The following is a 144,179-nucleotide window of genomic DNA, read 5'->3' as shown; positions in this document are numbered from 1 at the left end:
ACCATTTTAGGGACCCCACTTCAGATTTGTGTAGAGTTTACTCCTTAGCCTTTTCTTCTCTCAAAGATATCCTGCAAGGCAGCAGAGGTTTAGGATCAGAGTTTTCCTTCTCTTAGATGGGCTACTTTCCCAGGTAGACAAGCTCAATCTGCCTCTCACTTCCCAAGAAACTTGCCCTTTTTGCTATTGGACCCACTATTGGTCTCGTCCACTTAATCCACCAGTGCCTGTCTTCACATGCAGATGAAGTCCGTAACTCACTGAGGGTTTGAGACTCATCACTTGCTCTCACCTGGTTTAGCCAAACAAAGCCGTTCCTGTTGAAGCTGCTGTCACATGCTGACAGCTTCTAGGAGCCACAGGTGAGCCCTGAGTACAAGGTGGAGACCAAAGGTTGACAACCTACCCCAGAGAGAGCATGATGTGTCCTCCACCAGAGGTACTTCCAGTCCTCTAGCATATACCCCAGCAATCACTGCTCTGCATATCCTTAGCATCTAACCAATTAATATTTTTCAAATGACCATTTTGTAAGGAAGGAAGAGAAATTTTATATTTCATTCATGACTTAGACTCATAGTACTGGTTTTAGTGGGGCAATCATAAGATTGACTGTGATGGGGAAATGGATGTTAGAATAATGGGTATTCTTAACATAAGGAAAGTGATATCCAGAAAATATTAAAAGGGAAGGCAATGTTTTCTTTATGTGTATTAGTATGGTTAGAATAGTTTCTCATATGCCCAGCAGGCATTCACAATATAATCCTGTTAGAAACAGAAAAAGTAACTTTTTTTCTCAAGGTAAATTGGTAGAAGAGACTCATAAGCCATTTTTTGTTTGTTTGATTATATTTTTCTCCATTTACTTAGATGCTGTTTGCTAGTTTTATTGCAAACTCTCCAAGCCTTAAATGAAATCTATTGAACTTAACAGCTGGAGTCAAGAAAACAACAGAAAAATGAATGGATACTTCATATTTAATAATGGTCCTTAACTGAAAAAGTATCAGTGTTTCTTTCTCTCTCCAAAAAGTGGAGTGAATTTTTTTTGTACATCTGTGCACTGAGACCCACAGATAGAAGAGGCACCAATGCTTCAAACTAGAAAATTTAAACAGTTGACAAAACACTGGATAGTTTTATTTCCCATGCAGGTCTACAGCTGTTTCTTCCTAGAGTGGCCTCTAGCCCTCTAGTGCAGGAGAAGACTAAAATGCATTGGGTTGAAATGGTCTTCTACCAGTAGACTCAAACCCACCTGAGACAGTTGCAGCAGCAACTGTTAAAAGGTGGTGGTGGTTGTTCCAAATGGAGGTATGGAGCAGGGAAGAGATGAGGCAAAAACAGCAGAGAAGCAGTTAAAATTAAAAGTTGCAAGTTGGGATTAAAGGTGAATTCCAGTTGTGATGAGAATTGAAGGTTATTGGATTAGCCTACAGCAGGGTTTTCTGGAAGCCTTGGTCAGATTGTACCCATCATAAACATTGCAATCTCTTTAATGTTTCTCAACTAATCTGTATAAAACCATGCTCCTCAAAGGTCAGTAATGTGTTCCTCTGATGTCTACACCCTAGGTGGCTGCCTAGTTGGCCTAATGATAGCAGCCTTGCCCACCCCAATATGCATATTTAGTGCCTGTGAGAAGGGCTCTGTATGCACACTTACCTACATAAGCATGTAGCGTCCCTCCATGCAAGGAGAGATCCTGATTAGATCCCTTCTTTGTGTACCAACAACATCAGATGCATCAGCCATGATGGCAGGGCCAACACATGCACCTCACATGTTCATTTGATAGATGAGATAATTACCTGAAGGTGGTCTTTGGGGAGTATACAATTCAGTATAAGTAAATTCCTAGCATAGCCCTAAAGTTCAACTTTGCTGGTGAAAAATACAGGAAAAGTAACTTCTGAAACCAGAGGAAATAATTTAAAGACTAGTGTGTATACTGCAGACTCCCTACCCTCCTAAAGAAATGGGAGAAAAAGCAATCAGACTCTCCCCCAGGTGCTTGCTTGACCTGAACTCACTATAGCCACTTCTCAGCAGCTGATGGCAGGTCTGATCACTCTTAAGGTAATTGGCAGAAATGGGCCATTAATAAGAACAAGCTGTACAGTGTTGCTTAGGTCAAAGCACTTTTTACACATTGGTTTCAAATTTCAAGGACCATATTTCTCAACAAGCTGTAACCTTTTTCTTTATCTGAGCTATAACTGCATTAGAATTGCAGGACAGAGATGAAAATATTGTTAGGCCGAAGTCACATTACATCTTACATCACCCAGACTATAGCGTGCCACAAGCAAATATGCCTGCAGAGCAGGTAGTTCATGATGCCATAGACAAGTGAGCCAAATTGGCTCCTGGCCTCTGGGTAGTTTAATAATAATTAAAATACTTTATAAAATAATCACAATGCCATGATCACAATGGGGAAATAATTTTTCACAGGTTGGACTCTGAGCATGAGCAAAAAGCACCCACCAAAACATAAAATGAGATTTGGGAAGTGTTGGGGGCACAAGTTCATGCCCCAACATCCTACATGTAAGTCAAAGTCATCTGTGGAAGGAACAAATGTAACAGGATCATATGAAAGAAAGACCTGATCAGCCACAACTAAGGGATTTTTTGTACTTACCAACTTTATTAGCAGGGGAAGCCAAATGCCCCTTTGAGAGCCAGTGTGGTGTAGTGGTTAAGAGCGGTAGTCTTGTAATCTGGGGAACTGGGTTCGCGTCTCCGCTCCTCCACATGCAGCTGCTGGGTGACCTTGGGCTAGTCACACTTCTCTGAAGTCTCTCAGCCCCACTCAGCTCACAGAGTGTTTGTTGTGGGGGAGGAAGGGAAAGGAGAATGTTAGCCGCTTTGAGACTCCTTAAAAGGGAATGAAAGGCGGGATATCAAATCCAAACTCTTCTTCTTCTCTTCTTTTGCCAGTTTTGTGGGCAGAGCAGATTGGAACAAGATGTCCCTCTACCCAGTCCTGCTGGCATCCGCTGACTTTAAGTGAACACAAGTGCTGCCAATGACAGATATTGCTAAAATGGGCGTTCTGGGGACAGGAAGAGTCTGAGTGGATCTAGAATCCATTGGACCCCAATCTGCCTCCGCTGCCATTGCATGATGGCATCAGGCCTGATCATAGCACCAGCTACAGGCTACCTCGGCAATATGCCGACCCTGTGTTTTCCACCTCAGCTGGCAATATTGTGGAGGCATCAGCAGCCTGCATCTCCATTAAAACCTTCCAGAAAGCATTGGGGACTAGGATTCTCCCCGAAAAACTTTTTTACATTTATTTCCCACCTCACTTCCATCAAACTCAAGGTGGCATGTGTGTGGTCGCCAGGAAGTCTCCCATTCAATCCCTGAGCAGACCCAGTCCTCCTTAGCTTAACCGAGGTTGTGGCCTTATGTGTCTTCAGACTAAACCCTAGAACCAGGGGGTGCCCCTCTTCTTTTCTGAGAAACGAAATCAAATCAGCAGGGGCGAAACTGGATGCTCAAGAAAGATGAGGGGTGGAAATGATTGAGGATAGGTGGAGAGAACTTTCATTTTGATGTACAGGTCTAGCTTTCAATTACATGAGGGTTCACCCTGAATTTGGATAATCAGGATCTCCCTAACAGAAACTCTGTTATTTATTCATTTCTGCAGCTCTTTAATTATTTGAAAAACAAAACAACTTCTGTAAAGTGTGCTCTTATAACAAGAGCAAGCAAGTTTTTAAAATTATACATGGCTGATAGCAGAACCTTTAATGCTGCTTTTCTCGGGAGTATAGTTTTTTAAGCATTATTTCTTTCCTAACCTTACCAGCAGCTTAGTTTCTTGAAAATGATGTTACTGAAAGAAATAATACAATTCACCACAAGAGGGTGCCCATAGTAAACCAATCATCATCATTTATATATGTAGCATTACTATAGTGAACTGAAATCTCTTTCTCAGTCCTTATGCAGCCAAACGGCAATAAACGTGTACAAGAAGGAGGTGCCAGCAGGTTTAAGGGAATCCCAAGAGTTGAATAAATACAAAATACATTTAGAACAAAAATCCCTACAGGAAGCGCACCATCTCCAAACAGCCCAGTGAAGACCCAGGGTACTCAAGTCTCCATAGAATTATGACTGATTTGTGCAGGGATGTGGGGAGGCAGAAAACTGCATGGGTATGTTGGTATGGAATGGAGTATACTCAACAGGACAAGGGCACACTGCAACGTTTTGTTGTAGGTCATCATAGAATTGTAGAGTTGGAAAGGACCCTGAGGGTCATCTAGTCCAAACCCCTGCAATGCAGAGAACTCAACTGTATCATCCCTGACAGGTGGTCATCCAGCCCTTCTTCAAAAACCTCCAATGAAAGCGAGTCTAGCCACTTTCTGAGATACTCCATTCCATGGTCAAACAATTCCTACCATCAGGAAGTTCTTCCTAGGGTTTAGTCAAAATCTCCTTTCTTGATATTAAATCCATTGGTTCAAGTCCTACCTTCCAGAGCAGAAGAAAACAAGCTTGCTCCATCACCCATGTGTCAGCCCTTCAGATATTTGAAGATGAATATTGTATCACTGCTCAGTCTTCTCTGAGCTAGACATACACAACTCCGGAACTGTTCCTCATAAGGATTGGTCCTATTGGTCATTCCTTCTGTTTCTGATGTTCAGGCAATAGCAGTCAGTGGAACACCTGGTCTCTCTGCATGGCTGTTGCTTTGGGGAAGGGAAGGTGGGGCCAAGGTCAGTGTGGTGCAAATGAACTGGTGGAACCAATCCAGGGCACCTACAAGCGTGTTTGCACTGCACCAATCTCACCAACACCTTGCCCCCGTACCTCCTGGCAAACAGCCGCAATGCAGGCAATGGGAGGTCAGGTGAGTGCCTCATCTCCACTGTGTTCAGGCTGCGAGTGCCACTGCTTATGTGGCCAAAATGGCACACGCACACAAGCGACACATCCGCAGATTTGGGGAAACCGCCTAGTTTGCAGAAGTACCAAAATACAGTAGTTAGAGAGCAAAGTGGGTTAGGAGTACAGCCTGATGGAGGGAGAGATAAAAACCCAAGGGGATGGGAAATGGAATGTCTGGAATCCTTACTTGGAATACCCCCATTGCAACAATCTGTAGGTCCCTCTTGTAAGAATATTAATACAAGCAAGTTTCTGCCCAACCATTATATGAAGGTTACATCCTCACAGAGCTGAGCCTCCTGCGGAAAAATGCAGGAGATTGACATTGCAGACTTTGAATATTAGTTTTCAGATATTCAGTATATCTATCTTCCCACCAGGGGTATGGGAAGTGCTTATTAAAAAAAAAAAAAAGTTCAATAGCAGCCTCCTTTGCACTCTGGGAGGTATTAAAAGCATTCATCAATGACTATTTATCGACTCGCAATCATTTCTCCATGGCAGTTTATTTGAAAATATCTTGCATCCGCTCCAAGCTTTCTGGGAAAATAAGGGGAAAGGGTGACATGTCGACCAAGGTTTGTCAAATGACGAATTGAACTTTACGTTCTGAAGAAGTTTCTTCCTAATTTGAGTCTTACAAAACAGATTGGTACTTAAAGTGAGGTCAATAAAGAAGTAATCATTGTAACTGATGGACACAAATCGGGGGGGAGGGGGTTCATTTACTATGAGAACCCTTGGGAAAAGAAGTATTCAAAACTGTTAAGCAGCATGCGGCCTATTATTTTGACGGCACTTCCGATCATAGAGCTAAATGGCAAACTTTTGATTTGCACTGTCCTCTATCTGTCTGTCCTTTTAAGTGCTGCCAAAATCTAAGCAATTTGTTTGGTCCCAAAGCAGGGAGCTGAGCTGTGTTACAGGAGGCCAGTAAGAGAATTCAGACTGCTAAGCAGCCATATGATGTTCACTTTTAAATTCAAACATTTAGAAATTGCTCCCTCTAGAGTTCAGGGTGGTAAATCTGTTGTCTTCCCAGATGTTGTGCTGCTCCCACCAGCCACAGACACTATGCCCAATAATCAGAGGTAATAGGAATTGGCTCACTGATGACTTGCTCATGACTCCTCCCGTGTGTTTGAATGTGTTACAACTAAAGTTTTCCTCCACTCATGTTCGAGCCATCTCCCATCTTGTTTCCTTGCCCTAAGCTCTGGAGCAGGCATAGACAAACTCGGCCCTCCACATGTTTTGAGACCAATTCCCATCATCCCTGACCACTGGTCCTGTTAGCTAGGGATGATGGGAGTTGTAGTCCCAAAACATCTGGAGGGCCGAGTTTGCCTATGCCTGCTCTGGAGTATACCACTGAAGATACTGTTTCAGCTTATGACTGAAACAGAAAGTTGTAAAATTCAGTTGGATTGAATATTACATTACTGAAGAATTTCCACCAGATGGAGTAATACTAAAGAGGCTGGCAATTGTTTTGTTCTCCTCCGCCGTTCGTCTAGTTTTGGAACAAGTGCAGGTAATAGCAAGGACTAAATATATGGAAGGATTGAAAGAGAGGGGACACTGATAAGAAAGACTGAAACTCTCTGGGTCTTAAGCACTCAAAAATGTTATATGGCACAAAGTCCAAATGGAAAAAAGATGGAAGAGTGTGGCAATGGAATAGAGAAAAGTTGAAGATAAATTACTGTCTGTGGTTTTGTTTTGTTTTTTTTTAAAAAAGACTACCAGTTGTATTTTTTAATAAGCAAGCAGAGCAAAGTGCCCACCAGGACTGAGGTTACTTTGTAATATGTACATTATGAATGGCCTTAAATTCAACTGTGACCCAGATATATACACAGCACAAGTACATAGGAAACTGCTGTAAGCTAAATCAGACCATTAACACCGTATTGTCTAAACCGTCAGTGGCTTTCTAGGATGCAGACGTGTGTGCTCTACATTCTTAAAATTTTATCTGTGTTTTGCTTCACAGATGTTGATATTTAAACTTTTGTAGATGTTATTGTATGGTTTTATGTTGTGTGCTGCCTTGTTATAGTTTTATGAAAGTGGAGGATATAAGTATTTAAAGAAATCACCACCACCACCATCATTCACAGAAAAAATAACTGGATGAGTCTGGCCAAAATTTGTCCCAGCACTCCAGATGCTGAACTTACAAAATACAGCACCTTCGCTCTGTCTACACACAAGGCATGTAATTTTCTGAGCAACCAACAGGGAATTGAGCTCAGTTGCATTAGGTCCCCTTTCCCAAGTCTTTTTATGGGAGACAAATTAGGCTGAGCTATTGAAACCTTCATGCTGCTTGAATAATATAAGGAAGCTGTGCACACCCTCATGACTTAATGGAAGTTTGAGGCGTGGGAGGGGTTTTATTTCTTTCCCTGGAGATCCCTTCCCTCCTTTAATGCCTGCACAAAAATATAAAATATGAAATATGAAAACACCTGTTGTAGACAAAGGATGCATTTCACTGACTTGGCCAATTTAAGGACACACACACACACACACACACTAAGCATCGCTTATTAAAATGGTATTCAAAATATAGTGATAGCACGCTATAGGGGCATCAGATGCTGCCTTATAGGTACTGAGTCAGATCATTGGTTCATCAACCTCAGGATAGCCTGGTTTTGTCCAGCACACACAGGTATTAGGAGTGAGCATGTATGCTATAAGTAGAGTGTCCTGCAGTAAGTGGCCAATGCCTTGTTGCTCCTCTTTTCCAGGGGTGGGGGCCATATTTCCTTCTTGGAAACCTTCCAAGGGCCACATACCTGTGGTGGAGCAACAAAGGCAAAAGTTGTCAAGCAACAATGGTAAATTTTACACACACGCACACACTCACTCTCTCTCTCTCACACACACACACACACACAGAGAGAGAGAGAGAGAGAGAAGCAAGCAAGCAAGAGGCATTGACACCAAGAGTTCAAGAAACTTTCCAGCCTGGCAAAGGCACTGGGGGTGAAAAGCAGAGCCAGTGAGGGGCTGGCTTGCAGGGCAGGCAGGATAGCCTGGGAAAGTTTTAAGGACCAGACAGTGGTCTGGAAGGCTGCAATTTGGCTCCGGGGGCTGAGGTTCCCCACCACTGGTCCCATTCTTTGCAACATGCAAACACCATCTTACTGTCCTGTTCATGTCAGTGTACTTGACGCTCCTGTTGAAATCAGTGAAACTTCCAAGCACTTAACTTTGCCACAGTTCTGCACTTCTACACTGCCGTCCTTTTCAGCAGTTGCCCATCCACGTAGCAAACTAATGTGGGAAGAGGAAATACGCTTTCCTAAATCGAGTGCCAGCTAGCCTGCCACACCTCACTCCTCTCGCTGATAAGCCAGGAAGCACCCTGGAGAATTAGTAACTCATTGCAGTTGCTGAAACTGGAGTTAGGGCAAGGGACTTTTACATGGGCCATTGAAAGGGAGGTAGGGCTGGGAATGGAAAGTCGAGTGACCTTTTGTCAGAAAATAATGGAATGAATCACAAGGTTTGACAACTCGGGCTTATCTTTGTTTTTCCTTGTGTGTCAGGCAACTGTGGTGGCTGAAATTTTGCTAGGTTCTCAAAGGGCACATTCCAGCAGAGCACAAGCTCTCTCGCACAACTTCCTTTTTGTCCCTTTTTCGCAGCCTGGGTTTGTGGAAGAGTTACCCCTTAAAAATAACCAAACAATCCTCAATGGTGCAGCTAGGCTGGACCTCAGGGCCAAAATCCCAGGTTCTGTAACCCATGGTGAGGTTCCACCAAATGTCAATCATAGGGGGCAGCAGCAAACAGGGCCTGTTTGGGCTGGTATGGGCATGCCACAGCCCATCAGTCCAATCTAGAGCTCCTCTACATGAACCGATTGCCCCTTTAGCCCAAACGTCTCTCTGGGAAATCATGTGAGCAATTTCCAGCACCACCCCCTATCCTGCTATCTGCATCTTCTCCATCTCTCTCATAAACTCTTTGCCCTCTCCACCGACTGTCTCATGGATCTGCCATCATGGTAGCAGCACTAATCCCACTTAAGCAACATAAAGGATTAGCCCCTTTTAATTCCCCAGAACGACACTGAGCAGAGAGTGGAGGTGCCACTGGCTCTGACTGTACTGGGTTCCATTGCATCCCCATTAGTGTTCCATCCTGCAGCTAACTGAAATTCTGAATACTGAGCAGTATATAAATACCTGGAATAAAATAAATAATATTATGGAATCCAGGATAGCAGTGATCTATTTACACTAGTGCTCTGAATTATATTTTTTCATTTGTAGCAACTTGATTTAGCTACCAGTGGAACACCCCAATTCCTACTGACATCTATGGAATGTGGCTGCTTCTTGATGGTGCTTTAAGTCTCCCACTAAAAACTCCTGAGTGAATTTAGCAGTCATGGGATTAAACAGATCCTCTTGAGAATCAGTAAACTGGTTATATACTAGAAAACAAATAATAGGAATAAATGGCCTGAGATTGAAGCTTCTTAGCTTGCTCATATATGATCTGGAGTCAGGGAAATGAAGTGGCCAAGTTGGCTGATCACATGAAACTATTCAGGGTGGTAAAAACTAAAAAGACTTGCAAAGAGCTCTAAAAGGATCTCTCCAAATTGGGTGAATGGGCAATAAAACGGCAAATGTGGTTCAATGCCAGTAAAGTGATAGTATTGCAAAATCCTCTCTCCCCTGCATCTTTACATATGCACTAATAGGGTATGAGCTGTTGGTGACCAATTGTGAAAGTTGTCTTGAGTTTGTGCTGGAGAACTCATTTAAGTCATTGACTGTGCAGCGGTGGGGGTGGGGTGGATTTCATTTTTCAGGATCATTACGATATTAGTAATAAAACCGCAAATATTGTAAAAATGCCTTTGTACAAGTTTTAAGTGAGACCATACTTAAAACACTGTGTATAGTTCCATTAAAAAAAATACAATGATGCTTTGAATGGCAAAATATAATTCATAACCCAATAGGGCAAAGTTATGTGTGTTACCATTAAATTTAATCAGCAGTTATACTGCTTATTCATTTAACTGCCCTCCTGAGGCCTTACCTGTACGGCAGCTTACTACACAAAAATGTCTATGTAATGTATATTCACCATTCTTTTCCTGCTGCATGCCATTAAGATGCCACAGGTGAGAGGAGCATGGTCATAACCGTATTGTATTAAGGAGTATTCAAGAATAAAGAGAGAATAGACCATGCATCCCTATTTCCAGCTCAGCAAATCTATGCATGTTGATCCAACAATGTGATAATGGTCCTTTTCTTTGCTTCCTTCTCTCAACTTTCCCCCATTCCCCACCACAACAGTAATGGCCACAACGAAACATTTTTCGTATTTTATTTTGCGCATACGTTATGCTGTTGAACAACCTGCATAAATCTGTCATGAGTCATTGTTAATGTTTGAAAGCTACTGTGCCAATTCTATTTTGGTATCACACAAGCGCATAACAGTACAAGACCCACCGGCAGAAAGCATGATCCTAAAGAGTGGTTCCTTGTTTATCTTTCCATACTGTAAAAGCTGACCATTCATGTCTTCCTGGCTTCTTATCTTTCAGCTTGTTCCTAAACAATTAAAGGAATTGCCATTTACACCATGAATTCACTTTGAGGTGGTTGGTTTTTTTCTTTTTATAAAAAAAAGCCACCTATGGGTTGGTATGCATTGGGGCATGGAGCAGAATATATATACATTTCCAAGATACTGAGATGACGTAGGAACCTTAGTTACAGAACAATGGTTGTTGGTTTTATTGGATTGTTAGTCTTCAAACAGAGTCCCAATTACTTAAACTGACAACACTTAATGGTTTGCATATGCCTTTGCTTGAATGATTTGTGACACTGCCTCTTACTAGGAAATTTCTACTGTAAGTTAGTTGAAAGATTTCTTTTGAAAGAGATTGAACTTTATTATTCTTTGTAGAGCATTCACAGTTGGTTCTCTGCCAATTTTAGAAGGAAAAAGAGGAAGCCCATTGGCATGTGTGTATATGTCAATTCAGTACAGTGAAACTGGCAGATTAATGGCAAGGAAGACTGGACCAAGTTGCCCAAAGGGTTTAAACCTAGGTGAGCAAATCATGGATTCCCACGTTTTGCAAAGCTGCTGATATCTTAATTCCCAATGTATAGTAAATGTTTTGGAAATGAATTCTCTACCATATATTTTAATGGGAACATCTAAAATCACCCCCCCCCCTTCAAGCTGAAATACCTCTGCCACCCACATGAATTCGTGTTGGGAGAGGGTAACTTCAGCCTGCTTTGGTAATTTGCATTCGATAGCAAACATCCAATCAAGCCTGTCAAAGAGGCAGTCTCATCTATATTCCTCTTCACACTACTCTTCCACGATGCAGCTATAATTAAAAGGCTTTTAAAAGAAAACCAATTCTGCAACACGGCAAACCTTTACTTCCCACTAGAATCAACAGAACTTGAGTATGCATAATTGGATGCACTGCAGATTAAGACTGAAATCCTATACACACTTACCCTGGGAGGCTCATTGAATTCAATGGGGCTTACCGCAGTGTAGATACTTGCACTGTTAGCCTTCTGCCTTTCTTATATCGATATCCTTAAACGCTAATTAGGAATACCTTGGCAATGCAGTCCCTTTGAAAATCAGTTGCGACCGCATTTGTGCATTTGTCCCCCTATTACATGGTCCTTTATCAGCTTAAGTGCAATGATACAAATAGGCCCTAGAAAGTTCCGCCAACATGTTTATTATGTTTCTTGTTGTGGCCTAATAACAAGAAGTGGGACCGCCACAATAAAATGTTGTGGTGTATCCTCACAACCCCCAAGAGGAGGTTACAACCATCCTGTAGCAATTTGTGTGTGCACTGTTCGGGCTTCAGATGGAGGAAGTTTCAGAAGCATGGCTATGTTCCCTGCTTCCAATGTCAGAGGCAGTTGTGTCTGTGAATATAGTTTCTGGGAATTGTAAGTGGACTCCCATTGTTGCACTCAGGTCCTGCTTCCAGGGTTTCTCATAGAGAACTGTGATAACAGAATGTTGGACTAGGTGGGGCTGGGTCTGATCCAGCAGGGCTCCTAACTTCTTAGAACACTTTTTCTTTCCCACGCTGCTATACCATATAGCGCTAGCTGCTTACATGCCGTTTCACAGCTATATACCAGGTAAGGCAAGTGAAAGTATATACCTTTCATTATACCTGAAATATCTCTGTATATGAGTGTGAAGGGCTTCTTTAAAATAATTTTTTTTAACATAATCCATCTCCGATCTTGTTTCTAGGATACTTATTTTTTGGTGTTTGTGCATTCCAATTCACTCTTTCTTCCGTTCCAGTTTCCACAGATCTTGAATCTTATAGGCCCATGCCCTCTTTTGTGGGTTTTCGTATTTTAAATTACATTATTTTAATTAACATACATTTATACTTTATCACAGCTATTGTATATAAACCACAACTTTATTTTTGAGTGGCCCTGCCACACTTCAAAACTGATAGTAAACTCAAATAGCAGGGTGCCTTTAGCAAAGAATAGTATGGCGTTCCTGTGCTTGTAGTCTTGTAGAGTTGCACTAACTTGCCTCTTAGCTCCTACTATGTTGTCCTCTTTTAAAAAAAATAAAAAATACACCTACTTAGCCTGGGCATATGCGAATCTGTAAAAGGTTTGGAATTCATTAAATGAGAAGGGTTTTTCCATTTGTAAACGCAAACTGGAACCGGCAAATGAGGAAAACTGGTAAGAGTTTTCAGATATTAACTTTACTGGATGATTATCTTCATTTTACTAAAATATAAACCACAGATTATTTTTTGTGAATGTTTTTTTTATTTACACACCGTATCTAGAAGCAGATACATAAATCCTTATACAATTTTTCAAAAAATGTGCAAGAAATTACTATAATCTTTTTAACAAACCAAAACACATTTAAAATCAATGGACTTTGGATAATTCATTCTGTTGTGTGCTTAATACAAATAATGCACACTCAGTTGGAAACATACAGAAAAGTGTAAACTACAGCAATCTGGATTTTAAGTATTAATTTCATGGCACTCCATCACCACTATAAAAATTATTTAACCCAATATGTAGTAGTACAAAATTCTATAAGAATTTCTGCCCCATCCCATTATTGGCATAAAGAGTTTGGACTATTCTCCAAATACATCAAACTCTACAGTATTTTGTCATTTTAAGGTCTATCCCATCTTTGTCAAAGAGCATGTCTTTCATATATATTTTTGTAGTATTCAAAGATACAATATTAGCAATTGCTGATGTGACCATATTTTAGCTTAAAATTTGAAAGTTATATAGCTGAAGACCCTTCCTTACTGGAATTCACAGTCAATATATTGCTGGTATTTTGGTTTCACTTAACAGTTCCAATATTTACACATTTAAGAAATGAATTTGTACGAAAAAACTGCATGTTCTGCAAAGTTCAGCAGTAAGAGTTCATATGGAGATAAGCACCTTGACATGAATATTAAAGATAACCTGGGGATTTTTGAAAACAAAGACTTTCCTGGGTTTGCAGGACTTGGATCTCCTGGGACCAGAACATAATGGACAGAATTGCAAAGGGGGGGGGGTAAGTAAAGTTCTGGTTGAATTTCCTCCCTCTCCAAGAATCACTTGCCTCAAGTTAGAAAATATGCAATGTACTCAAACATTGTTAGGGGAAATACTTCAAGCTTCATATGAATTAAGTTTTGCTAGGGTCTTCCTTCTCTACACTATAAAAAAATGCTCTGACCCTCACAGACACTGATCCGACCTTTCTTTCTTCTCCCTGCCCCCCCCCCCCCAACAGCACAATCTGGAAGAGTTTTGAAAGAGCTGTCCCAACTTCCTTCTTTTTGCTGCTCCTACTGAGGCTGTGGAATGGGCTCAGAGCTGCGCTACCACCTTTCCTAATTCAAAAATACCATATTCACCACAGGAGAAAGCTGGGTTTGAGTAAACATCTTCTGCAGATGTAGGATGTTACTTTTAGAAGATCTAAACGTACGAAGTGTCTGACAAAAATTAGCTGGTCTTAGCTGGTCATGTAACTGCACTTGAACAGTGGGTCTGTTAAGAATGTTGCCTGTGTGTTTGCTTAATGAAGATCTAAAACAGAAAGTGTAAGGGGAAGGCCTTAAAGAAGGCAAAATTTCAGGGAGACTTTGTTGCTATGATTGCAAGCCAGATTTACAGTAATGGACTATCCTCACAGGTGAAGAAAGGAAAATACGTCTATTTCCCGTGGACTGATATGCCAGAATCACCATTACACTGTATTGTGCATGTAAGCTATCTCTCTCTAGTCTTGAGTACACCAGGTTTGAAAATATCCAATGTGCAGATGTTATTTCATAGCCTATTAAAGGCAGCAAAGAAACAAGGCAGGCACATCTCAGCAGCACTATCAGGTGCTTTTGCTGTAACCACAGAAGAAATCTATTAAAAGCTTATAATCCAACCTTTGAAACAAAAAAATCCCTTTATTATTGAAACCATAGTGCTGCTAGGGGGTAGACTAGTTTAAAGAAGTCTAGCCCATCCCTCTGAAGGAACAGCAGCACAGGTGCACAGCTGTCTGCTTCAGCTTTTGTGTGCTCGCAGTCCATTGGGAACACATCAGAGAAGGGGGTTTCTAAGGGTCTCAGGCTTTCCAGACCACATCTGAGAAAGGAGGGAGCAGCAAGCGGTTGGACACACTGGCTACAGAGGCCCTCTGCTGGGACTGCAACCAACACTAAATATGCAGGTGCCAGACTGCCAGAGGCACCACATACTGACCTGTTGGGGTCTTGGGCTTTTGGATCCAACTGTCTATATGTGGAGGTTCGTCAAACTGGATTGTTCCCTTTGTTTCTTACACCACATTCTACTCATTGTAAGCTCAGAAATCACCGCTGCAGTTCACATTTGCTTTCCCAAAAACTATCTGGTGGAAGGACACTAATAAAATACAGCTATTGCCCTCAGAAAAATGTAATCAGTAGTTTTGTTTTAAAGTGATGCACTCCCACCAGCGAAGGCCAGAGCTCAGTGATAGAGCCCTGCCTGCGGGAGTTCAATCCCTGGCATCCCCAGGGCTTGGAGGGACCCCTGCCTGAAACCCTCAAGAGTCCCTGCCAGTCAGTGTGGACAATACTGAGCTAGCTTCCTATGTTACGGACTTTATTTGCTTTCTCCATACAAATTAATTAGTTCTTTGTCTTATTTTTATCATGAACTTGTTATCAGTCTAATTTTACACCACTATTTTTCCTGCCAATCTACAATAGCCTTTTCTGCTTATAGTATTAGCATGTTTAAGCTGCAGTTATTAACCAAGCTATGCTAGTGCAGAGGCAATAGTGTTTTTCATCATAACCAACCGTAAGTATTCCACCAACCCTCCCAGAAGTTGTTTATTATTTCTGCTGATGTTTCAACAGCAGAAAAACGTTGATATGTAATCTATGCCGTTTGTTTATAGAATAGTAAGAAAACTTTAGGAAATTACCTCACCAGGTTAAAACAAATGCTGAGCAGCTTGACTGATTTAGTGCTCCCATAACTTTAGAGTGTCCCTTTCCTTCAGTGTTATAAACTGTCAATCTAAGAATACACTATGCGTTAAATGCAATTTAAACATGACTCAGATTAACAGCTTGCAGGAGTAATCTATTGGCATGAGCAATGTCACACGGGAGAAACTCAACAGCAACTGTGAACAGGGGCTTCTGCTTTCTAGCAGACTATGTTTGTTGGAGGTTGTTATGAAGTCTTGCAATAAGCTCTGTTATTACACTGAACATATGAGCAGGCCGTTTAGGCAACCAGATAAAATGCACAAAAATGTGACTGAATGTAACACATAGATCTTTGTGGCAATGAGATATGTCCATCCTATGAAGTACAAAGAACAGAGCAATAAAGGCAATTCAAAAAGTGTTTTCAATGGAATCATTCAGTTGAAATGTACTCATTCAACTCACCTCAAGGAGCAATTGCCCCCCAAAATGCCAAACTGAAGCTTGGAAATACATAGAGCAGAAGCCACTCATTCTGTCTGTCTTATTGTCCTAAGCAGTTTTGGGCCAGAAGATCCTCCAGGGCAGATGGTGTTGGATTAGACTTTAAATGTTTCCCCACCTCCTGAACAAGCTTGGTCACTTGCTTCAGGACCATTCAGAGCAGAAACAAAACACCAGCATCAGTGCTGCATTTATGTCTGCTCATCCACGCTCAGGTATTTGCTAGGTGGCTGTCAGCAGCAAGAGATAAAATAGCTGCTCCTACTGGGCAGTTTTTCCAGCTGGACCACTTGCTTAGCCCAGATGTGTTTGAGGGAAAGTGTATGTATTGGTGGTTGCTGCTCTAGCTGATGAGAGGTTGGCTTGCTAGGAGATGAAGGCCTAGCAACGGGAAGGACAAAGGCAGATCTAACAATTTAATACTTTTATGGAGTATATGACTATAGGTTGCCATTTATCGGGACACAATGTCTTCCCCAAGTCCACTAAACTGCACAGTGGAAGAAAGCAGCTGCTCCTGTAGAACTGTGCTACAAGAGCAAAGAGGAAAGCGGTGAAAAGCTAATCGGTCAGCATTGCAAGAACCACCTCTGAAAACCTGTTTTTAATACAAATGAACTGAAGAGAGTATGAGAAGGAATGCAGCATGCAAGTTCATGCTGTCTCAGAACAGCAATATGACTGGAACATTAGAGATCTAAATATACAACTCATATGGAACTGTAATACCATCATAACTCGTAACATTGTTATTTAGAGTTTAGACACCAGGATAATGTTTACTTTTGACCTTTGCCATACTACAGATTATTGTTCCAGGAAACGTTTTTACTCCAACCACACAGATTTTTATTTTATTTTTGCATTTGAAGGGGAAATACCCCGCACCCACCCCCCCAAATGACAAGGGTATTAAGCTAACAAGTATGCTTCCTATTGTATAAAATGGATTACTTCTTTCTTCCTCAGACTCAAAACACTGTACCATAGTATATATTATTGTGCCTTTTGTGTATAAAATTTGTAGTCTTGCTTTGGGGGTAAAAATCAGAAAACCAAATGAAGATTTTGCATAAATATCAGGATGGCAAAGCCAATAAGTGACACACATGAATACTTTGCTCAGGAATTTAAGAATACATCTCTCTAAATACTCCCCACACCTCAGAACCTATTTTAACTGGGCAAGAGAGACACTTCCACCTCTCACTCCCACAGCAAAAGTCATGCTTTGCCTCTGATATTCTTTTTAAACACTATGATCTAAAAATATTTTTTTAAAAAATAGAAGTTTAGCATATCGATTCAGGCAACCCAGGATGTGGCGCCATTGCAGCACCTTGCAGCAACACTGTACTTTAATATTATAAACTCATTCAGAGCACAAAAAGGCTAGGTAGAACAAGCAATAGAGAATTATCCAGAAACGAAGATTTTTCAAAACTTTATCACCCTTTAATATTTTTTTACTAAACAGAAACGTATTCGAATTTTTGAGATGGGAAGATGAAAAAGAAAATTACTAATGGCCATATCTTTCAGAGGATAGGAGGAAAAACATAAAACTAAAACAAGACACATGAAAATGGCACAAAATAAATTTTGTAACCTACAAACTAGCCTCCAAAATACTACTTTTTTTCCTCCAGAAATTTCAGAGTTCAGTTTCCTGCTTGATAACATTTTGATTAATTAGATCTTTCCTTAATGCAAACAGGAATACTTCCTTTCCACCATATAATGCTCGGTAGAAGCAGTCCCATGAGTACAAATCTTAATGGCCCCAATCCAAAGTTAGGTAGTTACATTTAGGTCCAGCAGCAACTTCTCCCGCTGGTTTCTACAGAACCAACTTCTGGATTGGATCCATTGTGTAAACTATGTAAATCTATCTTCCTCTGGAAAACCTAGTGCAGGATTTTCCCATATCTCGCATATTAAATGGAACTGCTTTTCCTTGTTTTGAATAAGACTAAGCAGAAATGAGTCTGGTAATGCACTGAAATATTTCCTATAGGGATTACGCCATAATGTAATCAATTCAGTCTTAATTTCAAAACATGCAAGGTTTTTTAAAAATGAAACTTTGGGGATAATTTTAATTTATTCTCTTCCCATCTTACATATTGAAATGAATATAATGATGGGAAATGTATGCTAAGCAAATAAAAAAACATTTAAGGGCATTAACTAGCAAAGTTAAGTACTTGCTAATCCCATCAATTTCTATGGGAGAAATTTAAGCATGTGCATAACTCATCTATGAAATTAATTAAATTTGAATTGGCTTAACTTTGGCTAGATGAAGTCTCAGTTTTGCAGGAAATATGGGGTAATGTTTAGATCTTCTGGTCAAATAATAACTTTTAAAATCCTACTGGCAAAGAACCCACTATGTTGAAATTATCCGAAAAAGGATAGATTTCAGTTATCCGACCATGTGCTACCATAGCTTAGTCAAAATCTGTTTTACAGGGATATCAAATAGTTTTTTAAAATGGCCTCTGATTTACATTTAACTTTTGTCTAAATACAGAATACTAGCAATATTTTTTTTCCAAGTCTGTTTTGAAAGGCTGTTTTTAAAACTTAAAAAAATGGTTAAGAATTAACAAAAAAAAGCGCAAAACAATATATACAATCTTTGAAACTAGTTTAGGAGAAAGGAGGCTTTCAAAACATATGTTGCATAACTGTTGCGTCACACATTCCCTCCAGCCCATAGTTAACTTTATGTTTTTAATCAGGATACTGGGAAATCTTTCTCAGCATACATCTAAATTCTGTACACTGGCACAATTTTTCCACTTTTTAAAAATTCAAAACAAAACAAAACCAGGCTGTTTGAAAAAGACAAAACATATCCCATCAAGTGTCAACTTTTACTTATGGTCGAAAACACATGAAATGTGCTTCAAATGCATAAAAATCACAGTGGATTAGCAGCAAAGGAGATGGGGAATTTTAGGAAAACTTTTATCATTCACATTGTGATTATTTTGCACACTGAATGAAAGATAGCTATTCACTCTCCTAAAAAAAATATGCTGAGATCATTATTTTAAAACATAAAACCCAGACCACCCATTAAACAAATAAAAATGAATTACCCTTCTTTATGCACAAAATGAAATTATGGCAGCAAAAGACTGATAGCAATTAAAGTTTGTAAACGGTATTTCAATCTCTCTTCTTTATTTTATTTTGTTGTTGTTCCCAAAGTGCAAGATGCAAGGTTCCCATAAGCCTTCAGTAGTGCTTTTCTTGTAAATAATCCTTCATTTTGTTTGGCAAAGGCAGTTTCTGAATCAGATCTATTCTGGTATACTGGCGTATAACAAAGCGACACAGATACTGCAACGAGCGCACCTGCATAAAACGAGATACTGGATTGGTCAGTCTGACTGGGTAAGTTGTAGATCCAGGCAATCGAGACCTTGAATAGCAAAATGCTCCATTTTCAGAGTCCCTGATGGAGTGTTCGATGAGATCAACTATAGAAGTATGTCCCTCCACATCTGGTTGTTCATAAAAGCTAAATCTGCCATTTGAATGCTCAATTCTTGTATGAAGAGTTTTCCCATGGGAACGGAAACTCAAACTTAAAAGATAGCGGTCATCAGAGCTATCTCGTACAAGAAACGAGCCATCAGGAACATTGGCCAATTTTCCTTCTGCTTCCCATCGTGTAATTGGGCCCCAGTACCACCCTTGCTTTGCAAGTTTTTTCAGTTCTTCTGTGAGGCTGGTCACAACCATAGGGCCACTGTTTTGTACAGAATCATAAACTCTTCCAACTCCAGGTGCAGAGTTAGGATCAAAATTCAAATGGCAACGCATACTTTCAGCCACATGGACATCTGTGGCGTTTAAGCCATTAAAGTTCCTTTGGATTTGATTATTCTGTATTGGAGGTAGCAATGGAGAGAGCGGAGGAACATCACTGTGATTGACTCTAGAGCTTTGCAACATGACTCCTGTGGTACCAATTAATAAACCACTCACTGCCTGGTCAACAAAGATATCTGGGGTAACTACTACATCTTGACTCACTGGACCCTCTTCTTCGTGAAATGCACTGCCACCCATTTGAGAAGAAACCGTCGAAACCTCCATGGGTGAGGAACTATCCAAACAGTAACTACGTGATCCTTCCAAAGGATACATTCCCTCATCTAAAGGCACAGTATACTGAATGTAGTCCTGAGGCATAAGTCCAATAACTACAGGCACATGTTCATCAATATGGAGATGCAAATCTCCATTCTGAGATTCTGTACTTTTCAATGCATTGTTTTGTTCCTGGAACACACTGTCGGACTGCAAGTCATGGAAATCTTTGCGAACACCATTCAGTGCAGGGCTTGGATTTGAGGAGTGGACCAAGGCCTTTACTTTCACTTCCATTTTTATACATGTTTCTTCTGAGTTTGTTGGACGAAGCGGCCACGGAGTTGGGCTATAATGGTGATTTCGGAGGGATGTAGATCTAAGAGGTCTCTGAGCTCTCACATCTTTGAAGGTTATTGGAGCAGAAGAAGAAGAGAAGGTGTCATCATCAGCAGAGCTAACAGATGGCGTGCTACCTTTGCCGCCTTTCTGCTTTTGTTTTGCTGAAAGCCGCCTTTTTAACGTACCCATTAAGCTTTCACTCTTCGATCTGTTTTTTCCACCTTTCTCATCTTCACTGTTGATGTCACAACTCGGCAAATCTTTACCATAGCAGCTACCAAACAAGGAGTCATCTTTTCCAAAATCATTTAACGATGGCTGTGCAACTACAACGAAGTCACTTTCATCTTTGCTCTTATTTAAATTAAAAGACTTACGAATGGTCTTGAGACTAATTTTCTTCATTATGAAAGTACAGCAAATCTGGCAGTTTGACTCTTCTGAAGTTCTGCCCCTAAAGCATGTAATGCAGGAGCTTCTTCATTGATGTGCGTTATCCAGTCTCATTTAACTTCGAAGTCCCATTTCCTGTGGGGAAGAGGAGAAAGACACATTATTTTATGTATTTGGAAAGACACATTATTTACACAACAGCAATGGTAAAGAGATCTACATAACCAAAGTATAAGCTTAAAGGAACATCAAGAAATATCAACATACTATCATATGCCATTTTTATTTGCAAACTATATTATATATTTTTTATTGTATTCATCTTTGATTTGTTGGCTGATCAGTCTTTTGAGGCTTAAGCTTTGGATTAAAATTACAACAGACCTCTTCTCTTCACATTATCAAAGAAAGTGAGTATCTTTCATGACTCTCCTTTTCTGTAGAAGGTGCATACTTTGAGAATGTCCAGTTTTATAAACACTTCCCGCAAGGGGTGAGTAAAGAAAGAAGAAAATGGAGATATCGGGTTTCCATGAACAGATCATGCAATGACACATTACCGATGACTCCTCTAGGCATTGCAGGTTTACAGAGTAGGTAAAGAACGTTCTTTCCTCTTTTAACACTGAGTCAACATTAGCTGTACACTTCTATATAATCAATGGCAACACTGATATAAGGAAAGCCTGGCCTCTACTCCTGCCTTTTGTGACCCTTAATGAATTCACTAATTGCAATCTCTTACTTTCTCCTTAAGAACTCAATAGAAGTTATTCAACTGCAGAACAGGAAGAATATATCTCCCATCATGAGTTACTATTTTACTGGCAATTGGCCAGCCCACATTTAGTGCAATACGATTCACCTTGTGCTAGGAATCTCCTTCCTGCAAATGTTATGATTTGCTACCTGTGCCTCTGATATTGGTAACTGTTATGTGAATTCAGCAAACTCAGCTCCCAAAGTCTAGAAAGAAACCCAAAATAAAGTCTGTATGAGCTAAAAATGCACATTATGCACACCAGTTTCACCTTAGTCCAAGAAACACTCCTTCCATGATGTTTCTCGCAATCCCTCTCCTGCAGCAGCTTCTTATAAAGCTTCCAAGGACAAGGGGTAGGGTAGCTGTAAACACCTAGTTTTTGAACCTAGTTCAATTTTCTTATTAACTGTTCCACTAAGAGTAAGTATTAATTTTTCAGAGTCATTATGAGAAGGATTATGCATGATGAATAGACAACAATCTAGGATTTCTTCTTATGTATTTTTGTTTGAAATATCTTAACTATACACTTAGCACAGCATTTTTGCATGCAGCTTTAGTGTTCAGCTTCCAGATTTTCCAGCAAGACTAGAACTCTAAACAACAACATTTGATACCAGATTAACACATTTATTGCTTAGATACCCATTTGACAGTATCTAATAACACTATTCTGGAAAGTACACAATAATAGCTTCCTACTGAGCAAGTTTTTATTAGTGGAAAGACTGCACATATGATATTCTAGAAAAGTAAAACCAATGCCCTTTATAAAAGAAAACTTTGTATCTAAACATTTCATTTTAATTTGTCGTTTCTAATAACCTTCAGTTTTTGTTGAACCTTTACAAAATCGCACCAACACTGTGGTTAATTTAGCCTTTGCATTAATAGTCCTTCAAACTAACATTTTATTCTTACATATTTTCAGTATAGCTTTTATTTTATTTTTTAGTTGTACTGATAAAGTAGCTTTTACTGTTTATTATACCTATTTTCATGTTTTGCTTTAAAGCATTTGAAATTAGAAACATTAAATTCTAAATAAAATATCTGACACACAAACATTTCTTACTGCAACATACTATCAGTGAAACCCTAGGAAACTTTCTTCAGAAGAAAGTAAAGGTCTGTTCAAGAGGGAATACTCACTAATAAGTGTGCTTTCAATTGCAGCCTAAGTAAATTTCCAGTACTTGTGGAGCAATCATAGAAGCTGAAAAAGTGTAACGGACTCCAAATTGTCGTGTCAAATCTTCTACATCTTACACTGTATTTGAGATTTAAATATTTTTTTTGGGGGGGGGGAGAGATCTACTGCTATTTTGGGATATTAGTCTTTATCTCCAGGCAGCCAATTTATTTAATGTAAAAGATTCAGAAAATATGACTAAATTGATTTCTACAGCACTTATAGTGTGATCTGCAAACTACTTCATATGGAATAATTACACAACACTTATCTTACTTCCTTAATAGCTCTAAAAGGATTCAAGAGCAAGTATTCTGGATTAGGACATTCTCACAATTAGTGTGCGGCAGAATAACCTTGTGTATGCTGCAGATTGTCTGTGCAAAGATAAACGTCATTTAATCAATTACAGCTCTGACCTAAAGCTACTGATTTCACTGAGAAGACTCTCACTTATTTTAATTGGATTTGTCTCTGGCCTTGCAACAGTCAGCCACTGACTTTGTATTTAACCTTGAGAATGTTCAGGTCCCACTGACCTTCTACAGGTAAACAAATAAAAATATGCCTAGAAAATAGCAGAGTTCAACTGAAAACAACTCTCTAATTATTAAGTAATACTGATCAACTGGAGTAATTACCTACAGTGAAATTCATCATTGCTTCCTGTTTATCTTCTCTACAATAATTCTGAGGAAATTTGCAACAATTACAAATTTCAAGGAAGTTTTAGCAGCAGTCCTAAATTTTATGCTTTGTATCATTATCAGACTTCATTAAAAGCAAGTACACCCAGTTCAGATGTAATGCTACACCATGGTTCAATATTACAGCAGCAATGAGTCAGCCCTTTGTATTTGGCTCAGGCTTTTTAGAACTTTTTGTGTTATGCTTTATCTCTGTTTTAATATTGAAAATGCTGTATAATATACACATAGGTTCTCATGTCTATGGTGGATCAGCCTCTTGAGGCAGATTAACAGTCATTAATGTGATTTGTCAGTGGTCTGTGAATTTAAATGTAATGTCAAAACACAATTGGTTGCTGAAGCAGAGACTTAACACTCCAGCTTTCCTATGGAGAACGGCAAAGCAGTAGCAAGGCTGGCACATCAGTAGAGCTAATCTGGGACTCCCATCATTGTAGCAGGTCATTGCAGATGTGTCACTGTTCATACTCAGAAACTTCATTTGTAGGTTATTAACAAATTTATTCTCCAAGCCAAGAACTACTGTCACAATCATTTTGCCTACATGTAAATAGGGCTGCCCAATAAATCACCATTTCGTTGAATACCTGTATTGAAATAACATCGTGATAAAGAGTTTCAACTCTTCACCGGTATCTTTCCACTTAGGGCTCAGCTAATTATGCAGAGGAACACCCCCTACCCCCCACGGCTAGACAGTAAACAAAGAATGCAAGCAAAGAACTGGAAAGCAATTCTTTCTTTCCCCATCAATGAAAAAAAGAGGGGGAAGAGTTTATTTTATTTTATGGTGGTGTTTATGTTGTTGGTTCTCCCTAAACAGCTTTCCTCCCTATCAAAAAGAGTTTTTTATTGTATAAAGGAAACTATCTTTTTACTTGTTTGCCCTCCCTGTGATAAAAAGGGAGAGATTGGTAGAATGAGGGCTTTGAGGGGGGCCTTCGGTGTGGGTGGGGAATGGAGGGAAGATTTATGCTGAAATAGGAGGTTGGGTACTATGTGAGAATGGGAGGTTGGGTACTATGTGAGAATTGATAGGGAAAGTGTTTTTTGGTAAGCAATGCAAGCAAATGCATGTCTACTCACACGCAAGCCCTATTGAATCCAATGAGGCTTACTCCCAGGAAAGTAGTTTAGTTGAACTCAGTGGGGCTTATGCATGCATATATTTCACTTACTGTATTTTTCTGTCTATAAGACACCCCCATGTATTTGGGGGACACACACTCAGATTTAAGAAAATGGGGGAAGATGTATCCATGTATAAGATGCCCCCTAATTTTTGTCATTATTTTTAGGAAACAAGCCTAGACTTATACATGGGAAAATATGGTAGATCTCTGAGTGGGGAAGCAGAAGGAAGTTTATTTAATATTTTTTATTAAATCTACTACTTCCTTAAATTTTAAAGCCCTCCACTGCCACAGGGAGCTCCGTCAAGGCCCTCTGCTGCTGCAGGGAAGCACAGTGATGCTACAGGGAGGTACAGTAGGACCCTCTGCACCCCCTCCGCCATCATGGAATGGAAAGGGCAAGACTCTCTGTCACCTCTGTCACGAGGCCTGCCAAGGTCCACGACAACAGCAGATATATATATCGTGATGTATCAAGATATTGTGATATTTAGCTGGTGATATATCATGATGTTGAAAACCACTTATCGGCCAGCATATTCTCAGTTCCTCTTCCTTTTGCATGCAACCTCCTCTCCTGCAAATGGGGGGTGCACAGGGTGCAAGTCATTCAGGCCTTCTGCAGAAGTGGCATAACTACCATAGTGCTTTTTCCTACTCTTCCATTATCTGAGTTAAAATTTCTGTTCTAAAAGTAAAACAAAAAGATATCTGATGCCCTTTAAGGTTGGATACTCTTTAGCCATTTACTGGATTTCCCTGAACTCAAAGGAAAAATAAAGGTCTGATCTGGATTGCCCTAATGTGATTTACAAATAACATACAATTTATATCCTAAATACTTTTATTCAATAGTAATTAAATCATGAGACGTTAAGAAGGAAGAAATCAGAAGTAACTGTAAAATATTGAAGGGGGGGGGGAATCAATGCTCTTCCATCTCTTTTCTTAAGATCTGAAAACTTTCCTTTCCGCCTTCAAACATCCCCATGCCTTATTTAACATACTGATACATTCAGACACATCAAACTTCAGAAACATGAAGGTTGAATTAGAAAATCTGCCTATCAACAAAAGTGCTGTCAGCACAGCTAATAACTCTTACAACCTTTTATAAAACCTGCTGCAATATTCACTTTTGCAAATTGGCACAAGTGTGACAGAAACACAACAAAGCCTCTCATGTATGAAACATTTTTGTATCATTAAAGAGTCGAACAGCTTGTACACAAAATGACAGCAGAATATATTTATTCTCGTGCTAGAGTGAAGGTTGTAGAAGCTCTTAAGGTATACAGCGCCTTCTTAAAATGCCAAATGTAAGTCCGGTGTCTCAAAAATACAGGCTCCAAAAGCCCACCAGGTTCATGCTCAAAAGCTTTCCCACATTGCTTCCCCGCAGCCTCAGGTACGGTATATGTCCAAATTTGCATTTGACCTTGTCTGTAACATCTAATTCGGGTTATAGTTTTGAGACGTATACAGAAGCAGTAAGGACACTGGTACCAGTAAAGCACCATGCTTTCTTCACCTAATTATGGAAAAGTCCTACTTTAACTTAATAGTCTTTGACAGAGTGTCAGGTTTTAAAAGGTAAATGCCAAAACAGAGCAAATTCCAGCAAATGGTGGAAAGTCAAGTTTTACCAGCTTAACAAAATATAAGGGTAAAGGTAAATAGACAACTTGTTAAAAGGTACATCTTCATTTTTATATAGTATCCTCTTTTTTAAAAAAAGGATACTAAACATGAATTGTAACTTCCATGATCTATCACCGCTGTACACTGTTACCAGCTTTCCACATTCTGACATTACAAAATACCCAGTTGCTTTTAAAACTTTTCTCATTTTTTGATACCAACACATTTTCTACTTTTAAAAACTATTTTGAGCCATTTTCAATAGATATACTACTGAGTATTCTGTAGGTTCACACATTGGGAACAAATATATGGAAATCTTCCATGATTTCAGATCAGAAAAAGTGATATGCACCAGTGCTACAAAATTTCCTACCTGGCATCAAAGCCTGTTATTTGTGTTTTAACTATAGGCTTCTAACCCACTTTCAAACTGCTAGTGGGACAGTATCAAATGAGGTGGTCTGTTGTGCATGTCGTATGTAAACAATGACACATCTGTTTTGCAATCATTAAATGGTTCTCATAAGGTATGCAATTTACTTTTTGAGAAATTATTTTTGAGGGCACACTGGTGTTTAGAGAACACAATTTCAATGGCATCAATATAAAATGAACAAAGGATAAGAAACTCAGGTGCAATAATCTAGAACCGGTAATACATTTTAGCAAGTTGTAGCAAATTCTGCAAAAGTTTGGCAGGTGTATCTGGCTTACACATAATGGGGGAAATGTAAGCATTATATTATTCCCTGTTCAGGAAGCTTTTAAAGGCACAGAATACAGTGGTACCTTGGGTTACATACGCTTCAGGTTACATACGCTTCAGGTTACAGATTCCACTAACCCAGAAATATTACCTCAGGTTAAGAACTTTGCTTCAGGATGAGAACAGAAATTGTGCTCCAGCGGCGCAGCAGCAGCAGCGGGAGGCCCCATTAGCTAAAGTGGTGCTTCAGGTTAAAAACAGTTTCAGGTTAAGAATGGACCTCCAGAACGAATTAAGTACTTAACCTGAGGTACCACTGTACTTTTGATGAATAAAAAAAGAAGTTGGTCCATCTATATTAAATAGCTACAATGTGATGTTCACATTGTTACCACTACAGCAGTTTCCTTCCAAGGTCTGCAAAGTAGAATCTGAAGAACAGTACAGAAGATTCCTATCCTTACAACATTACAACATCAAGATAAGCCAACTATTAGAAATGATGCTTATGTAATAATTAGTGCTTAGCAACAGGTAAACTAAGTCATAACACTGGTATTATCAGTCATATCACAACTACAATATATGCGAAGTTAATACATTTAAAATCAAAATGATGTACCATAACTTCAAAATTGCTCTTATACTGCCACTAATCTGCAAATACTTCTGAACTGTTTATAAAAACGGGCTTATAAATATTACTTTTCCATTCAATTATATCAAATAATGTTCCTGATCTGATATGCTTCGGATGTGGAAATTAAAAATCCTGTGTCAGATACATATGCAGCAAGGAAACAGGCTCCACTGACACCTTCAAACAATAGTGAATATATTTCTGTGTATATTTGCATCAATTTCCATATAGTATATATCTATAAAAAATGAATTATTGCTTCTGTTGATATAACTTAATATTACTAATGCAATCATAAAAATGTAGAACTGGAAGGGACCACAAGTCATTCAGTCCAACCCCTTCCAATGTAGGCAACTTTCAGTACCAGGAAACTCCCTGGAGAGGGCATGCCACAACTGCGGGGCTACCAGAGAGAAGGCCCATTCTCTTATTGCCAAACTCCAAACAGCTCTCAGAGGAAGCTCAGAGAAAAGGACTTGGATGTTGATCTTAGGGTCCAAGTAGGTTCACACAGGGAAAGTAGTCATTTCCAGTTATTCAGGACAAAGTTCTACAGAACTCAGTGGAATAAACATGTTTATAATCCTACATTAAATCTGTCTACTTTATAAATAATTGCATATTTGGGACCAAGTTACCTAAGAGAATGCCTCAACCCATATATCCCTGGCTGGAAACTGTGCTCCTCAAATGGGGCACGACTGAGATTTTCACAGGCCCCAGACATGAGCTTAGTTTGTATTAGAAACAGGAATTTAATGCTGCAGCTGCAGCCGTCTGGGAACAATTACCATCTAAAATTAAACGGGCATCCAGCACTGTGATCCTTAGGTGCCTACTGAATGTTTTTAAGAAGGCTTTCCCTATGGCATGACCCAGCCATTTATGAAATATTAACTGTGTATCTGTAGGAATGGTTTTATTATAGTCAGAGTTTGTCAATATGGTTTTAATAATTTATATTTGTGTAATTATTTTATATTATTTTTATCTTGCTGTACATAGCTTTGAAGCAGTTTATAAATTTGTAAAATAAATAAATATGAAAATAGCACATTTCTGCTCATGCTATCAAGGGCTGAACCCAAAGTCCTACAAAATAGTTAACATAAAGAAGTGCATGTTAGCAACTGCCTGGTCCATTGCTCCAACTCTAAATAGTAACTCTTAAGCAAGTTTTGAATCATACCAAATACAGATCCTTGCAAAGCAAATTTCTCCAGAGTAAAGAGCATGCTACGCTTAAGCTCCCTGAGTTATGCAGCACGGAAGGAGCTGACAGTGTGTGAGATCTATATAAATAAAATCTTGCAACTTTTTGTCTTTTTTTTAAAAAGGGGGAGAACAATGCAAGAGATGAGAACACAATGTCAGCACAATTGCATGAATAGTTAATCACCCTCCAAATGAGAACAGACAAAGGTTTCAATGTCACATTTTTATATTTTGCTGTCTTCAGCTAGCAGATATTAAAAAAAGAAATTCCCTTTTGATTTTGTAATGTCTGAGAGAAGTTTTGCTACTATAAATGCTTGCAAGGATCTGTAAGAGTGACATTACAGCTGAGATAGATGGCAGATTTGGCCAAAAGATTTCATTCTACAGCCAACTAACACAAGCCAAAAATTCCCTGTGACTCTGCAAGCACAATCAATTTCATTGGGATGCTGTATAATTGGATCCTATACCAAATCAATTTGCAGCATCAAACTTTGTCTCTTCAACCATCTGACTCAGACGTATTTACTATAAAGCCCCTGTTCTGAATATTTAATACCTGTATAACCTTAAGGCTGTCTGTATGTGGGGCTGTGATGGATGCAGGGGGGAAAACACCTTCTGATTGAGATGAGTCACTGGGAATACACTACACTAATGCTCCCAATTGTGAGGTCATTTCTTATAGTTTTCTGACCTTCATTTACCTATAGCTATAATTCTAAGCACTTGATAAGGAGTAAGCCCCACTGAACACATTTCATAGCTATCTACAATATACAATAAGCTTGACTAGAACAAAATAATGAAGTATATTAATGGATAAATAACATGTGTAAATAAATCTCATGTAGATATAAAGGTTTTAGTTCTAAAAAGGGAGGCTATTTCATAAGTACTTTCTCAATAAATTGAGAAATTGACCAGCCTTGACCAGCTTGGTGCCCTACCAATGTTTTGGACTATAATTCCTCTGTCCTAGCTAGAACAGCTATATGGTAATGAAACTGATGGGAGTGGAGGGAATCTGGTTGGGGAAGATTGCTACTGACATGTTCCTAACTGAACTTGTGGCTGTTAAATGGTGGGATCATGTGGTCAATTCAATACGGACAACGAAGTCTACTACCAAATGTCACACTTTTACTCCTCTAGCTGCCACAATGATGAACACAAAAGGAGAGGCAAATGTGTGCAAAGAAACAAGTGCACCGCATTTAGTAAATGTGCTCTAATAAATACACAGCTTTGTCCTACATATGTTGATCTGGAGATGTTTCACTGAGAAGGGGAAGAAATGGAGGCAGTGAGAGATTTTACTTTCTTGGGCTCCATGATCACTGCAGATAGTAACAGGAGTCACGAAATTAAAAGATACCTGCTTCTTGGGAGAAAAGCAATGACAAACCTAGATAGCATCTTAAAAAGCAGAGTCATCACCTTGCCAGCAAAGGTCCATATAGTTAAAGCTATGGTTTTCCCAGTAGTGATATATGGAAATGAGAGCTGGACCATAAAGAAGGCTGGTCACTAAAAAATTGACGCTTTTGAATTATGGTATTGGAGGAGACTCTTGAGAGTCCCATGGACTGCAAGAAGATCAAACCTCTCCATTCTTAAGGAAATCAGCCCTGAGTGCTCATTGGAAGGACAGATCGTGAAGCTGAGGCTCCAATACTTTGGCCACCTCATGAGAAGAGAAGACTCCCTGGAAAAGACCCTGATGCTGGGAAAGATTGAGGGCACAAGGAGAAGGGGAGGACAGAGGACAAGATGGTTGGACAGTGTTCTCAAAGCTACCAGCATGAGTCTGACCAAACTGTGGGAGGCAGTGGAAGACAGGAGTGCCTGGCGTGCTCTGGTCCATGGGGTCACAAAGAGTCGGACACGACTAAACAACAACAAAATGTGCCCATTTGCATTTGTAGGTACCTGAAAGCATGAGTGGGAATGTTGAAGGAAGTCTTTTAATAAACTGAGTGCCTGGGACCTGGGGGCTGAATTCTGAAGTTGATTCAAATTAATCAACTATTTGGGGAGGCAAATTAGTTTTATTTAAAACATCTCAGTGTTAGAAACACTGATATATAAGCTAGGCGCCAAATGGCTCCTTAAACCTGAGTTACGATTGCCAAAATGGAATGCCTAGTTGCCATTTTGGGGCCAGATGACTCGAAAGTCATATTTTGCAGTATGACTTTTTAATTCCTGAAATTAATTCTGATTGTACAGATACAGATAGAATTCTACAAGATGTGTGAAAACAGTCAAGATCCAAGGATCCCCAGGCATGCACCTCCAGATGGTGGCGATGTCATCTTGGTGCCCAGACATCTTTACAGGTGGCAGATAGCCAGGTACAAAATGAACCTGGTGAGTTTCAAATGCTGTAGCTTTAAAAATTATCATCAACAAGATGATGTGCCCATCAGCAAGATGATGTGGGAACAAGCTAAAACTCGAAAGGGCACCATAGGCTGTGGCATCAAACAGATCTCCCACAACTTTCTAAAACTGGTGCTCCAGGAAGGACTGGAACCACCGTAACACCATGCCACCAAGACCCATCCCAGATATTCAGCTCAGAATACTATGCTTGATGGCATGCCAAAATGTCCAACGGAACACTGGGATTAAGCGAAATGTTTTTTCTCCCAGTAAATGTAAACACATTTGCATTTTATGAGGCAAAAAAATAAAAATTCAATGATTTCTGCAGCAATAATACCTATATATTATTTTTTGAATTCTCTAACCCATTAGAGCAACAGAAATGTAAAAAAACAAATTTAGAGAGGAATATTTCCTGCTATTTCTTGATTCTTACAGCTTCTACTGATTGGAAAATCAAAGCAACAAAAGTATAGCATACTTTGATTTTTTCCCCACAAAGCTGAGGCAGGCCAGTTCACACATGTATGTTAATTACCAGATAATTCAGCATCTGGTGACTAATGTGCCATCATATATCAAGCACCAGAGATAAAACTTTCATGTCACCTCAGAATTTGGTAGAGACGCCAGTGCAAGTAGATAAATAGGTACCGCTGCGGTGGGAAGGTAAACAATATTTCCGTGTGCTCTGGCTTCCGTCACAGTGTTCTGTTGTACCAGAAGTGGTTTACTCATGCTGGCCACATGACCTGGAAAGCTGTCTGTGGACAAACACCGGCTCCCTTGGCCTGAAAGCCAGATGAGCGCTGCAACCCCCTTTGACTGGACTTAACTGTCCAGGGGTCCTTTACCTTTTCCTATTAAGTGATTATACAATGAAGAATCAAGAATATACATACATGTACGAACTGGCCCTCTGTCACAGGACTTGTTAGCTTCATTTTACCAGGGTAGCTATGATTTTGATAGAAACCTCCCCTCATAGTGCACCTCAGCTGCTCCTTCTAACGTTATGGCAAAGGATTCTTTGATGACCTCTCATTAAAAGTAACAGAAGCTCTACCAAAGCCACTTTTACTGTTCACTAGAGAAAGAGGAATTAAAGAATTTTTGCTTATGTCACAGTTTATGCAGGAGCAAATCAGCAGGCGTATCTACTGTTGGTGGGCTGGCTCTCCTATGCTTCCTCAATTCAAAAGTATGGCCACTGTGTAATGTATTTACTGAACAGGGCTCTATAGGCTTAAAATAGCCTGTATCTGTTATCATACAACTTTTTATCCATGAAATGTTTTAAGTAGAACGTTCCTCTTAATACTTGAAAGAAATAAAACATGCCCAACATCATAACATTTACCTGTTGGAAGATCAGAGGCATACATTTTGTCAATGACATTGCTGCCTTATTTAAACACAGTTAATGAATATTCCATTGCAAGATCTCAATGAGACTTCTTCTGATAGCATCATTATGCTTTGTTAAAAAGAGGCACACATATCTTGTCACCTGAAGTCACTTACATTAAAGAAAAATGTGGTTAACGTCATGTATCTTTACAACTTGATGCAATTACACATGTTATGCATTATGTACTTCAATTGAAGTGTGTAGAGCACAAACCAAATCCATCTACGAACGCTTCCTCCAGACACAGAATTTTCCTGAAGTGCCATCAAAAGCCATACAATGCTGGTTATTTAATTTCTGTGTTCTGACAAAAGTTTTGCTTACACAACATTACTTCTTTAGAGTGCAATTAAGTAGCATACATCCTCAGATTTAAGTCCCACTGTATTCAATGTACATTACTCGCAGGTTAGTGTGCACATAACTGTTCTGTTATGCCACACTTTTACAGATTACAACCAAAGAGGCAATCCTGTGCTCACGTAACTGATAAGTCTGACTAGTCAGTAAGGCATACATATGATCAGACTCAAAAATTTTAATACTATACAGTTGTACCTCTACTTAAGTATCCCTCCGAATACGTAAACTTCGGGTTGTGAATGTGGCAAACCTGGAAGTGTATACTTCTAGGTTTCGCAGCGTGCGCATAAACAGAAGCACTCTATCATGCTGTGTGCATGTGTGCAGAAGCGGCACCTCCGGATACGGACTTTTCAGGTTGCAGATGGACCCCTGGAACGAATTAAGTTCGCATCCGGAGAGTCCACTGTACAATGAATCCTGAATTTTCTGGTTTCCTGAATGGAAATGGGGAAGATAGAATTCCTAAGTCCAAATTTACCAATAGGCAGTCTCATATTTAACTGAAAGAATATAATCAAAGCATTTGTTGTTGTTTAGTCGTGTCCGACTCTTCGTGACCCCATGGACCAGAGCACGCCAGGCACTCCTGTCTTCCACTGCCTCCCGCAGTTTGGTCAAACTCATGCTGGTAGCTTCGAGAACACAATCAAAGCATACTAACTCAATAAACTTGAGAAATACCTAATTTAACTTTACAAAAGCAGGATTTCCTAACCACAAGGAGATCAAATGCCACCTAAAGCTGGGACTTTATTATCTGAAGGTGCATGATGGATAAAAATAACCAATTTGGATTCTATGTACTTTTATTATCTAGCACACCTAAAATTAATATCTCCCTCTGTTTATATAAAAATTACCTCATTTCTCCTTATTCATCAACCCCATAACCAAAAGAACCTGTATGTTTCACCAAAGAATGGAAGCAGAACTGAATTACAGCTGGTTGTTATATTTGCAGAGATGGTGTCTTGGTCGTTATGCATGCATTTTCTTCTCAGGCGGCCACAGTGCAACATGAAACCTGAATGCAAATCATTTGAATGTCTGCTAGTTCCTCTCATGCTCCGCCTTAAAGCTTGCCAGATGTAGACATGGATAGCTTAACTAACACCAGCAGCCCCTCCTGTCCCCTTCACCCCTTGCAGTTTTAACATCTAGCTTGATGAATAGTTCTCCAGAAATCAAAAGCTTGCACACAAATTTATGGCATTTTGGTGAGCTTCAAAAACTATTGCCCTAATATGGACTTTGTAATCAATATATATGCAATCAGATCCTTCCAATTATCTTAAGCTACAAAAGCATAAAACTTTGGCTTTTCCAAAAAAAGCTATTTGGTATATCTGAGTACCTTTACTCTTTGAAGTTTGATTAGGTTTGCCAATATGTTGTGCGCTTTCTATCTCTATATTTGCAATTGGAAGAAGTCAACAAGTGTCCTATGTTATTGAACTGCAAGATTCAACAGGAAAATTTAGGGAAGAAAATTATGAAGGTTGATTATATAAAGAAAAAGCAATTCATATGGCAGACTAGACCATGACAGAGCATGAGAAATTACATATAGGATAACATTCCTTTTTTACTATATGCAGTAACTCTGAGGGAGGAAGGGAATGCAATGTTTGTACAGTGGTACCTCAGGTTAACCTGAAACTGTTCTTAACCTGAAGCACCACTTTAGCTAATGGGGCCTCCTGCTGCTGCCACGCAGCCGGAGCACAATTTCTGTTCTCATCCTGAAGCAAAGTTCTTAACCTGAGGTAATATTTCTGGGTTAGCCGAGTCTGTAACCTGAAGTGTATGTAACCTGAAGCGTATGTAACCCGAGGTACCACTGTAAATATATGTAGTGGAACAAAGGTTCTCTTTAAATCAGTAGAGCTGTATATAGAGAAGCTCCAGAATGTTTAATATAATTGCAACTTTATGCAATAATCATACACTAGATACACATTTTTTGCAAAATAACAAAACTCCTATATTTAATCACCAGAAAAAAATGTAATTTCTCTCAGATTTACTCATTCATTACTTCCTGGAGTGTCCTATAGACTGTGCGCTTGTGCAAACATCATTGACACCCATGCTACCACTGGTTGCAAATGACAAATTCCCTTGGTTTGTTTTGAGGCTTGCTTGTTTCTTTTGTATAAAGAGACTGAGCCCTCAATACTGTACCACAGCAGCAGAAGCATTTAACATAGCATTTTAAATAAGTGGGGTAGGGAAATCTCGTGAACACTCACGTACGTGATACCTTCCCCATGTGTGAAATTGCTCCACCATTTATTGAGCCTTTATTTGTGTGATTAATGTTCAGTTTTAGGCTGTACAGCTTTTTGCTCCAGTGCTATATTACATATGCACCTCAATTTAAACAGCACAAGGAAGGCAAACAGACAGGTCATCTTGCAACAAAGGCTTCCTCCCCATCTGCTGTTCTCACTGTAGAAACAGGATAGAATGCTGCTTTATTAGCATTGGTCTGGGCTTATGCTGCTACAGCACCAAGAACAAAATCAGATTTTATGTACGAAGAGTTCTTTGTAGGCTGCTTCTCTGCTAAAGGGATCAAAGCTCAGAATAATCAGAGTCTGTGTCAGGAGATCCATATCCCAAAACTCCTTCAAAGCACATAGTAAAAGCACAGAATCTTAAACAGATTTACTCCACCCTACTGATAAATTAGGCCATTGTGCTGAGAAAGGAGAGGTAGGGTGAAGAACAAAACTATCACTGACCTTTGTTTAAATTGTAGACTAACTAAGGACTATTCAGTAATACAGAACTGTCCTCTTTTATTTTCTTTTTTACAATTTTTATTATTTATTTTATTTATTAGATTTATATGCCACCTTTCATCCCAAGATCTCACGGTGGTTACTTTACATAAGATCACAATTCAATAAGATCATATTTTCAAATAAAAGTCATTATTTTATTGAAATTCAAGTTGGATTCATATTTTACTTGTGTCAACATGGTGAGATTATAGTAATAATTTTTCAGAATACAGAGATTAATCTTGATTGGCTAGTACTCTATCTGGAATCAAAGGTACCAATCCTAAACACCTGACTTGGAAGCAAGTGTCCTTGACTTCAGCTGAATTTGTCCCATTTTGATTAATGGTCCGTTTCTCCTTTATCAGAACTTTGTCATTCTGTGCACCTTGATGCATGATATATATTACTACAACTGACAGGAAAGCAAACCATATGATAAAATAAGTTTAGCAAAAGTTGAAATACAAAGAACGTCGTTGTTGTTTTCAAAAATGCTTAAATAATAATAATATTTTTACTACTGCCCAAACAGCTCTGTGAAACTGGAAAGCTTGCATACACTTATACAAACTGAAGTTTGTAACTGCTTTTAATCTTTTACACTTTGGGACCCTTATGACAGCTACTGTCTAGTACTCAAAAAGCCAGAGACACTTTTCAAGATGGAGGTGGAGGATGCAGTGATGTGCTCTTTTAATGAGTGGCTACACGAGAGAGAGAAAATCATTGCACTCAGTTTGGTAGCGAAACTCAGAGGCCTACCTCAAAACAGAAACAATTCTCTGCAAACTTCACTGTTTCTGATGACAGAAAGAAGAAAAGGGTATGGGTCTCACAGGTTATAAAAAGGACAGCTCTTAGGGTCTTCCCACTGTCAATCTCAGTCTCCCCCCCCCTTCTCCCAGCTTGTTGTTACTCTCTGCAGCTGAAAGGAAAGTCAAAAAACTACACGGGAGAAAGCCAAAAAACATCTGAAGTTGGGCAGTGTGCGTGGGGGGGGGGGGGAGGAATTTAGGATCCTGGTTTGCAAAGACTAAACAAACAAACAAAACACCGCTTAGGGGCGTAACGCTGTTTAAAAAAAAGTTTACGACCAGGGTCTCTTAGCTGAAGTACAGAAAGGCAAGTGATCCAGGTACAGAGCTGCTCGTTGTTTAGGATCGGGGAATAGCACAGGATGCCCACGCTCCTTGCGGCCCTGGAGCAAACGCCGCCCCGTTCTTCGGGCATTTCCTAGGAGGTTTCCGTATGACAACACCCGGCCGAGGCGGAGGTGGGAGCGCGGGGAGGAGGAGGAGGGTGCCCTGCGCGAGGCTCCCACGCTGCTGCCTCCCCAGCTCCTGGCCCCACTGCAGGCCGCGGCGCACCCTCTCTCCCCGTCCCTCTCTCTCTCCAGGCCCCGGCCGCGCCAGCCCAAGCGGCAGCCGGAACAAAAGGCGAGCGCGGGGCTGGGCAGGGCGAGCCGGCGGGGCCGCGCCAGGCCACTGCTCCGCGGAGGCCGCAGCTCCCCTCGCAACTCCGGGCCTGGCTGCCCAATCTCCACCGAGGCCTCGAGTCCCCTTGCAAAGCATACACGGGAGAAGGGGGGGGGCAGGCCATGTTTACTCACCGGGAGAGGCTGGTGCTGGTGGTGCTGCTGCTGCTGGCGATAGCGGCGGCGGCGGCGGCGGCCGTGCTGCGCGGAGTGCAGGCCGGCCGGGCTCGAGCGCCGGCTCCGCCTCCGCCAGGCTCCCTTCTCGTCGGTCGCCTCCGCCGCCGCTTCCTCCTCCTCCTCCTGGCGTTGCAGTTTCCTCCGCCTCCTCTCCTGCTTCCTCCTCCTTCACCCCCCGTCTTCTCAGGGGCGCGAGGGGGGCAGCGAGGCCGCCGCCAGCCCGCATGCAAGGAAGCTCCGCGCGCGCACGCAGTAGCAGCCACCCCCCGCCCCGCTGAGGGGTACAGAGCCCAAGCCGGCGCTCTCCCTCTCGGCCGCCTATTCGCTGTCCACGGACGCCCCCTCCCCGTGCATAACTCGCCTTCCCTTCTTGCTCCCCGCGGACATTCGCCCCCCTTTTGTTTGTTCTCTCCCGGCGCCAGGCTCACTTCACGCAGCAGTTTCCTCCTCACTTTACTTACCCGGCTCTTCACCTGGGGCACAAAAGGCTTTTCCTCCGACTTGCCCGGTCTGCCTTTTCTCCCGTCTGGGTAGCAGCTCGCACCCCATCCTCCTGCCGGGCAGCGGGCGGAGAGGCGCGCACTTTGCGCCCAGCCTAAGGGAGCCCCCGAAATGTGCTGGGGGTCGCCAGGTCTCTGTCTCTCTCTCTCTCTCGGAAGTTAACTCGCCTTGGGACTTGACTTCTGCCGAAGCGAGTCAGGGAGGGCAGGGAAAGGTGGCCCAGCCGAAGGGACTGGCGCTTTTGCCTGGGTTGGGAAGACTACAAAATGCCCGTAGGTAGCCAGGCGTCCGCGGGTGGGGAACGATTGCAGGAAGTCGGGGAGCAGACACGTGGAGCTGAGGACAAGAGAGTTTTGGGCACCGAACTTGCGGGGAGCTGTCTGCCGTTGCAACTTTTTTTCCCTTGGCTGAAGATTTGGCTGGCTTTTTGTTTTGTTGTAGCAAGTGTCCTGGGAAGGGATGTTACTGTGGGATGCTGCTGCTGCTGCTAAATTATTATTTGTACCCCACCCATCTGGGTTGCCCCAGTCATTCTGGGCAGCTTCCAATACTAAAGCTTCATATGTACCATAAATTTAAAGCATATTATTTTCCCACAGGGGAATGTTGGAAATTCTGGTTTACCACCCAGAGAGCTAAAATTCCCAACACTTCACAAACTACAGTTCCCAAGGTTCTTGTGGTGGGTGAAATTACGCACCTGATCACACACACAACATAATGAGATGGTTGCATGTTGAGGTGCTACCAAGTCAGAACTATTAACTGGCAGGGGTTGTCCAAGGTCTCAAGAGGGGTCGGAGTATCACAGTGATGAATGTATTCCTAAATAAATAACTCCTGGATGTTTAAAACAGAGGTGGCAAGATACCTTTCTCCTGGTATGCTAGCTTTTTACTTGCTGGAAGATGTCTGTGTAGGTCAGTGTTCAAAAAAGGTACAAACAAACACAATCTCTAGTCTGAACTAGCATATTTTACCTCATTAGGGTAGTAATGCATGTGTAGACCAGGGACTCCTTCAGACAACCAGATCTGTTTGCATAAAGCTTAAGCAGAGTTTAGGACAGAGGTCAGCAAACTTTTTCAGCAGGGGGCCAGTCCACTGTCCCTCAGACCTTGTGGGGGGTTGGACTTTGCTTTGGAAAAAAATATGAACAAATTCCTATGCCCCACAAATAACCCAGAGATGCATTTTAAATAAAAGCACACATTCTACTCATGTAAAAGCACGCTGATTCCCAGACCGTAGGCGGGCTGGATTTAGAAGGCGATTGGGCCGGATCTGGCCCCCGGGCCTTAGTTTGCCTATCCATGGCTTAGGCCATAACTGGGCTTCATGGTGTTCTGATCTGTTTGTAGGTTGGTTATACAGCAATGAGCTTTCAGCCTGATATGCTTGTGTGGTGTTGATAAACCTTCCCATTTATCAGTTGTTCAGCCCACACTTCTCAGTGCATGTCTGACTCTCCTAACTGCTATAAGTCTGCTTTTTTTAAAGAAAAGTTGATTTGTTGCACCAGAGTAACAGAGTGCTAAATTTTCAGTAAGTGCTTGAACCTCTCTCACAAAATAGTGACTCTGTGTGGGGCCATCCCATGTCTGACTAAGCAGACAAGAAGGGAAAGTGAATACATGTGATAATGAAAGTTGAACTTTGAGGGTGTGGACCAGGTCACCACTGTTAAGAAAGAAGTAGAACATGGGGATGGAGTTTGACTTGGGAGGTGAGGGTAAGGAACACAGGCAACTATCTGATATAGGACATACAATTTCTACATCTAGATCTTTGTCATCAGCTTGCAGGGAAAGTATTTTGCATCATTTGCAACCTGATCCATTTAGCTGGAGATTCCAGGCATTGAACCTGTCACCTATTGCATTCAAAGTATGTGCTTTACCTCTGAGCTATGGCATTGAGCCTATTGTCGAAGGAGACATTATATTGAGAAGCAAGTCAGGTCCATCAGGTCAGTTTTAACTGCTTTTAATATTGAATCTTAATTTGGGACCTGCTGGAAAATGCTAGAACTGGGAAGTCATGTTTTTGGTCACTGAAATTGTCAGCTCTGTTGTGTGTGGCACGCACACCATGTTCCCTGGCTCATGTTTATTCATTTGCCTTCTGCCTCACCAGTAGACTTTTCAATGAGACTTAATGCTGTTGATGGTAGTTGGCAGTGAATGGCAGAGCTCTATATCTGGTCCATGGGCCAGACATCATCCCCATCAGGGCCTCTTATCCACAGGCTACACTCTTCAATGGTCCTGCTCTGTGCCCTCCAGCACTTTTGCCTGGCTGGGATATATCCTTGAACTGTGGCAATACCTTTTCTCTTCTTGGATGAGGCTAGATAGAGAGATGTATCTTTGTGGTGTGGCTGTATGTAGAAACCTCTGGTTTTTACTGTACACTGGTAAGAGCAACAACAGTTGTTCCACCATACTTCAGTGGTACCTTGGTTCTCAAACAGCTTGGTTCCTGAACAAATGGGCTCCCGAACATCACAAACCCGGAAGTAAGTGTTCCGGTTTGTGAACATTTTTCAGAAGCCGAATGTCCAACGTGGCTTCCATGGCTTCCAATTGAGTGCAGGAAGCTCCTGTGGTCAATCAGAAGCCGCGCATTAGTTTTCGAACAGTTTCGGGAGTTGAACAGACTCCTGGAACAGATTAAGTTTGAGAACCAAGGTTCCACTGTACTGGAATGTGCCCCCCCCCCAAAAAAATAGGTTGCCCATGAGATAATGAGTCCCAAAAGAGATTCTCCACTCCTCATATATGGGCTATACCGTAGTTCTTTCTCATGGGTTTCATAGAATTGTTGAGTTAGAAGGGACCATGAGGGTCATCTAGTCCAGCCCCTGCAGTGCAGGAGTCTTTTGCCCAATGTGGAGTTTGAACCCATAAACCCGAGATTAAGTGTCTCGGCCCTCTTTTGAAAGATGGCATCCTTTGGGCTTCTGCAACAGGGGGGCAATGGGGTTAGAGTGTGAGGATAAAAGTGGAATGTTTGGAATGTGGTGTGAATTTTGTTTTAATTTTATTAAAAAGCAGGACTGAAGTAGCATTGACCACTTGAGGTTACATTTAGACAAATAGACTTCTTATGCTTGGTAGCAAAGAAGGAAGTGGAAGATAATGGGGGGGGGGGGAGGGGAGGATGTAGTACCAAAAAAAGAGAGAGTCATATATCAAGGTGTACTCCAGTAAAGTTAGTGTTTTCTTACGAAGATAAAAATATGGGTACAGGAGGCAGGATGAAGTGCAGGTTGCAGAATATTTTTGCAGTGTTTTCAGTCAAAAATGAAGTGGTGGATATTCTGCAAGAAATATATTTCTAGTTTGAAGGTATTTAGAATTCTTGGGGGTCTTTTCTCCTACCCGTTTCTTCAAGCAGGCTTTTTTTTATTCATACTAACTTGATTTGACTTTTTAAATGAATATTTTGTGCTAGATCAAGGCATGTGTTTTTTGTGCAGTGTCTTTCGGACTGTAAGTTGTGAACAGGAATTGCCTTATTTATTACTGTTTTTATAGATCTTATGCAAGCCTCTGCGGTGGTTCTTTCCACTGGGGAACAGGGTGGAAATATTTGTATACCTGTATATCTGCACATGCGCCTGCATAACGAACATGATGGTCAATTTGCATAGCAATTTTTCTGCTATAAAATGACTTCAGTATAGAATGATTTCATGGCAAAATCCATGTGTTATTGGGAATAGTTTTCCACATCATCCACTGTCAACAGGTCCTCATCAAGCCTTTGTAGCCTTGTAATACAGATCTATGTCCTGAAGCAATGAGCCTTAGTAGGAGGCTATCTGCCAGCAATACAAGCCCCTTAATACAGATTTTTATGGCTTCCTCAAATGAACAATATAGTCAAAGCCTACTGCTTAAACTCTTTCCTTATCATACAAATATGTATCACATTCCACAAATATCACAGTCATACCATTATTTTTCAGAAGCAACATTAACACTGGTTATTATTGTCTTAATTTCGTGTAATAAAAATTTAAATCTAGTAGATTTGGTCCTCAAAGCAATGTATGCTGATCTTAATTAGCCTCAAATTCTCATTTTTTCCATTTATGCTGTGTATGAGTTGGAAATTGCATTTGTTACCCTCTGCCGTTATAACATTTTTATGTTCTCCGACTCGTTTTTAAATAATTAGACTATTTGTTGCTATATTACACTTATGCATAATGACAGAAGAAGCAATTAAAAGTTCCTCAATGGTAGTAAAGGAGTACTGATTTTATTAGGATACTTGTCTAATTTTCTAGACACTTACTTGGAAATAGAAAGAATTTTCATGCAATATTTTAACAAATACTTCCTTGAACATTTTGAACTCCAGTTTTGTATACGGGGGGCATGTTTACCTTTCTGGCATCACTGTCACAACATCCATTTATCCAAGGTTGTGTTCCATATTGTTTAAAAAGCCCAACCCCCTCAGCAATATTCTCACTACTTTCCAGTCATGTGCTACTTTTTTCCTAAATCACCTGCATCTTAGCTGACCTACGGATGGTATAGGTAAGGGGATCATACAAACCTGCTATGAAGATTCTAATAGAAAGCAAGATATAAATCTATGAAATAATAAATACTATAAACATTCCATGTGCCATTGGCAAACAATGGATTGAATTCAACTGCGTCATGCTCAAAGTAGATCTACTGAATCAATGGACATTGCTAACTCCAGTACATTGATTTCGTCAGGTCTACCATGACAATGACTTAGCTGGATACAATGCACTCACACTAAGCTCTCAGAAAGGAGAAATGTTATTGCTTTGGCTCTTTGTACTATAAAATATTTAGCAAACACAAACATATTTGACCCTTCTTGACTGAGGAAAGTGCTAGGTTATCTCATTGACAAGTTTTAGAATACAAATCAATTGCTGTATTTGATAAAGTATATTTTTACTAGGTGTCCTCAGAAAGCTTCTTATTCAGGATTAAGGCATTATCCATTGGACAAGTAAATATTTAATCCTCTGTGTTAGTGAATTTTTCCTTGTGAGTTATCAACCAACATAGACAGAAAGGTATTCATCCGCTTGGTCTGCTGAAAAGCAATACAGTGGTACCCCAGTTTATGAACTTAATCCATTCCGGAAGTCAGTTCTTAAACTGAGGTGCGCTTTCCCTAATGAGGCTTCCCACCGTCGGTGCCCTTCCACCATTTGGATTCCGTTCTTAAACCGAGGTAAAGTTTTCAAACCAAGACACTATTTCCAGTTTTGCGGAGTTAGTAAACCAAATCGTTCTTAAACCGAACTGTTCTTAAACCAAGGTACCACTGTACTGCTGCCACTCATCACCAGGGCTGGTGCAAGGCATTTTGCTTTTTGAAGTGAAGGACAAGATGGTATCTTCACCCTCATTCCATAAACAGAAACCAACCGGACTGGACACTGAATCCTAACACTGGCAACAAGGTTATTTAGATTTCCTTCCCACCATTCCTTCTAAAGGAGCCCAGGGAAGCATTCTGCACTGCGCCTGAGGGCTAGTGCAGGACACAGAGCATATGGTATCTTCCAGCAGAAGTGTACAGCCAGGGGTCTCGGAAGGAACAGCCAGGAAACTGCCACCACCTCCACATTACCGCCTGAGGCAGTCATCTCATCGTGCCGAATGGTAGAACCAGCCCTGCCAATCACCTACTCCTTAATGAATATTGTTACACAGCACTCAAAATCTCTGCCAAGCAGTAGCAAGCTTCCATGAGGTTCCAGGCGCGTACTCAGGGTTGTGTTTCCATGGGGAAATCAAGTCACAGCAGAGACTACTGTCTCTTAAGAAATATGGTTTACTTTAAACGTCTTTACACCTAAAGCCTTCTGTGGAGGGGGTGCAAAACATTAAACCCCAAGTGTCCCTCTTTGCTCCTCAGACATGGCACTCAGCCTCCTCCAGCCTTTGCTACATGGAGTTTTTCCCACTTCCTCCTTCTTGTTCACAGAACACCTTGTCAACACCCCCCTCACCCTGTGTAAAAGGACAATGTGTGTGTGAGAGAGAGACATCATGCTTTGTGTTGCCCAGACAACCTCCCTGCCCCTCAGTTACTTGTAGATGGCTTTTGAAATACAGTGGTACATCAGGTTAAGAACTTAATTCATTCCGGAGGTCCGTTCTTAACCTGAGGTACCATTTTAGCTAATGGGGCCTCCTGCTGCCGCCGCACCGCCACCGTGCGATTTCTGTTCTCATCCTGAAGTGAAGTTCTTAACCTGAGGTACTATTTCTGAGTTAGCGGAGTCTGCAACCTGAGGTACCACTGTAGGTTAATGGCAGGGCTTGCATCTCCCTTTGCCCCTCTCTCTGGCAATAAAACTAACTCAGCCCGTCAGCTCTGATTAAACCCCAGCACCCAAGAATCTAGAGGGGGAATTCTGGCACTCAGGGATCTGGGGGATCCCTTTTCTCCCACTAACCCATAGCTCTAGGAAGCAAGTACAGCCCATGATTCATAATACAGAAATTATTCAGCTTCTTCCTTTAACCAAGTTTCCTACAAATATATACATATTGAACAGATAAAATTCCTGACTCCTAGCTTTATATACTTGGTTTTGGAAGCGAAGAGGGGCACTTTGTGAGTGAAGAGGCCTCAGCAGCTCATTGCTGTATAAGTCCTTGCTTCACCACTTGCATTACTATTTGTAGAAAGAAAGAAAGAAAGAAAGAAAGAAAGAAAGAAAGAAAGAAAGAAAAGACTTATCCTGCTGGCTCTTCCACTTTTCTCCTCCTCCCAGACACCTCATATCTGTTTTTATGCATCAGGGTTTTTTTTTTAGTTTTGCAGAGAGTAGGCTGCTGGATAAGGACTGATATCATATTACAATATTCCTCAAAGATCTGAAGCCACTAAGATCTGTGTTACACTGAGATGATATACATGTACAGTGGAACCTCAGGTTGCGAATGTGATCCATGTGGGAGACACGTTCGCAACCTGCAGCGCCACATCTGCGCACGCGCGTGACGTGTTTCGACACTTCTGTGCATGCGCAAAGTGTGATTTAGTGCTTCTGCGCATGCACGAGCGCCAAAACCCGGAAGTAACCCGTTCCGGTACTTTCGGGTTTGGCGCAGTCTGTAACCCGGAAATATGCAACCCGCAGCGTTCACAACCCTAGGTATGACTGTATATGCAATATGCATGTACCGGTATGTTATGTACTGCCATTTTTTTTTTTCCAGAACTGGGTTGGAGATGCAGCCTTAATGAAAAGGAAATGCAGTCTATTGACTTAAGTAGATAAGGATTTTACCAAAAGAAGCCAGATGATTTATTTCGAGTCATATTGGAATTCTTTGGTGAAGATGGCAATGTAACTAGTGTCTTTTAAGTCCCAGACACAGACTAAACACAGCTCACATTTTTCAATTTTAGACTGTTTCATCTGGCAGTTCAGATCTCTGATTTCCACTACACTGAACTGATCAAGTAATAACTTTCTTCATTGTTATAGCAAATTTTCCACGTGATGCTCTAGATATTGTGAACAAAAGTCTTTCATTCTCTCTTTTGAATGTTTTCTGGGACACTGATAAATATATCTTTACAACACTGGGAATAAAGTATAAAGTAATACCAGTATCAAGCTGAGAAAAGTCGAATGCCCAATGTGTTGCTGTTTAGCTGGCAAAGAAATGCATAAAAGCCAATTTAATAGGAAGGTTCTTTCAAATGATTGAGTATTCAATTGTGCTGTATCCCCTTTCCCAACAGAGCGGTGTCAGCAATTGGTAATATCCACTCCTTCTCATGCAGCCTCAATTTTGATACTTAATCCCAGAGCTGGTGGTACTGTAAGCTTAAGCATAGAATTTGGAATTGTACTGGGTGCCTTAGGGAAAAGGCTGGCCTTTCATAAATGAGATGTGCATATAATAAGCAAAATATGTCTGGGTAATGCCTGCAAATCCAGAAATGAATGTTTTGTTACCACACATTTTTATTTCCAAACTGAGTCAAAAAGATGGCAATACAATCTTTGGGTCAATACTGATAAATGCCGCAATGGAGAGTCCGCAAAATGGCAAGAGTATATTTTTCAAAGGAGAAATTGGTGCATCTTTTTCTGGAATGAAATAATCTGTACCACACCATCTCCACCTTCATAACCTGAAGCATTGAGTAAAAGCAATGTCTTTCAATTAGGGCTGACCTTGTGACTTTTAACTCCACATTGCTTGGAGAATGGTTGTCTGCTGCCAGACAGAGGCATACCTAGGGTCCCTTGTGCCCTTCGCAAGAAGCTGTATTGGTGCCAACCTTAACAGACTGGAGAACTGGGCCAAGTAACAAAACATATTTGAATAGGGACAGAAACTTGTAACTCCCTGCATTAAATTTTATTCCAGAGGGCAGTAGTGGCTCTCCAGATTTTCTTGGATTTATCAGATCCAGCCAGTATGGTCAATAGTGAAATTATGGCAGCACTTGGATGGCCACTGATTTCTCATCCCATCATGGAAACTGCTACCTTAGAAGTGATATGTTGAGTCAGCCCTTAAATCTCTGCTTTTCAGTATGGTTGGGCAGTGGCTAAGCAACCAATGTGCAATGTTCATTCCTGTTCTGCCAGATGCCATTGCTTTATTGCTCCTCTGCCTGCATTATCCAGCTGCTGCCTTTTCTGTTGTATTTAGAGTGTCGATTCATAAAGGTGTGGAGGGCATTCAACATAAACTGTGAATGAAGTTTCTCGGAAAAGCATGCCTACATATGCAAATTGCTAGATGAAGTTAATAAATGTATTGGCATCATACTTTGTTTATATGGGGGGGAAATTTTTTTACAAGCTCTCAAGAGAACTGTTTCATATCAAAGCTTCATTTGCATATGATACTTCACTGCTGTAGCATGAGAGGATGGGCAGAATGTTTGGAACGATGGCATCTTTAAAGCAGCTTTATAAAGCATCACATGCATTATGTTTAGTTCATACCCATAATTTTAGATTGCATTAAATTCACAGAAGAACCTGGCATGGGGCAACGTAGTGTGAGACTTTCCTACATAGCCTCTCCAAAGATAAAGCCAGCATTGTCTGCTACTAAAGGAAAAACGGCCAGAGGCATTTCTGTGTGAAAAGGAACACCACAGAGAAACTATTGACTCATAGGCACAAGTTTATTAACTTGCGATACGTGGCTGTTCTCCTTGGCATGGCAGGGTATATGTGCCCATGGTAAGGTAAGAGCAGCCATCCATACTGGGAATCCAGAGCTATGTTCAGTTTAAGCATAGAGCTTTGCCAGAAGCCAAGATTGTGGTACTTTTGAGACTTTGCAATATTCTCCTATAGTTCACTATTTTCTTATTAAATTGGGAATTAAAGTTTAGCTTGTAATTGTAATTGTCCTCTCCCCTCCACCCAATACCCCAATCTTGCAAAATTCTGAGTGATTCCCAAGGAAGTGTGCTTAGAGTATCACACTTTCAGCTATGACAATATGCTTACCCATTTGTGTTACTGGGTTTAAAAATATATATCTCAAATTAATAATTCCATGGGCATGGTCCCTCAAGCCCCAGGGTTATGAAATTCAGCATGAGAATCGCTGCTGGCCAAGCTATCTTTTTCTTTCTTGTTATACTTCCATTTGGAGATTATTATTTTTCTTGAATTAGGGAGGCCTCCTGAACTCAGGATGGCCTTCATATGTCTATCCTGGCCAAAATTTTTCATACAGTTTGCATACAATTCTTACTTTTAAGATTCCAATTCCATGTTTATTTTTCAAAGACTAATTTTCTTGTTAAACTCACTAAAATTTCATCCATATGTTTATAATGTGACCAGCACCTAGTCTCAAAAAAGAGCCCTGCAGCTGAAGGATCACATTAGAATTGGATCAAAGAGATTTTTTAGCGAGCATGAAATATGCAAAGAAAGAAGTGTCATCCCAGTAAAGCTCATTATGCAGAGAGCAATTGGCAACGTGAGACTTAACTGTTCAGAGGAAGCTGTTTAGACAATAACTCACACAACATCCATTTGCCAGCTTGTATTGAAATGGCTAGGCGTCTTCAGTTGGGCATTAGCATGTTTTGCTATTCAAGATAGGTAGTATTGAAGTCATGAAGAATAGGGTTGAAGAGAACCATCGTCTACTGCCTGTGATGTGTGCATGATTTATTTATGTGCAAGCCAGCACACAAAAATGATTTTCAAAGCTGAAATGGGTCTTGCAAAGAAATATTACTTTAGCTTGAAATAGAAAAAAAGAACAAGGCTTTTGAAAACCATCTATAAGGGTGGAATGGATCATAAATACATAGGGAAGTGTTAGTTCAGCTATAGTACTGCAAGATCAGTTTACCATTACTTTAGGACATTTTCATTGGCATTTTCTCTATATACTTTGAATAATTAAATGCAATGCTTAACTGAAATCTATCTAGTGGTTTTAATGCATATCTAAGGGTTCAGAGACATATTGTGAAGGCTGTATAATCAGGTGGTTCATTATACATTCTTGGTTGTTTATTAATTCATTTATTTAAAATAGTTCTTAACCACTCTTCATCAGGAACTTGCATGGCCATGTACTAAAGTGTTTATAAAATTAATCCACGCATCATATAAATACAATTTGAAACCAACAAAAACCCTTAATGAAATGAAACTGAAACACACACCCTAAAAACAGAAGAGAGCTTAATTCAAGAAATCATCTGAATTCTAAAGGGATTGGGGAAATAGGAAGATCTTCAGTAGGTTCCCAAAAGGCAAGACCACTCTCATTCTGGGGGGTGGCACTGCAGGCATGCATCTGGGACCTCCCAGTGACCCGGCAGTGGGTGGAGGGATGCAGCCTATGTCATTAGGACTTCCAGCTGCATCACACCCCCGGGCTGACCAATTGGGTTAGCCGGGGGCGTGGCCAATGCTGTTTAAACTGCAGCGCGGCTGGGGGGCGACCTCCATTTGCCTTCTTGTCAGATATCCCAGCCTACCCACCCTTTTATGCATTGCTTGACTTTGGCCTTGCTATGGACTAATGTCGGTCTCCTGGTTGTTGGGGCCAGGTAGGAATTTTTCCACTTGGCAAATTGGCACCAGCCATTTGGTTTTCGCTTACCTTGTAGCAATCGTCACAACTTTGTAAGGTTAGGCACTGGGTAAGTCTTGTTTATGGGAGGGGAAGTTGTTACCTCCACCTGCCTATCTTCGTTAAGGGAATCCCGTAAAAGGGATCTGGGGGTGTGGATTCTGTCCGAAGCCTAGGCGTAGGCTAGGACCATGCCACAACCCCATCAGTGACCCTGGGGGTGCTCTTAATTGATGTATATCATAGGGCTCCCCCTATTGGTGGTTGACCCTTCAGAGTCTTCCTGCAAACGGGCAAGAGTCAGGATATAGTTTGGCTTCACCCAAATGCCTAAGCCAAACCGCTCACATCTGTAACCAATAAAGTTGTGGCCTAATTTATCCCAATTAACCCAATATATTTGTGTCTGTGTGTTTATTTCTGAGGGGACTGCAGGGCCCAGGGCCTCACCACGCAACGTCAGCACCAGACATACCACTTTAGGGAGGGCATTCCAGAGTTGGGGCCCTTTCTTGTGAAAACATAGCGTGCCTTGAACAAAGAAGTACTTGGAGCAGGAGCTCTTCAGAAGTTCTTAAGACAACAAGCATGCTGGCATGGGAAAGGGTGCTCCTTTAGGTATTTGTGTCACAAGCCATTTAGAGCTTTATAAACAACCACAAGCACCTTAAACTGGACCCAGACATGCATAGGCAGACAACAGTGAGCTACTGTACAAGCACATGAGGGGAGCTGTTCTCTCTCACACAAGTTGATCATCTGGCAGTGGAAGGTATTGTTAGAGATTTGAGGTAAACCCTAGAAATTAATAAATGCTAGGATTTTGGGTTCTTTGTGATATGAAGGGAGAATATAAGCTGCAATGGGATTCCTGGGCTGCCTTACGTAAACAGTTCTGGCTGGCTGAGGGAAGGGCAGAGCTTGCTAGCATTACAGTAGAGAGCCACTGAGGTTCTTCAACAACTCCTTGTCCCAGGTGTGACCAGAGACTGGAGATTTGGAAGGTAGCCTGGATAACTGTTCTGGGGGAGGGCAAGGGGCTTCTGGGAAGAAGAAACAGGAAGAAAAGAGTAGATCCATTTTGGTGAGGGTGAAGGAAAGACTTCCTGCCCTGCTGTGGACCATACTGTAAGATCTGGACCCTTTCGTGCAGATGGAATGTGTGAATAGGCGAATAAACCTTATTTCTTAAAGCATGACAGCCTCCGCCGTGTCTTCTATTCTCAAAAGGGACACAGACCCTGTGTGGGTGCCTGAGATCCCATGCACTCTTGCCACAGCTTGGCAGAGAGAGGGACAGACACTGGGGTTTTGTAAGAGTATTGTACTCTTGCATATGTAGTAGGATCATCCCATATAAACTGTTTTTGGGCAGATCACACACAAACAGAGCTAAGTCCATAATAAAAACACTTCAAACAGGATAGATTTCAGTTCTCTCTTGGTGACATACAGGTTGTTTATCTTTACCGTTTACCCAAGTTTGTGTTGTATGACCAGGGAGATTCATGTCACATCTATCTAACTATCATCTATCTATCTATCTATCTATCTCTGCCTATCTATCTATCATCTATCTAGTCTTTCCTGTTTTGGCCTGCAGGGGCAAGTTGGGTATTTTGCATAAGAGAGCAAGCAATTGTGATAATTTTGTTGGTCCACTGTAATTGAGTTTTGGGGGAAATGATTCCTCGAATAAACAAAGAAATAAAGCACAAGCTGTTCTTTTTGTAGCAGCCATTTAGCTGCAGTCTCAGTTTATGTGTAGATCTTTTGTTTCTGGTTCTGGGAATAGCATATGGGCAATTCCTCTTACCCTTAGAGGTCAGATTCCATTATATGTGAGTGCCACATTACAAATTAACAAACAATGCCACTTGTGAGCGTTCACTACTCTTCTTTGTTAGTCATGCAGTGCATTTGCAGTGATGCTATTTCAGTTCTCTGGGATGATTGTTGTTTTGGCATGAACAATGGGAATGAGAGTCCGCAGCAGTTACTATAACATGTAAACAAAACTAAACACTTTACCAAGATTGTTACATAGTGAAACTGTGGATTGCAGGGCTGGCCCACCCTTGAGGCAAGGTGAGGCAACTGCCTCAGATGGCAGGTTTCACTGGGGCAGCAAATCCCAATGTCAGTGTTCCTTCCCTCTTGTTCCTGATGTACGTAGGTCTTTCCTCACTCCTTCTTCCCTGGGAGGGAGTGGGAAGTGCCATTTTGGGATCTATCTTAGGTACAAAAATGCCTTGGGCTGGCCCTGGTGTGTTTTATCAAATGCTGTGTAAGCAGAATTCCACTCATGCAACAGGACTTTCCCATCTTCTCTCACCTCACACCCAAAAAAATCTGCCCCAGAGGATCCCTCCACCCTCTGGAGTGTTTATGGGGCACTGCAAAGGAGAGGAGGGGTGAATTTCATTGCATAAGCAATGAAAGTGTGAGTGGAGCTGCAGTGTTGCATACAACCCACTATTTATTTGTCATGCTATGTCATGTTAAGACACTGAAACCAAGCTTTGAAGGTACAAGTCCTCACATTGTTTGAAGGTTCACAAATACAGTAAGACCATGTCCCCGGGACATAACCCCCTTGTAAGCTGTGGGTTCACTGTATGCCAATTTATTTATTTATTACAAGAGTTTGTCCACACTTAACAAAGAGCCGCACCCACAGCACTCCACAGTGTAGCCAATAAGACTCCACAGGATGTGGAATCCTCATGAATAATTGCAGGAGGTAGATGCTTGTGTGTTTCTTCATCTGTGAGGTTTTGTTAATTTGGGCTTCTCCATGTGTAGCACCCAGTTTCCCCATTCCCAAAGGTAATCCAAACGGTCAGCCTAATATACTAAGATGCACATATCCCCAGCCATGAATAGCTTCGAGTCAATCCAGCACATCTAATTAAGTCTAGAAGCTAACTGGTAGCTGCTGCCACAAACTCTAGACAATTAATTCAGAAAGTGATTCTTAGTTGAGGGATAAACCGGAGGAGGGTGGAATCTCAAGAAAATATTAAGAGCAAGCAAAATAAGAAGTTTGTTTAAATCTCATTGAAGTTGATAGTATTTAATGCAGCCTGTGTGCAGAACTGCATCCAAAGTGTCTTAAGCCACTTTTTAACTAGGCCTAGAGCTGTATAGCATATGTCAATATTGAACTAAGCCACATACTGCAGACCACAAATGCTTAAAGTGGCAGATACTATTATATTACCATCATAAGCCTCTGCATCTTGACTTACCTTGTCTTTTATAGCAGTAATTTTGGCAGTCAACTATAATTTGCAGATTATAAAACAACAATAAAAACCAGCTCATCTGTGATAATTAGGGAAAAGAATTGCAGGACTCGTGCTGTCTTATGGCTCCAGCATTCTCTGTTGAATCTGGCTTCCAACCATGGGTCTGGTTGAATCATCATCTGACTGGCAGCTGACAAACAGAGCATTGCTTTAAGAACATGTGATTACAGTGCTCCTAATAAAACAGCCATTACTCACAAAGAAGTACAAAGGGGCTGGGACGGTTTCTGTTCTATCTTCTAGTACAAATGTCCATTGCAGCTTCTGTTTTCGCTACAGGGCAGTAAATTCATGTCAACAAATACTCAGCCCCTACTATCTAAAATCTGCACTATATTAATATGTTAGTATTTCCACTCTCTTTGCATGGATGTGGTGCACGTTCCCATATTCAACTGCTATAATAGTTTTGAAAGTAAAGACTGAAACCCTAGTTGGCACAGGAAAAGGGAACGACTTTCTATTACAGTAACACTGAACTGATTTCATCATAACACCACTACTATTCCTTTGTATTCTTTTATCCAGAAACTGAACTGTGTTTTCTAAAACTTTTATTTAATTGTCCACAATCCAGACAGTGGCCCAGTTCATAACGCTAAGCCAACCCATGGTTTAGCACCAATGAGCAAATGTGTGGACCCCTGGACAGATTGTAGCTGTTTTGTTTCTTCAGACACTGCTGCTGTCACACTGTTGTGAGCTAAGCCATGATTTGACTCGGCATTATGTCTAAATGTGGGGGTTGTGGTTTATCTGCCCCAAGGCAAACCAAAAGTGGTGGTGAGCCACAGAACAAACTTGGCTACAGCTCGGTGCTTGTCTGGAACAAGGTAAACCACAAGCTTGGAATCGGAGGCAACACTAAGTCAAACCATGGCTTAGCTCACAGCAGCAAGACTGGAGAAGGACCAAAATGGCCAGAGTCTTCTCTCCAGGAACCTGAGTGTTTGTTCATTTGAGGTAAGCAGTGGTTTGACTTACTACTACATGCAAACCAGGTCAGCCCAGATATTTTAATTTTTACACCCTTTGAACACCATACACACTTTTGAAATCCACTTTGTATTCAAAAGTAGTTTGCCATGCAGCATAAAGAGAATGCTACTGTTCAATAAATATACCAAAAACCATATTGACCATACAGAAATAAAAATTTCTTTGGACCCTGGCTATTATTTATAGAAAACAAGGACTCAAGGGAGAGATGATTGTTCAAGATTGCAAATACAGTGCTTTTTTTCTGAAAAAATATTTTTAGGGGTACTCTCATTTTCCTACTCATACTGAAATGCTGCCCCTCAATGAGGCCAAACGTAGATTCACAAAATGTTTAGGGGTATGTGTTCCCCTGTGCCCCCCCGAAAAAAGCACTGCATTCATTGCACAATTCTTGGCATGTCTACTCTAATAGCATGTCACTGAGTACAGTGGGTCCTAACTCCAAGGTAAGTTGGTGTAGGCTTGCAGCCTCGCTCTGAAAGGGCATAGCACACAACAAGCTCATCAAAATGAAGATAGTCAGAAACAAGGGGAAAGAAGTGAAGAAGCATACCCGTGCAAGGGGGGGGGGAGAGAAATGAGAGGAACAATTACCTTTATTACAATTTGATCCCTATTATAATGTTATGGGATAGTTTGGATATTCTTTTCTCTTGCTTTATTTAATGGTGCTTCTTAGTTCCTTGTAAAAGGAAATGTCTGCTCCTGAACAACTTTCTCAAACAGTCTATTAGGGCCTTTTCATACATAAGGCTAAAGAAGCCTACTTTAACAGTGGCTGGAATGCAAGTTGAAACCTACATTGGTCAGAATCCTCACTGTCATTACAAATGCCTCTCTTCTACTATTTATCCTGTATAATAATGAAAGGCGTAAAAACTATTTACACATCTTCTGTGGAAATACCGAGGGTGCTGTTCAGAAGAAAGCTGGCCCAGAATCTGAGGTCACCAGATACAATAAACTTAAAAAATAAATAAATCTTCAAATCATAGAAATGTAAAGTTGGAAGGGATCCCGAGGGTCATTTAGTGCAATACCCTGCAATGCAGGAATCTCAGCTAAAGCATCCAGGCAAGATGGCCATCCAACCTTTGCTTAAAAACCTCCCAGGAGAGTCCACCACCTGTCGTGGCAGTCTGTTCCACTGTCAAACAGCTCTTACTGTCAGAAAGTTCCTCCTGGTGTTCAGTTGGAAACTCCTTTCTTGTAACTTGAATCCATTTGTTTGGGTCCTAGCCTCCAGAGCGGGAGAAAACAAGCTTGCTCTATCCTCTATGTGACAGCATTTTAGATACGTCTATCATATCTCCTCTGTCTTCTCTTTTCCAGGCTAAGCGTACCCAGCTCCTTAAACTATTTGTTAGAAGGCTTGGTTTCCACACCCTTTATTGTCTTAGTAGCCCTCCTCTGCACATATTTCACCATGTCAGTATCCTTCTTCAGTTCTGGACACCAAAATTTGACAAGTGGTCTGACCAAGGCAGAATAGAGCGGGTCTATTACTTCCCTGCTTTTGTTGATGCAGCCTAGAATAGCATTTGCTTCTTTCATTGCTGCTGCATCACACTGTTGACTCATGTAAAGCTTGTGGTCTATAAAGAGCCCTAGAATTTATGTCAGGCTTACTGATCAGTAGTTCTCTCTCTCTCTCTCTCTCTCTCTCTCCCTTATGAAGATTGGGACATTTGCCCAGCTCCAGTCTGCTGGGACCTCACCTGTTCGCCAAGTATTCTCAAAGATTATAGACAGAGGCTCTCATGTTACACATGCAAGCTCCTTTAGTACCCTTGATTGCAGCTTGTCAGGCCCTGGAAATATAAATTCATTTAAGGTAGCTAGGTGTTTCCTTACCATCACTTTTCCTATCTTGAGCTGCAGTTCCCTCCTTGCATATTTTATTCTGTTGTCATCAGGTAGGGCACTGCTTTCCTTTTGGGTGAAGACAGAGGCAAAGTAGGTGTTGAACAATTTCACTTTCTCTCTGTCACCCAAAAGCATTTCTCAATCTTCTCCACGCAAGGGACTTACTAATTGTTCTTCCTCTTTCTTCTAACATAGCCAAATAAACCTTTATTATTATTATTCAAAACAGCACAGAAGTCTTGGACATTGGGGTAACAATCATACAGAAGATCATTACAACAGTCTTAGCATTTGCTAACTTGTTTCTGGCCACGTGATATCATACCAGACCACAATGTTGTTCCAGTTCAGTAACCTCTTTCCTATGAATCAGGAACAGCTGCTTCCAGCAAGAACCAGATGTTTCAATCTGCAGTGTTTTCTATCTCTCTGTGTGGTGGGGTAGTGTTTCTGTTTGTTACTATGTTACATATTTTTGTGTTTTTTTTTATATTGTAAACCGCACTATTATCCTTGGATTGAGGACAGTATGAAAAATTAATTAAATAAATAATAACAGTGATGAATATATTGTCTATTAATTGCTGCTTCCTGTAACTTTTCATTCCCTGCGAGAAGTGGCTTTTCCACAGGTCAGCAGATTGTGGTTGTATATTTGTCTGTAACTTGAAGCTTTGGGCTGTAAAACAGAACAGAATCGTAGAGTTGGGAGGGACCCTGAGGATCATCTAGTCCAACCCCCTGCAATGCAGGAATATGCAGCTGCAACCTTTGTGTTAACAGCACCATTCTCTAACCAACTAAGCTATCCAGCTGCACATGGAATATCTGGTTCAATGACATGACTACATGCAGTCAGTCAGCTTTTTAAGCAAGCCACACACACCAAACGGACCAGAGAGAGTTGAGTTACCCCAGACAGCTGACTATACAGTATAGTGCAGGGCAAAATGGTAGCAAGTAGACAGCAGTGTAAAATGCAGAGCCATTTGCGGAGGTTGCATGTGCAATCTAAACACACAGCACAGTCCTAACTGTGCCTACTCAGAAGTGAATTCATAGGAGGTAGCATTATGAGGCTACATTTTAATATTTTAATGTTTCAATATTTTAATGTTGTATTTTAATTTTGCTTTTAAGTTGTAATCATTCAACTTGTTTTTATTATTGCTTGTAAGCAGCCCTGAGCCCTGCCTTGGCTGGGGAGGGCGGGGTATAAATAAAAATTATTATTATTATTATTATTATTATTATTATTATTATTATATTTATCTATTTGCAATGGCGTGGAAGGTTCGCAGGCTGTGAAGGACTTGCTCACAAATTTATTGACAGCAGCACAGATTATGATAGCTAGGAAGTGGAAGGGGGCAAGCAGAATATAAAACGGAAGAATGGTATAAAAAGGTGTGGAATAAAGCTATTAAGGATAAATTAACATGTGCCATTAAGGTAAGACGGGGAATACGCAAGAGAAATGATTTTAAGCAGATATGGAAGGTGTTTGTAGAATTTGCACTGTTAGAACGGAAAGGGGTCAAACCATCACAAGAGGTGTTGAAATTTTGGGAGGTTGGATAGGTTCACTGGAATGGTCTCGTTCTTATTTATTTATTATTACTGGTTTGTCAGATTGATTAAAAAGTGAATTCACAACTCCCAAGTAAGCGGAGTTAGGAGCGTGTCTTAGTAAGAGCAGTGAATCGACTCTTTCCTTTTAATACGTCTACACTTCGTGACTTTTGCGCCGAAGTCCCACTGGAATCAGCAGGACTGGCGTCTAAATAAACACACATGGAGTCGCGCTTTCAGGGGACGGGAAGGCAGCAGCAGCTTCTAAGCGCAGCTTCCTCTCCGCCCCGGAGCTACGCGCGGGAGAAGAGGCGGGACTCAGACACAGCCGCCGCTCAAGCAACCGCGGCGGGCGAGCAAACGAACGAGCGGACTGAGCAGCTTGTTTCCCAGGCAACGGCAAACCCTCACCATCCGGAAGCCTCGGCTCAAGGCTCGCGAGAACGCAAACCTGGCCGACGCAAGAAATCTCCACTTCCGCCACCCCCGCAAGCCGTTGAGGGAACGGGAGACGGAGAACGGACTACAGCTCCCAGGGGCTCCTTTCGGGCAACCGTTCTCGCCGCTTGCTCTCGCGACATGGCCCGCCGCCGCTCCGTTCCCCAACCCCGCCTCTCGCAAGTTCGCGCTCGCTTGCGGCGCGGTGGTTGAATGTGGGGCCGCCCAGGGAAGGCGGTGGCGGCGATGGCAGCGCGTTCCGCCGCCGCCGCGTCGTCTCCTCCGACGGAGCTGTCCGTGTCGCCCTTCGTCTGGAAGCTCCGTAAGTGGTGGAAGCCCCTTTCCCTTTCTGGCTAGCGGAGACAAGCGCCCTGGAGCCGCCGCAGCCGCTGCTTCCAGGGGCGCCGGGATAAGCGGCAGAGGGAAACTTTCCTCCAGAGCGCAGCTGCTGTTTTCCGTGCTCAGTGCGCGCAGGGCTGCAGTCCGAGTCCCAGAACTGGACACAGTTCTCCAGTGGGGTGGAGCCCCTTGCAGTGCCTAGCTATGCTATGCAGTTCTCCCTGTGTGTGGTCTGTCCAAAGTAGAATACAGTGGTACTACTTGATTGGGATACTATACATCTGCTGATGTAGCTTATAATAGCATTAGGGTTTTTTTTTGCTGTTGCATCACACTGCTAACTCATGTGAAGCTTGTGGTCTACCAAGACCCTTAGATCCTTTTCACATGTGCTGCTGGCAAGCCAGGTGTCCCTCATCTTTATATTTGTGCAGCTGGTTATTTCTGCCTAAGTGCAGAGCCTGACATTTGTCCCTATTGAAAATCCTTTTGTTAGTTTTGGCCCAGTTCTCCAATCTGTTAAGGTCTTGTTGAATCCCAGTTCTGTCTTCTGTGGCTACCCCTTCCAGTTTGGTGTCATCTGTAAATTTGATGAGTGTATTTTCTGTGCTGTTCATTTAAATGAATGCTCACTAGCTTTCTCTTCTTGCCTCATCCCCATGCGATGACTTGAGTTAAATCAAATTGTGTACAGGAGTTTGCACAGCGTGATGCAGTGAGCAAAAGATCATTACATAACTGTGGTTATTGAGTTGTATTTGAAAACAAACCTAACAACAGCAACAACAATTTTATTATTTTTATCCCATTCCAGCGACTCTGATTAGGGAATACCCAGCTCAATCCTGCTTCTCGTTAGGCATTTTTACCATTGAAGTAAATAGGGCACTGTAGGAAGTGTGTTTAGTTTTATAATCAAAGTCTTCACGAGGGTCATAGTGTGGGGCGTGCCAGGAGGGCTGGGGCAAACCAGGCACCCCCAGTGTGGCCTGATGCTCCTCTCTGCCCACCAATGGCTGCATTGGCCAGCTGGGCTCCTCTCTGCATGGCTGTGCAGGTGGTTCAGCATGCCCTGCTTTGCTTTGGTGGAGGTGGGGTCACTTCAGCAGAGAGGGCTAGGCTGATGCCCGCTGCCCAGAGTGCGCCCACCCCAGTGGCCTACAACTGACACTATGCTGCTGGTCTTCACCTATAGTTTTACCATCTAAAAGTTTTCTGAATTAGATCCATGATGCTTATATATTCCAGTTTGATGCAGAGTTAGGCATATGTAAACCTATTGGTTTTATTTTTTTGTTTTGTTAAAAGATTAGTTTCTGAGTGGCAGCTTTTAAGGTCAAATCAAGTTGCTGTTGCTCATGAAGAAAGATAAAAAATGGTTTATGGGGTGGGGGGTGGGTGGGAAGGGGAAAACAGTATGTGAGTGACAGAGGTATGGAAATGAAGAGCAGATATGTATGTCTTATGGTCCGGAGTAGAGGATCAACTAAAATTTTCTGTGTAGTACCATTACCAAATATTTTTGCCTCTCTTGATTTATTTGTTTAAAGGTTTAAAGTCTTAGAATCATAGAATTGTAGAGTTGGAAGTAATCCCAAGGGTCTTGCCCCATGCACTGCAGGAACCACAACGAAAGAATTCCTGACAAATGACCATCTAACCTCTGCTTTAAAACCTCCCATGAAGGAGAGGAGAGTCCACCACCTTCTTAACACCTATTGGGAGGAAAGACTTGGGAAGCTGGTTTCTGAGCTGAACTTACTGGGAATAACCAGTGCATCTGATTTAAAGTATCAGCTGAACTTCTGAAACTTCTTCCATTTTCGTTTCATTTTTATGAACAGGTCATCAGCTGGCTGAAATTAGAGAACGTGCTCTTAGAAATATTTTGTGTAAATTGGATCACAACTTGGTTACATATGATGACTTGGTTCAAGAAAAACTCCTGTTTCTCAGTCTTCTGGAGTGGTTCAACTTTCCTGTAGTACCAATGAAAGAAGAGGTTCTGAATTTAGTGAGCAACCTGGTGAAGGTACAGTTATCTGTTTTGTTACATGTTCTTGAAAACGGCAAACCATCTACTGTCCATATCCATGCTGAAAAGTACTTACATGTTACCCCACTTAATGTAATGCTACTTCGGCATTAAAAGAACATTGGAAAGCAAAATGATATGCCATGATGTATTTCTTTTGAAAGGTGACTTGAATGAGATGCTCAGTACATGGTTATCTTCTAAATTCAGCTCCTTCTGAGATCCTCTGCTATGCATATGAAGCTAAATTATTTTTGCACACCACCCCAATCTCTGAGCAATGCAAAATTCCAGGGGTTAGAGGCCCTTACCCAGTGTTTGTGTTTCCTTTGGAATGAGGAACAGCAGAGACTGTGGTGTCTTTATGATATATGATTTATTTTCACGTATATACACTCCAAGAGGTTCTTGCTTCTCCCATAGCTATAGCTTCATATCATATTTCTAATTTTAGCACCCGTCTGCTGTGGAACAATTGGTTGGGATTGGGGCAGTGGAGTTTTTCACTCAACTTCGTCCAAATGTGGATCCAAACCTACAGGCTGTGATTGATGGGATTTTGGATGGGCTATTTGTGTTGCCTTCAGAAATCTCTGCTGATTATCAGGAAGTGTCTTATCAAACGCCCTTGCCAGCAGTGACTAATATAGGTAAGTTACACCTTTATACGCAGCATTTTTATTTTTATTTTGCAAAATGTGTGCCTTGTATTGAAAATATCAAGTTACTTAGCCCAGATGCTAAACCTTTGTTAATGGTATCTGTGTTTGTGACTTCAGTGATTTTCAGAGAGAGAATTGGCGATTTGAAAGTATAAATCTTCAAAAATGTGTCAGGGAACTGCCACCGGAGCGGGAGGCGGAGAGGAGGCTCCCGGACGATGGTGGAGAGGGTCCTAGTAGAAGGAGGGATAGCCCATCCGCTGGGGAAGGCAATCAGCGTAACACCAGTGGGAAAGGGGAGGAGATAGAGGAATCGGAGGGGTGGCTCCAGGACTCTTCGCCGGAGACCAGCGAGGGTACGAGTGCTCCATTGCCCACGCCCACCTTGCGCAGGAAACTTTCGCGCAGGCAACGGGGGAGGAGACTGGGCGTCAAACAGCTTCTATGTTGGAAGCGGTTTAAGAAACACCCACTGACGGATTCTGTCAGCGACTGAGGCAGCCACGGATCTTGAGGCTGTCCTGACAGAAAGGGTTCAACCATGCAACCTAGCCAGGAGTAAAGGCAACTTACGCACGAGCAACCCCTAGAACCATTACAAAATGAAAATACTGGAAGGAAACAGATCTACTTTTAAAAAGGAAAAATGACTGTATATGATTCATAGAGTTAAAAAAAATGAAGCTATTTAATACAGTTAATGCTGCTACTTACTATGGTTTTATATTTTTAAGTATTGTCAGAAGAAGCTAATGCTGGATACTTTGATCAAGGGGGAAATAATTTGCAAGAGATGGGAATACCACCAAAACAGCTATCTGGTAGGTAACTTTATAAAAATGAAGTAAACATGTGTTGGACAGTTTTCTAGATTTGTTAGTGTGGTTGAACACCATTGAGAAGGAATGAAGTTTCAACCTTGTTTAAAGATTCTTCCTTTTTTGTTTTACTGGTGTTTTTTAAATAGATAAACCCACCTGTATTGTGGTTATGGTGGTTGAAGCCTTGGACACCAGTTAGATGAGCTGGTATATCATGGAATGTTCATGAACATTCAGAGCAAATGGGGGAACAAAGTTTTCAGTTAGGTGAAGGAAGGGGAAAACATGTATTTATTTTTTGAGACTTTTAATGTTTTTTCCAGCAGGCTCCTAGAGCACCTTATAGAGCCATTAAAAAAAAAGTTATGTCCTTGGCTTCCAAACTAAAAGACAAAACACACAAGAAAAGTAGATTGGAAGAGAAAATAAGGAAATTTGGGTGCAAGGATTTCTCCTGTCCATATTAATAGCATAGCTGTTGCCAGTTGACAATTGATAAAAGGAAGGAACCTGATTCCTTGGCAAATTGTCAGTCTGGCTATGATTAAAACCTCACATGGTGACGAAAGATAGGCCTAGCCTTGCCTATGCAGCAGGATGAAGATAGGGAAAAGATCCTTAATGTAGGGGAGCTTAAGGGAGAGGATCCCAGAGCCAATGTAAGTGAAAGAAAGGTACAGACTAGGCAGTGGCAGGGGCGTAGAAAGGGGAGTGTGTGTGTGTGGGGGGGTGCGGTCTGACCCAGATGTCTTCCCTGAGGGGGTGACAAAATGGCACTTACTGCGGGGCCTGGACTGCAGCACGCCCGAACCACACGTCTCTTTTGGGAGTGATGCAGTGGCTCTGGGCTCTGCGCTGCCCAAAACGGCAGAGTGCAGCTTGCGCCTGCCAGGCGGACTCCGTGGGCAGCTCGCCACGCCGCCCCCATGGGCGGATCTCTGCGCTGCCCCCGTGGGCAGCTCGCCCCATCCCTGCTACTTCGGGTGCCAGAGCAGCTAGCTATGCCCCTGGGCAACGGATTGAGAATCAGGTGTATAAGAAAAGATAGATGGCATGGGGCGGGGGGAGGCAGAAAAACTAACACCCGAGAAAGAGTTAATCCAGGAGGAGGGGATCTTCAACTATTGAACTTGTTAACAACTTAGAAGTAAGTTTTATACCAGTGTTGGAATTTTATGCAATCAAAAGGAAGTGCTTGGATACCAGCCCTAATTGGCAGGTGGAACGAACAGCTACAGTCTTCTTCTTTTTCAAAAATATAACCTTGGATCAAAATGGTTTGTCAAAAATGTACCAGTTTGTCTTTTCTGATAGGCTTTTGTTAATAATCTTTTAGATTGCATCCCTAGCTCCCCCCCCCCCTACTTTACATTTAGAAAATGGCTCCAGGGCAAAGCAAAACAAACAAAACTCTAGCTCATATTTCTTACCATTTAAGCCTTTGAAAATTAGTGTTGGGCATTGTAGGTTTCAAACAATGAAAAAGGTATATTGGGATGGGGAAACGAGATAAGAGTCATCCGCTATAGGAGTGCTTATCAGTTTCTACAATGGAAACACTGAATGATACCTGTTTGCTCTGTGTTTCAGTATATGGCACACAGTAAAAATAGCCTTTCTTCCATCCTCAGTGAAACACGGCGTGAAATCCTTGAAATTTTCTACATTTCCATGGTTATCCCTGACCACAACAGATAGACATGTTCTTTCATCAAGTGAAAGGTATGTGAAATTAATTGTAGCTTTGTTGTGTTTTGTGAAAGGGAATAAAAGTTGCTACATTTCTTCTTTAAAGTGCAAGTTCTATAAGAACTGCAGCAGTTTTCTTTTGTTCTGGAGCAATGCACGGAATTATTAATGAAAGCGCTACCTGTTTGCCTCGTCTCCTCCCTGCCCACCCACCCAGCGTGTGTGTGTGTGTGTTGTTTTAAAAAATAAGTTTCCTTGAGCCTTGGTGATAGGGTGGAATATAATCAAATCAGATAAAAAATTATGCCACTGATGGAGTTGATTACTATAGCTTTGCAAAGCAAGTTCGCAGTAAAAGTTCAAATGTACTTTACAGCTCACTGAGAAGCAAAAATCACAGTATAATTTGGAATACCTGTGAGCTTCTACAAGATGTCATCATGCAAGACTTTCCTGCTGAGATATTTCTTCAGAGACCAAAGATTGTTCAGGTTAGAAATGCTTTTAACTAAAATATTTCATTTAGAAGTGTTAGCGTTTTTTTGGTTTGCTTGCTTACATATATGTTTAGGCCTAAGTTCTAATAATGGGTGACTTTCGTTTACCTCAGAGTCTTCTGTCGCTAACAACACTGGCTTTCGGAAGAGATGGACAACACCGTTTAGCCTTACAAGCTGTCTTATGTCTGCAGCAATTATGTACCTTCTTAAGAAACAGACTGAACTTCCATAGAGATCCAAGTTTTGTCTCAAGTGAAACTGGTTTGTATCTTTCTCTCTCCCCCCCCCCCCCGCCCTCTCTCTTTCATTTCATTGATGAATTGCTTCCCATAAAGTTTCCTGAAACAATTGAATAATAAACAAATCAACAATAAAAACACATATTAAAAGAATGCCAACTTCAGCACAGTTCAGCACAGATTCAGACTGGACTAAAAATCCCTACTTGGTCGGAAAAGGATAGGCAACAAAAAGAATAAATTGACTCTTGATTAGACATTGGGCAAATACTTTGTTTCTCTCTCCCCCTCTATCCATTAAATAATTTATAGTTATAGTAAAAATTGTATATATAATTTCATTCTTGTTTGTTTGTTTGCATTTTTAACCCCATACTTCCTCCAAATGTATCATACGGATACATCTCATAAAGCAGTTAAGTTACCATTAGATGCCACTCAGGTTTCTTCTACCACAATGTTGCACACTTCTTTTGTTTGTGTGTTATTGTTTTCATGTTTTTATCTTCCAAGTATTGAGAGACATAGTGCAATACATTTCTGACTTATATCATTGTAACAATAAATCAGATGTGGTGGTGGTGAGAAAACATGGCAATAAACAAGTTGAGATATCAGATGATTCCATTATCTTACGCTGTCCCAAACAATATATGTAGATGAATGTTTACTGGTATCCAACTATACCAATCTATAACATGCTTCATTTATCTGTTTGCTGGAGACTGCTATTCAGTCCACATTGCTAATACCAGGTGGGGTGAACATAAGGAAGAGAAAACACAGGTGGTCAGGATTTAGACTTGCCTTGCATATTTTATTATTATTTATTAAATTTATATTCCTCCCTTCATCTTAGGATCACAGGGTGGTTACAGTATAAAAATATAAAAAAATACAAAACGTAATAACAAACAAAACCATAACCCCTCTCCGATATTATTTATGCTTCCTGCAGCTAGGAAGCCTATTCCTCCTTAGATATTTTACATATTTACCTGAGTTTTGCTTGAAACAACAGTGTGTTTTCTGGGAAACAAAGTATTTAATGACAGGAAGTTGGTAACAGATTCAGACTCCCAAGAGATAGTGTATCCAACTAGTGTTGATACACAGTTGCACTGGCACTATATGCAACAGAGAATAGAGAGTTGTTGAGGCAAATAGTGCAAAGATAATTAGTTTGGTTCTGCTTGCCTCACATAGGATGTTAATATAGCTGTTGATGTGTAAATTGGCAGATCCACAGCTCAAGCTATCGCATGATTGTGCCTCCTGTCTCTGCCTTACAAGTTTTTAGGTTCACTAAGTAAGCTTGAATATAGAAGGAATGCATCTGAAGACAAATAATTGATCAAAGTTCACAGCATAATTCATTAAAGCAAGTCTTTTTACAAGTTTTTAAAAAAACATTTCCATTGCTTAAAAAAATATATAGTGGAAGGAAACCTACCAAAATAAGAATTATTCTAGATAAATTTTTAGTAGCAAAAATAGCAGTCTTTCCAGTGATGGTCTGAAGTGCATTCTGAATGTTGACCTAAACCCTGGCTAATATTCAATTGTATTCTACTGGATAGAAAACATTGTAAATTTCTTGAAGTGTTGTCCATCTTATTTGTTACGTGCTTGCTGCACACAAAAGCCTGATTGTCATTAATGTCATATAAGGTACCATTTCCCAGAATTCCTCAGTGTCTTACGGCCACGATGCTAGAAGATCCGTTCATTCTCAGAATGCATCCCCTGGAAGTAGTAGTCCTCGACCTTCCGTGATAGGACGTACAGGTCAGCGTCCCAGAGGTGATGGTCAAGACTGGGATGCAGTATCTTCAAGGTTGGCCAGTAACATTTTTGTTGTATACCATATACTTGTTATCCTATTTCAGTCGGTAGCCTTTGTTTGTTTCAAATTAAAGATTGGAGCTTCTGTACTTTAAATGTGTGTTACTAGCCTCATGTGTTATAGAACCAAGCTTGAAACTTTAAAATCTATTATTCCTGTCTAGAAATCTTTACAAATGTCAGACAGCACTGTAAGTATTGACCATGACTTCCTGTATGTGACAGCAGTGCATAGGCAAAGGGGTGCAGATATAGAGCCGTCTTCTTAGAACTGATTGAGAAAACCACATGTTAAGATCCACATACATGCAGAGTTAACGCAATAATAGGTTGAGGGTCATGTATGCTGAATGAACCACATAATTCAGTTCATTTCTTTTTGCTTACTGTTATTGTGAATGAATGAATGCCAACTGGCATGGGCTTCCCAGAGCAGCTGGAGTCTTGTAACTGATAGCTGCTAAGTCACCTGGAGAGTGCTCAGTGCTCCTGTGTGAAGCAGGTCTTCATCAAGAACGAAAATAACTGCAGAGCTAATAAGCAGGTAGAAGAAAACGTGTCTCTTTTCAGAGACTTGATGACTGGCTCGTTAATCACTACCTTTAGTCAAGAAGCAACGCAACTCTGAATGTCCCAAATTACCTTGGCAGACAGTATGCAAAATGTAGTATTTGGAATTGCGGTGTTTCTTTTTAAATATGAAGAATAAATGTTCACTGTACTCCTGTTCCAAAAAAGTAATACACACCAGGCTCTGTAAACCAGCAAAGAGATGCAGTGCCATCTTGTTAAAAAAAGGTAAAGGGACATAGCCTTGTGATTGTACCTTCGACTTCTTGTATTCAACCTCTTCTATCTGAAGGCTGCAGTATTGTGATAGCTTGGCCTAGTTTTCTGGTAATTTCCACCCAATTTATGCAGTGATTATAGAAGCAACGTGGGCAAGGTTTTTCACCAAAAGTTGGAGAAGCTGAGTAAAAGGAACACTCTGCCTATGTCGTGCATCACAGTGGTGCATTGAGAAGACTACACCACTGGTGTGTTGGGTTTGAGGTGTGGATTGAGAAGGTAGAAGAAAGTGCCACCAGACATCCAAAAGTGGTCCTCCAGTTAGAGCATTTGACATGCAACATTTCCTATGCAGTTTGCTTTTTGCTACTTGCAAATAGTAGGATAATTTGTATTGTGTATCAATAAGGTTGTTTGTTTGCTTTTTGCAGTGGAAGCAGTTCTCATGCTAATGCGAATTCAAGAGTTCACTCACCTTTGGATATGGGCCATATTGACCTGCCAGAACTGGAGAATGAGGATACTTTAGAGTTACAGTTCCAACAGCTTAGCCTTCCTCAGTTCTGTGTAGCCGTTTTGGAATATGCTGTGCCTCTTCTAAGAACGGGTAATTCTTTTTTTAAAAGGAATTCTGGGCTTAATATAGGCCAGGTACTCTATAGCTGAAGCTTCTATTCATTCAAAATGTTTATATATATATATATATATGCATATATAATTTTTATGCATGAAATGAGGATACTCGGCAGAAGGCTTTTGAACATATTTACCTGCTGTGAATCTCTGTGCATTCTGTGGGCTCTTGCTAGGAATCTGAGCAACTTAAATTTTATTAATGTGTCCAGCAGCCATCATGAAAGCAAACTTCTTTTGAAATCAATTTCTGTGTTTGCTACCGACCTCACCTCTGCTTTACACTCATTTTATAGCTTTAAGCAACTCCATCTAGTTGAGTGATCTTTCCACTATAACCAAATAAATGCCAGACAAGAGCGAGTGACTTCACCAAGGTCACTAAGTGAGTTTGCTAAGCAAGTAGCAGGAAAAGTTTTCAGCAGGGAACAAAAGGTTGAAACAGGAGGTGCCTGCTGAATCTCTATTGGCAGAGTATTCCATAAGACTGGGTCGATGACACTAAATGGTGTATTTCGGGCTGATGTCAAATGACCTTTCCCAACTTGGGGGACAACCAACATCTGGTGGATGGTCACAATGATCAAGCTGGGATATAAGGGTTTAGGTGGTGCTTAAGGTACCTTAGACCTAAGTTGTTCAGGGCTTTGTAGATTAATATAAGTACCTTGAACCTGGCTCAGTAGATGGGCAACCAAGTGCAGATGTTTTAACAATGATATAGCATGGACTACAAGTGCCAGAAAGCTGAGGAGTGCTACTCTCTCAGTCCGGTGCTGAACATAGCCCTAAAGCTCAGAAGATACTATGGTGCTTCTGATGCCCATCGCACTGAGTTGTTCCAGGAGGACACCATGGTCAATAGTATCAAAACCTGTGGAGAGAGCAAGCAGAAGTAACAGGGTGACACTCTCCTGTCTCTTGCATTATATAGGCTATCCATCAGGGTTTTCGTGGCTAATTCAGTTCTGAAACCGAGTCTTAACCCAGATTGTAGTGGATCTCAATAACCAAATTAATTAATAGAAATTCCCTACTGTAATAGCCTTCTCTGATACCTTACCTTTACCTATGCAAATTCTCAGGTAGTAAGAAAGTGACCATGCATGTTCTGGAGTGTCTGGCTGAGGACCTGCTGCTTATTTCTGATGCCGTGTCTGAAGATGTTTGGGAAGACAACAGTCTCTTTGGGCTGGAACTTGTAAGTATCTCTGATATCTGTGTCTTGGATTTGTGAGTCTCCCTTTGTAGAAATGGCTTAGAAACCTCCATTTCCTTTATATCGGTTTCTAGTCCATTTTATGTCTAGAATTTAGAATGGGCCGCATATGCATATGTTTTTAAGAAGCTATAACCCCCCCCCCTTTTGGCTAGTAATATAATAATTTGACAAATCCTTAGAAGTCCAAAATAGCTGAACATTCTTAAAGCAGAAATTCATCAATTAATCTGTGTAAGAATGCTCTGTTTGAATCAAACATATAAACCTGTTTTTGAGAAGCAGATAACATAGGGGCTTGCTGGACTTTTATGGAAAGAAGGAATTTTCAAGGCGGGGGTGCCACCCCTGAGGGAGCCCTGCTATAGCAGGTCTTACTTTTCCAGAAAAAGTTATGTGGAGGCAGCAGTGACACAACATTTCAGAACATTTTGAAACCATGGAAGAAAAAATGGAATTTTTGTGGAAAACTGAAGGCAGCAGAAACAGATTTTTTGGGGGGGAGGGAGGAGAAGTCCTTGGGGGAGAGTAGACACAGGATTCCTCCCATTCCCCCCCCCCCCATGAGGTACCACATCCCTTTGTGCAACAGACTTCTCCAATAAATTGTAACAGTTGAGGAGACTAAAATAACTTTATACCATATTTCTAAAGAGCTATAGGGAACCATCTTACAGCATGAGGACAAGCTGAAAAAGTCTTTAAAAAGATGAGAGCACATGTGTGAAATTCACTGGATGTCGTTTATCTTGTTCTAAGAGTATCTCCTGTAATGACTGAGTATATCCCTGTCATATACTTTTCATAAATATTGAACTTGATGAACTTCCTTTTAATTTGCAGAAGGAAAAACTGCTTGGAGTCCTAGATACCCTGGGTGAAACCATGTCCTACCACAAAAATAATGCAAGTTCAGAGCAGCCTGAGCTTGTGATCATCCACCACAGAATGGCGTATGTTAGTGTTTCACTTTTCACCATTCGACTACTGCATTCACTTATCCCTGTGGAAAAGGTGAGACTCTTCCCTACTTGAAAGATTACTTATAAAAAAAAAACTTACTTGGGTAGAAAGTACTTTTCAAAATTTATATGGGCCTTCAGATTAAATAAAGATCTATTACAAATACACAATACATATTAAGAAAATCAGTAAAATCAGTGCGGAATGTGGTATAGTTATTCTTTTGAGTGATATGCAGTATAACTTCACTTGGGGCAAAAAATGAAAGCAGCTAATTTAAACTTTAATTCTTGCTTTATTCCCTAATGACAAGTGTCCAGTCTGCTACAGTCAGTAACAGACATCTGATAATTTGTATGTGTGTGTGTTTGCCTGTATTTGATAAAAGTGGAAAATGTGCTCCATAAATATTTCCTTGTAGACAAGATTAATTTTAAAAGGTTAAAATGCATTCCTGGAAGCAGGTATAATAATATGTTCTCCCTAGTTCCTGAAAGCATTTAGGCCAATAATTAGCTGATACTATTGTTTTATGTGTGGTTTTTTTTGACATGGGATCAGCAGGTGCTTAGTGATTTTATTCAGTACAGAGAGGTGACTGAAGAGTTCAGGGTTTTTTTTGGGGGGGGGGAATCCTTATTACATTGGTTAACTATCAAAAGACTGTGCTGTTCATGCAGATTATGCATTCATGAAGCTGGGATAAAACATTAGCACCCCGCTGCGTCTTAAAGTATTTGGTGTTGGAGCATTATAAAGGAACAGTAAATCTTAAAATGTGGATTAGGTGTGCTGTCTGCCATCTGGTGGTTAAAGAAAATAACGTAGCTCAGCCTACATCCCAGTTAATCCAGATGTGCTTTAGGGTTGATGCACACAGTATGTATCCTGCACAGAGATAATTTTTGCGTACTTAAAATATCATGTGAAGCAGGCCTTAGTTCTATTTACACCCAGCCTTCTCTTTTAATTTTGTTGCTTCTTGATAATGGTAAGGCAATAAATGCATATCTGTAGCTGCAAAAGCACAGCAAAGATGCTGGCTGAACATTGTGTAGATCCAGCTGCTGTAAATTCAGGTGCTGTATGTCCCACCCTAAACAGCTATTCGCTGGTTCAGAGGCTTTAGCTGTCATAGCCATTAAAGTGGTACCTCAAATTACAAACGCCTCACGTTACAAACGCTTCAGGTTACAAACTCCGCTAACCTGGAAGAGTCACCTCGAGTTGAGAACTTTGCCCGAGGATGAGAACGCAGCAAAAGTCCCCATTAGCGAAAGCACGCCTCTAGTGAAGAACAGTTTCAGGTTAAAAACGGACCTTCGGAATGAATTAAGTTCATAACTAGAGGTACCACTGTACTTTCTAAAATAGGTAACTTGTGGGTGGAGTAGATAGCCAATGTGGTGCCCTCAGATCTGGTGGACTGTGATTACTGTTGATCCTCAGGGATCATGGGAGCTAGAGTCTAAAACATCTGGAAGGCAATGCTACAACATGTATACCGGGGGTTCTGCAATAATTTTTTTTGAAGTAAGAAAGGTCTTGTTCAGAACTAGTGTGTGTTCACTCTCCCCTTTTTAGAGGGGAAGTTCAGTACTTAGGATACCATCACTTAACAGTTCCTGCTACACCAGAATGTGTGGAATCTGATATCCTCAGATTAATGACCTGAAGAGAAGTAATAAAGGAGGTGGAGTAATGCATGCTAGGTCCAGAGTTTGAAACACCTTACATTCTTCTCAGAAGTTCACTGATAGTGCCATGTGTTATATTGGTGAACTTCTGTCATTAAGAGATAGGCTGCCAAATTTTGTGCAGTTTCTGTATGGTTTTGGGGTTGTTCCCTGTGCAGTGCATTTTGAACTCAAAATACACAGCCTTATGTAACCCAGAGATTTCAACTGTAACCTCATATAGGATTTTGCCTTTGCCAGTTGATCACTTTTCGGCATTGTTGTTTAGCTCAAATTCTATAGGTTTCACCTCATGACCACACACATCGCTTTGAATAAAAACGTTAGCTTAGCACACCTGCAGATAAATGTTCTTTTTTTTTTTTTTTTGAGGGAATTGTTTGTGTTAAAAATTATTTACAAATGGTCAATAAATAACAGAATAAGAATAATACCTAATTTTTGTACTTATTTGCAAATAGACTCTTAGTCTGTTCTGTCCTCCCTTTCTTAAGGCTGACAGTGTTTTACCAGAGAGTTTACTAGCGGCTTTATTTGACCTTTCCGTGGACATGCCTTTCTCCTTGGAATATCCAAGTATTCATGACTCTGTCATAGCTTATTTGGAACAAATGAATTCAGAAAACTACAGCATCTATAAACAAGCTGCAGAGGCTGCCTATTCTGTTGAGTGTACCTGTAACTTTATGGCGGAAGTCCACAAGGAGGTAGGAAACATTGAATTCAGTGATCCAAGTGGGGAATTTTATTCCAGTTGATTTTCATATATGTTGCGGTGGTGTCCTTTTAAATAGCTTTTGGATATATATATTTTTAAAAATTGTTTTGATATATGCAAATGTTTTGGCTGTTCTTATATATGCAGTTGCTCTGTGTGTTTTTATTGTATTGTAAATCACCTCAGGATGCGTCATGGGAAGCGACCCGTAAATGAAATAATAATAATAATAATAATAATAATAATAATAATAATTTGTTCTTGACAATTTATATACCACTTAATTATAATGCTCTCATAAGCAGTGTATGAGTAACTCGGTGCAGTCCACCCCTCCTCACTCCAGTCAAAACTATAAAATCAGAACGTAGGTTTTAAAAGTCTCAGTAGCCACCAGCAGGGAGAGTGCCTGTCTTACCTCAGCTGGAAGGGAGTTACATAAAATTGGACCCACGGTACTGAATGCCAAGCTCCTGCTGGGATACAAGCCATGCATCCGATCCATGGGGAACCACAAATAGTGACTTTTCCTAAGACCTCAGTGATTTGGCAGTGTAAACTGTGTAATGGGGTGACAGCCTTTGTTGAAGAATTATTTCATCAGTGTTCCAGAATAAGGGCAAGAGGGTGAAGGTCTACGTTTTACCATTCTGAGTTCTTTTCATCTTTGGGTAGCGAGGAGTGTGAGAAAGTGTCCTTTTGGGGGAGAGAGGACAGCTTGGCCTGACTGGTGCATGGGTAAAAATGTCATCAAGTTGTTTTAATCTTATATATGCTTGTTACATCTCAAGAGCTAGCCCTGTTCACAGTAGGGTTAGTTTCTAAGATGTAACAAGATAATGACAATAATGGCTATGTCAGTTTCTTGTGTTTTACAGATTATATTATTTACTTGTTGCCATCGCTATCCAAAGCACTTCCTTGTCTCTACTGTTCCCTCTGTGTGGAAAAATAATCACGTTGCTACTCATGAGCAACCTTAGAAGTTCTCTTAGCTGTGTTGACATAAATGATCTTCCTGTAGTGCCACACACCCTGCCATAGAATGAGTTGCACTAAGATTATTGGAGGTATTTTGAGAGAACCATCTATTGCCCCGTGGTATTTCAATAGTACACCCCTCTTCGATTGTACGACTTAGTGAAATCACGCTGCAACGTGGGCAGGCTTAGGCATGCTTGATCTATCCTTGGTCCTACTTGCCAATAAAATTCAGTCTTGTGTTATTTAAGTGTGTTACATGGTGGTATTAATGGGTCTGCTGTAGACTAGTTCTAGGTATATGTATTGCATTTTTGACAGCTACTATTCCTAGTTGCATCCATTGTAATTAGCAAATGATTACTTGTTTGAAAGATAATGCTTGTTCATTAACCCTTAAGTGAGCTGTTTCAGTATTTTTATAAAAAAAATAAATTCTGTGATTCATATGTACTCTTTCGTAGGGAGAAAATAATCTTCTTGATCTACTGGAGATGGTAGAACAGGCTCTAAAAAGTCTCCCATATCATCAGCACTTCCCTCTACTTCAGGAATTCCTCAGCATTTGCTCAGACATGTAAGCATATGGCAACTTAACTTGCAAGAAAGCCCCATGTCATGATGCTGGAGACAAGAGTACAAGGCTATTTTTAAAAGTATGGGGCTGTACTTAAATTGTTACACTGTCTGTATGTCATAAATGTAGCCAGTAGTAAGTGCTGGCTTACAACACAATCCTATACACTCCTATCTAGAAGTAAGATTGCAATCCTGTCCTCTTAGTTAAGTGTGTATAGGATTGCAGTCCTGTCTTACGTAGTGCCATAGATACACAAGATGATTTGCAGAGCAGTACATATGAAGAAGGAGGCTCCTGCTCAAGGATCCCGCTGTCCCTGTAGTCCGCCTTAAGAATGTTGGTTAAAGGGTACCCTTTAAATTGTATAAAGCAGTAGCAGCCTGTATGGTAGGGCAGAGTTGCAGAGCTGTGCTCCGAACACCGTACCACTGTCCTCATATTCACACAGGAAAGTGCACTGTAGCATATGTTTCTTCAGAAATCAGTCACATCCTCACCATACATTTAAAGTAATGGCTTCACCCAAGGAATCCTGAAAGCTCTACTTTTGTTATGGGTTGTTGAGGTGGAAAGTTACTAGGATGCCCCTCACAGCAGTACAGTTCCCAGAGCCCTTAGAAATGACAGTTCTTAGGATTCTTTGGGAGACGCCAGGGCCGTTAAAGCAACACAACTGCTTTAAAAGTATGGTGTGGAGGTGGCCAAAGTCGACAGCCTAACAATTAACCACACAGCTACAAAAGATGAGGAAGTAACTGAATTAGTTGTAAGCTCCCGAGTGCCTTGGCTAGGGGGAATCTGCACCCCAAGGCTTAACGAATTGGCTGCCCATGTCTCAGAGCAATTAATTTCTCTTCGTATTGAATTATTTCTGTTTGTAGCTGGAAGTCTGCCCAAGCTAGCCCGTTGCTGCAGGCAGAGAGTCAGAAGGTTCTCCTCCATCTGTTGTCCCATCCTCTGCCGAATATACGAACTGAAGCCTATCGCTACTGCCTCAAAACTGTTAAGGTTAGCATTTAAAATGGCTTGCAATTTACTTCCAAGCTAAAGAAAGATTTCTTTTTCTTCCCCACCATTTAGTAATCTCATAGGAACAGTCCATTTCAAAAGCTGCCTTAGTTGTGTTGGGCTGAAAACCCAGCGTTTTGCTGTATGATGTTAAGCTTGCTTGGCATGAATTATGCCTGAGCACGTTCAGATTTTTCTGAGTTTCACAGAGGAGAGGGATGTGTCTACACGATTTCTTTGTCTCTATTCCCTGTCCACCTGCTAAATCATACTTTATTATAGTTCTTCTCATTTGGTGTATATAAAAAGCTGCTTGCTTAAGGCAGATAAACAGAGCTAACAGCCCAGCCCTTAGCATCCATTTTAGTTAATGGTGTCATTATTATCTTGCTGGAAATAGCTTGACTGTTTGTGCATGGCTTCAATATTGTCAAGACAATACTTAAGCTGTCTTTTATGTATTCTTTCTAGGAATGTTTAGGAATTCATAATGCCACTAAACCTGTTTCTTCAGTCAGCCATGGAATACATTTTCTGCTTCATCCCAAAGTTCTCTATGAAATCTGTAGTTTTGGCCTTCAAGATTCCCATCATGAGGTACTACATTTTGTTCATCTTATCCTCTGTGAGTTAATCAGTATGTTGAGAGGTTTTGCATACACCAAAGGACTTTCTAAACGTCCAAAGTTTTTTCTTTCATTCAGTGGAATTTACCTCAGAATGTTTTTCAGTAAAGCTAATATGAAGTTTCACTGAAGCTAATATGTAACCATGCTTTCTGAACTTATGAAGACTCCTTATCTGGAGCTTATGCTTTATGCTGCATGTCAAAAACAACACACAACTGCTTCTAGCAGCACTATGTTGTTTCAGGCAGAGGAAATATTCTATTATGGCAGCTACTGTATATAGAGAATAAGGTGGTGTGTTGATAGTAAAAGGAACAGTTGTGACAAGTTTGCAAGGCATCACTAGAATAAAATCTCTCATATCTTTGTTTTGACAGTGTAGTTGCTAGTGTCTGTAAAGGTGTTCAGAGCACTGTCAGGTCATAGATAATTTTCAAAGGGTGGTATTAAAGTAAGTTTTACTTTGAGTAGACCCGTTAAAATAAATGAACATTCGTTACATTCATTAATTTCAATAGGTTAACTCTTGAGTAAAACTGACTTGAATACCACCCAGTATTTTCAACCTGAAAATGTGGACAAGATGCAGTCCATCCTATGTGAGTCAAGGCACTCAGGTAGACTGGTGTGGGAAATTGCATTTGTTGTCATGCATCTGGGACCCAGCTATGTTATTCTATATCTTGAGTTGTGGGAGGAGACACAGTCAATGTCTACCATCATACTGTTGGGTTTCTGAGCCTTCAGGGAATGGTTCCATACCTTTTCAAGCTCGTTCTTCATTTTGAATGTGAGAAACGTTCAGATCAGAGATTTCTTACCAGAGATTCGGTACCAGGTTTGTTGACATGTACTCAAAGGATAGAATAAAGTTCAGGTATTGTGCTGAGATTTATCCCCCCATTGCAGTCAGTCTGCTCTGTGGGAAGTAAGCAAAGCCAACCACCAGTTGTAAAACATGCCCTAAACCTTAAGGCACGGAAGCTCTTTTTGCCATTTTTGGGTGGATGCCTTGCTACAAGGCAGCTGAGTCTTGCACTCTACTTGAAGACTATTTGATAACAGTAGGCTCATGATAGTATTTCACCACAATTGGATTTAAAACAAAGCACAAAACTATTTGATGTTAAAGCTTCCAAGGCACAGCCTAATTTCCCTTTATGGCACCAACAAATTGGTTTGACCACTCTTTATTCTGCTACCTTGCCTTCTCTCATTAAAACAGGTGTGCTCAGCTGCCACTTTTATGCTGATGTATCTTCTTCAGGGCCGATTGATGATGGCAGCAGTGACCTGGAACAAGTTTATTGAGGCCCTCTATCCTGTTGTTCCAATTCTTCAGGTAATTTCGACTTCTCGGAGCACAGTTTATCTTGAACTAAGCTTAATTGCTTTGCCAATAGGAGCAGCAATGACATTACACAATAGGGAAAGATGGATATTTATAAACATGGCGGCCAGGCAAATAAGGAATGGAGGAGCAATCAATATACTTGTTCATTGGATATTCTGAGTGAATGCTGGACAACAATGTAGCATTAGGCTTATTTCGAAAAGGGAAAGCTTAATTTCAAATGGATTATCCAGCATTTTTCTGAATAGTTCTTCAGAACCTTATTCTTCCTAACCATCTTAAATCCACATTGATCCTGACTCGGGGGACAAGTTATAGATTTCCTTGTATATCTTGAAGTTTCTTGGTAGCTCAATTTGCTGTAGAATCATTGCTCCTCCTATCTCATGAGATTGATCCCAGCCATTTTATGACCATGAGAATAGTGGTGCTGATCCGAAACACCAGAGGTCATGTTTAAGAAACATGTGAGCATACATGTTCACTCATTCATGAAATACAAATTGGGGTGAAAGGTTTACCACACAGCTTTGGTGTGTAGTGAAACTGCCAGAACAGTTTGGAATGTGTGTGTTTGTGATCTTTTGAAAATTGAAAATAAAATAAAATAAAGAAACTGCCAGAACAGTGGGGCAAATCAGGATTGATGGGGGGCAATGGAACCATATACCCTTTCATACTCCCCTCTGATGCAGCAGCCAATCAAGGGAACAGTGGTTGTGAACTGGTATGAAAAATGTACAAAGGCTTTTTTTCTTTCTCTTTTTAAATAAGGAAACATTTCCAGTCTTCTGAAATTATAACTGTGCCTCTCGAAAATTTGGTGGAGCACTTGTTCATATAGTGTTGATGGTGTTGAGCAACCACCCATCCAATGAATTTGGCCTACAAACTTGAAATTGCCCATTACTCAGGGTGAATTTACTGTTGCCAAGAAAATTATTACAATGCATGACTTATTATTCTGTTAAATGGCCGATGTGAACTTTTAAATGCACACTTAGGGCTATGCAGACACAGAAGACGCTCTGGGTAGTTGCATCCTCTCACTGAGTGAAACAAATGCTGAAAAAGAAGGGATTCTCCCCAGAACTACAAGACTTAAAGCTGCCTTGCGTCTTCTGTTCTCAAAAAAACCATTGTGAGTATATCTGCAATTTTTGTGTGTGTATGAGGAAGACTGGCATTACATCTGTCATTATGACCTGCTTCTTGCAGAGAATTCTAGATGAACTAGATTGACTTTCAAGTGCAGGTGGTACTGGACACCCCAATAGGAATTTTTCTATGGAAATTTAATTTGGACTACTTTAAGCAAGGAAAGGGGGGGGGGGAATGTAAGGGACAATGCTGCCACTCAATAATTTTTCTCAGAGAAAAGTAGCACCATCAAAATGCTCAGAATTAAATAAATTAGGCCTATCCGTAGATCTCCAGACACTTGATTGAAGAAGTAGTAGTAGAAGAAGAAGAAGATGATTTTGGATTTGATATCCCACTTCATCTCAAAGCGGCTAACAATTTCCTTTCCCTTCCTCCCCCACAATAAACACTCTGTGAGGTGAGTGAGGCTGAGAGACTTCAGAGAAGTGTGACTAGCCCAAGGTCACCCAGCAGCTGCATGTGGAGGAGCGGGGAAGTGAACCTGGTTCACCAGATTACAAGTCCACCGCTTTTAACCACTACACCACACGGAAGCGCAGGAGCAAATAAGTAGGGGGACATAGTTAGGTGCCACTGAAGTAGAGTGAGCAGCTGAAGAGACTCTTTGTTTAAATCTGGTTGGTTGGTTCTTTATATATTCAAACACTACTTCAGCCCAGTGTGGTATAAGATATTGGGGAAGTTCAAGTAGCAGATGTACTGAAAACATTGCATCCTATTTAGAAGGGGATGGGGACTGAACACCAAGCATTTCTGCATATATGTGTCTACTTTAAAATTTCAGGGCATTGGGTATAAACTGAAGAGCAGGAAATGTTTTCTAGGGAAAATTCAAAGCATACATTTTATTTCCTCAGAGTCCGTTCCACGGCGCTCAAACACTTGATGTTTCATCTTACGACTGAAGAAGAGGCAACCCTGAGGCACCCACTACCACAGAGTAGTGTCCTTTCAAGCATCCCTAACTTACTTATTGTGGAAAAGACTGTTGAACTCAAGCTGGGAGATTCAGCAAGAGAGTCAGTATTTAAGGTGAACAAAGGAGCCTTTTAACAGAGATTGCTAGCATTGAACTGGAGCTGTATCCCCCAATGCAAGAGGGTTCTAGTGTTGAAGATGCTGTTGAAAATATTCTGTGCCAGCGTTGAGGAGAAGCATGGGTTTACTGGTAGTCACTGTGACCTGAGGGACATGACTGATCCAGAGAAAATTATAGATATGGAAAGGAGGGAAAGGAACAGGTTAGAGGAGAGAACAAGCTGTGGGGTGAAAGGATCTGCTGTCATGGGGTCCTACAGAGATCGAGCAGACTGAATGAAGCATGGAACGGCCTGAGTGAGGAAGAGATCCAGGGAGACTGTATAAGCAATTTAAAAAAATTGGGTTCCTGAGGCGGAAGGTCAGTCAACTGGCACTTGTTGAGGGATACTTCGGGTAATGAAATATGTTAGTCCATGTTTCTAACTTCAGTCTGTTTGGGTGGTCTTAAAGGTGAAGGTTCTGAGCCAAGTGGGGCAAAGTGTCCTTAGTCCAGATCGTATCTGGGAATCAGTGACAAGTTTCCTATGTACAAAGCAGGGGTAAAGGAGTTTGTTAAGGAATGTCCATAGTTATTGATAAGACAGTGTGAGTTGAGGCAAGAAAGAGGCTTTTGTTTTCACCATGGTTAATTAAGCTGCAAAGAGATCAGGTGCAGAATTAGGCACTGGTATCCACCTGGGATTCTTGTACTTTTTATATTACTGTACATTGTAACTAAATTTACTTCCAATGAGGCCCCAAGCACAGCAAAACGTACAACCACGTTGTACAGTTTGCTTGTAGAGCAAAGCTAAAGAAGGAGTTTGTGGCATATGCAGAAACGAACACCTTGGCATCAGTACTTTAAGAGCAGGTATGGACAACCTTTGTCCTTCCAGATGTTGCTGAGCAACAACTTCCATCAGCCCTGGCAAGCGTGGCCAATGTCCAGGGATGGTGGGAGTTGTAGTTCAGCAACATCTGGCAGGCGAAACGTTCACCACATTTTAGGGACTTTGTAAGACCTCTTGCCCTCAAATTGCTGTGCAGTCAGCCCCAACCAGTGTAGCCACTGATCAGGAACGATAGAAGTTGGAGTCCAACAACAGGTTTCCTTACCCCAGTATAAAATACACTAAATTGATACTGTGTTTGTGCCCAAACGATCCCCTCTAGCCACTTAACATTCGGCAGAATGAAACAACATCTGATCAAATAACCCTTATACAATTGAGCTGAAGGTGTCTCTGCCCCTGGTGGGATTACGAAGGCAAATATTTTTCCAGATAGATAATGGTATGTATCATTTTATTTTTAGGCTGAGACTGTTGAAAAGCTGTATGATATCTTTATCTCGGACACAATTGATTTAGTTTTGAGGAAGTCAGCAGCTGAGCAGCTAGCTGTAATTATGCAAGGTAAAGTGTTTTCCCCGCATACTTTTACCAGCAGCAGTTCACAGAGTTACTTCCTCCTTGGGAGTAGTTTTGGCACAATGTTTTAGGATGGATACTCCATCTAACCCCTTTTGAGGTAATCTTTTGACTTGGATTGATTATTTCATGAATGATTTATTCTGACAATTGTAATAGGTATGCACCCCATTGACTGATATTATTATCACAATATTTTGATATTATCACAATAGCAAAAAGGATGTGGAGGGAACAAGAAAACAAGCAAATTCAGACACTACGGAAGCAATTGTAACTTAGGTTATGGAGGGGTGGAGCTGCAGACCCACTACCACATCCCAAACCCTGCCAGCTCACACTGATTAGGGCAGAGGATGCGTGGGGTGGTTTCCTGTAACTTTTTTTGCTAGGCAGCTCTGAGCTGATGTAACTGAGGGGCCCAAACTGCAATGGGCATAAAGGTGCCACATCCTTCCCTGAAACACCCTGTTTTCATACTTTCTGATTGTTACGCCTGGTGGGGCATTCAACAATGGTAGCTTTTTGCCCCTCTGGCCCAAGCTGAGATTTCCACTGTGGCCTTTCCTTCAACTAGTGGTACTTGTCTTACCTGAAAGAGTCTATTAGAGAGGTAAAATGGCATCAGCATGGGACTGGGAGCTAGAGTGTAATTCTAAATCATTATAAAATTTACACACATTTTTGTGGCTCAGATAGAATACTCAGTTGCGGGAAGGGAGGGATAAGGAGCCAAGGTTGGTCCTAGCTGAGCTGAAACATTGAACATGGCTTTGTTGCAATTGAGTGTTCCCCTCACTGTGAGTAGCAGCTAATGAAATGGGATACCTCTTATAATGATGATGCGATGTTGTACATTTTGCGTGGTCCAGAGCAGGGGCTTCCAACTTGGCACCCACAGGTCCCCTCCCCCACCAAAATGAGACTGTTGTGGGCAGTAGACTAGGTTGCAGTGATGTCCTTGGTTGCAGTGGTTGTTTGGTGTTCACACAGTTTGCAAATGTGCTGCTGGATCCCCAAAAGTTGGCAACTGTGATGTAAACTAGAGGCAGGGAGTAATAGCAGTAGAGGCAAGGCTTCTGTTTTCAGTGGAATCATATGGTTATCATAACAGCCAATTCTAGCTTAATGATTGCAGGGAAGAGGCACGCTTTCAGGGTGTCCTGGGTTTTACTTTTTGAAATATGGCAACCCACAAGTGTCTTCAAAATACAGTGCTAAATTATTAGTACATGTGTATAATACATGTGCCCAGCATTTGAGGCCTGCTAATTTCTGTCCTACTCCCCTTTCTAGATTCTAAAATGCATGAAATCATCAAAAAGATGGGTATCATAGACAAAATACTTTCCTACTTTGCTGAATGTGTTGACCAGGATGGCAAGGTAAAACAGAATAACAACAGGATGTGACTTTTTTCAGCCTCCTCTTTCCATCTCAAATTACTGTATGTTTGATAAAAAATATTTCATATAGGAATTAGATATTTTTAAAATTCAGTTGTAAAAATAGGCAATTGAACACCCCACTTTAGTATTTCCACTTGATGAGCAAAACTAATTGAGTTATTTGGCTCTTACCTTAACATAGTGATTAAGCACATGCAATTCAGTGGAAGATATCTTTTAACTTCCTGTTCTTTAAACCTGTTATCATCAGTCTGTATGTAACAACAAAAAATAACCAATGACCATAGTTCTGAATCTAGGGAAAGAGACTTGCAATTTAAGAATTCACAATAGTTTTATCAAATAACTTTCTAGGTTTGTGCCTTCAATATTCTTGGTGGGCATTTTTTTTTATCTGATAAAAATACTATTTAGACTTTGATTAGGTATAGCAGGGAAAATAAGTATTTTGAAGAATGTTCATTTTTGGCTTTGTCGTATAGTAGAAGAAGAAACACTATGTTTGTAATCATTGGGCGCTAAACCATGCACAAAACAGCAAAAATACAATGAAATACTGCATAATACAATCCAGTTAAACGTAATCTAATTAAAAAATCAGACATATACAGTCTGCAAAGTCTCAGTAACAGGTTTTGTTTTTCTGGTGTGGTCACTAGCCACATTGTGCTTTCCTCCCTCTGCATGTGAAAGGAGAACTTTTGAAGTTTTGTCTTGCAATTTTGAACAAACCATAGGTTCCCTTTTCCTCAAAATATGGGAAAGTATTTTGTGGTTTGCACGAGTCACAGATAGTTATCAGAACCAGGATATGAATGTGAACCGTTGTTTAGGATTATGGGTTAATTGCACCAGTGATATATGAGGCTTCTATTCATTCAGATTTGCAAACTTCCTTGTTTAGAGCGGAACAAGTGTAAAGGTATGAGTAGTCTTACTTCATCCTTGTAATAATTATCCCACCCAAGATGTTACTACTGAACCAGGTTATGTCTGCTTTCTGACCTGTGACTGAGACACGTCCCAGTTGCAGACTCCCCACCACAGCAAGAAGAGACAATGCATTCTATATATGTCTTGAATCTCTTTCAAAGTTCAATCTTTATTAGCCTTTGTGAGTGTCACAGAGAGAGGAAAATGCCCTAAGGATGAAAAAGATGAAAGACATGTTGTGAACTCGTTCCATTCCATTTATACCTTTACACCTGAATATTCAAGCATGAGTTTAAAAATGGTCATTGGTCCTCTAGGCCTGGGACAATGGACCTGTATATTACAAGAAAAGTGAAAAATTAGGGCTTATTTAGGCTTTTTGAATTCTTTTTAAGTTTCCAGGGAAGCAGAGAGGGTTGGGAAAAAAGAGAGAAGGTACGCAAAGTGCCGGATGGCATAATGCATTGCTGTTAATGAAATGTTTTCTGGCTTTGGCAGGTTATGGGGTGTATGATGTTGCCATGTCTTACCCTGTTACGGAAACTTACATATGCAGATCCAGCTAAGCGGCTCTCCCTGGCCAACCAGCCATCTGTCTTGCTGGTGTTATTTAGAGGTAACTTTACAGAATTATAGCTAAAAACTGCGCATAGCCTTGTCGGTCCATTAAGGAGGAAAATGCAAAAGCCATAAGAGGGTAGGACTTTTACCAGAGTGTCGCATTTTATTTATTCGGTTAGTGGCTTAAATATCCAACATCACAATGTTGCTTCAGATATTAAGGCTAGGATGGCCCCAAAAGCTTACTTTTAAACTAGTTTTTAATGAATTACATAGAATTGATTTATCATGTTACGTGGACCCGTTTCTTTATTTTAAAATCTGTTTCTGTTGTACAGCACAATCTTACACGTCAGAGATGGGGAACTTGTGAAACTTCCAGATGTTGGGCTACAGCCCCCATTAGTCAGTTGTCCTCTAAGTGTTGGAACTATGGGTTCCCCGTTCCTGCTACACATGTTTGTTTGGAAACAAATTATTCTGTTTTAAAGGGACTTGCTCCTTAGTCCTTAGGACTGCAGCCTCTGTTTCCTTCAAAGAATACTGTAATTTAAGTACCAGTTTCTCATATACATACTCATTGAATGGTTTTTGATTACTGGCCACGATTACTAAAGGTCTGGAATTCCAAAACTCTGTCAACAATTTTGAGCTGATTCACTGTGTTCTGTGGTTGCTGATTCACTGTTGTGAACCTCAGATTAAACATCTGAATAAGTAATCAGCCCTTGGAGAAATGCTATTTCTAAATGCTGTTTCGTTTTAGCATTTTCTTTCCAAAAACTTTAAAGATGTATTCATTAGTCCGCCTGCAGCTATATATAATGAATTAATATTTCTAGTACTTCTCGGAGATGGATTACTTTTAAAAAGCAAATCCAAACTTGGCAGTTCTACTGTAATTAGTAGTTTTAAGGCTGCAATTCTTTGCACGCTTAACAGGGAGTAAATCTCATTGAACAATGGGACTTGCTTCTGAGTAGAGATGCATGGGATTGTGTCGTCAGGAGACTTGAATATTTGTATAACCCCATGGTCATGCTGCTTGGAGAAATATTTTTAATTCTTTTTTTCTGTTCTTAGTTTGCTTGTTATTCCAAGATTATGGTGCTGTCATGAGTGAAGCAGCAGCATTGCTTTGTCTACTACTGTTTGATGAGGCATCAAGAAAAGAGATGTGGTAGGTGGATTTATAGTGACTGCTTTTATGCTCCTTTATTTTTTTACCAAGCAAAATACAGTGGTACCTCGGGTTACATACGCTTCAGGTTACATACGCTTCAGGTTACAGACTCCACTAACCCAGAAATAGTACCCCGGCTTAAGAACTTTGCTTCAGGATGAGAACAGAAATCGTGCTCTGGCGGCGCGGCGGCAGCAGGAGGCCCCATTAGCTAAAGTGGTGCTTCAGGTTAAGAACAGTTTCAGGTTAAGAATGGACCTCTGGAACGAATTAAGTACTTAACCCGAGGTACCACTGTATTTGTTCTCCCTGTTCCAGCAAAGTTAAATGTAAATTATAAACAAGAACTGAGCAATATTTGACCCGTTGGTCTAATTAGGCTCATCAAGTCATGAAGATTCGCCCACCGAGCCGTTTGGGGCAAACCACATCCAGTTTATTGCACCTTATGTTTGATACGATGCCAGGCGTGGCAGAAAGGCTGAAACTTCACACTGCAGCTCTAGAGAGTCCCCTGATACTCTGAAGAAGATCTTTGAGGAGCCTAGTGGCTATAAATCGAAGACTGCAGGGAGCCACATCTCTTTGCCCTTCTGTTGGTAGTCCTATGAGTGGAACTCTTCTCACAGGGTGCTCCTGCTGGCTTGGAGCTTTGTTAGCATCTAAGCCCATTAATTTTGGAAGCCTAATGCCAAGAAGTTCTCTTAAGGTTTTAGTCCACGGCCCACTAAGTGTTTTGCCCAAATGAACTGAAGTTTTTGGCAGGCTTTAACCAAAATAGCCTTATAGGGTACATACAGTAGTGAGATTTTTTTAAAAAGGCCATTGTAATCAATTTCAGAATTAAAACACATGCCCAATGTTTTGATCCTACACTAGCAGTTAATGCATTAACAAAGCTTTTAGTAGCTTAATACATATTGGAGTTTGATCTCAAAGGTCAAATGCATTGTTAGGGATAATGTGTTGGGAATTTTTACTGTTGGTGATACTGCACAAGCCCTTTTTGACTAATGTTTTGATTTATTAAACAATTAATGGTAAACAACTTTAGAGCCATCTAAACCAGGCATGGGCAAACTCGGCCCTCCAGATGTTTTGGGACCACAACTCCCATCATCCCTAGCTAACAGGACCAGTGGTCAGGGATGATGGGAGTTGTAGTCCCAAAACACCTGGAGGGCCGAGGTTGCCTATGCCTGATCTAAACTTTCCATTTTTAAAGAGTATCTTATGCTCTTTTTCAGTAAAATAAATTTGTTTTTCACTTATGCACACACACACTTTCTCAAAAGGAGTTGGTATCTTTTGCTTGGTTTTCAAAAGTAAAATGTTTTAAAAGTGAATTGTTTTTTTAAAACTGCGCCCAGTGCTGCAGCTCTGCTGGTGCAATTGACTTCCATCTATGCAACAGAGCTTCCTCTCCTGCCCCCTCCAGCTCCCTGGGTGCCCTCCAAACCAGCTCTGGAGAGTTGGGACAGTGGTAATGGGAGAAGAGTGAAGGAGCTACAATTTTGGCAGTGTGGATCAGCACACTGTGAGTTTGTTCTAAACTAAGGCCCTTGTGTCATATCACAATGCATTCGTTTAAGTGACAGGGCAGTTAATTAATTGATTAACCCATGGAGTGCTTCTTTAATACAGCTATCTTCCTTGTTTTCTTTTTCATAGGGCTGATACTTTTCCCTGTGACTCTTACAGCATTCTTCCCTTTAGTTTGCCTGTTTCTGTTGTGAGACGGTAAGTCTCTCCTCTCTGCGTCTTTAAGAAAGTTGTATCCCTGGTGTTGTGGCGTGCCTCACCAGGAAGTGCCATCCACAGACCACTTCCTAGGGAAGCCACTTCATATGCACATCATGAAAGGTGTGAATATTCTCATACTGAAGCATTCTTCAGCTGATGGAATAAGTAGCAGCAAGGTCTTCAGAGTGTATCTTCAGGAATTGCAATATGCAATTTTTGTATTCTACTCTAAATTGCTTCTAAGCTAGGGCCTAGCGAATGATATAGGATCATTTTAACACCACAGTGTTGTGGAAGCAAAGAAGATGTGGGCCCTTCAGTTCCTTGGATAGGAGACCACAGTATATCGTGTGTAAGACTGGGATAACATTATAACAAGAAGAAACACCTAAAGTTTCTTTTAAGCCATATACATACAGATTAACAGTTATTGCCAGAAGATTAGCAGATTTATTAAGTTTTCAGATGATAAAGAACTATTTTAACTTTTGCCATACCCCCCCTTCTCTCCTTAAAGGTATCATCTGCCTGTCAGAGTCAAAGCTCATCATGCTGTGAGCCCCAATTCAGTGGTGTTACCATTTCCTTGTGAACTCTGGGCCTCAAAACCGGTGTCAGACATGCTTAAAATGGCTTGGAACTTGTCTTGGTTCCATGGAGTGGATAATTTACTGAAACTCACTGATTATGAGACAGGAACCAAAGAGTAAGCTATTCACCTTCATTGAAAATTCCCTCTTGAATCCCCTCATGTGCTAGAATTTGGAGCAGGAAGACTATTTTGGGTGAAGGATTGGGTGGCAACTGGAATTTGTCGGTGTCTCCTCCAGCACTGTACGGTCTTATCCTCTTTCCATTGACTGTAAATGTAAGGAGAGCAAAACTGGGTTAACTCTGGATGCTGCTTCTAGTTAGAATGTGTGATTAGTACAATGAGACTGTGGGAGTCAAAGTCAAAGTTGTGGGAAGCACATAAGTACTTAAGAAGAGCTCTGCTGGATCAGATTGTAGGCCCATGTAGCATTCTGTTCTCACAGTAGCCAACCAGTTGCCCCCGAGGAACCCCATGTGCATGACATTAGTGCAGTCGCTCTCAGTCAGCCATTAGCTCAACCAATCCTGTCTACCAGCCATCCCAACTGTCTAGCCTGCCTTTTGCATACTTTTTCCAAAGAGGGCAAATTAGTGGTAAAGTCTTCCTACAGCAGAGCCACTTGTGTTAAAAGTATGGATGGTCCCACAAATGTCGTAGGAATGTCCATTAAGGCTATGAAATGTAGAGATATAGTTCCCAAAGCTTTCCCATATCAGTTCCTTAAAGACAAGACCTCTGCCATCCAAAGGTCTCTCTACTAACACCATCGCACAACGGGATAAGTTTGGGAAATGGAAGGAGAACACTAGAGAGGCAATTGATGGGAGAAGTCACTAAGCCTGATTCCAAATCCAGTTTGATTCAGTCCTTGTAAATTAGGCTTGAGATTCAGATAGAGGATGGGGGTGTTTGAGTGCTATAATTAATTATATATCCTGGGATCTCCCAAAGAAGATACTGAATACTTCCATGAAATACTACTTTATTAATAACAGCTAATAAATGAGATGTATTTTCAGTGATAGATCTTGTATTTTGCAGACAGCCTCTTAAAACAAGACACTTGCTGCCCAAAGTTTCAAATCAAGAAAAAATAATTGGATCAAAGCCAATTTGATCAGAGAAGACAAAATGTTTGTTTTGCTTCATTCAGTAGTCTCTTGTAAAAAAAGAAATCCTCAACAATCAGCTGATTTCCTTTTTCATTTCAGATTTCCAGACACATTAAAGCTCTCCTCGGAGGATATTATTACCCTGAAGATAACTCATGCAACCAGTGGGCTGCAAGATTGTCTTAATTCCATCATTCGAGCAGTGTCCCACAGGGAAGTTCGGGCCGCCGTCACGAGAATGAATTTTTACATTCTGAATGACAGGCTGGCATTAATCTGCAGCAGTGGCCCTTGTGGGGCCACTTTGAAGTGCTTGGCTTGGCAAACAGCATTAAGCAGGTCAGTGTGTAAGTGCAAGGTGCATAACTGGCTACAAAGCCGCCTGTCACAGTAGATTTGGCTTTGAAAGTTTCAAAGATATCCAGACTCTTTGGAGTCCTTCTAAGCATTTGGCACTGGAATAAATATCCTTTAAAGTGGTAAACCCATCTGTGTTTAGCAGCAAGCAGAGGGGGAGAGTGCTCAGATTCATAGCCTGACTAAGGATAGAATGGGACACATGCAACTGAGTCACAGTCCTCTTTTTCTGCCCATAATATCTACTATTAAAAAATAGTAATCAGCTGCCCCCACATCTGACAAATTTTCCCCAGCTAATGAATTCAGTTTCATTGACTGCTTTCTCATCCCTGTACAGTACTAACCTAATCAGAGCCCCCAGCAGATAATCGGAACTCAGCTTGCATTAATGGCTTGGGCTGAGCAGTGAGTGGTTTGCCCCTTTCCTCCTTCCCCCTTCAACCTTGTGCCCCTCCTGCCAGCCTGTTGGACGCAAGTAGATCCTTGGGCAGTTAGATGGTTGTTGTTGTTGGTGTCTCCAGGTCTGTCTGTCAGTGCACATAGAGGTATCTCACAGAGACAGTGGGATAGACAAAGGGGTGGGTGGTCTGCTTCTCTGCTAAACTGTCACGTGGACAACATGAAATTTCGTAACTGCAGCGCATGATGAGTCAAAACGAGTTTTAACATTTTCATGCTGGCATTTCGTGCTGAGCATTTTCACTTGCCATCTGTATGTTACTGCTAGCTTTCTTCACATATCTGAGTGTAATCTGTATACAGTGGTACCTCGGGTTAAGTACCCGTACTTAATTCGTTCCGTAGGTCCGTTCTTAACCTGAAACTGTTCTTAACCTGAAGCACCACTTTACCTAATGGGGCCTCCTGTTGCCGCTGCGCTGCGCTGCCGGAGCACGATTTCTGTTCTTATCCTGAAGCAAAGTTCTTAACCTGAAGCACTATTTCTGGGTTAGCAGAGTGTGTAACCTGAAGCGTATGTAACCTGAAGCGTATGTAACCTGAGGTACCACTGTTATTCAAGCCTGAAAGATGGAATGGGAAATATCAGTCAAAGCTTATGATACACCTGTGATAATGCTAAATTCCTTCTTATACTGAAGGTTTCTTCAGGTGCTTCCAGCTTCTTCAGAGGATGAGAAACTCTTGATTGACATCGTATGTTTCCTAAACAAGTTTCTTAAGGAACAGAAGATTATGTCAGATGTAGAACATCTAAAATGGATCCTGGATGTAATCCTAAAGCATGTAAGACCCTGACTAACAACTGATTTTTTAATTGGGGAGCAGGCAGAGCAACCCAACCCTCCTAATCTACTACACTGGAGGGAGTTTAGATGAGATAGAGGTGTCTGTCTTCATATACAAGGCATGTCATCAAGGGCAATGGAGCTCACCTGGCTAACAATCTGCTGGATCCTCAGCTGGTCCAGCTTCCATCATATTTCCAGACTTCAATGGCACAGTTGAATTTTCTAACAAGTTACAAATGGTGACCAGCGCAGTGCTAGAGGCAAACATTTTCAGGTTTGAAAGGTGCCTGGCATCTCCAGATGAGGCTGGAAAAGATCAGGTAACAGTGGCGTGAAACGCCTCTGTGGGACACCTTGAGGATTTGCCTGCACTTGGCTGGAGGGACCAATAGTCTGACTTGGTCTAAGGCAACTTCTTTCATTCATTTGGTTCAAACATCAGGAAAGAGAGAAGCTCAGTAGCAGATGACGTGCCTTTGCTCACCTGGCTTCCCTTTGCTGAGTGTCTCTGCTGGTAAGCAATATAGGAACTGGTGAGGAGCTTGGATGTTGCAGGTACAGCAGCAAAGCCATTCTCTTGCTCAGGCTGCACAATCGTATTCTACAAAACAGTCCCAACACAGATACAAATTAGGGGACAGAGTTCATATGCCGAGCAACAAAATGTTGCAGTTTTAAGTTCTGGGGAAATATGATATGTGTACTATAGAATTGGCAAGATACTTGAGCATCTTGCAGTGAATGAGTAACAGATAAGTAAGTTTTTATATCATAAAAAGAAGATCTCTCGCCCCCCCCCCCAAAAAAGATACCTGTTGTGTCAGGAAAGTGATATCCCTAGAAGCTGTTCCAGGTGATAAGCCACTCTAATCCTTTCTGTCTGTGCCAGGAGTCTTGCCACCATCTAGTTATTTGAAATTTATGCCTTACTGGAAATGGAACAACTTTAATTATTCCTCAGTTTGTTTTGGACAGTTCATTATCACTATTTTCTTTAGGTAAAACATAGTATGAAATGCTCCTCTGTATGACAGTCCGATTCCCCAGCTCTGGTGGAGAATAAATAATGAAATACCTGCTCTGATAACATTTCACTGATCTTCTCTGCAGAATCCAAAGTCTCTACTCGATCTTGTAGTGCAGCCAGAATCCCAGCAACAAGATGAAATAGATGACCTAAAGACTGCTGTCAGGCAACAACTGCAGAAAGAATTGATTGCTTTCTTGAATACACTTCTGCTCAGCTTCATGTCCGCTACTGACAGGTACAGCATAAAAGAGTTATCCATAAGACATTTTATTCTTAAAAATATTGTTGCTATATAGCATGGAGAGGTAGTTTAATATATCAGTGTTGGTCATGCTGCATGGAATGTGACCCCCCCCCCCATTTGGTTTCTTTTTCCAAAATTCTGTTAGCGCCAGCTTTCATTTTTACTGGAAAGTTACATATTTGTGAAGAAGAGTATTTGACATACATGCAGGATCCACCTTGACCTGTTGAGATGCTTAGGATGTGGGGGGCAGAAGAGACCCCAAAGCATTTTATGAAATATGCAGTCACTTCACATGGCCAGCTAGGCCTAAGTACTGACCTGCATGAACTGGGAGTGACCCCTAAAACACATCCAACACATTTCTGCTGCTGCTGCCTGCCCGATTTCTGCTTTGGATTTACTTTATTTTGGTTCTCCATCAAGGTCCATTAGACTGGCAGGTATCATTTCAGTGGTGACCCCACTTGAAGCAGCCCTGATTTATTTTTTTCCTGTTTAGCTTTGTGTTGTGCTGATTTTTAATGTATGCTTGTTGTTTGCTACTGCTGCTTTTATTATTTCTGTTCTGTTTTGATTCTTTGTAAGCCATATTTTGAGGGTTTCTCACACTGAAGAGCAAGGTATATCTTTGTTACATAAATAAGTTTTGTCAGCTGTTTCTGATCTTTCCATTGAGGAAGCCTGGGGCTCTCTGGAACACAGGTTGAAAACTGTTGGCCTGAACTGATGATTTAGGGGCCAGAGCTTTGATGAAAAGGAAGAAAGACTTTTTGAACTTGGCCAATATGTTTGCAGTCAACTGCATGCCTTAAGGCTCACAGGCAGGATGATGTCCTGACGAAACTGTAGATTGGACAGTAAGGTACCTGCTCATGACTATTAGAAGGAAGAGCGCGCCAATGTGTTGGCTTGTAATATTCTTGTAGCAGTTAAGCACCTTCTGCTTGAATGCAAGCTACAGAACTCTTGTTTTGTGGCAGATAGGTTAATCTGTCTTCTTTTTCTCCTCTTCTCCCACTGCTTGCAAGTAGGAGTTATTATTTGTGAATCAGTACATGCATTACTTAATGCCAAGGCTGACCCTCTGGAGATTCTACAGCCATGTATTGGCTGGACATCTCTGCAGCTTCTTCAAGCATTTTCTCAGTTATAGTGAGGTCCCTGTTATATCCAGCAATATAAAATGCCACAATATGGTGAGGCTTCCATATTCTGCCATCATTCGTATCTACCTCCTTTGCATGCCCCCTTTCTTCTTCTAGTACATTAGTGTATCTGAACTTAAATTATATGAACTATAGATTTAAACAGGCACTGTTGCTATCCAGTGAGTAAACTAATTAATTAATATATAATGCTAGAACCTTGAATCTTACATTTCGTTACAGGAAAGACCTAGAGCTTACTGGCTATTTCCGAACAGAACTCGCTCTTAAACTTCTGCAGTATTTACGAGTAACAGATGCCCCCCATTTCTATGGATTACCTTCTCTGGAAAGAACATTAAGAGGCATGGTTCATGTCACTGCACTCCCAGGCTGGAGTTCGTACTCTGTTACAATGGAGCCATTCGCCATTTGTAAGAAATACTTAGCAGGGCTTCTTGAGGTTAGTGAATTATGAATACAGATCTCAATGCGACCGGTAAGCAGAATGCAGTGGGTTGGATCCATAATGCCCTTTCCACAAATGGAAGGGCTGCTTCTGTTTGTGGCAGCAAGTAAGATCCAGTAGATGCTCCTGCTCAAGGTAGAAGAGGAGGTGATTTTTCTAGCCTCCTCCTATGCCATTCTGATGCATCCTCCAGTCCTTCAGAGCAGCTTTTCTGGAAACTCAAGAGGAAGGATTGATTTTATGACCAGCACCCCCTCCTCAACACATGTGCAGTGGGTTTACGCTGTAAGCAATGTTTTGCTCACAGGAAGTCTGGATCCAAGCCTATGCATTAACGCCTATGTTTTTTTTTTACTAATGGATATGGAACTTCTAAAAATACTGTTATAAAATCATAGCTTATAATGATTACACAGGAGGCTGCTGCTTTGTTCCTGTGGAAGCAATAAATCCCTGGCTTAGTGTGACATCCAGGCACAGGATCATGGGTTATTTTCCTCCCCATGAAACTCCCCACACTGTAAAGCTATTGGGAAAGTATGTGTTTATTCAAAAAGGCATCAGTGCAGCAAGTATTGCAAGATAAGATGTAGAACTTGAGGAAGTGGGGCTAGGGAGAAAAACCACAGGATGGACTGTGAACTCTTGGCAGGAAAGATACCAACAGGCAAGGAACTTTTGCAAGCTAGAAGAACTACAATTGCTATCACCCACCTGCTCACCCACAAACAGCACTGATGGGACAACTTTTGAATGAACTCGTTTATATTGACATTTGTTGTTTAGTCATTTAGTCGTGTCTGACTCTTCGTGACCCCATGGACCAGAGCACGCCAGGCACTCCTGTCTTCCACTGCCTCCTGCAGTTTGGTCAAACTCATGCTGGTGGCTTCGAGAACACTGTCCAACCATCTCGTCCTCTGTCGTCCCCTTCTCCTTGTGCCCTCAATCTTTCCCAACATCAGGGTCTTTTCCAGGGAGTCTTCTCATGAGGTGGCCAAAGTATTGGAGCCTCAGCTTCAGGATCTGTCCTTCCAGTGAGCACTCAGGGCTGATTTCCTTCAGAATGGATAGGTTTGATCTTCTTGCAGTCCGTATTGACATACTGTTCAGCTAAGAATATTTCATTTCATTATACAATAAAGCTGTTAGGCTGCATTTGAAAGACGATAGATAAACCCATGGATAAGAAGCAATAAAAGCTGGTTGTAGCTTTCTTTTGATGTCTTTTTGCCACAGCAGTTCTTTTGGCATTTAAAGCTAGGCAGAAGTTTGTAAGTAATCCAATAGAATAAAGCATGTGGGCTTCCTTAGTCTTTTAGGTCTCCAAACTCTTTTGGAGGTTTTCATTATGAAGCAAGAGTTTCTTTAGGGCAGAAATGTTGCCATTACTGTCATTATGTAACAAACAATGTTTTTTGATAATCTGTTGTGGTAAAATGGGGAAGAAGTGGGAGTTTAAATCTGATTTTGGATTCTATGTCACTTAGATGTATAAATAAAATATTATTTAATAGACTTCTGCTTTTCTTTCTAAATTCAGCTCTTAAAATGTCATTGTTGGCTAATAACAGGGCTGTTTCTAGAAAGGGCTGGCCTTTTATGTAATTGTTAGCACCGAACGGAGTGCAGATGTGGAAGTCCTGCTGATGGCTGATTACATAAATTAAAAATGGGATGGGATGCCGTGATGCGTCTATAATTGGTGACTAAATCAGATGAGATCTCAATGTAGAGTGGCTTCTGAAATTGGAGCCATTTAATTGAGGGGTTTTTTTTTTGTCTGCTTTGTATTTCTTTCAAAGAAAGCTAGTAGCTCTTACACAGCTTTCCATCTGAAATGGTCACTGAACAGATGGTGGCTGCTTCTGCTTTTGTACTGCAGGCTTTTAACCTCTTTAAAAGCAAATTTGTGTGTTTACTTCGCATATCCCCAAAATGACGAAAATTAATGAGCGTCTCTGTATTATATTTGTACAATCCACAAATAGTCTAAAAATTATTGAAAGCCTAAATTACTTAGTGCAGTGTGTGTGATGCCGAGCTAGAAATGAAACAACAGGATTTTGTCATGAAAATAACCTTCTAGTCTCTTGCCAAATTATCTAACCAAGAAGCAATATCAAACTTCTCATAAGAAATATAGATTTGAAGTGCAGTACTCCTACACTAAACATATGTACTTCACTCTTCCTGTAACTAGCAACATAATTGTAGTCTTTATCGTGCCAGAACCTTGCATACTGCTTCATTATGTTTGTGCCCAAGACAGCCATAGATATTGTAATATTATCTGACTTAGGTAATAGATTTCCCCACCTCCTGCATATGCTGACCTTACTTTGTTACAATTTTGCTTCTTTTGTGGAGACTTGTTGAATGTAATAGTAAAATGGGGGAATTACAGATCCAGAAGAAAGAGATAGATGACATAAAGTGTGAACGAGAGTTGCTTGACACAGGAACAGGATTTAGAAATGTCTGCTTATAAAACTGCTCTTGAAAACGGCATGGGAAAGTGTCTATTTAGTGAAGTTAAGAACTTGTTGTCTTTGTGGGTGCCATTGACTCACATCTGCAATTCAGATTATATACATCATACATACATCAATAGTTTGCGGTTAAGCTGCCGTTCTGTGTTTTTCTTTCCAGGTCATCTCATCTTTTTATGTCGAATGGGGAGGAAATGCCATGTCTTTCATGGGGAAAGGTGTCACAAAGAGCGCCATCCTTTGTTTGCTTCACTTGTCCCATGAAATGATGTCTCAGGCTCCAAATGCGGTAAGAGGAATAACAGCAGCCCTTGTCTCATAGCTTAAGCTACTCGGATAACGTGCAGTTACTGACAGTTCTAATTAGCTGTCAACTCTGTGCACCACCAGTGCTCTGTGATAGCGGATTTGCATTTCAATGGGTGCATTTGTTATTGGGGTCCTTGGTAAACAATTGTAAGTCTGAGTGTTAACATGAGCACCGTGGTCAACCTTTGCTTCTTCAAGCTGTACACAAGTGCGTTCATGGAAGAAAAAACAATCCTTAGTTTCCAGGCAGGAATGTGTTGCTGCAGTAGCATCCAAGTGAGGTCATAACGGTTGTAGGGAGGAGAAGAATCGGTGTGTTAAAAATGTTTTTCAGAAGAGGGTTTGATTATATACTTGGTGATATTAATGTTCATTTATAGAATGTGGGGCACAACTTGTTTAATATATGTAGTTTATGGGTTCTTTGCCCTATACTGAAATCCACTGGTGTGAAAGTAGGAAAGGGTAAACCTTGGAAACTAGTACAGGGTTTCCCAAACTTGGGTCTCCAGCTGTTTTTGGACTACAACTCCCATCATCCCTAGCTGGCAGGACCAGTGGTCAAGAATGAAGGGAAATGTAGTCCAAAAACAGCTGTAAACCCAAGTTTGGGAAACCCTGGTGTTTCCCAACCCCTACATGGCCTGGTAGGGGTCTAGCTCCTAACCCCCCCAAGAAATAAATATTGAGATCCCAATTAAGACTTGGAATAAATAACAGGAAAATTGTTCCCACTGCAATGTCACTCCTATACTGGAGGAAGTTAGGCTAGAGCAGCTGAGCATTTCAGCTCCTTGCAATTTTCTACTCTTCCCTTGGCATGAAATTGTATTTCCAATCTAGTCTGTTCAGCAGTGACTTTTCAGCCCGAGCAGCTCAAATGACTCTTGGCATTCATGTGGCTCAGACAGGTTTAAACTTTGAATAGGTAGTTGTATGTCAAATGAAAATTCTGCATTGTAACCAACAAGAAGCAATTGAGGACTATATATTTAATTTCCTTCCAAGATATCATTACCAGATTACACATGGCCTTACTGTGCCTTATGGTGCCCTTACCATTGGGATAGAGTCTCCTGTCTTTGCTCCTTATTGTAAAAGTGTACACTAATGCACAGTCTTAAATGCTGGAATAAATAATGACTAGATTGTGTTATATGAAGGCTACCTTAAGGTTAAGGATTCATCTGTTTATCTTTTAGGACTGGATACCTCTCTGGTTCTTGCCATATAACAGCGAAGAACAAGTTGTTTCTCGGCAAGGCTTGGCTTGGCTGATTCCATTATGGGTAGACAGAGATCCAGAGGTCAGTAAAACCCTCACTGTTGGAATTGTTGCTTCATGCTTGCAATACAACAAATATGATGATGTTGTCCAATCCGCACAAGGTCAGTTCTGCATTTTTCATGGCAAGTGCACTGTTGCCGCCTGGCAAGTTTGAGCAGCCAACTTTCCTCCCAACCTTGGAGGTGTGGAGGCAGATGAAGATTGTCCCAGCAGTTCTGTGGCGATTTAGTGGATGCTCAGTACAGAGTGAAATGCTCTGCCCTCTGGTATCATAAGAGCCCTGGCAGGGAAGGTGTATTGCGCTGTGCTAAAATTGGGAGAAAATTCCATGCATTGCTTCCACTGGAGTACAAGGAGTGTTCCACCCATCCTGCTTTGCCTCATGTCCAACTCTCCTCCTGTATAGCAGGGAGTAGGGAAACTGATTTATATCAAGGACGACATTCAAACCATTTCATTTCCCCCCACTATCCCTCCCTCCCTTTGGATTCCTCCCACTTGAAGGTTGGGGTGACTGTTTGGGGACTGGAATTACTTTGTGGTTTCAACATGAACTGTTATAGTAGGAAGCTGACACCAAGGAGCTTCACAACCAGTTGTACACTCACCTGTACTACAGCAGGTCTCCCAAGTCCCACTTGTAGAGATGCCCAAAGGACTTGACTGAATAACTGCAACATGTTGACAAGCTGTATTATGGCATCTGTCAGTATTAATGAACACTGTATGCAAACTTGTTAATTGTACACAGCTAATAGTTAACTCATATAAGCTTTCTTTTGTCCTCTGGCACCTGTAGTATTTTTGATGCGGCTTTTGGCGCTTAACAAATTGCTCAACCCTGGAGGATAACAACAATGGGTAATGAAGGCTAAAGGCTCTACATTTTGCTTCTTGAAACATTTGTCCCCTGGGTAAATTGAACATGGGAGAAAAGGGAGACGACAGCAGAGGAAAATATCAATTTTTCATAGCAATATATGTTTTTTTTCAAGAGACAAGAAAAGTGGGGAGGGCAGAGGTGAAATAATTTCTTCCGTTCCAACAGTACCTTAGCTACTTATAAACTAAGTTGGCATTCAAGAGAATAGCTGCTGTTAACAGCTTCTTTTGCCTTTCAGTGCAAGGATCAATATGAGAAACATGAACTGCAGAACAAAAGCCTCTTTCACCTTTTCTGCTATAATACATTGCCTGTTTCTGCCAAAAGGAATTTTGCATATTTTGCTTCAGTGTAAGCCAGCCACCTCTTGCAGATGGCAGTGTCATTGTTCACCTTAAGGGGCTCCTCATCCATTCTTCCTAAGCATAGTAATCTCCTGTTTGTGGGAAGAAAAACCAGGCATTCCATTTTCTTCCACATAGCAATGCATCTATGCATGCACAGTTCAGTTTTTCTACCCCCCTCAAAAAAAAAATCAAACCCTCAAATTCTATTGAGATGATGATGATGATAATAATAATAATTTTATTATTTCTACCCCACCCTTCTGGCTGGGTTTCCCCAGCCACTCTGGGCGGCTTTCAACAGAACTTTAAAAACAGAATAATACTTAAAACATTAAAAACTTCCCTAAACAGGGCTGCCTTCAGATGTCTTCTAAAAGTAGGATAGTTGTTTATTTGCTTGACATCTGATGGGACGGCATTCCACAGGGCGGGTGACACAACCGAGAAGGCCCTTTGCCTGGTTTCCTGTAACCTCACTTCTCGTAGTGAGGGAACCACCAGAAGGCCCTTGGCACTGGACCTGGATCTGGGCTGAATGATGGGGGTGGAGATGCCCATCTGGTAAAACATCTGAGAGCTTTGTTTTGAGCAGTTCTGTTCTTAGAATTCTTTGCAAGTTTTGGGGTGGGGATGGTACAAGTTGACATTAGGGCTTAAATCAGGGTCGCCAACCTTTTGAGGCTCATGGGTGCATTTGCAAACTGCGGAAACTCATGGACACTGCACGTGCACAACAAATGAAACAGACACCACGGCATATTCTGTTGGCTACAAGAGGATTCTGCTCTCAAATGTAATTTCAGCAGAGGAAGGGGTGGGAACCTCAAGGGCACCATAAAATGTATCCGTGGGCATATTGGATGCTATGCTAGAATGATTATCTAAAATATAATTGGACAGTAGTCACTGTTCAGCAGTTTCTTGAATGAAGGGTGCTATCTTTCCTTCTTGATCTCAGAATAATTCAGTCAAGAAACAGATTTTCCCCCATGCTATTTTAACAATAGGAAAAGGAAGGCAGGGCAAAGGTGTGGGTTTTTATTTTATTTTATTAGTCTTACCGATTCAGTAAATGAATGAATGGTTTTGTGTTCACCTTACACGCATTACTATTACTGTATCGAACATTACCGTATTGTACCTTTTAAAACTTTGCTTGTCCTAAATACTTTGATGAGCGAGTTTTACATTTCCATAAACTGTTAGGTCTTTGTGACCTAACTTTTTATTAAAAATATTCCATATCAGCCTTGAGGCAAAACGTTTTAAAACCAGATTATTGGTTTTAAGAATCAATTTGCGGGTTTTCAATAAACTTCTAAATGGTGGGGAACGTGGTCTAAAATGCAATGTGGAGGTTGGAGAAAAGTTGGATTTTAATGTGTAAATGGTTTTGATTTTCGTTAATTCTAGGTAAAGTTCACATCCCTCGCCATAGGATCAGCACTTACATCCCTCGAAGTAGGCTGCTTCGCGTTGGCTGAAAGCTGCCAGAACATATCAGGAGGCTTGTGGGGAACGGTGATTAACATCCTTCTGGACCAGTCTGAATGCAGCATGGTCCGAAGAGAGGTATGTAAATTCTGCTCCCTGTAAAAATGGTTTGTTCTGTGATAGTTCTCTGAAGTTCTCTTACAGCATACTCCTTTCCTTTAGGTGTCTACTCAAAAGTGAGTCTCATTGAGTTCAATAGCTCTTAGTCTAAGATAAGTGGATACAAGGTTGCAATCATTTATGTCACTTTCTCGGAACAAGCATTACTTGACTTGTTCTGTAATTTTCTTATTGTGGAAACTTTGAGATAACTTTGACGTGCTTGTAAAATTGCATGGAATCCAATAAATGTGTATCATCTCTCCCTTTACACTCCCCATTTGAGCCTGTGTATTGAGTACTGAAGATTATGAAGAGGAGGAAGAAATACCCAACATCAGCAAAACAAGATTGCGTACACATACATTTTCTGCTTTTGTCATCTGAAACCTAAATACAATTTAGGTGAAACTAGGGCAGGTTCACATTTAGACTCTTAAACTGAGTTTGAACAGTTCTCCCTCTGTCAGTGTCATGGTCCACCCTGGGTGCTCTGATTCTGATCTGGAGCACTTGAGGATGCGGAGTCAGAAGGGAAGAGGGGTGCAGCAGAGCCTGCTTGATGAAGCACCCCCACCCTGCACCCAGAATTCAAAGGAGGGAGACTCAGGGGCTGCCCCTTCCCAGACTGTGGAGGATGATGGAGGAGCAGAGTTCAGACTTCTGCAACAGAATAGTTCCGAAGATCTCTCCCAAGGAGAGATGGCACATCAAAAGTGGAGACTCATCTCCCTCAATGAAGGGAGGATGGCATGCTTGCAGATAAGTTGCACAAGTAGCTGATCCTTTTCCACCTCTGTTTAAAGCTTGGCAGGAAGATGGGGAAACTATTCATCCACCCTATAAGAGCACCAGGGCTAGATTCTGCTCTTTCGTAGATGCAGAATTTGTTTTGTTGGACTGCCATAATAAAAGTTTACTTCTCTAAGTACAAGTAAACACCTCTGTTGCCTGGTTTTGGACGGGGGCCAGGACAGCCTTGTTCAACCCCTTTGAAGTACAATCTTGCATAGTGTTGGTTCTCTTTCTGAGAGACCATCATTCTAACACTATTTAGAGTGTATCTAGGTATGCCAAGGCAAAGTGGTAGAAAGCGTGCTTTGTTTGGGTGTGCCTGGAAGCAGTGACTAAAAGTACCATGTCCCCTGATTGGCTTAAGACACTTCATAGGGTTGTATTCAGTGTAGCTGCTGTAGCACTATGGTGAACATATGGAATGATGAATCTTTCTCACTCCTCTCCTCCTCCCACCCCACTCCCCTAAATCTCTTATGGGGGTTCTCCCAGCCCTCTGGAGTATATCTGGGGATGCTGTGGGGCACACACAGGAGGAAAGGAGTTAGTTAAATATCACCTATAACCTACATTGATGGTCACTTCAAAACAGGTCAGTTGAATCCCAAACTCAGTTCAGTTTTGCTCTTTTTTAAAAAAAGGTTTTCCTCATTCCTGCTGTTATAATGGCATTTTTAGATATGTCAGGTAGAATTTATTATGCTGAATGTTTCGGCGTTTTCTTTTTTAAATTTCGTTAAAGAAGCTCTTCAGCTATTGGTCACACTTCTTTATTTTGTGATTCAAAGCAGACATCCTCACTGAAACGTAGAGGAACAAACATGAGTTCTCATAATTTTTCCCAACACAGTGGAAGCCTACTGTTTCTGCACTATGTAAACAAACAAGGTTAGACATGATAGAAAAGAAAGTAATACGCAGAAATCAATTTTCAGAAAATCTTAGCAATTAAAGAAAATTATACTAAAAATAAGTCAAATGCATGTAGTTGTGTATTTTCTGTGTAATGGATGTTTCAGCTATTCATGCTTTGTCCTCAGTGAAAATTTATCCTAAAAATAAAATGGCACTTCCCCCTCCCTCAACTTGACAAGACAGCATAACATTTGATTTTTTTAAAATGACTCACTGAGTAATCAAAATCCAAATAGCTTCTGAATTCCTTAAAATAGAAGGTGAAAGTGGCCTGAACATTACTTTTGATGATAATAGTGTATATCTGAAACAGCCTTCTTGTCTTCAATTATTTAGCTGCAGCCAGGTGGCACTGTTGATGTTTGATTTTTCTTTTGCAGGCTGCATTTATTCTTCAGAATCTTTTGGTGATTCCACTGCCCACTGAAGAGGTTAAAGACTCTATTTGGCAGGTGACTAGTTGACTTGATGAGTTTCCATTGCTCATCAATATAATTGCGTCCAATATTTTATATCCTTGTTAGAGGAAAGAAAAGGGTACAAGCTGCTTTAGATGTACTTTAGAAGTGAAAATAATGAACATTCTTACCCTGTTTTCAGTAATGATTGGGACAAGCAAAACAATTCTTCCCCCAACATTCTTTCTCTACTGGATAAAACCAAAATATCATCGTTCTCAAATTATTCTATCCTTACAGAGTGGACTTGCAACTTAACCTAGGGCTTCAGCTAGTTAAAGAACACTGCCAATTTCACTTGCTTTTAATTTGAGGGATGTGTTTAATCTTTTTTCCCATTACCATAATGGGATCAAAGTGTGTGACTTATGTTTGGAGAGATGATGGATGTAATTTGTTGATGCATTTTATTTTACAATATTTGTTTTTCAACTATGATGGTTTTAAGAGTTGTTCACAACAGCAAAGTCTGATGTGTTGGTTGATGAGACTGTCCTCACAATTACCCTGAACCAATAAGGTGCATGCAAACATTGGAAAAAAATGTTTCTGGAATATTGCTGTCCTGCTTGTCTGAGAGAATTCCTGAGATGAGAGAAACAAGTGTCCTCTTTAAAGCTGACTGCAGAATACCAGATGCCATCGTGGGATCAATTGATGGTGCCATGTGGCTCCAGTCTCTTCCTCCCTCAAAGTCAGAGGCAGAAAATGGGAGGTACTATGGAAGAGGAATTGTTTGGAGCCCTTTTCTTAGATCACCAGATGTTGTTGCTCTGAGCCATGGGTAGGCAAACTAAGGCCCAGGGGCCGGATCCAGCCCAATCGCCTTCTAAATCCGGCCTGCAGACGGTCTGGGAATCAGCGTGTTTTTACATGAGTAGAATGTGCGCTTTTATTTAAAATCCGTCTCTGGGTTATTTGTGGAGCATAGGAATTCGTTCATTTTATTTTCAAAATATAGTCCGGCCCCTCACAAGGTCTGAGGGACAGTGGACCGGCCCCCTGCCAAAAAAGTTTGCTGACCCCTGCGAGTCTGAGCAGATGGCGCCAGCTATTCCCAGCCCTTGTCACTGTGGGCATTAACTCTTGTGGGGCATCTTGGGGAAGGAGGTCTCAGTCTGCTCCTCAGCCCTCTTGCTATTGTTGCTGTCTCACCAGCCTCTTCAGCAGCAGCTGTGGGAAGAATGGGACTCAGTCGGACATAGAACACCCTATTTTTGGTCTCCCTGGGGCGGGACTTCCTCACATGGGCTGATGGCCAGCAGTTGTCTCTCCTGGCAATGCTCCCCTCAAAGGTAGTGGTAGCAAAGGGAAGCAGGAATTTACAGGTACTCGATGTACTAAAGAGCTTTTGGAATAATTGACTTTAAAGCATCCCTATATAGCAGCTCCAGGGACCCAGAAAGATTAGTTTGGGAAATGAAATTCCTGTTTGTAGGAGGGAACGATGCCAGCACGGATTAGTACAGAAAAAAATTGGTAAACTGCCTATTTGAGCTTGTCAGTTCTTTTGAAGCTGCATCTTAAAGCGTTTTTAATAGGTTTGTGAAATACCTTTTAAACATTTTGTGAATGCTTTTAAAAAGAACTGTTTCAATAGTAAATGTATCCTTTTGATCTTTTTTTAAAAAATGGATTGGATTCAAATAACCATGAGCAGAAAGGAAATAGCCACTGGCAGTGTGGTCTACCAGCACTTGGTCAGGCACTAATAACACTTTTCACAGCTTTGCAAGACCCGCACAAGTAGAAGAGGGACATCTTTGGGTTTCATTTCATCCTCACTGGGTGCTTTAAAATAAATGTAAAATAATCCTCCTGTGAGCAGGAGATATCAAGCCCTAGCCTTAAAATGGATGCTAAGTTCAAACACTTCTCTGTGGCCTAGATACTGTTGTGTGGCTTAGCCAAGGCAGGAGGATAAACTTGGCAGGAGTTATTTAGAACCTATTTCCCCGGGAGTTTCTTGCAACAAGCAGACCACTCTCCGTCTTGTACAGTAGATCCATAATTATGTGAATTGTATCTCTAGAACCTACTTGTTCTGGCAGAGTGAAGATAGATATTATTTTAACATTGAAAGAAGATCAGTATAGTTCTGAAAACCTATATTAAATACCTCCATGGGATACTATTGAACTGACATAGGTTTTTCTTTAATGGAGTTCCAATTGCAGAAAAAGGAAGAATCATCATCAACAACAAAAGCGAGTTTTCTGGGAGCAAATAATTCATGCAGTTAATGAGTTTGGGGGCTTTTTTTATGGCCCAGAGCTGACTTTAAGCATATTTTTGACAGCAGGTTAAGACCTTCCCAGGCATTTGATGGAGTGTAATGAGTTATCCTGGCCTAAGACTGCTGGTCTTTTTCCCATTTGCTATTATTGATGTATTTCTCCTTTTTCTTAGTGCATTAATTATTGCTGTTTTTAACTGTATTTTTATTCTGTTTGTAGGTTGCCTAGAGACTTGTTTATATTAGGTGACATCTGAATAATATATTTTAATATACGTTCTATTTATAGTGTTGTAGCTTGTCTAATATAACCATAGAATCATAGAATCATAGAATCATAGAGTTGGAAGAGACCACAAGGGTCATCGAGTCCAACCCCCTGCCAAGCAGGAAACACCATCAGAGCACTCCTGACATATGGTTGTCAAGCCTCTGCTTAAAGACCTCCAAAGAAGGAGACTCCACCACACTCCTTGGCAGCAAATTCCACTGTCGAACAGCTCTTACTGTCAGGAAGTTCTTCCTAATGTTTAGGTGGAATCTTCTTTCTTGTAGTTTGTATCCATTGCTCCGTGTCCGCTTCTCTGGAGCAGCAGAAAACAACCTTTCTCCCTCCTCTATGTGACATCCTTTTATATATTTGAACATGGCTATCATATCACCCCTTAACCTCCTCTTCTCCAGGCTAAACATGCCCAGCTCCCTTAGCCGATCCTCATAAGGCATTGTTTCCAGGCCTTTGACCATTTTGGTTGCCCTCCTCTGTACACGTTCTAGTTTGTCAGTGTCTTTCTTGAACTGTGGTGCCCAGAACTGGACACAGTACTCCAGGTGAGGTCTGACCAGAGCAGAATACAGTGGCACTATAACTTCCCTTGATCTAGATGCTATACTCCTATTGATGCAGCCCAGAATTGCATTGGCTTTTTTAGCTGCCGCGTCACACTGTTGGCTCATGTTAAGTTTGTGGTCAACCAAGACTCCTAGATCCTTTTCACATGTACTGCTCTCAAGCCAGGTGTCACCCATCTTGTATTTGTGCCTCTCATTTTTTTTGCCCAAGTGCAATACTTTACATTTCTCCCTGTTAAAATTCATCTTGTTTGTTTTGGCCCAGTTCTCTAATCTGTCAAGGTCGTTTTGAAGTGTGATCCTGTCTTCTGGGGTGTTAGCCACCCCTCCCAGTTTGGTGTCATCTGCAAATTTGATCAGGATGCCCTTGAGTCCATCATCCAAGTCGTTGATAAAGATGTTGAATAAGACCGGGCCCAATTAACTTGATTGCACAGAAAAGTTCACGTGTTCAGTGGCTTGGATCCTAAGATAAGTGAATATGGCGAAGTGCCTGGAAGGTGTCCCTACCTGATTTTGGATTGCTCTTCTTTACTGCCAGCAGCTCCCTGCACTCCACTTTGTCCAGAAGGCCCCTCTGATACGTCAGGAGCTGCAGCGGGGAGAAGAGGATGGAAAACTCCTTCCATGAACTTTATGAACTTTACTTCCATGAAAACTCCTTCCATGAACTTTATGTTCACTTATCTTGGGATCCAAGCTGCTGGGAAGTTGGAAGACATTGGCAGGATCAAATGCATTGCAGAGTCTCTGTTGGATTCCTTCTCTAATGCTACTTTGCTCTCTTTCGTGGGGATGATCCCGACAATCAGTGTACAATCTCGATATACTCAGTGAGCACTGTTTGTCATGGGTGGTCAGGAGCAGGGAAGAGTATTTCTGTGTAAAGTTCAGGTGTAAAGTTTAGAGCTGCTATATCCAGGCACATCTATTTTTCCCAGTTGCTGTTCATATATTTCAAAGGATTTTCAAATATACCAGAAGTGTCTTAGAAAGGGGTAGTTCAAAAGGAGCTCCTGCTTTTTCTTCTTCATTTTAATAACAGAATATATTCAGGGTTGCTCCCTTACATTCCTGTAAAGGAGATTAAAAGATAATTGGACAGTTTTGAAGTAGCTGAGATGAGATTACACGCACTAAGGTTTAGAACTAAACTACCTAGAATTATACTCATTCAATTTTAAGCAAGTTATTTCAATGGAGTTACCATATATGTGTTCTGATAAGTAATTTTTTGTGGGAAACATCTCAAAAGATGCCGATATATTCTTGATTAGTCTTTCAGGGATAGATGGTGCTACATTATGCTTGGCATACACCCCCCACCCCGGCCATTCCTGTAAACTGGCCATTTTTAGCACCTTGATATTGTATTTCAGGTTAATATTTTACTCATAAGTTTTTACAGATATATTTTATTATATATTGGCCTTTATTGGCATAAGCAATAATATTATTATATTCTTGATTTAGTAGTAAACCACTCTGTGGTGTGAAAGGAGTGGATTTCCTTATACAGTGGTACCTCAGGTTAAGAACTTAATTCGTTCTGGAGGTCTGTTCTTAACCTGAAACTGTTCTTAACCTGAAGCACCACTTTAGCTAATGGGGCCTCCTGCTGCCGCTGCATCACTGCCACATGATTTCTGTTCTCATCCTGAAGCAAAGTTCTTAATCCGAGGTAATATTAGCGGGTTAGCGGAGCCTGTAACCTGGAGCATATGTAACCTGAAGCGTATGTAACCCGAGGTACCACTGTATTGATTTATAATCTATGGGCACTTGGCTCAAGACTTCCATGGGAAATCACAGTTTAAAAACATTAATAGATTTTAGTAAATCCAGTGATTTAAATCTTATCATAGACTGAACATATACAATTTTTCATTGGAGGTTTTGGTCTGTAACAAGTGTTGATACAAATGCCGTAATTATAAAACAAATGTGTACCTGTATTTAGGATGATTTTACAAGAAACAAATTCTTTGCCTGTAAGAGAGATTATGCAATCTGATATAATTTATCCTCCCCTCAGTTTTTCAGTATTTATTTAAATATGTTGATTAACATTGATAACTATGCAGTGATTTGGCTAAAAATAAAAAGGTTGATATATTATAGTTCTCTGCTTATGCCAGTTTAGACTACACTTATCTCCATGGAGAATGTCGCAGAAAGGGAAGGGAACTTTATATGGTGTTATTTAGTGGTATACCAAATAGTACACAAGATAAGGAGATTAAAATGTTCACTGCTTTACCCATCCCAGCAGTTATTTTTTTCTGTTATCACAGTTCAGTAGATTCTTAGCTTCCCTGCTTTTGAAATTGAAATCCTTTCTGCAGTCAATAAATCAGCACATGTAATCCCAAGTCATCAGATCACAAGATGTTATGTACTTTCAAGGTGACTGAAGTCACTGCACACACAGATTATAAGGTGTGACTGACTCCAGTGGGTTTTAGCACACCCCTGTGGCTGTGAAATGCTTGGCATAGAAATTGTAAATTGGCATCAATGGGGCTGAATATAAAAACTTTGACTCAATGTCATCACGCTTAGAAGTCAGCAGAATTCCCTGAGTAGGTAGTTGTCATGCTTGAGTCAATGAATGCACATTACTGACATCTTCTGCATGTAGATTCCCAACTTGTAATGTAAGTTTACTTAAAAAGAACTTCACAGAGTTATAAAACTTATTTTTTATTCTGATTACATTTCATCTCAAACAAGTATTGACATTCTTTCTTACCCTGCACTTCGTTCAGCCCCACAAACGATCAGGTATGAGGGTAGGAGTGTCGGGAGAGAATTATGCAAACTGTATAAATTATCAGGATTTGCGTGATTTCCCCCAGACGTTAGTATTATGCACAAATCTTTCGTGAGTAAGAACGACAAGGAATGTCCTACCTCTGCCCAGTTGAACCCTTCTCTGAGTCCCAGTTCTCCTGGCATAAGTTGGCAGCAATTTTGTTGTTTAAAATGAAGCTGAGATTCTCAGAGATGAATTCTGTGGATATGCTTTCCTGCATTTTCATGGATTCATGCCATCAACCCTTGCTATTTCCTGCTCTGACGGAAGAGGTGTTCATTCTCATTCATTGGGAACCAATGTTGTGAGGGTCTTTTTAATGACTATACATTTTTATATATGTTACCCCCTGCCTCCAGGGACCTTGTGTGCATGATGAAGAATCTGGTCTATCTCTCACTGGAAAAACTGCCTTGCAGGCTTTGTTATATCATTGTCGCTTCTACGAGCATTTGAATGAGATGGTGAAACAGTGCTACTTAGGTCGATATACATTTGATCTGCATTGTTCCTTGGGAGGCAGCCAGGCAGCCGAAAAGAGTAGCATAAATGGTAAGTGACACTTCAAAGAATTCATTTGGTTTAAAGTTCGGTTGCGGTTCCATATGTTCTCAATACATTTTCTTCTTGTGATTTTTTGTTTTGTTCTGTGCGAGTCTTCTAAAAGTATTATCCTTTTGTGTCTCAAAGTTAAAATAGTCAGCCAGTCTCTTGAAAATATAATACCACATCATCTGGCTCAGTATCCGAGAAGCAATTATGAGGTTTTTAAATGTGTTCATAGTCGGAGGTGGAAGAAGCATATTAGAGATAGCCCATTCCTTCCTTCGTGAAGGATAAATAATGGGCTGTAGGAGAAATGTAAAAAGAAAACAGAAATCTAATTAGAACATCAAGAAGGGTGAATCTCCAGTACAATGGTAAGAATTTGAAAAAGGCAGTACGTGGGTTGTTATGACTATGTGCAAGCATTTCACTGTTCTGCTTCTAAGCGGTTGTCTTAGTGATGCACTGTGAATAATTCCATATTGGGGATAAAGAAACAGTCTACTTCCAGATCATAGAAAGCGTTGCCAACACTCCATAGGGAATGAAGTCTGCTTCATAGGTACACTTTTGAAGTCCACGTGCTGAAACATAGAAAATGCTAATGCAGCCAAGTGGGTGCTTGGAAACATATGTATCCTACAGATACGCTCTTCAGAGAACCAGACTGCTGCAACTTCCTGTGGAGGGCCCACTTGGTGGTGACCCTGGTTTTCTTGCTATGCCACGTGGGGCAACAGCAGCGTGAGCCTTCTGGCTTTGCTGCTTTGCTCAGTTTGAAAAACAGCTTTCTTTCCACTGTGGTGGGATGGGAAGTAGTGAGCTGTTGCATAAATCAATATATCAGGGACGTGTGCTTGTAAAGAATGGTGGGGGTGTTGATTCCTTAATAAGGCCCATAGGATGAATTTATGTGAGGATTTATGATTCCTGATTCATGGTTGAGCTTCAGCACTTAAGATTTTGAAGCATTGGGGAAAGCTGAGAGGAAGCAGCTAAATTAGAAAGCAGCTAAATTAGAAATTTATTTATGGGTTGCCCTTCAAATCCCCCCACCCCCAGTGGTTAGAAGGAAAAATATTGAATTCCAATGTGGAATGCCTTGCAGTCAATTTTTATTTTATTTATTTTATTTTATTTTTGTTGATAAAAACAAGCAACAAGTTTTTATTGCTATGGGTCAGCCATTTTTGGTTAGCCAAGCCACAAAATTGGCATTGGTTAGACCTGATTTGACAGATTTGCAGCCAGGGAGTTCCAGGTACTTTAGCATCACTGTCTAAGGAACTGCCTACCACCTTTCTTACTAGGAAATGGGAGTGAAGAGTTGCCAGTTTGGCCATTCTGTGGCCGAGGTGTGCCAGATACCACTTCCAACCTTTCTTCCTCTTGGAGCTGGCGTGGAAGCAGGGTTCATTGTGCAACGACCAGAATAATCTCTGCTCATTTTCTAAAGCTTTAAGGCTGAAAAGAAGGCTGGTGGAGGGCACAGTTGCCATGGTGAGCAAAAAATGTGGAAGCCTATTTCTAGCCCTTATGGCTGTGAAACATAACACAAAAATTGAATGTGAACAAAAATCAGGACAGTTTATTGCTGCTGGGTGGAGGCAAGCAGTGGGAAGAAGGACTCAACAGTTCTCAGTTACTGATTGATTAGTTCTTTCCTGTGGCTCCAGAACCTGATCACTTCATAAGATCAAACTGGAACCCATCAGCTTACTTGTCACACTTTTTAGTCATATTGATTAATAAATGGAACAGAGAATTTGCAAAATCACTCTAATCAATGCAGTTTCAACATAGATTTATGCTATATGTATTCATCCCCCCCCCCCCGAAGCATAACTCTATGTTTCCTAATGTCTGCCCTGTTCTACAGCAAAATATCGGTGTTGTGCAGTTTGTGGAGTGTTTGAGAGATTCTTCCCTTTTGTTCTTAAAAAAAAAAGGGATTTTTTGTCATTTTTCTTTGCTAATGGATTCACCAGCAAAGCAAGTGGTGAGCATATAATATAGTGGTTCTTGAACTTCTTTTTCTGGGCCACACTTTCAGAATAAAAATTTGCTTGTGCCGTTTTGATTTTTTCATGGATAAGAAATTCATCAGAAAACAAAAAGAAACAACTCATAGCAGAGCTTGATTTTGAAAATATAGCCTTCTATATTCTCTGTGTATATATAGATAGACAGGTAGATAGATAACTATACTACACTGAAATATTTAAATGTTTCTTTGATTGTCCTTCCCACACTTGCCATCCTCTCTTGCCATACCAGTGTGGTGCATCACACCCTTTGAGAACCACTGATACAAGGTTTTTTAAAAGGCTGCCTTTTTCTCTCTTCTTCCCCGCCCCCTCCAGATTTTGACGATTCACTTTCTCTCTGGAGAGTTGTATCTACTCAAAGCCAATCTCCAAGTTCACAGTCAACCTCTGACACTGTGGTGAGTTCTAAAATGACAAGTTGCCACTGTAAGGGGAGCTCAATACTGTTTAATTGGATTGTTGGAAAAACAGAGGTCCCATTTTCCAGGTAACACGTTTCTGCCACTTATTTCACTTACACAACCGCAGCTTTGTGTGCTTGGCTGGGAACAATTAATAAAATAGAAAGTAGGTGAGGTGGGCCAAAAGAAGGGCCAGTGGGTGGTCTGGGTGCAGCTAGGCCCCCTCTCCCTACAACCTTCCTTCTCTGCTTTTCTTTGGGGCTGGACTGGGCTCCTCTGTTCAGGGTGAGAGAGCGGCAGCAGCAGCAGCTACAGGAAGCAGCTGAGCAGCAGCAAGGAAAACTCAGCACACAGAGAGAGACCTGTTAAGAGATCCGGTACTGTAAGCAAGCTGGAGGGTTTAACTGCTCCCTTTGAGTTGGGTTTTCTAAACAGAAAGAGAACAGGAAAACCCAGAAAGTGGAGTGGGGCAGTTGGGGTAATTTGGAAAGAGAAGTTCTTTAAAAAGAGGGGAAGGTTTGCAGGGGGGGAACAGAAAGTGCAGCAGGAGTTGGTGGAGGAGAGGCCTCAACAGCTGGCAAAAGGTTAAGGAAGGCTGAAGGAAGGAGAAGAAGCGAAGCTATGTGCTTCCTAAGATCCCAGTAAGCAAGCTTGGAGGACTTAACAGCCAGATCTTGGGAGGCGAGGGCTGTTCTGGGGGTCGTTGTGGATTTATGCAGTTTTGTTGATGCATGTGATGGCCGGAAACATGAACCTCACATAAGATGCAAGTTACCTGCACTTTGTCACATAACCCCTCCTCACGTTTCCTTTTCGGTTTCTAATCTTATTTATTTTACCTAGCTTTTGTTCTGCTTTTAACAAATTGAAAGCTACGGGTTTTCACCAGGTAATAATAGAAGTATTGCACGACTTACTGTGACTTCTATGACTGTCAGTAATTCTGTGAGGAAGGCCCTTTCATCCTGAAAAATAGTTCACTCTGAAAATGTGTTAACTGTGTTGCTGTCTTGTAAAAAAATAAAATGTCCACAAATAGCTTGATCTTCCATAGACAGGCTGCTGTGTCATATATGACATATCAAGAACCCCCCCCCCCAAAAAAAAACCATTTTTACCCAGTTTCCAAAATCCTTTCTACCTGCTCGCCTGGAGGCAATTCTTATTCACCAGAGGTGCGAAGAATTTGCATGTGTATTGTGAGTGTTCTGGATTAGAGACTGGAAAATTTCTATGTTCAGCCTCCGTCCCACTGGCAAGCCATTATTGGAAAAGGCTTAGCTGGTGCAAGAAGCTAACAAGACTTATTTTTATAACTAGCTGAAATTATTATTGATTTTTTATGTATCTTAAGACCTTGTTTCCCTTGAACTCTAAAAATCCAAAACATCCAAGTAGCACAATTTAGGAATAAAGAACTCTGTAACTCTGTGATGTTTTCTGGGAGTAAGTCCTTTTCACAAAAAATGCCGTAAAAAATCTATCCTTCTGTTTTTAATTATGTAAATTACTAACAGCACAAGCTGGGCAGAGCCAGCTATTTTTATATACCTAACCATTGAAGTGATAGAGGTAATTGCTTTAAATTTAGGCTGCATTTCGGAGATCAGTGAACACAATTGGGTTTGTTCTTCCCTCCCCACCCCCCACATCAATTCTTTCTGTTCACACATGGTGCTCTTTGGATTCCAGCAAATGAAAGTTGCCCATTAGTAGAAGCATGAGACTCTCAATCTCAGGGTTGTGAGTACGATCCCCATGTTGGGCAAGAGATTCCTGCTTTGCAGGAGGTTGTAGTATATGACACTGATGGTCCCATCCAACCCTGATTCTGTGAATATATATGGACATTTGTTAACAGGAGGCAATGTAATTATTGGTTCTGCTTCCTAGATCATTTCCTCATCGCCATCTCCAGGCTGTGCTGTGGAACTGCAGCTGCCCACCTCACCACCTATAGCTAGAATTTGCGACGTGCCACTTAATCGGCTCATGGCGCAAGGTAAGCAGATGTAATGAAAATGATTCATTTGGAACAAATCACTAACCATGGTCCTGATGCAGAGTGCTATTTGCATGCATGCCAGGGGCTCTTTCCTGCCACCCCGTTCCTAACAGGAACCTAACAGGAACATGGGTGGTGCTATGGTCTAAACCACCGAGCCTCTTGGGTTTGCCAATTAGAAGGTTGGTGGTTCGAATCGCCGCGATGGGTGAGCTCCTGTCCCAGCTTCTGTCAACCTATCAGTTCTAAAGCATGCCAGTGCAAGAAGATAAATAGGTACCGCTGTGGCGGGAAGGTAAATGGCATTTCCATGTGCTCTGGTTTCCATCACGGTGTTCCGTTGCACCAGAAGCTGTTCGTGGACAAACGCCGGCTCCCTTGGTCTGAAAGCGAGATGAGTGCCGCAACCCGATAGTCGCCTTTGACTGGACTGCACCATCCAGGGATCCTTTACCTTTACCTTTTACCTAACAGTAACCTCCACTCAGCCCCATCTTGTTGCTCACTTTTGCAAGCCTCACAGTGTTCAAGCTGTGGAGAGGATGATAAGGTAATAGCTGAATGTACAGGTCTTCCTTCAAATATCTCAAGATTGCACAGTTTAATTTTGAAGAGCTCTAAACCGAGTGATTCCCCAATTTCCCCGTCCCCCCCATGGACCACTTAAAAATTGCTGAAGGCCTTGGTGGACCACTTAACAATTTTTCTGTCTATAGCAATTGTGCTGTGCTAGACGCTATATGATTTTTAATTGTATTTTTATTGCTTTTTCTGTTTCTTACATATTGTATTTTATTGTACGGCAATTTGCATGCCATAGAATTCAAATTGCAATGCAATAAAATACAATGTAAGAAATAAAGGAAGCAATAAAAATACAGTTTAAAACCACTGTGACTATTTGATGCGGACATGCTGCAGACCACCTGAATGAAGCTTGAAGACCTTAAATTGGGAACCTCTGCTATAAACCGTACTGTGTCCCACCCATATCTTGGAAAGTCTTCGTTACCAAGGACCCTGTCCTCTCCACTCCTGCGGCTTCTAACCTGGACTGCTCATATTTATCCCAAAGGAGAGGCATTCAGTTCAATAGCACATCAACAGGTCTTGTGTGACGTTTCACATATGATGTGTTATAGTTCAGTTGGTTGGAGCATAGTGCTGATGATGCCAAGGTTGCAGGTTTGATCCCCATATGGGACAGCTGCATATTATTGCATTACAGGGGGTTGGACTCAGGGTCCCTTCCAACTCTACAGTTCTATAATTTCCATTTCTATGATTTCAAACGAAACTGATGGGAACATAGGAAGCTGCCTTATACAGTGGTGCCTCGCATGACAAAAAGAATCCGTTCCGTGAGTCTCTTCGTCTAGCGGTTTTTTTGTCTTGCGAAGCAAGCCCATTAGCGGATTAGCGCTATTAGCGGTTTAGCGGCTATTAGCGGCTATTAGCGGCTATTAAAGGCTTAAGGGATTAGCGGATTAGCTGCTAAAAGGCTATTAGCAGCTTAGTGCCTTAGAAAAAAGGGGTGGGGAGCGAAAAAAAACCCCCAGGAATCGCAAGACATTTTCGTCTTGCGAAGCAAGCCCATAGAGAAATTTGTCCTGCGAAGCACCTCCAAAACGGAAAACCCTTTCTTCTAGCGGGTTTTCCGTCTTACGAGGCATTCGTCTTGCAGGGCACCACTGTACTAAGTCAAACCCACTGAGTCATCTAGCTCAGTACTGTGTGCACTGACTCGCAGCAGCTCTCCAGGGTTTTCAGGCAGGGTTCTCTCTCAGCCCTACATAGACATGATGAGGTTTGAACCTCGGACCTTCTGCATGCGAGGCAGATGCTCTGCCACTGAGCTCTGGCTTTTCTCCTGCTCAACTCCTCAACTCGTGTTCGACGAGACATATACCACCTTGTTTTATGTAAATCCATTTCCAGGTAGCAACACTACCTGCTTGTTTTGTTCTTTCTCTAAATTGTGTGTTGTAGGTCAGAGTGAAACAACAACGACAGTGTCTTCAAGTCCGCATGACTCCCCGCAGTCTACCATCAGACCCAATCAGTGTGCGGTGGTCACCCCCCCTCTCCTGTCAGCCGTGTGCGGCTTGCTGGACAACCTGCTGATTGTCACTCCCAAAGACACCGGCGTTGCTCTTCAGCAAGCACAGACACTAACTGCTCTCAGTAGGTAAGAGATCAATAGCTATTGAGGTCACAGACGAGAGACTGAATGGGACAAGCGCTACCCAAAGCCTTTGTTACAGATATTGATCGAGCCGCTGAGTATTCTGAGAATTCAAAGTTATCCTTTTAAAATCGAACCAGGAGAACCACAGCATTTTGCAGAAAGTAGAGCAGATTTGAAATCTCTTTATAGTTCAGCTACTTTTACTTTACTTGGACTTTTGAGCAAAGCGGTAACTTGTCTTTTTATTACAGTGGACGATGAAGTCCTCGGATTGCATGCTACAAGCATAGACAAGTCATGCTAACTGGAACACTTGCAAAAGAGTGTACTTTGGAAGCACTGGCAGATACATTGGTGTAAATCCTTAAGGTGTTTATAGGCAGTGAAACAAGTGTTGTATGGGAAATGGGCTTGTGATTTATTTATACCCTATTAGCATCATTATTCAAGAAGGACAAGACAAACCGTAGTTGCTTAGTCTGCTAATAACATAGTGACAGATGCCAAGAGCTGATAGCTCTGAAGAACCCAGTTCAAATCTACCACTGAGGACAGACTTGTGAGAAGACCTAAAGCCTTTATGCTAGGAGTATTGCTATTTTTATCATCCTGGCTGAACTGTAGCAACTTACAGTTTGTCTCCAAGGAAACAACATCCCACAGCTGACTGCAGTGTATTGCACTTCCCTTCTCTGTAATAAGCATAAGGCAGCCTTTTGAGAGTCAACATCATTTGAGTGAGGACTATGAGAGGTGGAATCATTAGGATCCTAGCTTAAATTAGACTTTTAAATAGGTTGCTGCTGCTAAACCTACCACATCTTCTAGAATGTTCACTAGGTATGTGGACATTTCCTCAGGTACACATACAGGCTTTTGTCTGTTTGGGCACAACTGGATGCCATTTTGAATCAAGATGGCAGGCTGAACCTTTCAAAACATCACTGAAACAAACTTTTATGGGAGACTACCAGATTCCCACGGGTTAAGGAAGGGTTAACTGGGTTGGGGAATGATCATGAGCTGTGATGAAGGCAGGGTACCCATTTTGTTTGGGACATAAGTGTGGGGCTTGGACTGATTTAATTGTCTCTTTCTGCCTCATGTTCCTGATCAAAAACCCACACCACTTTCCCTGCTTCCATCTGGAAAGAGAAAAAGTCTAAATTCTGTCATTTTGGGCTATTTTAGCTCCCAGTCATGTCTTACCTAAGACTTTCACTAGTGGGTAGCAGTGCTGTGCTCTCCTCCCTCCGGCAGATGGCGTAATGTGAACTGCAGCCTCCAGCTGAACATTGAATCACTTCAAGCCGGAGTGTGAAACCTGTGAACAAGTACCCTCATCCATCATAAATGGCCATGTTAGCTGTGGCTCCTGCAAGTTGCAGCCCTGCATCATCTGGAGGGCTGCAGTTTTCCATCCCTGAATTAGACATCCTGTTTGTGTGACTTGTCCTGTCTTCTCCACCCCACCCCACCCCAATTTTTGTTTGTTTCTGGAGGGAAAGAAATTGCTTTTCTTTGTGTGTCCAGCCCGTCATGCTTACATGGAGAACCCACTTACATTGTCCTTTCTATAGTGGAGGGAAGGAGGTGCACTAGGCTTTTGCAAGGCAAGGAACCCAGGTAACATATGAGTGAGGGCAAAGTTTTGAGGGTGGGAATTACTGTCTTTGAAGTATCTGTTGTCTCACACATTCTTCAGACATGCCAACAGTCTAGACCAGGGGTAGCCAATGTGGTGCCCTCCAAAATGTTAAAGACTACATATTTCATCACCCCCTGTCATTGGCCATGCTGGGCACAGGATGATGGGAGTTGATGTCCAAAAACATATGAAGGGTATTATGGTCTAGGCTACAGTTCCACATTGTGTCAAAATGTTCAGTTTATGCCTGTGTCCTTAACACAGTTGTCTTTGTTTCATGGTAGTCTAGTAAATTCCAGCTTGATAGAGAGATGTATATTGGAAATGAAAGCACCTCTTCCTCAGCCTTTTCATATGGACTACACAAAAATTCAGGTTGGTGGCATACATATTTCTTTTCTATTCCATTCTCTTGAAGTGCATGGGTAGGATGCAGCACATGTTTTAATTACTGAAAGGCACCGGCTTACACCCTAAATGTGCTTTAAAAATACAGATCAACTCTGAAGTAAAGGCTGTTGAGTTGAGTGGAGTGTTTTTTTTTCAAGTCAGTGAGTTGTAGGGTTGCATCCTTAATAATCTTCCATTTTATTGATTCAGTGAACCCCATGAAAGGTGCTGCTTCTTTTTGTTTGAGAAAAATGTGTTTTTGCTTAAGGGAAAACAATTATAATTGAGTAAGAGAGTTACGTACAACTCATTGTCGGAAAGAAAAGGTGTTAGTGGGAGTGTTAAAATTCCAACCCACAGCATTTTGCATTTTGTATAGTGGTTGTACATGTATGTGTGTGTGAGGGGGTGGGAGTTACAGAAGGGGGCAGGGTGAAGTGGAAGAAACATTTCCCCCTTTTAGTCTCCCAGCTCCTCTACTTGAATGCTACTCCACTCCTAACGAGCCCTTCCCCAACCTGGTGACCTCCAGATGTTTTAGATTACAATTCCCATCAGACCTGACCATTGGTCATGCTGACTGAGGCTCATGGGAGCTATATTCCAAAACATCTGGAAGGTAACAAGCAAGAGATATCCATAGGACAAGTGTTGTGGCTCAGACAGGCCACTTCTCTGCTGCAGTGGAGAAGCAGCAGTCGTTTCCAGGTTTGGCTTCCTTCTGCCAGTCACCCTGGGCCTACAGAGTCAAAAGGAAACATCATCTGGCCTTAGCCAGCAGCAAGAAGACCAAGTTCCTCTGGGAGCCTCTAACCCTTGCCTCCCAGGAAGGGGGTCAAGGGGGAGACCAACATGGTACCATCTTATTGGCCAGTGAAGGAGCAGCTGTTTGAACCCATGCTTTCTTTTCCTTCCCCGTTATTTTCCCCCCTTCCTTTTGACATCATGTCTCTGGGTTTTTTGTGCCTTTTAGTAAAGCATTTAGGCCAACCCTCCTCCTCCACACAATCCTTTTAAACCTCCTTTAGCCTAATTCATTGCCACATCATAATCTGTACACCTTTCTGACACCAATGTTAAGTTTTGGGGGATACTTGGGAAGCTAGAAACTCTGAAGAACAGTAGTCTCAAGTTTTTTCTGCATACCTGACACAAATCCAGACCTGAAATGGTTTGGGAGGGTGGACCTGGCAGGCCCAGATTGTTCCGGGCAACCCAGTCCAGGCCTGTTTTGACCTGACTCGACCAAAGCCCAGTTCTGCTCGAATTAGTCAAATTCATTTCAGGATTGGGGCTGTGGCTGAATTTGGAGCACAACCCTAGTTCAAAGCTCACCAATTCTGGTCAAAACTGAGGTTTAAAAATACGTGATTAGCAGCTGTTGGTTTCAGTTACCAGAGCAAATTCAGCTAGAAAGAAAGCAATGGCAGTTTAATCATGAAAGACAAGGTGAGGAATCTCAGGCCTGATAGCTGAATGTAGTCCTCCAGGACCCTCCTCGTCCTAGGACATGTCTTTCACTGTCCTTGCTCCATGTCCTCCTTGCTGGAATGGGATCTTGAACTGTGATAATGCCTCATGTTTGTCTAGTAGATGGAGAATGGAAAGGTGTGTGTCCCTGGGTAGCAACAGCTTCTTACACACATACACACACTGCTGAAAGACATGTGAAAGCTTGCTTGCTGTAGCTGAGAGAGCTGGTGTGCTTGCACAACCACGTGCCGTGAAAGCTCATCTCCGTCAATTATTCAGGAACTTTTGGAGCCTTGACTGGGTGCTCTGTAGTCGTAAAACTCCGGTAACTGGGTTATGCGGTGCAACTGAACGTGAGCAGTGGCATCAAAGCTCCTTTGATCTCCCTTCTCCATGGGAATCTTTTTGTGAATGAAGGGAAAGATAAAGTGCGAGCTAGATCAATAATGTGCCACATCAACTGCAGTTTAATCACCTTTTTTTCACACGATGACTACCCGCTAGCTTTTCAAAAGTAAATGGGAAATGCCATATATTGAAACTGTTGAAATTTGTTTTATCATTAGATCATTGAGAAAGAAACCTTTGAGTATGTGTGCTTAAGTTAACAGATGCCAAATAAGAAAATAGTACTGAATTGAAATGGGTATGGAGGTTTTTGGACAATTTCCTTGAACCCATAATGAATCAGGCCTTTCCTTTTCTAGCCCCATTTTGTGAAAAGCAACAAAACTACTCTCAAAGGGGCAAATATTCGGGAGCAAATGGAATGAGCATCATGGTGCAGATTACACTTGGTGCATAGTGTGCATCTCTCTCTCTCTCTCTCTCTCTCTCTCTCTCTCTCTCCCTCCCTCTCTCCCCCTGTCCCTCTCCCTTTTCCTTTCTTTACTTGCTTATGGGCTCAAGGATGACTGGTTGTCCACTGGAAACAGAGCTGAGAAGCGATGAGTCAAACCTCCCATCCTTGCATGCTGTAGTCTCAATGAAAATTGCCATCTCTTTGGTGGATTGCCTTTTGTAGCCTTCCTAGGTACCCAGGTACCCAGATTTCTTCTATATGCTCAGCTAGGTGAGGAAGGTGCCTACTATGTGCCTAAAAACTGATTATTTTTATTTTTTAAGCACAGTATTTTTCTTTTTAAAGGAATCAGTGTACTAATCGCAGGCATTCAGTAGCCAACCTTCCTGGCTCCCCTTGTTTCATTTAAAGGTTAGAGTAAAACCATCATGAGGTAACATCTCCCATGAGGCTTTTTCGGATCAGGAAGCGTGGGCAGACCTGAGGCTGCCGAGGGCTGGAGAGATGTTTAACAGGAAGAAGTAAAGCCCCACCTGCAGAAATAAAGTAAGATCAACCACCCACCCACCAAAGTTGTTAGGAAATTCAAAAGAGAAAGAGGCAGAAAACTGAAAACTTCATTCAACAGGAGAAGAAACATTTTGGTTTCAGCACAGCAGTTACTAAAACCACAGGAAGTAAGCCATCAGATTCTTGACACCTTATGCTGCACATCAATCACCAAAGCAAGAAGACAATTACTATTACAAGTGTGTAATAGTACCAGTATTATTAAAGAGGCACTGTTGCTTCTCATGTGGAATGGACCTTGGCTTTAAAATACCATTCTTGTTCTTAGTGACTAATGACAGTTATTTGGGTTTTACTCCTATTAACGCCTTCAGTTTCTACCTTTCTTTGTAAACTTGCAAAGTCACTAAGGAGATAGTAATATCTGGTTCTCATCATCCTTTCTGTGAAATAGAAATGCGGTGGTAATATGTGGTTCTGGTTATGCTTTCTGTACAAGAGACCCAAAATACCACACAACCTTCTGCTAAATGTCGTAATAACCCAACCCCATGACTGTTTACAAAATTCAGTAGGACTTAATTTCAGATACTTGGCACTTGGGATTGCAGGCTACAGTCTTCAGTTGGATATTAACAGTGTAATCCTTTGCATTTTTATTTGGAAGCAAGTTGTTCTGTATGCAGTGGTGTTTATATCCAGGTGAGTGTCTTGGGACTGCATTCTAAGAATATCACATCTTTACTGTTGAAATATTTGCATATATTTCACATGCGGTTCATAACTTTCTTATCTCTTATATTGATTTAGCTTTTTTTAAAAAAAACTTCTCATTGTCAAAAATAATTGCTGCGGAAACGTACTACAAGTATCTGAGCCAAATCTTTTTGTTCAAACAGGTTTTGTTTCTACTGCAGTTTGTTTCATCTTTGTCCCAACTGCTACAGTCTTGCTTGCTGGTAGACACTCGCCTGGTGATGCAAGATGCATTATTGACACCTCTCTTGGCTCATACCTTTGTGGTTCTTTCCATTGGCTGCAAGGATGGTTTAGGTAATTGTGTGATAAGGAGTATGTTACTGAAATGCTTTGAACATGAGATCTGTCATTTGGTAGATCTCAAAGTTGAGTTATTTTTGATGTTTAGATCCCTGAAATCTTGTTTCTATATTTTGCTGATGGGCCCTAGCAGCGGCAATATCATCTCTGTGTCCTATTGCCTGGAAACAGAGATTTCACATGACTGTCATGCAGCAAAAAAGGGCTGCCCCAGGCCAGATTTCCTCCCAGCTTGGTGTGCTTGTATATATCGCTGCTTTTGCTGCTTCCCTGCTACAGGGAACCAAGCCGTGGTCTGGCTTAGTTATACTTCCCAACCTGGGAAGTTCATGTTATTGCTTCAAACAAACCACAAGCTGTAACCATGGTTTGTTCTTGGTTTACCACTCATTGTTTGTTTGTTGTATTACAAATTTTAATGATTATTTTTTAAAAAAACAATGACCAAGCATAAAGTGGTGTCTTCCAGGGGAAATACAGAAGCTAAGTATTGTATTCAGTCCCCCACATGGCATCAAAATAGACATGGGAAATCTTTTACGTTACAGATTAAACTCACATCCACAGGGTATATTTCAGTCTAGAGCATTAAGATCATTTCTCCATAGTGGCTGCTGTGACTGAGGCGGTAAGGAGATTACCTCACTATTGTAAATAAATGATATAAATTGAGACCATATGGAGTCATAGCCATCTTTCTCTATTATTCCTCTTATTGTCCTCCAATCTTAAATTAAGTGCTATATTCTACACATATTGGAGTGAGACAAATCATGAGACTAGGTTCAAATATAAAGCTAAGTCGGATCATGGCTTAGCTTCAAGTAACACAGCAGGAGTGAAACAACTGATATTTTCTCACTACAACAGCACTCTTGTTCATTCGTGCTAAACCATATTTTGGCCTAGCTTTGCATGTGAACTAGGCCAACGTCCGAAAGTAGTAATCCCCTCTCACTTTCTATATGGGCACTGTATAGTAATACTTACTGATCAGAACTATGTGGTTTTTTTTATTTGTATGTTTAATTGGCAGGGCCAGAGATAACTGCTGCAGTTCACCAAACTTGGGAAGACTCATTCAGCCTTCTCACTACTCTGTTAAGAAAATGTGGCCATGCCTCTCTGCCATTTGTGACTGCAGCTCTTGCAAAGCATTGGATTCCAGTAATCGGTAAGACCTATTTTTCAGGTGCCTTGATATCTGCACAGATAATGATAACTTAAGACCAGAATGTGAAATTGTCAAAGGAATGGTTTGTTGGAACCACTTTTGCTGGTATTTGATTGCATGCTTGTAAGTTTTTTATTTGCTTTTGTCTACCACGTTCAGGGCTCAACAGACCTCATTTTCAGCTCATAAAGAGATGAACCTAGGTATTTGTGTGCTTCTATAGTGATTCTAGTCCTTGGTGATAATGGGATGAACTGGCCCAGTGCCATTTCTCCTCCCTCTCCCAAAGTGGCATGAGGACCAAATGAAAAAGGAGGGTAGCACTTCTGTATATTTTAATAATTGTGTAGAGGAAGGACTACTGACAGGTGTAACTTGAACATGAGTGGCCCTCCAGATATTTTTATGTACAACCACCATAAGCCATTTTCTTACCCATTGCCATGCATATGCCTTTTTGAACCCAGTGCTGTAATATGTAGTTAAATATATTTATTTCTGTAAATACTGCAACATAAAACACATGATCTTTCCCCCCTTTTTTTGTATTTTAGAAACAATATGTGAATGTATGCAATTCTCCGTCAGGCACCCTGAGCTGTGTGTGGCCTGCTTGCAGTTCCTTGCTGTCCTGTTTTCTGAAGAGGGGAAAAGAGAGCTCAACAGTAAAGAGAATGCTTGCTACCGCCCAACAGTGGTTTTCCTTCTAGATGAGGATGAGAGGAGCCGAGATTCTGTGGCCAAACTCTGTGAATTAATAATTCAGGTAGAGATTTATAATAATCCAATTTCAGTGTGTTGCATTTAAGCCTTACTAGTTACACGGGCATCTATCCCGCATACTTTGCTGGCTTATTCATTTTAAGTTAATCAAAACAATGTGTGTGGGGTTTTTTTGCCCCTCTCGGTGGGAAGGGAGTCTATGAAAAGATTCAGCCTGTGATGCTAATGCAGCAGATCCTCCAGGGTAGCTTAAAAAGTTGAAGCCTAGTTGTGCACCTGCTTACTTGGAAGTAACATCTATTGGTTCAGTGGACTGTGCTCCTAAGTAACTGTAATTGTAAAGACATTAGAACTAATTGTAAAGACCCCGTAAGTGCTGGCCGTCTGCTTTCTCACAGACATCTGGTTAGCCGCTCTGCAAACAGGATGCTGAACTAGATGTGCCGTTGCCCTGATCCAGCAGGCTCTTTTTATGTTCTTATGCAGGGGTCGGCAAAGGTTTTGTGGCTTGGGCCGGTTCACGGTCCCGCAGACGCCGCGGTGGGCCAGAGTATGCGTGCGCACATGCGCAAACTCTATTTCCGGTGCGAAGGAGGTGTGCACAGCTTCCCATTGGCTGCAGGAGTTTTCTGCAGCCAATGGGAAGCCAGCCAGCATCATGGAAGGCAGTCTCCGTTCTGCTCCGCACCAGTTTAGCACGGCGCATGAGAGCCGACTGAGTGGGCCGTGGGGGTCCCCGAGTGGGCCGTGGGGGTCCATGGGCTGGTTAAACGACCCTAATGGGCTGCTTGGCCCATGGGCCTTAGGTTGTTGACCCCTGTTCTTATGTATCATTGATATTTGCCATGGTGTCAGCATGTGTGGGGGAAGATAAAGCAAGTAGTAATTTGACTGGAAAAGTTGAAAATCTGAAAGGAAGGGAAGGTGATGCAAAAAAGAAGTGTCAGATAGAGACACTTGAGTCTCTATCTTGAGTCCACAGAGCCCACTTGAAGAAAGGCAGAAGAATAGTGTGAATAGGATTGTGGGAGGAGGCGGAACTGGCTCCAGGTTTGAGGTAACCCTCTGGTAGGCCCATGCTTCTTTCTGTGGGCTCTGTGGACTTTCCTGGCTGTGGAAGTGTTTGAGGCACCATTGAGCAGCAGGGCCTAACTGTACTTTTGTTATTGTTCTTTGTTTCCCAATATGTCCAGAGGAAGGCTTGGCCAAGAGCATTGTGGGAAACTCAAAGGCTGGCTTAGAACCAACCACATGGGGCTACTCTAATGCTAGACCAGGGGAGTGGGAATTAAGGGGGTGGTGCTAGGGAAGGCACCTGCAATGGGCCCTACCAAGACATTGGAGTTATGGCAGCTGCTTGAGGTGCTGATGCCAGCTCTGATAAGAGGGATTGTTAAGAAAGGGAGAAATAAGAGGGGGTTGGTGGCAGCTGTCTCTAGCATGAAAACAATGTTATTGGCTTCTTCCAGAGATGCATATCAGTTTCACTAAACTTTGTTTGGGACCACATAATTCCTCTATTTTACACACTCTTGAGCATACTTATCTTATTAAACATAAGTGAAAAAGAAGAACTGAATCCATAAATGGTTTTTCTATTCTAATTTCAACTTGCCAATACATTTGTGGCACATTTTAATATTATATTAAAACACGTGACTATTGAGTTTTTCATAAATAACAGTACTGTCCTATATTTACATAGAGTAAATCCCACAATATTCAGTGGAGCATACTGCCAGTAAGTGTAGGTTTTCAGCCTAAGTCTGAATCAAGCCCTCAGAATATCTGCTAAAGCTAGGGGTGTGGAGGAACATTATTTGGCTTTCAATGTATGTTTATCTTCCTATTAAATGTAAGTTGAAAATCTCCTTTGTTATCCCGCCCCTTTTTGCCCCTTTGAAATGAAATTTTTCTCTGAGAAATGGCAGTGTGTTTGCATTAGCTTTAGTTCCCTTAAACTGCAATATTCAAGTGGTCTCAAAATATTGAAGCCAGTGTCTTCTAAATTTGATTGCTTTATGGACTCAAGACTCTTGGCATCAGATACAGGATAATCCCATCCCATCTTAGCCACAGTGCTGTTAATGGTATTATAGCTGTCTATAAGCACCCTCTTTTCTTTTTCTTTGAGACCTTGGTAAAATATTCTCTTGCATACTGCTGATCGATATCTTTGCAGAAACAATTCCTGAAGTATTTTACTTCTCTATTTCCCTGTGTAAATTCTTTCTTATTTGATTTACTGCCATCAAAATCATTCTCTTAAGCCATGGAATAGCAGTAAAATACTGAAGCACTTCATGCCTTGCTATTCTCAGCTCCTTTTTTTACCAAGTCAATGCCTATAGTTCTGTTACCCAGCGGATTGGGCTTCTAGCCCATTTCTTTTGAGCTTTTTATTCTTGCAGTGAATTCTTCTGTAGATGGTGAAAATATTACTTCTGCTCAAGTACAGGTCTGAAAAATCTACCAGACCTTTACTGTCTAGGACCAAATACAAGTCAGAAGATAAGCAGATCTTATTTAGGATGTTATATTCATCAACTGGCTAAGGCCTCAAGCCTGTTCCTCTTCTAATTTCTTTCCATTAATATGACCTGCTTCAGTTTAAATGAAACTAAAATAACTTCCTCTTAAATGACCCATTCAGTGTTTGCTATCTTCAGTCTAACAATGATCCTAATTGTATTGGAGGAGGAGATTATTTTAATGGGAATCAATGTTCTTGAGGCAGCAGGTCTGGATCCAGTGTATTTTATTGTGAATGCATCTTTTTATTTTCTGTAGGCATTACTTCCTATTTGCACTCGGTGACTTGAAATGTGCACGTTCAGTTGTTTGTCTGTCCTCTCTGCATTCTTCCACTCTGCCGTGTTGCTTCCTTTCTCTGCTTGCATTTCTTAAGTGATAAAATAATGAAATAACAGCATATCCAGCAAAATGATTTTTTAAAAGAATATTTATTATATTTACATACATAAAACAGGAGATTTACCCCCTATTATCCCCCTGTGCACCCGTATGCCCCCAATTTTGGCTCTGGAGGGTCAGGAGAAAACACCAGAATTGTTCCAACTAGCAAGCTGATATGCTTGTGCAGACAAAATGATTGTGATAGTGCAGTAATTTCATCCATAAACTAACAGGAGGAGGGTTTCAGAAGTTTCACTTTTATATATGTTTCATTCATATATATATATATATATATATATATATAGTATATTTGTTTTTGTTTTGCTTTTTTGCTTTTTCCTGCTATCCTGTGTCTGACTGTAACACAGTATGCGTTGACAATAAGATAAAACAGAAAATCAAATAAAAATAATTTTAAAAAGAACACACACACATTCAAAAGTAAACAGAAGATAGTAAAGGAAAGCACAGATGAAAATAGGAACATGAGTGAAAAGAGCTTAAAGAGAAAAGCTCATGCTGGGCTCCCATGAAAATCTTAAATGGGGACAAAGTGATTCCTATTCCTCTGTATGTGGATTAAAATTTACACAGGACTAACAATCCTGTTTTGTGGGCCAGGTTTGTGCAAATTCTCCCCCCCTCCTCCTCACAACTTAAAAGAAAATAACAGGGTTTATGGGTGGGGGGGAATTAGCTGCATACAATTTACAAGCCCTAAAATGTGGGTTAGCGTTATGAGCCTTGGGCTTGTGCTTTTCCCACCCCCAGTGTGGACATAATTTTAAATTGAAGTTTTCAGTTTTGTCTTTCAGTGCCATTTAGTATGTTGTTTGAACTGGACAAACTGTAGTTAATCTTAAATGGTTCGTTGAAACAAGCCTGCTCATACAAAAGCAGCCCATACATATTTTTAAATAAGAATGAATAGTGACCAACCTACTTTAAAAAGAAGTTGGCTCATTTCAGTTAACCATTGTTAGGATCAACCATAGTTGGTCTGGGTTTTAACTACATGGCAAGCCATGGTTAATCTAAAACAGAAACGAAAGTTTCCCAAGCTCCTACAGCACAGCTGCATGGAGTGGGGAGTACATGAGCCTGAGGTTTGCTGCAAGGTGTTCTTGTAAAGTTAAAAACAACATCTATTGTATAAAATCTATACTATTTCAAAAAGCATCTCATTGTAAGAGACAGCAAGAGACAGGAGTATTAAAGGAACAATCAAGAGGCAAGACTATATGCTGATAAGTGCTGAGGTTGTGAGGACCACCTTGCCTTCTTGTTTTGCCACAGAATCACTTTCCTTGAGCATCATTTGTATCTTGGCTGTTGGATGCTAGATGTTTTTAAGGTGTCCCTGGAAAACTTGGGTTTCCCCCTGCTATGTGACCATGTAACTTAGAGCAAACATCACTAGTTCTTCAGCTTCTGTGCCTTGGAACTCACATCTGGTGTTAAAGTTCCCCTTTGCTAGAGCACTGTGGCTAACCTATCTGCTATGACAGGCATAGGCAAACTTGGCGCTCCAGATGTTTTGGGACTACAACTCCCATCATCCCTAGCTAACAGGACCAGTGGTCAGGGATGATGGGAGTTGTAGTCCCAAAACATATGGAGGGCCGAGTTTGCCTATGCCTGTGCTATGACATCCTAGCAGACTTACCCACAGCTCCACTGAGGCAGAGATATCAGAGGTCAAAGGGGGAATTTGAGGGTGGAATGAAAATATAGCCTACCTGGCTGGCAGGCTCTTTGACGGCTTGGTAATAACTCTGTCTCTGTGAAAGAAGTTTCCTAAGAAGGGCAAGTGACACTATTGCAGCGACTGGATTCACATGCTGCTTTTTAAAAAGGCATGTAATTTCAGAGAAAGCAGTTAGAGTAGCAAAATCAAAGCAGGCACTGATGTAAGAGCCAGGTATATTGAACAAAGGAGACCAAAGAGGGCCTGAGGTTCACATCTAGAGAAGGGGAACAATAGTTTGAAATCATCTACATTGAAGATTTGATAAGTGTCATGACAAAAGGATAACTCATCATCACCTTTCCACTCACTGGTTATCAGCAGGAATAAAAAGGATGGCCACTTAAAATAGGAGGAACCTGTCAATCCAGTCACTTCTGTAGAAGTATTGGGTTAATTTGCAGATATTGCCAAGGGGCAAACTAGATGCGGCAGCTGAAGGCCCAAGTGTTAGAATGTTAATGAGCTCCTATAAAGAGAGAGGGTACTAAAGGCAAGAAGGGGTACTTCAGCCATTTTCCCCAGACCATTTTTCTCTTAGTGCGGACTGTAAGATGGCGAGTATCCCTTGCCAAGAGAGAAGATGCTGTGGATAGGTTCCAGGGGGGAAGTGTGGGGCAGGGAAGGATTCAGTGACACCCTCCTGCCCAGCCAGTGGATTGGAAGAAGGCCATCAAATTGTGCCTGATTCCAGACAACACGGAGGACTCCACTATACAGCTGCAAATAAAACGTTTTAAGTGTGTTTCAAATACAATATACAATGTGACACTAGATGGCTATGGTGAGCATTATGGAATATTTAACGTATTTTAAAAAACTTTTTAAAAAGCATTTTCAGAACGTTTTTTAATATTTGTGTAGATTCCACCTGAGACATTTCTCTGGTTCTAATCTCTGAGAATCGAATGTAGAGTCTGTTCTCAATGGTAGTATAGTTTTCCACCCCAATGAATGGGGTTTTTTTTGGGGGGGGGGTGTTTCCCTGTGCTGCCAAGTTTCATTGAGATTTAAATTTTATTATTTTGTACTGAATGCATTTTATGTGTGATGAAGGACAGTCTAGAAAACCGGAATTTGCATACATTTAACGTGTAACTTCCTGCAGGATATGTTCTCTGAATTTTCTGTGTGGTAACCAATGTTGCTTTATTGGTAGAGCTATGAAGGAAAATCCTCTCAGGATGTGCTGAAGCGAGTTGCTGCCAGTGCTTTGCTTCCCCTTTTGGCTGTCAGTAAAAGTGCCCAGAAATGTGCCTTGGAAGGTGAGCTGCCTTGCTATAACACACACTGAGGTTGTCCTTACTGTGTAGGGGTTGCAAAAACAGCCTTACACATCTTTTTTAAAACAAGTGTTCCCAGGTCTACTTTTGGTGACATGCAAAACCAAGAGCAGGATCACAATCAACGTTAGAACTTGCTGGTTATGGGCATTACTAGAGAAATGGCACCACAACAGTTGGCTTTCATTTTGCCATGCATTTATAGGTACCGTTCAACAGACTTATCTGCTTAAGTGGTTCTGGTTCAACGATGGGTATTTTTAGAAGTTCTGAATTAATGCACATTAGTGTTTTTTGTGTTTCTGTATGTCTAAACCGTATCCATATTTGTAATTCTAAGTGTTCATTATCTTCTCCCGGCCCTTAATAACCTGTTTATAGACACACCATAGCCAAGCAGTGCATTTTGAATGCCCTTGAATCTATGAGAGCCTCGGAGTAAATCCCTTGTGGAGAACCTTGCATTTAGACAGTACAGTCTAGGTGGGAAAACACAAGGTTGATGTCGGCATGTATTTTAGCACTCTGTTTATTTCAGAAACTTGAAGAACCATTTTAAAGGTCTCCCGTGGCACCAATGTTAAGGTTCAGGCAGGAAGATCTAGTATTTATTGATGCCTGAGCAACCTCAGAGGGTTGCCGTTCCTCTTGCTTGCAAGTGAGCAAATAAGAACAAAATAAAAGCAGTTATTGGTATTCCTTGTGGGTTGGTTCCAAACTTGTGCCTCTGCAGATGGATGGGTTCCTTCAGTTCATGGAGAGAACCAGGGCCCAGCAGAGCTCCCCAATGGAGGAAAGGGGGTGGCGGAAGATGGTTTTCACTGATCCCCTGTACCACCTCCCCATGTCCTGGAGGGTCTCCCCACCTGCCAAAGGAGCTTTACAGGAGGCTGCAAGGCGGAATTGGTAAAAAAAATTTTACACACTGTGACTATCTCCTCAATCCACTCTGAATGAAACCCAACACTGAGCAGCGTACCTGCTGATAATTAATGTTGTCATTTTTGTATGGTTAAATATTTGATAAGGATAGCATGTTTAAGGAAAAGCCAGCGAAATGTTACATAGTGTCTCTAAAAAGAAAAATCATACGGAACAGTAACACCCATATTTACAGAACCAAAGCAATTTACTTAATAATCCCTTTCCAGATGTGGGGTAAAAAAACAACAAGCCCCAAAACTTGCATGTCAGGGCCGAAGATGTGAATGGTTTGAGCCTGAGTTGCATAGGTTCTCATCCTACCGTTGTGTCTTGGTCAGTTGAATCCGTAGAAAATAAATAATTGTACATTGAAGACACACGCTTTAAACTATGAGCTAATTGTAAAATAAGTGAGACATGTTAACTGCCTGTTGAAATCCTCCCAAAGTAATAGGTTTTATCCAGCAAGCTAGCCATACCTTTCTCTGAGATGCTATAAGCTGTTAGGGGCTATAGCAAACAGTTTTCCAATGGACAGTCTACAGTGCCTGGTGGCCCCTGAGCATGTTCATTCCTCATTGGTCTAGTTTCCTTTTGTGGACTAGGGAGGGGCTCCCCATTTTTATTTGTTTTTTTAACTCTCTCTCCCGCCCATCTGCAAATGCCAGGATGCCCTGAGAATGACGATGCCTCCCTAGAGTCTGCTATTAGGGGGACTGATTGCTTAGTTAAATTCAAATGTAGTAACTTGAAATTTTAATTAGGCTTTGGGTACTTAAGCTTGTCATTTTGCATGCAGTATGTCCCCTGAACACATTTTGTTGTTGTTGTTCTAGAAATAATATAATGCACGTCCATCAATATAAAATAAAATAGAAAATGTGACTCGTTGGTTACTGATAGAATGTCTGATACTTCCACATTTTGCAACTACAGTGGTACCTTGGGTTACGAACTTAATTCGTTCCGGAGGTCCGTTCTTAACCTAAAACTGTTCTTAAGCTGAGGCACGCTTTCGCTAATGGGGCCTCCCGCTGCTGCCAGTGCACAATTTCTGTTCTCATCCTGAGGCAAAGCTTGTAACCTAAGGTACTGCTTCTGGGTTAGTGGAGTTTGTAACCCAAAGTGTTTGTAAAACGAGGTGTTTGTAACCCGAGTAACCACTGTATTTGAGTGTAGGCAGGTTTGTTGATAGAGTGCATTGTTCATTACAGCCAACCTAATAGAAACCTGCTTGGAACAGATAAAGCACATTCATGCGCAACTGAACCTAGACTCCTTGAGGCCTGGAAAAGCAGTCCCAAGGAAAAAGGTAATTAAAAAAGAAAATTTGTAAAATTAATATTAAAAGTTTGGACTTTCTCCTACTGATGTTGCAGAGCACAATCCAGTGCATGTCTATGCACAAGTAAATCCCATTGTGGTAATTGGGGTTTACTCCTGAGTAAATGTTTTTGGGGCTTAAGAAAGAGTGTGTGGCATAGTGGTTAGTGTGTTGGTCTGGGATCAGAGAATCTTGAGTTCAAATCTACGCTTGGCCATGAAGCTTATTTGGGGACTACATATCTTTAGGTTCCAAGAGAAAACATCCCTCTTCTCCCAGGCCTTTGGTTAATTAAACAATCTGTGGCCTTTTAAACTGGTCGGGGGGAGTTATTGTTTTTGTTTGTTACTCTGTTATGTCTTTTCATGGTTTTATATTGTGAACTGCCCTATGATCCTTGGATGATGGGTGGTATAGAAATTTAATAAATAAAATAGTGCCTTTGTACAATGAAGGTACTTTATTTAAGCTTCTGCCATTGTTTAAAGCCACCATTTTCATCTCAGTTTCCTTCATGTCCATTTTACTCAAAATTCTATTATTGTTTTATGCTTTATCCTTTTCATTGTCTCTCCCTTTTAGCTCCCACCCTATTGCCACTTTTGTTAAACAACCTGTCTTCACTTTTTCTCCCCCACCCCGCCCTGATTTCATGCAAATCCAAGATTGTGATGTGGCACTGCAAATCCCCCAGTGTGGTCTTGCTTGATAGCATTCTTACATTTTTATTACATGTAAAGAGAAGAGCAAGAGCAGACTTCTGTTGAGCCCTTTTGAAAGTTGCTGTTTGTCCTTTCCCCTACCCAGTTTATCACCTTACTTTCGTTCCTTTCCATTGCGCTTTTGAGAGCAAACCCTTTTATTGCCATCCAGTGAATTTGCTGTGTTTGAAAACGTAGCTTCCATTATGGATTCCATATTGTATCGCTCTTCCTTTATGTTCAGTAGAGCTGAAATGCTTCTTCTGCGTTAGATGAGCTTATTGAAATTCAATAATCTTTTCCACAGGCAGTTAGAATGCCAGCATCTTAGAAAGCAAGGTGGTCAGGTGCAATTCCAGTGTGGTAAAATAAGTCCAGAAGCAAAAGGTGCTATATATGTCATATAAAGCAGTTTCTGGTTAGATATTGATGCTAAATCACTTTCTTTATTTCTTTTTGTTCTACTAGGATGATAATAACCTCAGCAAAGAAATAAAGCTTGTCATGCAGCTCCTAAGAAATTGCTTCTTTCGAAATGAATCCTGCAAAGTAAGAGATGTGGGGGCACATGCAACTTTCAGCTGAAAATGTTGGTGGAGGCACCTCTTCCAAGCACTAGCAGAAGCTTCTGGAACAATCTTCCTTCTGTCTTTACATCCAGGGGATTTCATTTTCTGGAATTTCAAACAATTTCCAAGATGTGTGGTGGTGGTGGTGGTGGGGTGATTCTCTTTACTGAATGTAAGTTGCAGTGTGGGCATTCCCTCCCCCAGTAAATCTGAACTTACACTTTCTGTTGTATTTGAGTGTGGTAAGCTCAAAATGGCCTCTATACTCTGCTTGGTCGAATATGCAGTTGCCGATTTCCTTAGCCACAAGATGAAACATTATTGTATGCCTTTAAGTACCGTATCTCACTGCTTCTATTCATGAGTTGTGTGGGTTTTAACTTTTACTCACAGTTTCTCTTATGAAAGTAGCTTTTCAGTATTACACTGTCCTCTTGTCTCTGTCCGACAGGCAGCAGCCCTTGGAACTCACCTTATCTCTGTTTTGCACGCTCTGTGGCCGTGGCTTTTAATGGATGACTCACTGATGCAAACAGCTCTGCACTTGCTCTGTGTCTACACGGCAAACTATCCTTTAGGTGGGTGACAAGTCAGACTTTTGTTTACTTCTTTATTTGTATATAAATATGTGTTCCACCCTTCTAGTGCCTATACGCTATGCAGGGCAGCTAACAACACTTCAAAATAAAACCAAAAATGCCACAGAGGCAAGAGCTGCAGAAAAAACATCACAGTTAAACAAAACCTCAAGTCCTCTGCAAGGAAAAGTCTGCTGGTAATAAAAATGTCTTCCTCAGCATTTAAAAGACAGAGATGGGAGCCCCCATGCCTCCCAGGGCAAAGGGCACATGTTGGTGGTGTGGCCACCGGGTATATTTTGTACTGGAACAATCGCCAGAAAATACTAATCCAAGCAAAAGCTGTGAGGGGGAAACTACAGTTAACATTTGTTTTGTGCATTATCCTTTACTGTCCCTGTGCTATGCGAGTGAAAGTCCTCTTCAAATTCCCTACTAAACATGACTGGAAAACTTATATAACATGCACGCCTACTTCCTTAAAGGAATAGGTAGATATTGTAAAGTGGAATCAACTAACCCTGTTTGCTAACAGAACCCACTGCAAAGGCTCCCACTAGTGCAACAGGCCCTCCCCTTCTCCCCACCCCCCACCGCTTTGGAGGGTTGGGAGAACCCCACAATAGCATGCCGGGAGATTGTTTCATCAGCTGACTTTTGGTCAACTAACTTTTGCTCAGAGTAGACCCATTGAAATTTATGGACCAAATGATCATTAATTTCAGTAGGTCTACTATGTGTAGAAGTTAGTTGACTATGGCCCTGTGTTTGTATATAATATGGCTACCCTTTGATATCATTCTTTCTTTCTTTCTACCCACTTTCTCCTCTCGTAGCAGTTTTCTAAAATTTATTTTAGGAATAAGCACAAAATAGTAATATAAGCACAGTGTGTCTACACAGCATCCATAGGTACATTCTGTTAACAACCAAATTTTCTGTCAGTCAGCAATACCTTTCATAATACTTTTTTTGAGATGTACACTGACTGAACCTGTATGGAGAGCCAAATAATTTTTGCTAAATTAAATACCTACACCTAGCATGGCTAGGTTTTACATTACAGGAAATAAGAATACCATGAGTAGGCATCTGCATAGCTTCAGAATAGGAGGAAACCCAGGCTATGAAAGTTTCAGACATCTATTGTTTTGAGGAGAAGGACAGTGAACTTCATTGCATATAGCAGCATTGACTTTCTAAAGTGGGTGATGAGTTCATGTGCTCAGTGAATCTGAAGTATGTGAATACATGTGGAACTCTTGTCTCCTGTGGTTCAGTTTTCCACATAAACCTATAATTAGTATCTATGAGGTTGATGCTTATATTTCTATTTATGACAACTTTTGTATGAATATATCTAAACTGAAAGCATGATTGGGAAGAGTGGAAAATTTTATTTTGATCTGTTGTCATAGAAGATGAATGCATTTCTGTTTAAAAACAGCCTTGCCTTTTATATATTAAATAAACCACACTATCATAACAATTCATCAATGTGGTATACAGCATACAAAATACAGTAACATCAATTGAAATATTAAGACACACAACCTTCCATTTCTGTTGTGAATAGATTCTGAAGACTGGTTTCTATGCACATCATTACAGAAGTAGCTTTAATTTCCTGGTAGTCTTATAAAACATTAAGTCAATTTAAATTATCTTTCTAGACATTGCAATGAAGAGCTGTGCATGTCCAAGGTTCTGCATGCCTGAGGTGGGCTTTAGACTTATGTTCTCAAACAACAGCCTTCAGTTTTTCAAACTAAACTGAGAAGACACTCAAACACAGACTGTAATGCAGCAGAGCATATTCAAAGAAAATACTTCAATTCAACTGGGCAGGCCATTACCTTAAGCATGCTTGCAATAGCATTTAGGGTCATGGCCATGGCTAGGAGCCCATGTCTGCAAACCAATTTTTATTCATACATTAAGCCAAATTACGTTCCTCAAGGCATATTCTGGGACCTTTCCTGTGCAAAAGTGCACCAGTGTAAAACTATTACTACTAGAGATGTCTCTGAATTTTATAACTCCTTGGCAACTCAAAATGCTCACCTCAAATATGAGATGAGTATTGTGACCCTTGGGTTCTTCTCTGGCTTGGATTTTAATCTGATTCAGAAAAGAACTTCACTCCAGCTCTATCTTACCCATCTATAAGTCCCCAACTACCCACCAGTTTACTGGTTGTGGGAAGGAGAGATCTGTTCTCTGTGTGTTGTTTTCCCCCTCACAACCTTCCAGGGCTTGATACTGCTGTGGTAGGAATCCAAGCATCAGGAGCAATTATGAAATGTAGTTTTCTCAGTTCTCCTGAAATCCAGAGGTACACCAGGGGTCAATTTGGCTGGGAATAACTTGAGAGGCTTTCAGGTTTCAAGGAAGGGGATGAAGAAACTGCTCTGCTTATTCTAAACTGATTTGAGGAGTACTGTGGGGGCAGTTACCAGTTAAAAAGAGAATCTCTTACAAAGCACAGAAGGACCCTTGTGTGGGCAGGAAACCACTAATAGTGAGTTTCAGCATCCTAAATTGTTTGGGTTATAATTAAACAATGTTCATGCTCAAACAGTGCAAAAATTAAGTGGGTGTGATCTCTTTAAGAAGTCTTATTATGTTTTCAATTTATTTGTTGCCTCTCACTGAAGCCTCAAGTGGCTCATCTTTGCAGCACTTTATTTAACAGGCTTTACGTGATTAGATTTCCAAGATTTGATGGTGGAAAATTATTAATGCATTTATGTCAAGAGTTTTATGAAGATAAATTATATTTGCCACTAATAAAATTTGTAGATTGCATTAATATATGCTTTATCCAAAATGCACTTAAGATTGGATTGGGCCAACTTTCCACCTAGTCCAAATTCTGTTTTCGGCAGTAGCAGTGCAGAGGTGTCTCAGGAGTACTCACAAATGGCATGAAGACATCACCCACCCACCCCAGTTTGTCCCCAGCACCTGGCAACTGCCTCTGGACATTGAGAATATTTAGCTGCCCCATCTAACAGCATCGGGGATATCTATTCTCTAATGTCTAATCCCATTACTAAATATTCTGGCAGTAAATTGTACAGTTACAATTATACAATTGTAAAAGCACTTATTTTCCACCTCCAGTGCTACTTTTTAAAATCATGATTTGCTCCCTCTGACACCAAACCTAGGTGGTGAGTTCCAAAAGGACTTGGGGCCACTGGAACAGGAGAAGGGAAATATCAACATGCTGAGGGGAACCCTGCAGGTGGGGGAAGAAATCCTAAGAGGACTAAGTAGCCTGATGAGAACTGATCATGTTTTGTAGCCACAAATTACTGGTGAAGAGTGATTTAGGAAACAGTGGGGATGTGATGGAATGCCCTGCTTGCAGGAAGCAGCTGGCTTGATCCCCTGAAACAGGAGGCAAGGACAAACAGCAATGTTGTTCTGAAGGACCATCTTGTAAAAACTGAATACGATTTGTTCTCGGAATTCTGTTAAACACATCTGGACATTTTAAATAGGGTATTATTGGTCCATGGACTGTCCGAATACTTCTAACCCGAAGAAAGGAAATAAAAGCAAATGTGATAGAAACATTACATAATCACCAGTATTATCATGAAAACTAAATATCCTATTTGTAATTCTTTATTGTATGGAAGTGTATCTAGATATGTACATGCACAAACCATTTCTGGTTATTTTAACTGACCCAAATTTAATGTACTTCTTATTGAGAAGAAGCTCGGAGCATAAATTTTCTTCTCTGATCAACTTACAATAATTTTAGTAGAAAGCTGATAAAAAAGGCTGTATAAATACTTTAATGGTTCATTCATAGGTCTTGGTATGTTGTTTTGAAAATACATATTTCATAAATCATAATGAAATTGATAAGATTACATTTTTATACAAAAAGTATACATGTATTTATGGAAACTGTATATGTATATGTTTTTACTGATGGTTAAATGCAACTGTGGTTCCATCTTTGAAGGCTGTGGTTCTCTGTGTTTGGCAAGCAGTGGATTGTCTCCTCTTCAAACAGCCCAACGAACAGCAGCTGGAAACTCTCTAATGCATAGCATTGTGAAGTTGGCTGCCCAAACCCCAGCCGAGAACAGCACAATCCAGCAGATGACCTTTAATCTTCTGGCTAACGCCGTTGTATCTCATGACTGCAAGGGTGTTCTTCAGAAGGTATGCATGCATTTTATTTCTAAACTTCACAAAAAAGTTTAGGTTTTGCGCAAAACCAAGTGAAGATGTTAAGACACTTATGTGGTCTGAACCAAGCAAAAAATTGTGAACAGAAGAATGATGCTTAGGAGGGTAAGTTATGGGGAAAGGCATAGCAAACATAGGCTTGGTTCATACATCACATTAAACCATAGTTTATTTTAAACTATGGCTTAAAGTGAATAAGCAGTATGTTAGTGCACACTCCTCAAAAGCCCACATATAGGGATTGTAAGATGATACAGTTATCATCAACAACAATGAAAAGTTTTGAAAAAAAGTTGTTTTCTATTATTCATCCATGTAATTTAATTGTTGGTTATGACAATTTGCAAAAACAACAACAACTACTATACATGATTTTTTGTCACAGAACATTATTTATTTATTTTTTTAAAAGAAAAGAATTGTAGTATAGGCATAATTTAGTTACTGATTTTGCATACAAGCCTAATTTAAAGACTATGGGTTGTATTCAACTAACTTTGCTCAGTGTAGATCCATTGAAATTAATGAATTGATATTAATGGACCCTTATCCTGGAATATCTTGCTATAGGATTGCTTCCTCATTGCTATATTGTGCACACTGTTTTCCTAGCTGCCGTTTCAACTGCTGTACCCTACTCACCAGTTTTCTATGTTGCACATCGTAAAGTAAAATAATTAGGATAATATTTGCATACAGCTCCAATACATTTAGACATTAATTATATGCACTGTCAATATACTTTGTCATGTGTCAACATTGCTTTTTGTAGAAAGGTGGGCCTCTATCCCTTGATCTTCATTTACATTCTTTGCTGCTTTGAAAAAAATGTCAGTATTGTTATCTCAAAAATGAAAAGCATGGGATGTGCCTTTTTCCAGAAATGATTGGCTTGCTTTGATGCAATAATTCTCTTTTGAATAATACAGTAATTTCCTGCTTATGCTTGATGAACGCTGTCGGAAACTATAAAGCACTTAATCATTAGGGCAATTCCCTCCCTCATCTGTGAGCTCACGATCTTTACTGCTTCTTAGAGCAAGACAATGAGTGGAACAAGGAAATAATAGTCTCTATTCCTTTTGCCCATCAAGCAGAGCAGAAATGGGAATTGATTGTGTCCTTCCTTCTGGTCTTGATAAGTTGGTTGGCATAGTACAGCATTCCACACTTAAAACTACTTTTGACTTTGCTATTAGTATTATTGCTTGATTTCTATACCAAAAATTCGGTTTACAGAATGTCGAATGAAATGCAACAGAATAAAATAAAGAGGCAGAAATACAAAAATGGGTCAGCTGATCAGAAAGTTATTTAAAAAATAATGATTCATATGTTAAGCTTGCTGAAGTAACTAAGTCTTAAATTAGTATGTACTAATCACCTGCTTAATCACACATGTCTGCCATGAGGGTTCATTATAGCTCAGTATTAACACATCTGATGGCAATAATGTTCCCAGAGTATAATGCATAAACTGGATTGACTGAACAGTGTAGGAAGAGGAGGATTTTATTTATTTATTTTTACTGACTGCATTATTAATATCTGTTATGAAAACAGCATTCTAGTTTCAGGCTAGTGTTGATTTTTTCATAATTTCAGGAAGTTTGGGAAAATAGTACGTTCATTCTGTTCTGTTTTGTGTAGGCTGAGGTCATTCACTGAAGCGATAGTCAGGCTGAAGCAATACATGAAAATATGCTACAATTTGAAGGGTCACTTGGGAGGAAGAGCTAATTTATCAAAACTGCAGAACAGTGTTTCTAGATCAAAGGTTCTGGAGAAATAGCTTATTTGAGGGAGGAAATGTGTTTCACAGAAGAACTGTGAAATGGTGTTCTTCAATAACGTGGTACGCTTTTGCCCCTGTCATATTCCAGAGTAACTTTCTGCAGAACTTTTTGTCGCTGTCATTGCCAAAAGGAGGAAACAAAAGCCTTGGTCCCCTGGCTGTTGCTTGGCTGAAACTCCTCTTGAATTTATCATTTGGAGAAGATGGGCAGCAAATGATTGTGAAGCTGAATGGTAGCTTAGATCAGCTTATAGAGATGGCCAAGTACAAACACCGAAGCCATCCATATACAATCCTTCTGATTCTGCACAACACCTGCTTTAACCCAGTCAACAAATCCAAGATACTGGCTAATGGTAGGTACTGATTGTTTAAAGTGTTGCCATGATACAGCTATGCTATTTTATGGTAATGATAAATTGCCATATATATTAACCTTGGTGAGTACCATAGATTCCGGCGTATAAGACGACTTTCTAACCCCGGAAAAGAGGTTAAAAAGTCGGGGGTCGTCTTATACGCTGGGTATAGGTGGCACGGAGCAGAGCCCACCCCCCACTGCTGCTGTGGTGGCTCCGAAGCAGCGGCGGCGGCGGGCTCCGCTCCGCCTGGCGTGGAGCAATCCCACTGCTGCTTCGGAAGCAGCAGCAGCAGGAGTGGCGGGCTCCGCTCCGCGCCGGGCGGCTTTCTCCCAGCGTGGAGCTGCGCAGTGTATTAGGCGACTGGGCTTTTATGACAAACCCCCAAATTGCAGCTGCCAATTTGGGGGGTCGTCTAATACGCCCTGTCACCTAATACACCGGAATCTATGGTATGTCAGATTTTAGATATGATTAAACTTGATTGAGAACTGTGTGTTAATTAAATTTCTACAGTTGCTAATTGAGCATTTTGGAACTCTAGAGCAGGGAGTTGGCTAGGGCACTCCTGAAATAAATTTATCATATGCTGTGGCATGCCAACAAATAATTTATTTAAAGAACTTAGGCACTACCCTTTAGTGCTAAGCTCCAAATTGTGTGCAACTTAAAATCAGAAAACATGTACAGTAAAAGTGAAAGAATAGCATAAAGTTGCACTACAGTGGCTATAAAATCTGTAAAATTAGAAAAAAATAACCCAGCTAGAAAAACAAGTTACATCCTACTATGAAACATATTGGAATGCCTGAGTGTTTGTATTATAAAGTACTTTGCTTGGCATCAGGCAGCTTTTCACATGTGGACCATTGCTACTGAATCACCTGCTGCTTATGTTTGGTGAGGAACACCCAGAATGACTAGGCAGGCTCATGTGATAATATGGGCTGTCCTCTACCACAGCCTTTCCCAACCTCTGTTCCCTGGATGTTGTAGGTCTACAACTCCCATCAACCTCAGTGCTCAAGGAGGGGAGGTGGGTTGTAGTTCAATAACATCTGGGGACCCAAGGTTAGGAAGTGCAGTGGTACAGTACAGTCCTTCATATAACTTGGTCCTCAGCTGTTTAGGACTTCATAGATCAGGCATATGCAAACTCGGCCCTCCAGATGTTTTGGGACTACAATTCCCACCATCCCTAGCTAACAGGACCAGTGGTCAGGGATGATGGGAATTGTAGTCCCAAAACATCTGGAGGGCCAAGTTTGCCTAGGCCTGTCATAGATAGTCACTTTGAATTGTGCCTAGATAGGGGTTAGCATTTTAATGGAAAAAGCATTCTTACGTCACTGCAAATTAGACCCCAGCTAAATGGATCCATAAGAAACCTGCACATATTTTGTGATCATATGGTGTTTGTGTGTGCATGTGTGTACACACATGTAGTGGAAGCAATGCAATGAAACAGAATTTTTATATGTTGCAAGGTTTCTCATAGGGGGAGGGGGCAACAGATGAAGCTACATGTTACTTTCTAACAGAACTCTTAACAGTTTCGATCGACAATTACCTTCATACTTGGAAACCTTTCTTAGGCAATCATTATTCAATTTTCATAATCTGCTTTAAATATAATAGAACAGAATCCTAATATTCTGAACATGGTGATAATGGAATGCCAAGTGTGTAGGTACGTTTTGAAGACAGAAAAGCATGTGTAAGAAGCAGCAGAATAATGGGTTTTTGCCAGTGCAGGTGGGTTAAGATTGTCAGTGTCTTAATTCCTACCCGCTTGGCTTTTACTAAAGCATATACTATTTTTTTTTTTATTTAACAGAATTAATATGCTGCTTGATTGTAATAAAAACAGTGATGTACCCATCTCTTTCCCACAATTTTTGAGTCTCCTAGCTAATTAGAATGCCTGCTTTATAATTAAGATACCTGCAGTTTCTTGGCTTTACATGAAATTTAATTCAGATTTATTTTTACAAAGAACACTTTCTAATGGCAGAAGTCAGGAATGATTAGTTGAAAATAAATTATTCTGGTGATATAAACCTACTGTACGTACAGTTGTAATATTTACCAGAGAATAAAGAGACAAATTATCCACGGGAGTGAACTGGAGAAGCTGAAACGATGATATAATGTCCTTTTGTTAGGTGCATGTGTGGTCTTTTGTCTTCCTTGTAGATAAAGCCATTGCACTGCTATCTGACTGTCTAGAAAGTGATAATCCTGTAGCTCGAAGAATAGGAGCATCTGCACTTTGGGCTTTGCTTCACAATTATCAGAAGGTTAGTGTTTTGGGTTCTGCTTTTTTTTTTAAAAAAAAAAAAAGACTGGATGTCTCTCTTTTGACATGTATTCACCGAAGCTTTGTAGCTTTTTCTTATGTTTTACATTATATATCTTACCTTTTCATTAGCATGGTCAATAAGACTGTACGTCATTTTAAAAAATGAAAGCTTGCAGCAAAATTGGCAGGTCTTCAGTCATTTAATACATATTTAGCACCCCCAAGTCAATGATCCCTTTGCATTGCCAATCAACATGCTGCTATAATGAGAGAGGCCACAGTTGGAGAAATTCTTCATTTCTGTGTTTTGCATAAAAGCACAGGATCTAATCTTGACAATTGTTAAATTCCTTATTCCCGTGAAATAGCAAGTCTTACATTGGGATTCTTTCCATTCAGCCTGTATCCCACTATCTCTTTTTATTCTATCGCCATACTTACAATCTTTCCCCAAGGGTGCTTACCTTCTGCCTACCAGTTAGCTTCCCAGTGTTTACCTTGCCCATCCATCCTTGCCCTGCCAGTATAGTAGAACCAGCGTGTGGGATGCTTTAATCCCAGCCATACTGAAAACTGCCTTCTCACAGAAACTGGTCCTAGGGCCATTTTGTTTCTGACAACTTCTTCCTGAGAAGTTGGAGTGTTTGTGAGTATTCCTTAGCATCATGCATCTTAAGCCGTTGGCCCAAGTTTAAGGAAGTCCAGGTCAGTGATCTCTAAGAAAGCATCCACTGCATGGCAGCTAATAAGGTTAAGATCACCATTTCAAACTCTTTAAAGCTTGATCGATGCAGAAGTGTAGAGCATTTTAATAATTTCTTCAGCTCTGTGGTTCTGATACACCCTCACCTGTTAAGCACCCCTGAAGCTTACAGAATCCTTGAGAACTAAGTACTGTAATTACCTGTTTTCAGAACCCTGTTCTGGGTTCCGTTTTCCTGTTCATGCCAGAGTATGAAAAAACATTTCTGTTCTGCACCCAATTACACTTAGTGGAACTCCAAATGCTATTAAAAAGGAAATGGTGTCTGTTTCTGAAAGCACATATTCTTCCTCCGCTCTCAGCCTCTGAATGCAAGCTGCGAGGTACATAATGCATCAAATTATCACTGATAAATGGCAACATAATGCATCTTATTGTAGGTTATGTGATGCATGGCTTTAAAATACGCTCCTTATTGTCATGTAACAGACAGCCCTATGCTCATTCCAGCACCACTGCATCCAGCAAGAAGTTGGCAAGTGTGTCACACAGCATCTTAATATTCAAAGAGGAACTTACTGTTATGCTGAGCTTTGCAAACAGCCATGTTCAGGGAGATTGTGGCTCCTTTTATTGGCTGTATTTCATTGAACTCTGGTCTCTTCCCCCCTCCTCTGCCCCACAGCGCTATGCACAATGGTGTGCTCACATGTTGCATTCTTAAGTTTCTGAATGTCATAGCTTTGTGGCCTGCTGCCAATAAATTACTGCCAAGGAGAAGGAATGATCTTAAGAGCATCGGCACGGGGGAGTTAATACAGTCATTGGATTATTCTTTCTTTGTGCTACAGGCAAAAGTGACTTTGAAGAACCCATCAATAAAAAGAAGAATAGACGACGCCTTCCTTTCAGTCAAGAAAAGTACGTTTTTAACGGAGAAAATTTGGTTTTCCATCTCAAAAGGAGTAGCAGCTGATGCGGGGATTGTTTTGCAAACAGCTCATCAATATTCAGTGTGGACCACAGAAACAAACACATACTATGCAGTACTATTGTAAATGAATCCCGCTGAGTTCAGTGGAGCTTGCTCCAAAAGGAAGTGCGCACAGGTTTGCAGCAATGTCAACAAACTTCCTGAAGCTTTGTGTTCTTTGGACTGTACTTTTGACATTCATAATGTGCCTTAAAAGAAAAAAGAAAAACCTTTTTACGTGAACTAGCTTAGATTAGTGTGTTAGTACTGAATATTGGATATATCTGTGTACTTGCCATAGCTTTTCCCCATTGCATATTGCCTAAAATCCTAGAGAAAAGGCACAGTCAAAATTAGCCTTTTGAATAGAATCTTGCATGTCATGAGCATATTAAGTTTAATTCTGAGAAAGACTCAGACTGGGTTAGACCCTTACTAAGCTTCCTTTAGTAGACATGGAAGCCTGCTCTGTAGGTTTGGGTTGCCCAGGGGAGAAGCATGAGTGCTAGTGCTTGAGTCTCCTTGTACTCCAGTGGGAGCCTTGACTAGACCAAAGTTCCTTCCATAAACATTTTCACAGAGCCTGCTTTTGAGAGCTCTACTTACAGTAGTTTGATCAAGGGGCCCAGTATGTTCTCAAATGTGATTTTCCAGCATTAGTTATATAAAATTATCGTTGGGCGATTTGGGGAAGAGTTTAGCTTGGTACTAGAACATATGCTTTGCATGGGAAAGGCGCCAGGTTCGGTCTCTGGCATCAGGCAAGGTTGGTAAACACTCACTTTCTAGTTGCTGCTAGTTTGTGTAGGCCAGGGGTGGGAACCCCCAGCCTCTCTAATCAGTGTAGACCTACCTCAATGAGCCAGATAAATCAGTGATCTGGCATGTGCTGCTATAAACCAATTATGGTAGTATGCTTTCTGAAACCAAAGGCTTATTAGACTTCTGCCCTGATTGTTGCTTTAAAAAAAATACAAAAGTTTAGAAGGACCTGCCTTTTTAATGTTTCTTTTAATTATCAGATAGATAAATTGCAAACACCTGATGTGATGTGTGTGGTTCTCGCCTCTCTCTCTCTCTCTTTTAGCTCTTCAGCAACAACAAGAAAACCAGCAAGATGCCTATCACTTCAAATGCCTGGAAGCCCTTGTGCTGCTTCTCAGTAGCTAACAGTAGCAGTGTTGCAGAGCTGGTTCCCTCCCCTTTTGAAGGACACCAGAACCCAAATGGAATCTTAAATCCACTGAGTGGAAGAAATCTACCACTAAAGAATTATGTTAATTCTTTGTACTGAGGATCCTGCGCCACAAAAACTCCACAAAATGTGTTTTTCTGTGGCAACCGTGTTCCGGTGCCTTGATGCTATAAGAGGCAAAGGAAAGAATGGAATAGAAAGCATGGATTTTTAACAATGTACATTATATTTTTATTTTTGATACATTTTACACACACTTTTTGCAGTGTCTTTACACATGTTTGCTTTTAGAAGACACGCTGCTCTTCAGCTGAAGCGTATTAATTATATATAAGGAGGCATAGCACTTATAATATAAATGATGTAAAACATTTTTTCCACAATGTCTGAACTTGTATAAATAAAGATGTCACCAAAATGTTGATTGGCACTATCACTTGCAGTGAGAAAAGGAGGACTGCCTCTTGGCTGCTACTGTACAGTGATTCAGCCTGGATACGGAAGGAAATGTACTCAGGCTGTGTTACCTCTTCCTCATGAAGCAGATGCTGAAAAGCCACTGAGATCAGTGCTAGCCAAAGGCTTTCAGAAAAGCTTGGGCTGCAAAATGCTAACATCATGTCTTGTTCTACCATAGATCCATTTAAATTCATTTCAGAAAAGGGCAACCGGGGGAGAGTCCCCTTCTCTTTGTGCCCTCCATCTTTCCCAACATCAGGGTCTTTTCCAGGGAGTCTTCTCTTCTCATGAGGTGGCCAAAGTATTGGAGCCTCCGCTTCACGATCTGTCCTTCCAGTGAGCACTCAGGGCTGATTTCCTTAAGAATGGAGAGGTTTGATCTTCTTGCAATCCATGGGACTCTCAAGAGTCTCCTCCAGCACCATAATTCAAAAGCATCAATTCTTCGGCAATCAGCCTTCTTTATGGTCCAGCTTTCACTTCCATACATCACTACTGGGAAAACCATAGCTTTAACTATACGGACCTTTGTTGGCAAGGTGATGTCTCTACATGATAGAGCATGATAGAAGTGGATAGAAGTGGCATGGAGAAAGTGGATAGAAAA

At 41.0% G+C, this 144,179-nt stretch overlaps 2 protein-coding genes across 7 annotated transcripts; one reads left to right on the top strand and one right to left on the bottom strand.

The window, feature by feature from the left end:
* Positions 1–12,756: 12,756 nt before the first annotated feature.
* SOCS6 (suppressor of cytokine signaling 6) lies at positions 12,757–38,075 on the bottom strand. 4 transcript variants are annotated; one of them, XM_083450160.1, is made up of 2 exons: positions 37,894–38,075; positions 12,757–20,947 (listed from the first exon to the last, which is right to left on the bottom strand). In XM_083450160.1, the coding sequence occupies exon 2, from the start codon at positions 20,822–20,824 to the stop codon at positions 19,217–19,219; it is 1,608 nt and encodes a 535-aa protein (XP_083306286.1). In that variant the 5' UTR covers positions 20,825–20,947; positions 37,894–38,075; the 3' UTR covers positions 12,757–19,216. The 4 variants fall into 4 exon arrangements, with proteins under 4 accessions (XP_083306286.1, XP_083306284.1, XP_083306287.1 ...); XM_083450158.1 differs by having other exon boundaries at positions 37,391–37,898; XM_083450161.1 differs by lacking the exon at positions 37,894–38,075 and adding an exon at positions 33,182–33,285.
* An 18,995-nt stretch (positions 38,076–57,070) lies between these two features.
* RTTN (rotatin) lies at positions 57,071–143,531 on the top strand. 3 transcript variants are annotated; one of them, XM_083449986.1, is made up of 49 exons: positions 57,071–57,546; positions 59,408–59,595; positions 60,053–60,248; positions 60,995–61,081; positions 62,713–62,803; positions 63,147–63,261; positions 63,381–63,531; positions 65,181–65,346; positions 66,575–66,750; positions 67,862–67,977; positions 68,839–69,009; positions 71,150–71,362; positions 72,819–72,931; positions 73,816–73,942; positions 74,414–74,539; positions 75,797–75,913; positions 76,930–77,066; positions 77,947–78,121; positions 79,428–79,527; positions 80,839–80,927; positions 82,383–82,500; positions 83,529–83,625; positions 85,300–85,368; positions 85,889–86,077; positions 87,178–87,417; positions 88,539–88,683; positions 89,799–89,953; positions 91,354–91,573; positions 94,232–94,360; positions 95,583–95,687; positions 98,312–98,470; positions 100,582–100,653; positions 106,922–107,114; positions 109,472–109,554; positions 111,451–111,559; positions 113,552–113,750; positions 115,683–115,773; positions 119,473–119,626; positions 120,669–120,806; positions 121,361–121,572; positions 127,352–127,457; positions 129,614–129,711; positions 130,893–130,973; positions 131,445–131,571; positions 135,557–135,759; positions 137,670–137,937; positions 140,137–140,240; positions 141,797–141,866; positions 143,006–143,531. In XM_083449986.1, exons 1-49 carry the CDS (start codon positions 57,438–57,440, stop codon positions 143,086–143,088), a joined length of 6,780 nt encoding a protein of 2,259 aa, XP_083306112.1. In that variant the 5' UTR covers positions 57,071–57,437; the 3' UTR covers positions 143,089–143,531. The 3 variants fall into 3 exon arrangements, with proteins under 3 accessions (XP_083306112.1, XP_083306113.1, XP_083306111.1); XM_083449987.1 differs by having other exon boundaries at positions 57,249–57,546; positions 75,839–75,913; XM_083449985.1 differs by having other exon boundaries at positions 57,249–57,546; positions 119,491–119,626.
* The last annotated feature ends 648 nt before the right edge of the window (positions 143,532–144,179 follow it).

This window comes from Podarcis tiliguerta, assembly GCF_965153285.1.
Source record: "Podarcis tiliguerta genome assembly, chromosome: 7".
Taxonomy (NCBI): Eukaryota; Metazoa; Chordata; class Lepidosauria; order Squamata; family Lacertidae; genus Podarcis; species Podarcis tiliguerta.
The sequence above is the reverse complement of the archived record's forward strand: the minus strand, read 5'-3'. Positions and strand labels throughout refer to the sequence as shown.

What these genes read in the sequence shown, in the direction of transcription:
- SOCS6 (XM_083450160.1), bottom strand. Translation starts at nt 20,824, where the DNA reads ATGAAGAAAATTAGTCTCAAGACCATTCGTAAGTCTTTTAATTTAAAT.
- RTTN (XM_083449986.1), top strand. Translation starts at nt 57,438, where the DNA reads ATGTGGGGCCGCCCAGGGAAGGCGGTGGCGGCGATGGCAGCGCGTTCC. An exon ending in CTGTTGTTCCAATTCTTCAG is followed by an intron (nt 75,914 to 76,929) that starts GTAATTTCGACT and finishes ATGCACACTTAG; the next exon opens with GGCTATGCAGACACAGAAGA. An exon ending in GTGTTGACCAGGATGGCAAG is followed by an intron (nt 80,928 to 82,382) that starts GTAAAACAGAAT and finishes TGGCTTTGGCAG; the next exon opens with GTTATGGGGTGTATGATGTT.